We start from the raw sequence: 110145 nt of genomic DNA, 5'->3' as shown, positions 1-110145 counted from the left end.
GAGCTGAAAGACGGCAAGGCCGCAGGGAAAGACGGTATCCCGGCCGGACTTCTAAAAGCGGGAAGCGAGTGGCTGTACCATGCGATTCCCTAAATCATACTGAAGATTTGGGTGGATGAACAAATACCGAACGACTGGTTGGAAGGCCTCATATGCCATATCTATAAGAAGGGCCATCGACTGGATTGTTGCAACTATCGAGGCTTTACGTTTCTCAACTCCACATACAAAGTGCTCTCCCGTATCCTGTTCTTCAGATTTAGACCGTTAACCGAATCCTCCATCGATGAACATCACGACGGATCAAATTTTTACCTTGCGGCAGATCCTCTATAAGTTCCGGGAGTATAATTTGCAGACTCACCATCTGTTTGTGGATTTTAAGGAGGCATTCGGCTCAGTGGAAAGAAACGAGCTGTGACAAATAATGCTGGAACTCGGTTTTCCGACGAAACTAATTAAGCTGAGTCGTGTGACGCTGGAAGGATCGAAATTATGCGTGCGGATAGCTGGCGAGACATCAGTTGCGTTCGTAACGTTAAATGGACTGAAACAGGGGGATGCGCTCTCTAACTTACTGTTCAACATTGCCCTTGAAGGTGCAGTACGAAGACCAAACGTGCAAAGAAAAGGTACGATCATCACGAAATCTCACATGCTACTAGGTTTGCGGACGACATTGATTTCATCGGTATCGACCGTAGGGCCGTGGAGGAGGCATTCAGGCCTTTTAAGAAGGAAGTATCGAGGTTGGGCTTAACAATAACTCTGTCAAAATAAAGTACATGGTAGCTGGCAGAAAGCGTGGGGGTTCCGGTGGTGTTGGTGCTTAAATGGAGATGGGTGTTCCGTCTCACGCCGAAAGTAGCAACAAGCGACAACAAGAGCCGTTTCCAGCAGTTATCAAAGAACAGCCAATCAGCGAGGACTACCAAACCCCGTCCCCAACACGACGCTATAAAAGCAGCAAACGCATACACCACTTCGCTCGGTCAGTTCAGTTCACCCATAGATTTCCTCCAGTGCGAACAACGGAGAACGATTTGAAGTGATTGATGAATTCGTTTATCATGGTATGCTTGGGACATATGACAACGATATGAGCCGCGAAGTGAAACGACGAGTTGCAGCTACGAACAGAGCTTTCTACAGACTACTTAACCAGCTGCGGACCCGTAAATTGCAAACTAGCGCTGTATAGGACGCTGATCCTCCCGGTTATCCTTTACGGACATAAAGCATGGTCGCTGAAGGAAGCTGATCGATGAGTGCTCGGGGTATTTGTGCGTAGAGTTCTGCGATGGATACTTAGCGGTAAATTGAAAGATGGAGTTAAATTCAACGATACCCTAAAATGGCTTTGCCTAAGATAGCTAGGTACGGGTGATTTTTGTGTCCTTTCTATTCAATTTCGAAAATAAATTTCTTCTTTGATAACACTTATAACTTACACGCATTACCTTACTAAAAATGTTTTGTTCCAAAATATCACGCGAGCAAAGATTTCGATCGATTCTGTTTGCCCTTGTAAGCGTAAATTTTAGGCGTTCCATTTTCAGTTAAATTGTTTATATTAAAAAATATTTGGAAATGATACGTGAAATATAATTTTGCCACAAGTTTGCTAGCAAGTGTAAAATGGGATTTGTTTTTCGAAAAATACTACTATAAATCAAGCTCAAGATACATATTTTGGCTGAATCAATGAAGAAACAATACAGTATCCTATCCTCCTGCAATTACAAGATCAGTAAAATTTTATTTACAATGCTCTTTACTGTCATCGATGCACTAAGAAACATGCCAAATGACTGGTTATTTACAAAAACGTTTCCATTTATTCGTTTCGTCTTATTCACGTATGTAACACTAATTATCAGTAATGTTAATGAGCAAATTTGTTACTAAATATTCGCACAAGCTGAAAACACTTACGACTAATTGTTCATTCCAGTTCTAGTTTAAAACAATGTTATTATTTTACACGTACGTAATTGCGAACTTAACACAAAGACCATTACTTAAATTAACTAACGTGCCTGCAAGTCCGTGCCAACTCACAAACGAATGGTTTCGCCTAAAATAATTTCTCATGGAAGGGTACAGGTCGATTCGGATACTAATTTATACAACAGGAGAACGATTAACACATAAAAACTGATTTGATGAACTGAAATAAAAGTAAATATAATGTTATTTCGTATCTTTTGCGGCTAGTATTTATATTACGAACCTCTGTCATTCCCATGCTAATAACCCCATCCTGATTGTTGTCCTTGGCCTTGAACAGTTCAAAGGCCATCGTCAAATGCAGAATGGCGGAAATGAAGTCCGACAGCCTAAGGGTTCCGTCTCTCCTCATATATCTGCAAGTACGTAAATTATTAACCACTAGCTTTACAATTGTAAGATGCGCTCTCACCTGAGTATAAGGATAGACAATATGTCAGTACTCAGCTGAAATCCGACATCACAAAGCGCATCTCGGAAGCGCTCAGCTCTAAGAATTCCCGATTTCTCCTTCGTATGCATTTTGAACACACCCCACCATGTTTTTAAATTAACCATAAATTTATTGAAATCATTGAAATTAATTCGCCCTCGATTGGTTTTCTGCAAACAAAAATAGCATTAAACATCACTTCAATAAGCATAACTATTCGCAGTTTCTTACATCCATTAAGCAGACAACCTGTCGACAGACTTCTAAACTGGCACAGCTTCGAATGTAGTCATTTGGGAGACACGCTTCCAGCAGCTCCTGAAGGTCAAAGCAGTTTAACGTCCTAGAATAGATTGGCAAAGTTAGAATATGTGAAGAGGACCTTGACGGGGTTAGGAACTATACCTTTGATCATCTGCCAGCTGCATGAATACTGGTTCGTACTGAGCGGTGCTGGTTGTGGCTGAAACATTGTTATTGGCCGAATCCATCGATACTTTCGCATTCGAGTTCAGCAAAGGGAACGGATCCAACAACAACATAGTCTGCGTTTCCAATAATGCCAGTCGTATCGTACTACCCAATACACGTACACTGAAGGACGCCTCTTCTGCAGGTTCAAATGTGGTTGCCATAATTAGGTACCGTCCAGCTTCCAGGGTACATCGATGACTTATCTGTCGCGAATTGGTGTACTGTGAATTGACTAAACTTTTGTGCTTCTTGAAAAAGTTTTTCGAGAGACACCCGTTGATGCTTTGAACTGTGCATGCAAAAAAAAGAAGGATGTTAATGAGTATTATCTACATTAGATTCTGTAGAATTTACCACTGTTTAAATTGTACACGGTAAAACCAATCACTTTTGGTTCAAGTACGCTGTGCTGGTTGACCGATATTATCACATCCTCTTTTTCGCTAAGGAAGAGCTGTAGTTGTGGATTGATGTGAAACGAATCTGGGTTATTGCGGCAACCACCTGCAGTAACGCCACGTTTCCATGCACCCTGGTATAACCGCATCAACCATCGTCGGTTTTTGTCCGACAGCTGGGGCTCATCCCGAGCCGTATCCGAATCCAAGTGAACACACTCCAGATGGGTAAATGTTTGGGTCATATCGAAGAATGACATCCAGAACTCGCCCACCTCGAGCTGCTCGATGAGACGGTTTCGTTCGTTCATGGTTACTCGTTCCCAAGAACTGGAAAACGATGACCAATCTCCGTTGAATGTGGCAGATTTGTTGAGGGTTTGTGCGAGAGGATTCCGCAGCCGAACAAGTTGCACTGTGTCTCCCATAATGGTTTCAGCCTAGAAATATCAATTAGTTATTATTTCTCTAAAGAGATTGCCGGATTTAGTTTCAACCTTATCCAAAGAGCAAAGGCGGTAGTTAATGCCCACGTGTAAACCGTTAGGCAGGGCTTCTGTTTGATTCCGAATTTGTGTCGTTGTTCCATTGTTAACTGTACACGTTACAATACTAGTTGTGTCTAATAAAGAATGCAGCAAAGGAGGTCGTATCAGTATGTTACTGTCGGTTTTTATCGATATCGACTCGGTAATGCCCCCGGTCAGATCCGCTAGACCATCGAGTAGGGTGCCGTACTTTAAAGCTTCATAAGACCCGTGTAATCTGAAATTCAAATATTGTTGTTGTCATAAATGGAAGACTTGGAAATCGACCTGCTTATACTTGGCATAGGCTTTTTCTAGCAGGCCCGGCCAGAAGGAGTTCGAATTCTGTGCCTGCAGGAAAGCCAATTTTCCGTTGATCGTTGGTAATCTGTCGTCGACTAGAACCTCCAACCATTCACCACACCACCACAGCCGGAAGCGAAACATTCCATAATATGGCTTGTCGAAGTTTTGATCTGCTGGTACCACCCGATAGAAGAGCCCCTTGGACAGGTATAGCACCCCGAGGCAACTGACCAGCCATCGATCACCCATTTTCCCCGGCACGATGTCGAACTGCGCCGTCGAATCGTTTACGAACACCGGGCTCGAAGTGATTTCGTGCGGCCGCTTCCACTGGAAGGTGAAGGGAGGCGTTTGGTGGTAAAACACCGACGATTGCGTCGCCGGAAAATCTTCGTCCTCCCAGAGGACATTTTTCTGCTTGCATTCCGCTTTGATTCGCTCATACGACGAGGTCATGATTCGGCAGACGGTTATTTTGATTACGGTTCTATCCTGTGCAATGGTAATGATATCCGGGCGATCCGCACGATCATTGCATTTCGTTGAGGGAAGATTCAGGACGGCACGTTAATCGAGCATTGGGCACTGCATGCGCTTACTTTTTCTGTGGAAAATGGAGAGATAGATTGCAAAAAAGTTAGTTTCAATTTCTTACTAATGTGCCGTAATTGGATTTTAATACAACTGGCTCAAACTACTCGATATGGGTAACGTAAAATTAGATGAAGTAACAAGCTTCCTGCCTAATCAAATGTCGGTATATCCCCAATGTTCATATACTTTTCAACTGTTAACTGTAAGTAAGCGTAATAAGCTTGTTCAATTAACTTCCTTACAAAGCTTTTAACCGAAAAATATACCTGAGATCTTATCATGAATTCAAGGAACGATGGATAAATAAAAGCTTGAAAAATCAACAAACCTTGAAAAAAAGACGGCCGAAGTCGTCGCCAATCAATTTGTTTGCAATAGTATAGTAATACCGCATGGTGCGATCGTTTTACACAGCTTTCTGTAAGCCATGAATTTTCAAACGTGGAAGACATTTACGCTCGTTACGATAAAAGTGAATTGCGGGTTACTTTTCATGAAAATTATTATCGCTCGGGAAAAATATAAACCTGTGGTACTTATTGATTTATAATTTAATAGTTGTCGGTTTGTAACATGCAATAAAATAAATATTTGTATATTACATATATTTTTCGCATGGTACCTTTGATAATTTTTATTTTCCATTACCAAGCATTCAGTTTCATGGACATTAAAAAACCATAAAGCATAACATTGTTTGTTTTACTAACAGCATCCACAGTTTTTGACGCATGTAACTTTACTATTGAATTTCTATTTCGACCCACTCCACTAAGCACTAAAGCGTTGTACAAGCCTACGTTACTTTTTGTTACATATGGAGGAGAGGGCCTATTTAGGATAGTTATGTACGCAGCAGACAAATATACTCACATTACTCGCGTATTTGATGATTTTCTGTGACACATTAAATTTCTTCATATATAACTTAATATTGCTTTTTAAAAGATTTGAGTCGTAAACGATATCAACAAACTTGATGTTGCATCTTAAGTATTTTTTTCGCGTGTTGTAGTGATTCTCACAGGGTTCATTGTGGTTGTTGTAGCGATCCTCACAGGGCTCAACACGCTTCTTACATCTTCACTGCGAGTTCCGAAACGCAAAGCCTAGCTACAAGGAATCGGACGATTCGCAGGTTGTGGATAGCGAAACGGCCTCCAGATATGGAGGTTAGGAGTGAATAAAATGAATAAGTACCCTCGAACAAGCAGCAGGAGTTAGTTAGGGCCGGGAGATGCGTAGTGGGCTCTACACAACCTCCACTAACAACTCCTAAGAGGCGAGTCGACGCCGCCATAACGCCATAATTGTCAAAGCCCAAAAACCCGGTACGCCTGTTGTCTAGGAGGAGCGGCTGGAGTAAGAAATGCGGTGTCTCGTCAGCTACACCCAAGATGGCAGCCCCGTCACGAGACTAACCATCAACTCCCCAATAAGGTGACATGAAAAAAAACTACTACGAATATTTAAGAAGAAACGGATCGGAACAATCAGTAACGACCTAGGCAACGAATAAAGGACACCGATTGGAAGCTCGGAACATGGAATTGGAGGTCGCTATACATCCCTGGTGGCGACAGAATCCTGATGAATTAGCTGGAACCCCGTCACTTCCGTAAAGCAGGAACTTTGTCGAAAAGGAGAAAATGTACGGATGATGTGTGGCCGCAGAGCCCAGTACTACCAAAGCGGCGGCACAACAAATAAGTGGGGTACCGACCTTATTGTGTTGGGCAAGATCAAGTTGCAGGCGCTCAGCGACAGGATGTATGTATTCATAATTAAAGGCCGGTTCTACAATTACTCCATCATCACTGCCCGCATTAAGGAAGACCCGATGTGGAAAAGGAAGCCTTCTACGTACAGCCGGAGGAAGTCTATGACCGCTGCTCGCAGAGGAACATCAAGATCGACATCGGAGATATAAACGCTCAAATCGGCAGGGAAGACTTGTATAAATCGGTGATCGGACACGAAAGTCTACGAACAACAACGGCCAAAGATGCGTAAACTTTGCAGCTTCCCGAGGATTAAAAGTCCGAAATACATTCTTCCCCCGCAAGGAAATCCACAAAGCCACTTGGAAATCACCTGTACAACGAACAACAAACCAAATTGACCATGTGCTCGTCGAAGGACGGTTTTTCTCGGACATCACCAACATACGCACCTACCGAGGTGCGAACATTAACTCAGACCAAAATTGAGTGGCGGTTTGTATGTGCTCAAAACTGTCGACTGTCTATCAGTCACGACAGAGCGGCTCCCCGCGGCTCTACACCAAGCAGTTACGGAGCCCGCAAGCTGCCGAAGTCTACGCGTATGTCGCGTCTGGCACTACCCACGGTAGAAAAGCTCGGCGGAGCTTCTCCCGAGGATGGCTGGATCATGATCCGTACGACCATCAGGGAATCTGCGACGACGACACTAGAAACAGAGGCACCGAGTGGCAGAAACGACTGGTATGATGAGCAATGCGAGGCAACGGTGACAGAGAAACCCGGACCTGGATAAATTACCTGAGGCTTAGGACGAGAGAGAACCTGGTCAAGTACAGAAGGGCAAGGGACGACGTTGGCCGACTGGTGGAGCAGCACTTCGATGAACATCTGAATGACGATGCATCAAACAGAAGCGGAACTGGAACGAACATGGGAGTGCCAGCAGTAGATGACCGGATACCAATTCCCGACCTCCACGAAATTCAGCGGGAGATTGGGAGGCTGAAAACCAAAGACGGTTTGCCGATGGAGCTCTACAAACATGGTAAAAAATACTTGCTAGAGCACTGCACTGGGTCATTTCCAAGATCTGGGGATAGGAAAAACTACCGGAAAAGTGGAGGGAGTCGCCTGCCCCATCTATAAGACGGGCGACAAGCTTGAGTGCCGCAACTATCGTAGCATTACGCTCATCAACGCTGTTTATAAAATACTCTCCCAAGTTCTAACGTTTGCGGTAAAAAAATGGACAAAAATTGCCAATTTTTCATGGGTTTACCTTTGATCGCACTGACGAAACTACTCATGCATCATCAATCATAGTAACCCATTAGTTAGCAAAAACAATTGACAGCTCTATCAGTCAAACTCTAACTGTGATGGCGAAAAAAGTGAAGCTACTCTGTTCAGCAGTATGCGCGTTTAAAAAACGGTACCCCGCCGCGTCAAAAACGGACATCGTGCGGCACTTTGTGGACGCCGGGTATGCCCGTTCCGGCATCTACAACATCTTGACACTATTGGACAACGATCAGAGCATCGAAAGAAAGCCCGGTTCCGGACGGCCAACGACCCTGAGCGACAAGAAGCTTCAAAGGATGCTGAAGAGGAAGACCGAGGGAAACGTGGCTAAGTCGCTGCGTGCGCTTGGCCGGGAGGTTGGTGCATGCCGTAAAATAGTGAAAAAATATCTGGAGAACATGGACATTAGGGTGGGGAATCGTTGTATGGAAAAAATGAAACTTGATAACGCAAAGCCAGAACCAAGTTTTTTTTTGGTTCCATTTGGGGCTTCAAACTATCCTAAATTTATTAGATGTCGATTGGTTTTGTCCCCGCTTGGCGCATTGCATTTCAAATTTGCAAGGAAATTTGTATGGGAAAACCCACTATTTTGCATTTTGCTCTCTAGAGAGCTCAGGCCCACTACTCGAAGCGATCGTTGAAGGAGATGGAGCGGCTGAATATCGATGTGGTACCACATCTTCACCTAGAAGGTTCGTGGGGTAGTACCAGGGGGTTTCATGGGAGCCCGCGAAGCCACGGAACGGACCAGATATTTTCAATCCGACAGATTTTGCAAAAATGTCGTGAGTACGACGTGTCCACACATCACATTTTTATCGACTTCAAGGCAGCCTATGATGCAGTTGATCGAAAACAGCTATGGCAGATTATGCACGAGAACGAGGACGCGGTTGATCAAAGCTACCATGAATCGTGTGCAGTGGTACGTGCGTGTTTAGGGGATACTCTTGAGTCCCTTGGAGTTATGCCGAGGACTGGAACAAAGTGATGGACATTTCTGTGCTTCTTAGCGTCGCGTTCGAAGGTGTTATACGAAGAGTGAACATCAGTACGAGTGATACGATTTTCACGAAGCGGGTTCAGCTTAAAGGCTTTACTGATTACTTCAACATCACAGAACTTTGCGACGGTGGAGGAAACCTACACCAGACTAAAAGCGGAAGCTATCCGTATTAGACTTCTAATCAATGCGTCAAAAACAAAGTATATGAAGGGAAAAGGTTCCAAGGAAAACAATGTTAGCCTCCCACCCCGGATCATCGTAGATGGCGATGAGCTTAAGGTGTTAGATGAGTTTGTGTACTTAGGATTGCTGGTGATCGCTGGCAGCGACATTAGCAGGAAGATCCGGAGATGTTTTCAAGCGGGAAATCGTGCCTAAAGTCCTTCGACAGTCGAATGACCTGATTCTACTAAAATTCGAGCCCACGACCATCCGCTTGCGAAAGCAGACTCTGTAACCTTGCGGCTACGGAGCTTCCATTTGGATTTCAATATTGCAACCAAGAAAGTTTTATGCAACGTGGAAGAAGCTTCAAAACAACAACAAAAAATTCGATTTTTCGCTCTTCGAGTTATTCGCAGTTGCCTAAAGACTACTTACTCACATCAAGGCTGTAAAAATTGATTTTTCTCGTCGTTCAAACGCAGATGAGCAGAATATGTCTCTGATAAGCAATTGTTGCACATTTTGCACGCACACTCCTAGCATAATAATTTTCTTCTCAGTTTAAACGTACCAGTTTCACACAATTGCATTTGAGCTCGATTTCGGATAGATTTTGTGTTGATACATATTGATATAGCCAATTTCTGTTATGAGTAGATACAATCTCATAAGCCATACACTCTTAGCAATGTTGCCACATTTTTCTCAGCCATCCATTTCATAATGTACAACCATGAGCAATAATTAACTCTCTTCGTTTTATTTTGTATCACTATTTTCCACGCCGCCATTATTTGTCTACTATCAACAGTCTGAAATATCTTGTTGTGGCTTAAATTAAACCCGCTTGCAGCCAAGTTTCTTAGTTTGCACAGATAGAGGTAAGGTGAGCGTATGAAATAAATGCTGAGGTGTGAATTTTCCGTGGAGCATAAAGCACGAGTAACTTGAGACTTACTGCTGACACTCCCCAAAGGAAATATTAAATGTTGGTAATAAGTATTTACATCTCGTAATCCGCTATCAAACATTTTAGCCAGAAACGTGCATTGAGTGTCAGTTTCCAAGGTATTGAACTAACCAAAAAAATAAAGTTGTTCCACTTTTCCACGCTATATTATCCGACTAATTTCACCAACGGCGGTTTGTGTCGAATAATTTTTACTTTTAAAGTCTCCTGATGAACGCGCTTTTTCGAGAAGGGTGGTGTACGAGCAGTGACATCGTTTTCGCTTACTGACCGAAGGAAGGCTCTACACCACTGCAAATAATTATCATAAGTTTAGTCTGTACTGTGTTTACTTTCAGGTTTGTTTTTATTCAGCATCTTTCACTGCTTTTTAAGCTTTCAAGCGAAATAGTGCATGGTTGCGTAACATGGCATCCCTTTAGCAGTACATTGATGAGTTTGATTTGTCAGATATCAAAATTAGCTTTTTGAATAATGCAATCAAAGTTCGACTGCGAACATTGATTCAATCTGGCACAATAACGTTCCTATGTCATAATTATTCCAAACGTGTGAAATTTGCATTGAACCCAGATGATACGCACTAGTAACATTCATTTTTTTTTCGTAAAAGCAATATCGAGTAGCAATTATCGAAATGGCTATTGTTATGCAAGCCTTAGTATTTTATTTCTGTCGCCCATCAACTCTCTCATTAAGGTTTGGTGTAAGGCTAATTTTTGGATCCGTTTCAAGTTTAGTTATGGATAAATAAAATTGCATGCTTCGATTACGTTACCTTACTGTTTCCAAGCATCAGTCGGGCACGTGTACATTAATTAATTGCAAAAATAGGCTATACCCATGGGCGCAACTAAGAAAAATTTCTAGAGAGGGCTACCGAAATTTTTTAGGGGGGGCTATCTATCGAAATGAATATCTTATCCACTGCGTCAACATCTACATCTGTTAACAAAGTTGATTCAATATTGAGCAGAGCTAAGCATGAGAATCGATCCTGCGTGCTGACCTTACAAAGCCACCTTTTTAATAGCCTCGAGAAAAAAAGTATGAAACACAATCATTCTATGAGAAATTCTAGGGGGGGCTGATACACATCTAGGGGGGGGCTATAGACCCCCCTAGCCCCCCGTAGTTGCGCCCATGGTTATACCTAAGCCGAAGCCACAGTAAACTAGATTTTTAAGCGGCTTCTTTGCGTTGACGGTGTTGCTGATATTTGTTTGGTTTTTGCATGCGAAAAAAAGGAAGGAAATATTTTTGCTTTTGTCATCACGCACATTTTGACAATTACATATGAGTGTTCACGTAGGTGCGAACAGCCTTCAAAATCTCTTTCAACGCGAATAACCCGAATAAAAAAACGTCTGTCAGGACAGCACACCAGACCGACTTGATTGTGTAGCTATTTGTATATATTGAGTGTGTGTTGTGTGTGAAAATGTGCTCAGGTAAAGTCTCCACAGCTGTTATCAAATAAGGAAAGGTAAAACTTCAAAAGCAGTGAATACCGAAGGAAAGCTAAACTACTTTAGTACAATGCTGTTCAGCTGAGCGGCGACACAAAAGCTATAATTATCATAACCAACAGCATAATCGAAAAAATTCCCAATAGGAAACTGCGACATAAATAAATACCCGAAAGCGTTTGAAACAGCTAATTAAAAAGTGAAAGTAATATCAAAAGCGATAGCGGTGATACAATAATGGTTGGTTAAAAAAGTGGTTGCGGTAATTCAGGATAACAAACAAAACAATGCCGCGCACTATATTTTTAGACAGGCAATTCAACAGGTTAAACAAACAACACAGGTGGTCACGAATATGTGGAAACCGACAGTTTATGCATGTGCGATCATGGTGTCGTATCTCAGTTGCCTTAAAAAAAAACCTAAATTAATCCACCTAGCGGTCAGACCCAGCCTTTCTCACTTGAACGCTTCAATCCAATAAATGTATATTCACACTTTAGGTTCTAAAATATTGATGTTGTAATCTTTACATATAAAAATGCAGTCAAGTCTGTCTGTCTGATCCATATAGGCCCGAAAACTACCGATCGACGTGAAAATTTGTATGTAGGGGTTTTTGGTGCCGATAAAGGTTCCTATGATAGTTTGAGGAGGGAGGGGTCCCATACAAATGAAACATAAATTTCTGCACAACTCAAGAACAAACCAAGCAAATGAAACCGAATTTGGCATGTGGATGTTTTGAGGGGTAACTAATATGTCCATAATAGTTGGATGAAACACAAATTTGTGCACATCTCAAAAACTAATCAACCAAATGGAACAAAATTTGGCAGGTAAATGTTTTTAGTGGTAACAAATATGTACATAATGGTTTGAAACCCGACTCCCTCTTCTATAAGAGAGGGATCCCATAAAAATGAAACACAAATTTCGCACATCTTAAGAAACAATCAAGAAAATACAACCAAATTTGGTATGTGAATGTTTTGAGAGGTAACAAATATGTCCATAATGGTTTGACGCCCCTCCCTCTTCTGGAAGTACATGTTTCTTCACAAATTTCTGCACATCTCGCGAACTAATCAACTAAATGAAACCATATTGGCAGGTGAATGTTTTTAGTGGTAACAAATATGTTCCATAATCGACCTCAGACAACATTTTGGATTGTAAGATGGCAACTTCCGGTTTCTGGAAAACAGCCGAAAATGGCCGATTTCCACCCAATATAATAATATCCGGATCTAGAATAGTACACAGGAGCTAAAATCGACCACAGCATTTTAAATTCTAAGATGGCGACTTCCGGTTTCTGAAAACAGCAGAAAATGACCAAATACCACCCAATATGAGTTTTTCTTTAACCAGTATGCCGTTCAAAATCCAGAAATTGTCTCCAAATGCCATTATGAAATCCAAAATGGCGACTTCCGGTGTCGGAAAAACAGCGGCAAATGACCAAATACCACCCAATATGGGTATTTCCGGAACCGTAATGATGCACTGGAGCCACAAATCGACTTCAGACAACATTTTGAATTGTAAGATGGCAACTTCCGGTTTCTGGAAAACAGCTTGAAATGGACGATTCCCATTAAATATTAGTATTCCTGGAACCAGAAAGATGCACAAAAGCTAAAAATTGATCACAGACACAATCTTGAATTTTAAGATGGTGACTTCCGGTGTCTGGCAAACAGCCGGAAATGACCAAATACCATTCAATATGAATGTTTTCGGAACCAAAATTATGCCCAGATGCCAGAAATTGATTTCACAGGCAATTTTAAAGTCCAAAATGACGACTTTCGGCTTCTGAAAAACAGTCCAAAGTACCCAAATATCACCCAATATGAGTTTTTCTTTAACCAGTATCCTAAATACCATTTTGAAATCCAAGATGGCGACTACCGGTTTGTGAAAAACAGCCTAAAATAAAAAAATACTATCCAATATGAGTATCTCTGGAACAAGAATGATGCAAGGAGCTAACAATTGACCTCAGGCACCAAATGGCAACTTATAGGCAACAGTCGGAAATGACCGAATAATACTCAATATAGATATTGCCGTAACGTGATGATGCATAGAAACCAAACATTGACCCTGGACACTATTTTGAATTTGAAGACGACCACTTTTAGTTTCTGGAAAACAACCAAAAATACCTCCCAATATGGGTATTTCCGGTGTCAGGTTAATGCCAGAAAGTCTGCTGATAATGACAGAATACCACCCAATATGAATATATTCAGAATTAAGGCGATGTACAGAAGCCAAAAGACTAGGATGTTGCCATTTCGATAAAACCAATCATTTCAAACGATTTGTTATTTGACTTTGATCATATCCTATGGCCGATTCGTCGTGCATTTGCAGACTTCAAACAAACTGCAAGGAATCAATGAACTTGGAACGTTCAAATAGTATGATACCACATTTAAATTATGTTGAGGCCACATATATCAATCAAAGCAGGTATAGTTTTAAATAGCCTTTGAATTTCTCTTCTTTCCATAACTTTTGAGCCACATAACAAATTGTTATGAAGTTTGTTATTTGTAAGTTTGAGAGATGACTCGTTCGTATGACACTAGCTATGTTCAAATAAGTCATGTAATCTTTGAGATAATAGACTTTCGTTGTTTTATTAACAATTTAATACATAACGGTTGCTTAAGTTCGATTATAATCGAATGAAATGGGAACGTGTAGGGCAGCCAAACTTTGAAACCACGTGTTTAATCATATTTAACCCTTAACTAGCCCGCTCATCTGATAATAATCAGTTAACCCTTAACTAGCCCGCTCATCTGATAATAATAATCAAATCGGTTGTGTAGTTTCTGAGATAATGAAGTTTCGTGTTTTTCACAAGTCGGCACATTACAAATGAAGTTACAGTTCGATTACAGTAAAATTCAATAGGGTCTTCTGAGACAGCTAGACCATTCATTTGACACTAACTTTGTGGAAATCGGGTCAGCCATCTCTGAGAAAAGTGAGTGAGTCCAAGTAGTCTTCGGAATATGTTCCTTTGCATAGCTGGATTTCACATTTTTAAACATAACAGGCAAAGTAATAGTCCGATTGCAAAACAAATCAATAGGGTCTTATGGGGCAACTAGACCTTCCATTTGACACTGATTTTATGAAAATCGGTACAGCCATCTCTGAGAAACATGAGTGAGATTAAACAGTCTTCAGAACACGTTTCTTTTCATAACTTTCGAACCACAAGCTCAATCTTTATGAAATTCAAAACTTAAGGGTTTTCAAGGTAGCCCGTTCTTTTGAAACCAATTTTGTTCGAATCGGTTGTGTCGTTTCTGAGATATTGATGTTTCATGATTTTCACATTTTTAAACATAACCTCTAAACTAAAAATCCGATTACAATAAAATTCAATAGGGTCTTATGGGGCAACAAGACCTTTCATTTGCAATTAATTTCATGAAAATCGGTCCAGCCATCTCTGAGAAAAGTGAGTGAGAATAAAAATCTGCACATACACACACACATACACACACAAACACACACATACAGAAAATGCTCAGCCCGTCAAGCTGAGCCGAGTGATATATGCCATTCGGCCCTTTGGAGCACTTTTATACTTTCGGTTTTGCAAGTGATTGCTATACCTTTCTAGGAGAAAGGCAAAAAACTTGATGACACAAGTCTCACGTGTGCAACTTGACTTGTGCGTTTGTAGTGAAAAAATACTAATTCTCTAATAGATGGAAAAATTGCTCCAATATGAATGTATAGTATAAGCACCAAAAACAACGAGTGAACAAATTCTGTGCGAGCGAGAGTAAAAGAGTGAACATATGATTGTGCGAGTTGACACGCGCGAGAGAAAAAAACCTCGTGAAGGGCGAATAAAAAAGAGAAAAAATATACAATATACCATAAATTAGGTCCGGCATTTGAACTGCTACATTACTTCAACACTTCTTTTTACGTGGCTCACGACCCCTCGTCGCTTTATTTCTATTGGGTCTTAGTTGTCAGTGGATGTATGTGCTTTTGTAATCGTGTGTTATCCGGAAAAAATAGATCTTGAACAAAAACGTAGTGCTATGGTTACCTTGTTCCGAGCTGGAGAACGGCAGAGAGACATACAGGGTCCTTAGGAATTATTGAAAAAATGCCCACGGACCATTACTTCATCTTTACGGACAGTCTCAGTTCTATTGAGGCTCTCCGATCGATGAAGGATGTAAGACACTCTCCGTATTTCCTGGCGAAAATACGGGAACATCTGAGTGCTTAATACGAAAAATCTTCTCAGATTACCTTAGTGTGGGTCCCTTCTCATTGTTCCATTCCGGGCAATGAGAAAGCGGACACTTTGGCTAAGGCGGGCGCAACAAACGGTGATATTTACGACAGACCAATTGCCTACAATGAATTTTTAAAATTTTCACGTCAGAGTACACTTATCAACTGGCAGGCCTCGTGGGATAAGGAAGAACTGGGGAGGTGGCTACACAGCATCATCCCCAAGGTATCCACCAAACCTTGGTTTCGTGGGTTGGATGTAGGACGAGACTTCATTCGCATGATGTCTCGGATTATGTCCAACCACTACGGGTTAGATGCACATCTCCTGCGTATTGGGCTGGCAGTAATCATTGCGTTTGTGGATCGGGGTATCAAGACATTGAACACGTGGTTTGGGTGTGTGCTGAATTCCGCGGCGCCAGATCTCTACTTTTGAATACCCTCAGGGCACGAGGAATACAGCCCTATGTTCCAGTTCGTAATATCCTCGCTCGGTGAAACTTGCCATACATGCTACATATTTACAGCTATTTGAAGAGCATCAAGGTGCCCATTTAACAGAGAAACGAATCTCGGATGAAAAAAAAACATGTTAGCTTTAGTATTAGATTTAGTTTCAGCTCGTAGTCGGCAGCGAGGATAAAAAAATTTATAGCTTATAAGATTTTTTGGACCATAAGGCATTAGATTTAATTGGCTCCGTAAAACATTAATTTGTATTGTGCCGTGTCAAATAAATGTTGTGTTAACAAAAAAAAAAAGACATACAGGGTGAGGAAAAATTATCCGTGTTCAATGTTTTAGTTATAACTTTATTCTTTCAATATTAAACAACAATAAATTTAAAATTTAGATACATTAGCATGGTTTGTAGTATTTACATCACGGTGTCGAAGTGTCCGCCCTAGGCTTCAACGCACACCTTCAATCGTTTAGGTAAATTATCGACGATGGACGATTATTCTTCCACAGATATGGCATCCCAGACTTTGGTTGGACTAGCTTTCAAATGATCCAATGATTTGTGTGGTTTAGTACAGGCTCTGGATTCAAGAATAGACTAAACGGAATAGTCCATTGGATTTAAAATCCCTTTTCAATGAACCGTTTTACCGGTAACCGTAATTCCCGCCCAAACCATCACCGAAACTGATGATGTGATCGAGCTACGTTCATACACTTAGAAGAGCCTTTAGGCAAAATCTGACGGTCATTTTGGTGGTAATGAAATTGCTCCACAGTGAAAATTTTCTCATCGGTGAATAAAATTGTGCGATGGCGTCCATCGATAAATTCTTTCAACAAAATCTTCGATTTTCGGTACCGATTTGCTTTCATCATTTAGGTAATGATTTTTTGAAAATTTGTAACAATGTTATACTAAATCCTTGTAAAGAATAGTTCGTACAGATTTCGGGTCAATTTTTAATTATTTTGCCATTTTTCGAATTGACCTAGAATCACGGTTAATCCGGTGATGAATAAATATCCGGTTCCAAAAACATCATATCAAGAAGACTGGGAACTCTGCCTGAGATTGAGCGACAGTTTTGCCAGCGCAGTCTTTCGTAAAAGTGGAACTGACACATGCTAGTGTGTGTGCTGGCGATACGAATGCAAGCCGATCGCACAGGTTGGACCACCACATACGCCCACTCTGTCTTCGCAGCGATGCAAACTTCCACCTCTAATAGATGGAGTGCGCTGTTTGATTTGTCGCTTGTCCTTTGTATGGGATCGATCCAAAGATGCCAGTCTTCTTGATATGATGTTTTTGCCGGTTCCCAGTGGTCCTAGCGATTCTTTTTCTGCCTCTTCCTGAACGGTCCTCTAAATTTCCCAGCTCACTATATCGTTTTATTGCGTCTCTAATGGCTTGTATAGGCATTTTCAACATACTAGCAATACTTACTGGACGCTTCCTTGTTTATACAACTAGATCACCGCACTACACAACGGACTTGCCTTCATTATGACACTTAATGCACACTGTTTCAAAGAAGATTTCGTGATCTTGTTTACACATAGCTAAGGTTAAAAATTGCATAGGTAAGCTCTTTTCAACATCTGTCAAATCTTAGTTATACACTGAAACAAAAAACACGGATAATTATTCCTCACCCTGTAGTTCGTAAGCTGTCCGATTTACGTGTGTGCAGAAGTCTTGCATAACGTACAGTCAAAAAATATCTAAAGGCCAGAAGTACCAAAACCGTATCTGATCGTATTCTCCGTCGGACCCTGAAAGATAAACTTCTGACCAAGCCCTACAAGAACCAAAAGGTTCAACACCTCTCACCTCTCGGAACCAGGGCTAGTAGCGAGTCACTTTTTAGTGACTTTGTCACTATTTTGAGCCTAGTCACTAAAAAGTCACTCTTTACGCTAAAAGTCACTAAAGTCACTATTTTACGACAAAATGGTCACTAAAGTCACTTTTTTAGCTATAAATGTATAAATTAACAATTGTTGTATCGCAACATACTTTAGAAAGCTTGCTTCTCATTTACAGAATATTTGGACAGTTCGGTTTGTAAGGCATTTTTGTTAACTTTTCCATCATAGAAGTTTCATGCCAGGCAATGTTTTCAAATTTCTCATCGAAGTGAACAGTGCAGAATAGTTACGAACGAATTGTCTAAGAGCTGCAAAGGAATGTAAAGGTTTATTCTACAAGCTACTCGCGTCTTAAACCAGTGTTGTGCGTGAAATTCAGTTTGTAGTTTGATTTGCTTGTCTCAAATCAACTGTTCCTCCTGGTTGAAGTGGATTCAAAAATTTCAAGCTTATATTGTGCATAGTCGTGTTGAGGTCTCAATTCGTAGGATTTTGCTTTCAATCATCCGAACCTACCGGTGATTATCAGATACCATTTCGAAATCCATAATGATAACCCGTTCTACGCATATTTGTCCCATGCTCCAGATCAAACAAACGAGTGTTTAGTGGGACGAATTTGATTAGAAAATTTCAAGTGGCTTAAATATGCGTGGAAAACCATTGATGGGACAAACAGGCTTAGTATTGTTTTTGCAGATTTTCGGAACGAACAATGCGATTTTTAATATATTTTGAAAAACCCCTCCCAAGGTTTTTTTTGAGCTCGGAATGGCCGGTGAGTTCACTGGACCTACAGATTTCGCCGTCTGGAGTATGTTGGAGGTCGAAGTCTGCTCTAAAAAACCTGATGGTGTGGAAGTACGCGACATCTGACGGTAGCCACCAAAGCACGGCAGCGAGTAGTTAATCTGCAGAACAAGTTGAACTTGACCAATGAATTTTCAAAAAAGTGGTTTTCAAGTGAAATTGAATGAATTAGAAATAAAATGTTTGTGCTTTGATAAATTTATCTGTCTGTTTCAATGTAGCACTTCAATTACCGGACCCTGTAGTTCACTGGTGGAGATAACAATACTGCGTCTGAGCGTAATCATTTTCGTCGACAGCAAATGTGCAAACTTGAACCGTCATAACCCACTTCGATTACCTGAATCGGGCCTTACAGTGTAAAACGATGTTGAGTCAGTCAAGCAGAGTTTTCAAAATTTATAGTAAACACATTGCTCAATGTAAAATAAGCGATTTTCACCTGATTCAAAGCTTGCGGATCTACGCCCAATCGTTGATTTCTATCCTGTCCTCAATGTCCTTTTTTTTTTTTGGTAATCAGGTTTCCTTCCTATCGTTGCATATAAGGAGTGGATCGCCGAAGTTAGCGCAAATGTTTAATACGTTATTATACACAAATAACTGTAAGTTTTTTAAGTTCGTTACAAGAAAACGTATGCACCGAAAAGAAAGCAACATTCAATCAAATAGCGAAACAAACTAAAATTTATCCTGGAAGTGTGAAGTGGATCATCTGCAAGTTATGTAATTAATAAGGGATCTAACAAGAACATTGTCGAGGCCTTAGTTTTTCACTAAAACTGTTGGGAAGTACCAATAACTAAGGCAACTTTATTCAATGAGTTCGTTTAAATTTCGTATCCGAAAGTTTACGACTACTTACGATACATTCCTTAACAAAGAGTTAACACGACGAGATCCTATTTCCTGCAAAAATTGTTTGCGTTTCAATATACACAGAGTGATCGGTTTCTTGTTGGAAGTGTTACAGGGGCTGATAGAAGGCAATTTTTAATGAAATAGCTCTTCTAAGCATATGCCTCTACTCAGAGTTATTAAACTTTTAAGTTTCCTTAAGGTGAAACGGTATTGAAGCCACAAACTGCCGATTTCAAGCCTCCAGTTTTTAGAAGCACAAGACTCGGAAACAAATCTAGAGAAACATTTCAAAAGGGGCTATCTGCTTCGATCACTTTCATTCAATCACCACAAATTATTGAACACCATGGCACGTTATTTGCCCAAGTTGATAGCGGAGAGATCATTTTAGCCTTCTAAACGAAAACCACGCTTCGGAGAACTACTAAAGCTGAACGTGTTTGGTTCAAAATGAAGAGACGCTCCGGGAAAACGAAAAGAAGCAGATAGGATCTTTTGAACAATTCGTTCCCTGTGAAAACGCTATTATATGTTTCCTTCATCGCAGTCAACATAAAATACTGGTGACGCATCAACTGTTACCGAGTCTTATACCTTTGGAAATTCTAAGTGGTGGCTCGAAGTCGGCCATTTTTGGCTTCAATACCGTTTGACCTTGATAGTCCTCCTTGAAGTGGCTAATGGTGAGTATCTGCCATTTCTATAAAAACAGCTTAGAAATAAAACTTTTAGTTTTTGAAACCGGTTTTCAAAGCAGGCCCCCCATCAAATGTTCATTCTCAAACGTTTTTTATGGAAACTCAAACATTTTCCTGAAAATCGTTCCAAGAATCTAGATTTGGTGTGCATAAATTGATAATGCTGTAACTGAAGAATTGTCGTAGGTAATTAACACAATAAGCAAAGCGATCGCTTCAATCTAATTACATTTTGTAAACACCAAATGCTTTGTACCGTTGAAGGCGGAAAACTGTGATATCGTTATTATTTTAAACGAAAAAAAATACAATCAATGATATTTGACAAAAGTATAAATTCCACTGTGTTTATTTTGTCTCGCGACTGCACGAAAATATTGCATATATGATTTTATGTAATTCCTTATTTAATCAATGTAATACATCAAATTACAGAACTTATATTTTATATGTTTGAAACTAACCCCTTTCTATTTTCTCTGGTAGAAGTGGACGCTAGAAATAATAAATTACAATATCACTCCTTGACAACGATCTCGATTTATTATATTTAGTTTTATCACTTTTAGGTGAGCTTAATAGTAAAAGTTTGAAACTTGCTTACATAACAGTTCATTTGTATGGCGTTACAGAAATCCACCCTTCCTTTCTTCCTTTCATTTAACTTAGGCCGTATTGAAACAGAAGAATGAAACATTTTGATTTATGTATCTCAGCACCGCGCATCTGATCAAATCTGTTGACAAAAGCGTAAAACTTTCCCAAAGTTGTATCTGTCCTGTTTCGGCGAATATCTGCCAGGCAGGGGTAAGATGAATCGCAGCACACATTCCGACGATAACGTAAATGAATGTTGTCGTCATCCGTCTGAACGATGCCCGAAACAAGTCAGCGGATAGGGGATATTATTTCCATGAGAAGAAACGATAAAGTGGCTGATTTTCACTTTCACCCGAGCAATGAATAGTGGATGTGGTCTTGTTTCGCTGTTTCACCTTTCCTTCTTCGGCGTACTTTTGTTTAATTTGTGCGAACCAGTTTCATACATTCCGATTGCCGGCTGACTGATGACCAGCCCAAAAGTGCTCTCACCGCAGCAAGTGGATACTTCAGTACTGACTGACTCAGGTGGCCGTGTGTCGTCAAATATTCTGGAAAAAACGTTATCTGTATAGCAGGTATTAGACGAAGCAAATATTTGCTATTTTTGGTACGATTTTTATTTCTAAAATCAAATCTGTATTGAAAAATGAATATTTGCTTCGTCTAATACCTGCTTATGCCTTGATGAAACATTTTCCTGTCTAGTTTACTTATAAAGTACAAAGGTTCGACAGCCCACCAAACACGAATAGTAGTAACCTGATTGACTAAACGAGAGCAATTTTGTGCAAAATTCACCCCTGTTGGGTTCACTCTAGTTGAACTCTAACAGTAACGCAATAAAATTACAACAGACAAGCCAACTGACCCTTCGTTGTTTTTGTTTTGATACAGAGCTTACAAAGTCTAATGAGCTCGTCGTCACAGAAAGTGAATGTCTTCTTGTCATCTCAACCGAAACAAGCAATTGAATTTTAAAACTGTAAAATAGAACAAGGTTTATTTATAAACATTTCCAAGGCTGGTGTAAACACTTAACCCTTTAGTGCCCAGTGCCGCCTTTAGACGGGCTCCGATCGAACATCTAAAAAGCTTCAATAGATACTTAAAAAATGTTTTTAAAGATTCATAGTGATTTTACCTAAGTTCGTCTAAAAATTAACTTGGGCACTTACCAACAGCTGATCGAACTCGGCGATTTTTTTGCAAAGGTCAGCAACACATTTTGACGAACATTCTGCAAATGAAGCAATCTTACCATAAACCAACAAGCGTTGACATTTGGAAACCATGTAATATTCCGTGTGGCGTTATATTCACATGCAATGTAAATAGATATATTTTGAAATTGCATGCCTATTTATATTCAGAGCTTTAAGTTTATATCACTTAACGTACAAATTTTACATGGTTTTAAACGATTCTGTATTATTAACGGTGTGAAATTGTATATGTTTTTCACTTTATGTGCTAGAAACCGTTATATGCTTTATTTCATTTTTTGACGTAGAATTACGTCTTACGGCAACATATACAGGGGACCAATTTCATTACAGGGATCCAATTTCAAAAACCAAAAACATCGAGAGCGTCACAAAAATTGTCCACCGTTGTAAACTCAGTCAGTTTCCAACCGATTTTCGTCATTTTTGCAGTAATCGATTGGAAAATCAACCAAGCACTCGTCCAAATGCAGAAAGTTGTAATCTGATTGTTCGAACGATTGTACTATTCAAGCCTTGTCGAAACGCAAATGTCGACCCTGATTGGTCGCACAATGCTTCTTTTCCTAACAAGGTCGACAGAATATACCTAGTTGACTAAGAATGCGCGCTTTGTGTTTTATGTATAATTCATTCCATGATTGTGTCAATACCACACGGACGTTGGTTGCTGATTTATAAGAAAAAAGAAAAGCCGGGTTTCAATTTCTGGCTGATCGCGCTGGGCGCGTTGATACTTAAGCACCTGACTATCTGGCGGCTGTTATGAAGTTTTCGGTAGCTGCAGAATTATTGGAAATGGCAGGCAATTCTACTAAAGAAAACGGGAGAACTAGAATCATCGGCGAATGGTTATCCGAAATGATGATAATTGAACAGACTTGCCAGTTTGTTATTGTTGTCAAATATAATAGCACCTGTTGGTGCTCCACAATTATGTGATTGAAGTAGTTAAGATTTTTCATCATGTGTAATAGACGGAAAACCGCAAATTTCAGCATTCGCAAGACAAGAAAAATTCAACATTGCCTCAAGAATGTGTTGGTGGCCGGTTGAAATTTTTACTTGTTCTAGTGCTGGATGGCAGCAGATAACAGAAGTGCAACACTTACACTTTTGCGTCTTAAAACAAAACGGTTATAGTTCGACATCACAGCAGAATTTCAACCTTCATACTTATATCTACCGTCGGCAGTATCAAACACGCAACAATCTGCTTCCATGCGACTTTAGTCACACCTATTTTTGCAGTTATCCCATTCCACAACGTGCGAAAAATCTATGTCAGAGAGGATATCGCGCGCTATCTGGACCATGAAGCATTTTTGCGAGCAACCAGCCTGTTTCAAGGCTACTAAATTTATTTGGAAGAGCATAATGAATGGTTATTACTAAACTGCAACTTTGATTGCAGTTTGATGCTGCTGCAATTGCGCAGCAGTGTGATGTATATTACGATTCATTGATACTGTGCATCACAAGCGGTATATGCGAAACAAATCCGATTCCAAACAGAAAAGTTCAGCAAGTTCCGCTCACGGTGCTGAGTCCGTTTTAGAAAATTCATAACCCTTCATTAACAAGGATGTAACGTCTTGAAGAAGACGGTTATTGCTTGACATCGCATCAGAATTTCCACCTTAATACTAATGTCTACCGTCGGCAGTATCAAACACGCAACAATCTGTTTCCATGCGACACCCGTGCTACGAAACTGAGGAAAAACTTTAAAACTAAAAATAAAGGTGGAGCTTATCAAATGATCGCTCTGAGCCAGAATGAATGAGATGTATTTTTTTTTCAAACGTTGTAGAATGGTATAACTGGAAATGATTTAGTCACACCTATTTTTCCAGTTATCCCATTCCATTCCATTAAAGCAAAAATAATATACGAAACATATACGGAAAAATATATCGCTTCACACCATTAAAATGATTAACCCTAATCGAGTGTATTTCCAAAGCTATTGCAAAAAATTATTGACATAAGACAGGCTGTCGTAATTCTACGTTAACCTTGCGGTCGTTTCTTATAAACAACCTCTTCCACTTTTGGTACTGTGTAAGTGTGTTCAAATAAAAATGTATATTTACTAGATTAGAAACTTAGAATATAAACTAATGCAAAATATGCCGTATATTTTAATAGTTAAACAGTTTTTTGCTTGCCAAATGCGGTTGAAAAATTTAACTAAGTGGATTACGTTAATTTTTTCATAATTTAATTTCATAGCTTCAACATTGCAGGTTGATCTAGTACTTGTCATAAAGCCCACAACTTGAAGTCTTTTTTGTGTTTTGTAGACAACAAAACCCAACCGTTGGCTTGAAAACCGGTCAATAGGCATTTAACCTAATTTATTTTATTCTGAGCGTTCCTCCAGCCACTCGGCTATTCACTACTGGTCAATAAGCAGGCATTGGCAATTTTTGCATATCGTGAAAAAACCAGAGTTACAAAGCAGGTTTAGCACATAGGTATCACCTTTATAATCGAATCCGTTCAGCCACACCAGCGCTCACTCTCGCAGGTATGGGATAAATTTAACCATTTCTATTACGTCCGGCTGGACGATCGGGAAATATAAAGTGATTATTCACAGATGTCTGATGTTACTTATTTTTTTTATTACAGATTGTATTTCTCCATGAAAATAAACATTTTTAAGTTTTTTTTTTCAGTTTTATTGAAAAGATATACGCCATGTTTACAATTTGATTGGCTCTGAAATCATAAGGTATTGTTTTTTCTTTCCCAAAATCAGAGACAAGCGAAAATGCCAATAAGACGCTTAATCGGAAATACTGAATAGTGATGATAGTGATCAAATTTACCGTGACCTTGTGATTACCCTTAATAACGAAAAAGCAAATTACTACTCAACCTACTCAATCAACTGCAGACGTTCCAACGAAACCGTCGCTCGACGACCATTTAACTGTAATTTGTTTATTTGTTTATAGCATCATCTGACAGTTGTCTTAATGAATCGATAGTTCAAAGGAACTTAGTCTAACAATTTTCTGTTTAAAAATATGTGTGGATTCACCAAACTTAAAAAGATGTTCAACATTTGTGAAAATTCTAACCATGTATGCTGCAGGCTCGTAGTAACCGTAGTTCGTGCGGTGGAATGTATTTAGTAGTATCGTTGAAGATCTCAGCATGCGATGTGAAGCGCGAAAATTTATCGTGGATAGCAATTTCGGTGAGTCTATTTCGCCATTTAAAATTTTAGCAACGAATAATGCCTGCTGTGTCTTTCGGCGACGTTCAAGCGTATCAAGTCCTAACAAACGACAGCGATCTACATACGGTGGAAGATTAACTGGATCACGCCAGGGTAAATCTCTCAAAGCCAAACGGATAAATCTTCTCTGCACCCGTTCTAATCTGGGATTCCAAGACAGCTGATGCGGAGTCCAAACCACACTTGCATTTTCCAGTATGGGACGCACTAAAGAACAATACAACGCTTTAAAGCAATGGGGATCCTTGAAATCACGTCCAATTTTTGCGATGAAACCAAGTTGTCTAGTGGCTTTAGAAACGATCGTTGTACGGTGTCTTTCAAAAGTCAATCTTTGGTCAATGATAACGCCAAGATCGTTTACGTGATCGACTCTGTTTAGCACCATTCCGTCAATTGCGTACGTAAAAATTATCGGTGATTGAATCCGGTGAAATGTAATCACTTCACATTTTGCCGTGCTCAGTGTCAGGGCATTTAGTTTACACCACGTCACGAAGCAGTCCAGTAGGGACTGTAAACGATAACAATCTTCAGTATTACGAATCGTCAAATAAATTTTTAGATCATCGGCGTAAACAAGTCTGCAACCAATTCCTAGAGCGCTAGCCGCATCGTTGAAAAAGATGATGAATAGTGGCCCAAGATTACTACCTTGCGGTACATCAGATTTGTTCGTGAAGGAAGTAGAGACAGTAGCACCGAGCTTAACCTGCAACGTTCTATCACACAGAAATGATTCCAACCACTTGACGAAACGTGACGATGCTCCCAATCGCGATATTTTTTTCAGCAGTATAGAATGGTCGATGCAATCAAAAGCTGCTTTTAGGTCGGTGTAAATAACATGGACTTGCGCTTTGCGTTCATTGCAGCGATACAGTTTGATGTGAAGTCCATGAGGTTCGTTGCTACGGAACGGCCAGGTATAAATCCTTGCTGATCGGAGGAAATGTAATTTTTCGTGCAGTTCAGGATAACAGTGCTCACAATAATTTCGAACAGCTTAGATGCCGCACACAGATTAGTAATTCCACGATAGTTTCTTATGTTTTGACGTTCACCACTCTTGAAGACTGGAAACATATAAAAGTGCTTCCAAACCTTGGGAAATTTTCCTTGCACCAACGATTGATTAAATATAGAGCAAAGTGGTGTAGCCAGAGTCTCTGCACAACGGCATAAAAGTACAGCCGGTATACCATCGGGACCAGGAAAGAAAGAATTTTTCAGTTTTCCTGCAGCGGTAAAAAGCATTTGAGGCGTTATTTCAAAAATGTCTAGGTCAATAAGGTCAGCTGGAACATTGGCAGCGGCGCGACTTGCGTTGTCGTTAGATACACAATAAGAAGCAAATAACGAAGAGAAAAATTTTCGGAATAGCTCACATGACTCAGAAACAGAGTTAGATTCGACATCAACAAGGCAGGTTTTCGTAGGGATTGTGGTTCCCTTTCGTTTTGAATTTATAAAATGCCAAAACTTTTTTGGATTTCTCCGCAAGTCAGTTTGAACATTCAAGACATATGATTTGTACAAGCTTGAGTTCAACTTTCGATATTCGTCACTTGCACGCTTGAAGTTTTGTATCGAGTCAGTTGACCGCCGGCGACGCAGTTTACGTAGGCAAGCGTTCCGTTTTCGTTTCAGTTCTCTTAAGTGGCGAGAGGTCCAAGCAGGGTAAGATGGTCGTTTGGAAAACCGTAAGTTTTCGTTGAGCCATGAACAAATAACTGAACAAAAACTTTCGGCCATCCGATCAACATCATCAGTTTCCAAAAGAGTTAGCCAATCAATACTCAAGACATAAGTTGAGAATGCTGCGAAATCAATTTTACGGTAATTTAATCCGCGCCTGTCAATTATATCACAGGAACACACAACCTCATGTTTAGTAGGAATAAAAATCGTTAAAGGCGGATGATGCGAATCAACCGGCACTATCGGGGCAACACATCTGTGACAGTCAATTGAGTGTCCGAAGAGTGGAACACTAGATCTAACACTCGGCCGAGATGGTTACGATGTAAATTAGCCTGGCTTAAATTCAAGTAGTCCATCCCGTCAATGAGTGCGGTGCTTGCTGTAGAAAGTTGAGTAGAATTGTAATGAAAAGGAGTATAAAGATTGAGAGCTACAGACTTCCTAGCGACCAATGCTTTTTTGATGCTTTGTGTAAGTAGAATAATTCAACAGCAAAAATAGCTGAAATTATACGGATCGTCAACGTGGCGGATTTTTTGAAAGGGTTTGATTTCTCCACTAGTTTGACGAGCTGTCAAATTGAGCTGAATCTCGCAGTTTTAGTATTATCATTGCGTGATAATGATGTAATTTTGATTACCTTATATGGCATTGCAACATTACGATAAAGCTTATTTTTTGTAGTAGAATTAGCCTACTGCTTCCATCAATTAGAACTTTTGTACCCACTCCATACGTGGCATATAGCTAGCCACCCACTATTGAACAAGTAATTAGCTGATAACTTCTGATTACCTTCAATACCGCAGTGCCCTGGGAACCAGTACAAATTGACATAGGTGTCGATGGTTGTGGGGCGAGTAGCGTGATCCACCCACAACCAACCTAAGTGCTCTAGGTTCAATCCTAGCTGACACCAGGAGATTCTTTGAGGCGAATAATCTCTGGGATCACGCCGTACATCGCATTAGGAAGGTGATGCCGGTCTGTTCATCAACGGGTGGTAATTTAGGGTCTTGGGTGGAGTCGCCACCTCGGGCGTCGGCGATTGTCACAACAAAAGTGGCGGAGCTAGGCTGACATAAAATAAGTGAAAATGAAAAAAAAAACAAAATTCCTCGAACGAACTAGGTTTCTGACAGCGTTTCTCCAATCCCAAGGGAACCCAATAAAGCTTGCTCCACTCGGTCTAACCACCATGCTCACTGCACTCCTTTCGGTCGTTTCGTCGTGTACCAAGCGGATTTCCTGCAAACGCCAGTGCAATGGAGTTGTCTGGTAATCGTGCAATATATCCTGCGAAGTGTATCCGTTCGGCTGTGAATACCTTCGCAATTTAGTGTTCGTCAGCCAGTATGGTTTTAAACACCCGTCGTTCGAAAACCCTAAGACCTGACAGGTCCTCCTCGGGCAATGCAGAGGCAACCGGTCTTATGAGCGTTTCATACACGTTATATGCTTGTGGATCCCGTAGTTTGTACGGCTTCCGTTGATTATACGTCTCCGGATCTCACGACTGGTATCACTGTCCGAAGTTCGAACTCGAACTCATCGTCGTCGATCGGTAAACTACTGCCTAAGCTCATTTCCACCAGCCACTGTTCTGTCACCGTCTCAAATGATCTGCCGACAACGTCTAAGGATAGGACTCGAAAAAAATGAGACACACAAAAATGATCACCAATAATTCAGTTCAAATCGGATACTTCTCAAATTTTCAGGGATTAAATAACTACATGTTAGCTATGTTTTAGCATAATTTATTTGTTGAATTTCTTCCCCAAGCTGAATGCTCGTACATTTCTCTTGACACTGCTCATTAGATCCTGGGAGAGGCTTTGCCTATCTTCCTTATACAATTGCTCTCAGTTTTTCTTCAAAATTTCATCGGTTTTGAATGTTTTTCCGCTTTTCTTCAGCTTTTTTTATCATCGCCCTAAACTTTTCAATCGAACAAAGTTCTGGAGAATTTGGCGGGTTCGGTTCCTTCGGGACCATTACAGGCTTGGCGTGGTGGCACGAAGTGAGATCCGGCCAGAACAGCGTGGAATCATGGTGAGAGTGGACTTCTGTAAGCATTCCTCTTGATAAATATGCCCGTTTATAGTACCGATTGTAACGAAAGGCTTGTTGTACCGTCCGCACTCGCCTGCCACAATAAGTACTTCTTCGCGGATTTGTCCGTCTTTTTCTTCTGGAACTTTTCCGGAGCCTCCATGCGGGACGTACCGACAAAAATCTCGAGGCCGGGGATTTGTCTGGTGTCCGCCTTGATGTATGTCATGGACAACGATGACGAGACAGCCTGGCTTGACCTGCCACTCACGGTAAGGCTTCCGCGCACGCCATTTGGCCACCGTGTTTTGCTTGTCCGTCCGGTTTGGTGCCTTCCTGATCTTGAAAACACGTAGTCAAGCCCGCTTCATTGTCTGCTGGACGAACCACTTCGACGAATTTACCTTTTTGGCCAAGTCTCGGGTGGAAAGGTCACGGCTGGTCTCACAGTCCAGTTTGTCGGCAGGTAAATATATATAAAGACTTTTTCCCTCTACGAAAGTGCTTTTGTCAGTAAAGAATACTGGAGAACCTTGAGGTTCACCCGCTCTGACAATTAATATTTTCGATTTAATCTCGATTATTCGTTCTCTTTAAACTTTGATGAATACATTTTAAAACAAGGTCACGAGAGCTTTGATATTGACTCCGGCGTAAATTTAAAAAACGAATAAAAATTAAAACCTAGACCCAGTGAAGGTGGAAAAGTCAGAAAATGATATGAAATCGAAAAAAGGATTTTTGCTACACCCAACGCAAACGGGGAACATTTTATTACTTTAGGGCAATTTTTTATTACTTATTGCGTCTTATGACTGCGCATTATACACAAATAGTAATAACCGAAAAGTAACAAAAATTATGACGGGCACACGCTTGTATGTGTTTCTGCAGGAGAACATACAGCCAAGCACCGCAGTGCATGTGTTAGCAAGACTTCACTCGCTGCATTTGTATTGATGCAACGATCAGATTCATTTTTGCTCCATTCATCCACACATAATGAAAATCTCACCCGTCAACCTCAAATGTCTAATTAGAAACACTTTCGTTTCGTCCCCCAGTGTTTACATGAAATGAATAAATGTTATACTGTCTGAACAGAGTTGCCAAAGTTGCGAATATTGTTCTGGATGGGCACGAGTTTTGTATTTTCAAACAGGTGCAAATGAGTTTCCATGAACCAATGAGTATGTGTTTTGGATAGCTTGCAAGAAAGCGATATTTTTGTTTTTCTCTAACGCAGTTTACAGATCGTGATGTCATTTAAAGACGCATTTCAAGACTTTGAAATCATCAACGTTTGCATACCCTATGACGGGGAAAATGCTGCTTGGCAGCTCTTGTCATATTCTTCCTCTACTCCGTATGCATACAACGAGCGAACTAATACACGCTCACCGGATGAATTGGAGATTGAAGAAACTTGTAACATGTGCAACATATGCGACGGTGTGTGATTTTTTTTGTGACGTTGGACTAACGTATATATCGAAGTTAGTCACCTAAATTTGAAAATCTAGTAATTCAACCGGGGAAAACCAGGGAAAAGTGGTCAGGTTTTGAGCGCTTATATAACAGTCATTTCTTTTCAGAATTTCGAGGTTTTGGCATCAACCGATCAGAAATTCTTTTACGGTTGAATTTATGTAACAAAAATAACCTATTGTTCGAGATACACTATTGAAAAATTGATAAATCACATCGATTGTCTAAATCATACCGAGCAACCAATCACCACCTCTCTTCACAAGCACAGTCGACACTAACGGATACAACCGATCTGACTTTGTAAACAGTCTCACAGCTTTCAACCAATAACGAGCTCGCTTTCGGTAGCTGCAACAGGTGTTTCAACACCGTTTTAAAATGCTTCTTTTATCATTACCACTGAACAGATTCTAAACACCAATGGCTTGATTGATAGGGGAAATATTGCGCAAGATTGTCATATAATAATTTAAATATGTTTTCGATACTAAACTAGTTAAAAGTTGTGTTAAAAGTCGTGCACATTCAACCAATCACAAGCTCGCTTCTTGTTTGCTCGCGGATGGATTTTTGCTTTGGGCTATATGATAGCCTGTGTCGTCTCATAGCAGTCATCAGTTAACAAGTGAAAGGCCACCAGGCCGGTCTTGTATAATCAGCAGCGGTGGCTGATTCCAGCGGCCAAACTGAGCTGCAGCAGAACCAGAGCGGTGGTATCAGGCAGCAGCGGCGGAGGTAGTGGGAAGCTGCATTTCTTCATTCAGTTCGGTTCTCCTTCGATCTGAGTTGGACCCCACCAGCGGTAATCCAATTCAGATATCGATGGGTGAAAACAGCCAGAAACTGCACGAGCCAGCACCGCCACTAGGAAAGCTACCGTGTGTGTGCAGTGTGCACATATAGCGTATGTGCATCTGTATTGCTATGCCATTTGCGATGATAGGGATGGCGCTGTTGCGTGTGTATGGCTAGCTATAGCGTGTGTAAGACACTAGCATGTGTAGCATATTATGGCTATTGCGTGTATATCTTCAGCGTGTGTACGGATAGTTATAGCTTGTGTGTGGATAGCTGCTGCGTGTGTAATGATTAGTTATAGCGTATGTATGGATAGTAATAGCACATGGTTGGATAGCTTATGCGTGTGTATAGATAGTTGTATCGGATGTATGGAAAGGAATAGCGTGTGTATGGATAGCTATAGCTACAGCGTGTGTATGAATAGTTTTAACGCGTGTTTAGATAGTTATAGCATGTGTGTGAATAACTATAGCGGGTGTTTATCGAAGATTATTATTGTCATTGAAAATATTAAAACGTCTCAACGAACACAGTTGTGAATTTGATTTTACAGCAGCGATTTTTACTTCTTCAGCCAGTCTTTATTCATCGAGGAAAAATTACTACCTATGAATGATCAACACTTATTTACTAGAAATTTGATTTAGATCAAAACGGGTTCTTTTGAGTATCATAAGTTATTGGTAAAAAGAGTTGCAAGTTTTCTCAATGAGCATTCATTAAATTTTCGTTTTTGTTTCTCGGTGCGCGGTTTAGATTTTGTTTCTCGCACACAGAGAAAGAAACAAACTTGTCGCTATCGTGAAAAATAACAAAACAATTAGAAATGCTCTAAATCACAACTGAAGAAGTTAAGATATTTTCCTGTCACTCGCCCAAACCTTGATAACAACTACCGAAAAACGTGTGATTGAGCTCTTGCTATATTGAGTTATTGAACCAAACGTTTTTTTTTTTTCAAATACATGAAGTTATATGCTGGGCTGGAACTAACCTAGCATGAGTTTTATCGATTAAATGTCAAACAATTTTCAAATTCAAAATTTTCGGTTGAATCGTTCTGGGCTCCAATTAAAGATAGTTTCGTGAAGTTTGCTTTTTGCTTAGATAGGAAAATTTTACCAATTCGCTCAATTAAATGATTGTCTTGGTAGTGCAGCAAACAAAGGGTTGATTCGAATATATATGAAATGAAAGCGATTAAATAAAAGATATCCATTCTTTTAGTATATATTATTATTTATAACGTTTTAACGTCTCAGCATCCAGAAATGCACTGTTAGATAAAATTGCAGCAAATACTAGAGTTGCAATTCTCTCTATTATTTGTTTTAATGGAATATAAGAATACCGTAGTCCAACGTCATGCGGTCGTGTCTTGAATACCACCCTCCTACTTTTACTTGAGATGGAAAGGGAGCAGTTTTTGACAGAAAAAATCTTGCATGTGGATGAAACGATCATTATTAGATAGTCGTACTCCCGTAACACGTGCTAAATATATGACAGTATGTGTTGTTACTTGACTGTGAAAGAATTTTATTGCCTTTTTAGTAATAGGTTTGTTACCTAAAAAGCAATTTTGCGCTATTGCTTCTAAGGTAATAAGGAAAAGTTTTGCGTGTACAAAAAAAAATGTCTTCACGTTTCGTTCGTATCAAATAACTTCAATGAGTTTGTTTAATGATAAAAAATTTCAAGCAGGCTTGTAATTCTTCTCAATATGTGGAAAGAGTAGAGTGAATATCCACCGCATATTTATTTTCCAGCATGAGTGCTGCGTGTAGCAACTTTTTGCACTACACTTTTAGCTTCTGCTTCGTGCTGTATTTCTGAATGAAACAAAAGGTGAAAAGGTGAATCACTCTAGTTAAAATACACACAAGTACACCACGGTGTGCACTGAGATAAATACGATAGCATTCGAAGAGCAGTTGTTTTCGCAGTAAAAGATATTGACTTGATGAACTTTAAAAATTGTGCGAAAGCATGCTTTTCGTTCTTGCGATATATATTTATTTATTTATCATTGATCTCATTCCGAGTACATTGTATTTGGCCTGAGACCCATCAAGTTCTATATAAGTAAATATACAAGCTTGGAACTTCAATAATTTCAAGAGTTACAAAAAGAAAAATCATTTTCGTGATGCCAATATATGAGATATGAAAACACTAACACATACAAATTCATGAAAAAATACTAGACATCCTGAGAAAAAGACTTTGAGAACAACACTGTGTTTCAAAGCAGTTTAGTAAAATAACACAAAACACTGTGGTCTATTGTAAAATATTGTTTCGACTTCCTTTAACTACTCTGTTATAGTATCATGAACGCAACAAACATTCCATTTTAGGTAATCAGTCCACATGCTCGAATTAAGCACGTAGTGTCGCTCTTTTGTGTCTGGTCTTTATGCTGAACAAACAACATGTACGGACAAGTTTTATACATGTAGCGTGTTATAGCAGCCAATGATTACATCGACATTCCAACTTTTTTTCGAGAGGTTTTAAGACTAGTACTATTAAATCGATTAGATTAGGGAGCTTTACGTAAGTTTCTAACGGTAACAAGCGACGAACCTCTTTTCGGTAAAACAATTATGCCTGCAAGTAGTGATAGACGAACCGCTTACACAAACACACATTTCCCCGTTAGAGGAGGGATGAATCAACATGATTAAAGCAGAAACAATTATTTAACACATTGTTTTACTAGCCACACCTGCAGCCCGGACACATTCCTTCCAGCTTGCATTATGTAAATTTGCGAATTCAAGTCGCCGCTCGTCGTTGACCGTTTCACTATTATCACATACCACACAGAGCCACGGTGATTACACTCAACCCAATGTCGATTAGGAGTTAATGACAGGCAGCAGAAAAAAACACTTCCACAGCAACCGATCGTCGACTATATAGTCAGCCTGCATGACTGGCATGTCGTGCGATAATGGTGTCACTTTCTCATTGATCATCTATTGCATGCAACACTCGAAATACATTGGTATGTAGAATGGAACAAAACTATCGAAACAAGAAAAGACTGCTAGGGGTTTTATGTTTTAGTACGTAATATAGACGGCTTAAGGTTATCATTAACATTTTTCATAGCTGACAAGTCGTCTGGTGTACGAGAGACTGCCGTTCGCGGATCCGCTCAATAAACTTAGCCGCGAAAACTGGTTACAGTAATTAGGAACATTTATAGCGGTGATACAGTACAATAAGTGAGTTAACGTCTAATGGGAAATAACCATTCATAATGATACAAACGCAGTGCTCTTAATTCTTTTTTTCAAGTAGGTGTTTTGTAACGAAAAGAATTACCTACCCCTGTAGGTGTTGGTTTTTGCGCAGCAATAATTAAAAAAAAACAATCTGCTTTGATAAGTTTATCAACTTAATTCACATTTCATTGCTTTTCGCTTAATGAGCTGTTTATAGGAAAGACAGTGACATTTCATGAGCACTTTTACTGCACCCCCTTATACAGACAAGGTAAGCGGGTTCATTATAAAGATATGTCGCAATCAAGTATTAATAAGTAATAAAGAAATAACACAGTAATAACGTAGAATTCTCCATGAATGATGGTGGAAAACTTGTAGAAGATCTTTGCTGAGAGATTTTGTCGCTATAAAGAAAGTCGTTATAAAAAGCATTGAAAAATATCAAACTAGCGAAGTTGTTGCCCTATCATTGTTGAAACTAGCTATTATCGGTGTAAATCGACTTATTTGAGCAGCGAGTGTACAGACATATAATTTCATTCTTTCACTTACGGAATGTTACGACTTCCTGTCTAAAATTCCAATGCCAAAACGATATGAAAATAAACGAATAGCACAAATTCCACCAGTTGTGTAACCATTTCTTTATTTAAATGTTTTGGCATCGTGTTTGTCCACTGCCATTCATATGTCTGTACAAGCTTACGAAAGAAACGAAACCGTCACATGGTTAATGATCTGCTATATGTCATGGTGAACAGACGATAAAAAAACTCAACAATTTTTAGCTACACAGCTATAAAAAATCTGAACAGGCAAACTGCACGAAGAGTTGAACGTCCGAATGGCAAAATCAACACGATTCGGACAAAGAGATGCTGCAGGAATACTTTCTCTCCAACCCGAACCAAGCCCACTCTGGCCATGCAGATAAATCTTGACAAGTGTCTGCGTCCATTATCTTCGCGGGGTTATCCTAACCACAGCATCGTGATGATGATTTCAGAGCCTCAACTAGCGAGACAAATCGTGTGTCGTTTTTTGTTACAGCATCTTCGATAAAAACTTTCTAGTATCCAAAATTTCGCAAACATTTGATAAAGTTGCTTGAATTTCAAATTCGAGTCATAATTAGGTAATTCAAAACAAAACTGTTTAGTTTTTTTTTTTCAATGCAGTCGACTTGCATGCAACACGATTCATAGACTGTTTTTGCGCATCTGTGCACAGGTCTCTGAAACTGAGCTTTTTTATAAAGTTAATATACTTTTGGCTTTGTTGATAATCGTACTGTAGTGATCAATTGATGTTAACTCAGAATCCCTGTTTGCTTTCAAATCACTTATTGGATAACATGTTTCTACAGTTTGGAGTGCAAAATTACAGTTGGAGTAATTAGGATTTTTTTCGTTGTGTATGATATAATGCATTTTTCACGTTAAGATCCAGAAGACTTTTTGAACCATATGTAGTGAATGTCAACCTTTTTTAGGAATTGTTGAATATCTGATTTGACTTTTGTTTCCATGTACAATTTCATGGTCATCAACAAACAAGGTTAACATAATACACGAATAAAATGTGAAGCAAAGGACATAAACGTAAGCCTGGCGGAAGGCCAGATGTTACTATTACTGGTAAAGAAAGGTGTCTCTTAAGCCTGTGTTCTATAAACTCTCTTTTGACGTGGGACTACGTTTTTTTTTCTATATTGGTATGCATTCTGTAAAATTGGAAATGAAACTGGAAAATGTTGCGTCAGATTTTAAACGATAATAACAGCATAACCACATGAACAATAACCAATGTGTTGGTGGATAGAAAAAATGTTGAACAATTTTGTAATACGCTAGTTATCATTAATTTTTCATTGCAAAGCGGTACAAATCGATAAAAAGTGTCAAGGACAAATCTACACGAACAATGAACCAATCACATGCGAGCATTCCTTGCACAGACGACATGAATAGACACCAACCATTCCGTGATTTTCTCTGTATCAATATCCAAAAAAAAATTGACAGAGTCTCCCCGTCCCAATAGGTCAATTTATTTTTGCTTCCATGAACCTAGACCGATTTGATGTCTCGAAGGTAAAGGTTTTTCGAAAAGTTTGAAACAACCCCTTTTCTTGAACAATTTATAAACCTGCTATAAGCGCTTAATAGAAACTGATGTCTTGAAAGCAAACATGCTGGTAAAGCAACGGTACCGTAGAGTATATGTGGAGCAGAACGCCGCTAGTTTCTCGTCGTCTATCATTGCAGCGGGCACCACTTCTATTCGCGTGCAATCAAAACTGCAATGCTGCTATTGATGGTGATTGAAAGTTTATCTCATGAATATGATTACCATAAAAACCATAAATTACTCAACAAAATTGAACATTTTCGTAACGGTATAAGTTATTTTTATTTATTTTTTACTTCGATAATCACTAAATAATCGTGACCGACATAATATCGAACGGATAAGTTCCTAAAAATACTAATTTAGAGAAAAGTGAAAACCCGCGAATGCTTATAAATTTTTTGTCCATTTATTTTTTCTTTTTTTTACATTTCAACATTTGTGGGTATTGTTTTATTTTTAACTTTACAAATAAAATAATATACATATATTAGCTGTCTTCGTAATACAGTGAATGTAATTGTTGACAACTGTAACAAACTTGTGAAGCAAAAAAAATGAATCATTACAAACTTTAACTTCGTTGTAATTGTTAAATGTTGTTTGCACACAAAAAAAAACTCCAAGCACAACATCACCAAGTGTAAATGAAGCTCTTTCGAGTGTAATTAAATATATTTCTGAAAAAATGAAAGGAGGGTGAGAATTAAAATACGTAAATCACAAACGAATTTATTGTGTCTGTAATTACAGTAAAATTACAGTATTTAGTCCCACGTCACCATTTCATACAACCCTAGGGCTGTATTCCTTGTAGTATTTGTTTCTTTCGTCACTGAGGCCATTTGATTCTATTTTTCTGGCAGCACCCTCTCAGATTTCGATGGAAATTTTTGGGTGCGTAAGCCTTACTACCCTGGCCAACTTCGCATATTTTTTATGGAAATTTATCTGTACTAACATTTGAATATCTTAATATTGAAAAGAAATAGGGAAAAGTTGTCAAAAGAGGACTAAGAGAAGACTAGGAGAAGTTTCTGAACTTTTTAAAAAAAAATGGAAAAACTGAATTTGAGATTCTACATTTAAAAAAAAATCATTTTAATAAACAAACAGTGATTTTGAAAAAAACTGCAATTTCAGGAAACTAAATTGTCTATCAAAAAAATTATTCTGAAAAAAAAAATGATATGACCGATTGTTTTAACCCGTAAAGACCCGGGACGGAACTTGTTTTTTGAAAATGCTAGTTCTCAGCACTGGAACGGCCGATTTGGGAAAGCTTGAACTTTTATTCAAGGGGAATAGTTGCTCTAAGTTTTGGTAAAGGTGCCACCCCTCTGGACCCCTCTCCGTTTTTGTGAGACGCAAATATGTCTGTGTTTTTTTTTTTCTATTTTTTCAAACAGATTGAGCAATCACTGGTAATTTTCATACGTATCAATTGCTCCATGTATCAAATCATGTCAGGTAGATGAAATATGGTATGTAAGAGTGAATTTTGGAGTTCTCAAATTATTTCAATACAAAATCACTGACAGAATTTGAAAACTACTGACAGAATTCAACTACTGACAGAATTTGAAAACTCCAAAATTCACTCTTACATACCATATTTCATCCACCTGACATGATTTGATACATGGAGCAATTGATACGTATGAAAATTACCAGTAATTGCTCAATCTGTTTGAAAAATTAGAAAAAAAACACAGACAAATTTGCGTCTCACAAAAACGGGGAGGGGTCCAGAGGGGTGGCAACTTTACCAAAACTTAGAGCAACTATTCCCCTTTAACGACCATTACTCGAAAACTGCAGCATGATCTGGTTCCCCCACCAGCTATCTTGGTGTTTGCGGATAGAACGTGTTCAAAAAAGATTCGTACGATTCGCACTACGGGATCTACCCTGGCGTGATCCGGATAACCTCCCACCGTATACTGATCGCTGTAAGCTACTTGGCCTTGACACACTTGAACATCGCTGAAAAATACAGCAAGCTGCTTTCGTTGCGAAAATTATGAATGGAGAAATCGATTCACCGTCGCTCCTGTACCAGCTAAAATTCCGTGCTTCTCAACGTGCCTTAAGATCTACTGGCCTACTTCAAACCTCCTTCCACCGCACATCATTTGGATTCTACGAACCTGTCACCGCTGCAGTCAGAACCTTCCTGAGTGTTGAAGATTTTTTTTGAGTTTGGCGAATCATCCCGCAAGTTTGTGTATAAGTTGAAGCAAGCAAATATTTTGTAGACTTGACCCTGATTCATGTTATTTAATAAGACTTTTGTCAGATAAATTAAAATAAACAAATAAACAAATTAAAGTCCAAGTTTTCCCAAATCGGCCGTTCCAGTGCTGAGAACAAGCATTTTCAAAAAACAAGCTCCGTCCCGGGTCTTTACGGGTTAAAATGACTTTGTTTTTAGAATGATATTTTTAGTGTAGAATCTCAAATTCATTTTTTTTTTCATAACAGCTCAGACAATTTTCTCAAACTTATGCCTTGACAACTGTTTTCTATCTCTTGTTATTAACCAGATATATAGTGATTTATGAAAAAAAAATTGGCCATTTGAAATGTTAGTATTGATAAATTTTAAAAAAAATACAAGGTTGGTAGAGCAACGAGGCCGATACCGCCCATAAATGCATAACAGTCCTACGTGTTTTTCCCCACTTTTAAGATAATCCCCTGGAAACTTCTTCACATTACGTGTGCTCTTAAAAATTGTCAAAAAAAAGCTAAGTTTGTTGCTACAACGATGAAAAAATACTCTTATACATTTATGGGCAGTATAAATGATGTTACGGTCAAAAATTGGTCAACTTCAATTTGCCATATTATTTCCATCGCGTATAAAAAAACTGAAAACGGCGACGAGACAAGAAACAACGCATCAAATTTTTGCTTACGCTTCGAAAAAATCCAAACTACTCGCACGCCAAGTTGGCAAAATTGTTAAATGCGGCCGAATCAACCGTAACCAACGTAATAAAAGTGTTTGGAGAACGTTTGCCGAATGCCAGGAAGACAGGATCAAGGGGAAATCAAAAACCGAAGGCCATAAAAACGATGAAAAGAGTGACCAGGAGTTTTTAGCGAAATCGCAGCAAAAGTTCGAGATGTCGCAAGCAAGCTGGGAGTGTCGTCTACAACTGTGAATCGAGCTAAAAAACGAGCCGGACTGTCGACTTATGAAAAAATGGTGACTCTAAATCGTGACGATTAGCAAAATAAGTCGGCCAGACAACGATCGCGAAAGCTGAACGTGAAGATGCTAACGAATTTTAGTTACGTGGTACAAGATGATGAAACTGACGTCAAGGCACACTGTCAACAGCTTTCTGGATAGGATTATTATACGGCAATCGGAAGGAAAGGTGTAGGATATTTTCAAACACATTAAGCTGTCGAAGTTTGCGAAGAAATATCTCGTGTAGCAGGCCACCTGTTTCTGTGGTTAGAAGAGCAACATTTTCAACCAGAAAATTTATGTGCATGAGTGCCTGAAAAAACGTCTGTTGTCTTTCCTCAAGCAACACAGTTGTTCTGTTCTATTTTGGCCGGATTTTAGCATCTTACCATAACGGAAAAAGGTCATGGCGTCATGGCCTCCCAACAGACCAGAGTTCCAACCTATAGAAAAGAACAGGGCTATCGTCAAGCGGAACCTCAAGAAGACACGAAAAACAGTTCTAGGCTAACTGGTGTTCTGCGGTGAACAAAGTAACCAAGAAGTCAGTACAAAGCGTGATGGAAGAAGTTAAGAGAAAGGTCCGGCAATTCGTATTCGCTAAAAAGGAATTGAACCTGAAGAAAAATGATTTGATTTTTTGATAAAAAAAAGATCGATTCACACACATTTTTGTTTGACCAATTTTGGACCGTAACACCCTTTACATCCACAAAGTTACATTAAATTCTGAGAGGGTTTGCCAACATCTGGTCGAATTGGTGCGACAACGGCCGTAGAGAAGAAAAAAGCGGGTGCATATACATACAAGTTTAGTGAAAACTATGCGTACACGCTTAATTTTTCCTTACAATGTACAATTTTTCTTACAAACGAAAGCAATAAAGTTCCACAGTCAAGAAACAACACATACCGTCGCATATGTTGCACATGTTAGGCCGTGAACATACTGGCACGGCCTGCGCTGCGAAGGCGACTCGCTCTGCCGCAAGTACAGCTCTATTTAGGGCTGTACATTGACCCACGGCAAGGCGAACCGTCATTGGAACGCAAGTGTGTCCTCGGTTTTACTAGTTCCTTTTATCCCCAATTCATCCGGTGTGCGTGTATTAGTTTGTTGTACGCATACGGAGTAGAGAAATAATATGACAAGAGCTGCCTAGCAGCATTGCAAACGTTGATAATTTCAAAGACTTCAAATGCGTCTTGAAATCACATCACAATCTGTAAACTGCGTTAGAGAAAAACACAAACATTTGCCTTCCTACAAGCTATCTAAAACATACACTCATCACTCCATGGAAACTCATTTGGACCTGTTTGAAGATACAAAACTCGTACCCATCTAGACATTCGCAACTCTACACGGTATTACATATTTCCATTTCAAGTAAACACTGGGGAACGGAACAGTGGTGTGGTTGACTGGGAAGATTCTGATTTTAGGTGAATAAAGGGGACAGAAATGATCGTTGCATGAATACAAATGCAGCGAATGAAGTCTTGCTAACACATGCAATGCCCTTCTTGGTTGTATGTTCTCCTGCAGAAACACATACAAGCGTGTGGCCGTCATATATTTTGTTACTTTTTGGTTATTTTGGTCTTTGTGTATAATGCGCGGTCATAAGACACAATAAGTGATAAAATGTATCTCAAAAGTAACAAAATCTTCTCCGTTTGCGTTGGGTGTAGCATTTACATTTGATTTTATTTTGTCAAAAAATTTACTATTTCATTGTTGTACTTTTTTTTATAAGATTTGGACTATTTCAATCATTATTTTAATCTTTTGTTTTTCTAATCTAAACATATAAAAATGCAGCTCTGTCTGTCTGTCTGTCTGATTCATATAGGCTTGGAAACTACCGAACCGATCGGCGTGAAATTTTGTATATAAGGGTTTTAGGGGCCGGGAAAGATGACTAAGATAGTTCGAGACCCCTCCCTCTCCTGCAAGGGAGGGGTCCCATACAAATGAAACACAAATTTCTGCACATCTCAAAAACTAACCAAGCAAATGGAACCAAATTTGGCATGTGGATGTTTTTAGGAGTAACAAATATGTCCATGTTGATTTGACACCCTTCCCTTTTCTGGAAAGGAGGGGTCCCATACGAATGAAACACAAATTTCTGCACATCTCGAAAACTAACCAAGTAAATGGAACCAAATTTGGCATGTGGATGTTTGTGGGAGCAGCAAATATGTCCATGTTGATTCGACACTCTTCCCTCTTCTGGAAGAGAGGGGTCCCATACAAATGAAACACAAATTTCTGCACATCTCGAGAACTAACCAAGTAAATCGAACCAAATTTGGCAAGTGGATGTTTTTAAGGGTAACAAATATATCCATAATGGTTTGACACCCCTCCCTCTTCCAAAAGGGAGGGGTCCCATACAAATGAAACACTAATTTCTGCACATCTCGAGAACTAACCAAGTAAATAGAACCAAATTTGGTAGGTGGATGTATTTAGGGGTAACAAATATATCCATATAGTTTGACACCCCTCCCTCTTCTATAAGGGAGGGGTCCCATACGAATGAAACTCAAATTTCGCACAGTTCGAGAACCAATCAAGCAAATATAACCAAATTTGGCACGTGAATGTTTTAGGTGTAACAAACATGTCCATAATGTTTCGACACCCTTCTTCTGGCATAACTCCAAATACCATTTCGAAATCCAAGATGGCGACTCCCCGTTTCTGAAAAACAGCGGCAAATGACCAAATACCACCCAACATGGGTATTTCCGTAATTGTTATGATGCACTGAAGCCACAAATCGACCTCAGACAACTTTTCGAATTGTAAGACTTCCGGTGTCTGGAAAACAGCCGAAAATGACCAAATACCACCCAATATGGGTGTTTCTTCAACCAGATTGACGCTCAGAGGCCAAAAATTTTCTTCTAATGCCATTTTGAAATCCAAGATGGCGACTTCCGGTTTCTGAAAAATAGCGGCAAATGACCAAATACCAACCAATATGGGTATTTTCGGGATTGTTATGGCGCACTGAAGCCACAAATCGACCTCAGACAACATTTTGAATTGTAAGATGGCAACTTCTGGTGTCTGGAAAACAGCCGAAAATGATCAATTACCACTCAGTATAAGCATTTCTTTAACCAGATTGACGCACGGAGGCCAGAAATTGTTCCCAAATGCCATTTTGAAATGCAAGATGGCGACTTCCGGTTTCCGAAAACAGTGGTAAATGACCAAATACCACCCAATATGAGTGTTTCTTCAACCAGATTGACGCTCAGAGGCCAAAAATTGTCTCGTAATGCCATTTTGAAATCCAAGATGGCGACTTCCGGTTTCTGAGACACAGCGGCAAATTACCAAATATCACCCAATATGGGTATTTCCTGAATTGCTGTGATGTACTGAAGCCACAAATCGACCTCAGACAACATTTTGAATTGTAAGATGGCGACTTCCGGTGTCCGGAAAACAACCTAAAGTGAGCAAATACTACCCAATATGAGTATCTCTGGAACGAGAATGAAGCTGAAAATTGACCTCATACACCATTATGAATTGTAAGATGGCAACTTCCGGTTTCTAAAAAACGGGTAAAAATAGCCGATTTCCATACAATATGATTATCTTCGGAACCAGAATGATACACAGGAGCTAGAAATTGGCCAGAAATTGTCTCCAAATGCCATTTTCAAATCCAAGATGGCGACTTACGGTTTCTGAAAAATAACCCAAAGTGACCAAATACCACCCAATATGAGTATCACCGGGTCCAGAATGATGCAAGGAGCTAAACATTGACCTCAGACACCAGTTTGAATTGAAAAATGGCAACTTCTGGGAAACAGCCGTGAATAACCGAATACTACTACATATGGATATGTCCGTAATCGAAATGATGTAAAGAAGCCAAGCATTGACCCTGGACACCATTTTGAATTAGAAGATGACCACTTTCAGTTTCTGGAAAACAACGAAAATAACTGAAATGCACCCAATATATATCCGGAATAGGGGTCATGTACAAGAGCCAAAAGCCGAGGATATTGTCATTCCGATAAAACCAATCATTTTTAAACGGTATAATTCAATCGCAAGGAATGAATGAATTTGGAATGTTTAAAATTATTAAATTAAACACTAAAATAGGCGGGATAAAGTTTACCGGGTCAGCTAGTTTTATATAAAAAGGGCATTGTTTGAAGAACTTTGCAGTCGCTTCCAATCGTTTACTTTTTGATGTGAAAATTCTATTATATTTGAGCTTGAGTCTCCACATGAAAGAACTCTTGAAAGTGATTAACCGTTCGAATGCAATTAAGAGCTCAAATTGATTAGCCATTGTTGAGGAAATTTGACTATTCTTCGCAAGCCAAGGCATGTAACAAGATCATTCATCAAAATTCGCTGATGTGATAATATGATAATCAACGAAACCAATTTGTAAAAATAGCTCTCCTCTACTGCTTATAAAGATGAATTGAATTTTTGTGCAATGCGAATTCGCGTCAATTCTAATTATACTAAAACATTCGAGGATAATTCTTAATGTTTTACGATTACAAAAGCTTCGACGAGCAACTCGTCTCATTTGAAATACATGATCGAGTCGAGTCTATTCGTGTTCTGTTATATGGCCCAATATGAATATGTTTTTTTTTTGTTTTAATTTAAAGTTTTCAAAGTACCAAGCGGGAAATAAATCTTTTAGTAGTTTTGAACTTGTTCGCAAACTGAACCAACTAATGAAAGTGGAAACGTAATAAATCTTATTGGTTAAAATCAATTTCATTTATCAAGTATTGGGAAATGGGTCCATCTTCAATTGTAGCACTGCTTGTTGCTAAACGAAAATTATTTCCAAAACTGTCAGAGCAGATCATTGCGCTTTCGTTACTTCCCAAAGTGGCACACATTTTATGCGATCTCCAACAGCAAAATAAAAACCCGTTCCGCTAGGCCGCGACCGTCGAATGGGACACAGAAAGATGAGCAGACATTGTTGGCTGAATGTGCAACACTTCCAACGAAAAAAAGATGTGAGAGCCATCGTATGTACTAACCGCACTTTGTACATAACCTAGAAATCACCATCTGATACAACGACGAGGGGCTCGCACTAAAGATAGAAAATGCTGATGCAAACACGGGGAATCGTGTTTCGTAATTGCTTATCCAGCCGTTCCGGAGGAAAACAGGCATCCGCCCCGTCTAGTTTTTTGTCCGGAATGGCGGATCAGCAAACATATGATTACGGGAGCGAACGTAGTACAACGTTGTACCCATGTACCCATGCGGGAAGGAAGTCCGCCTATAACCGTGTTTTCACTAGCATCATATTGTCATAATGCAGTTTAATACAGTTTTGTTAGATTTTAAGATTCTCTTCTCAGTTCTCTCTATATTTATACAGTTATTATTTTATGTATGTGTAAAATACTATTTCTATATGCTTAAATTCACCAATGCTCGAATAATAAAGCCCGATAATTTAAATTGATATAATTTTGTATTTAGTTTTCCTCTGAATTAACATCAATAGAAATTGATAGACGAATGTGCCAGCATTGTTTATTCAGTCTTTTTAATTGTCAACATCAAAATCGGAATGGTAAATATCAATTTTCAAGGCTCGATGAGACACGCAAACAATGGTGGGCAATGGGGTTGCGTAAAAAATGGCTGGCTTTGCGAGAATAAGCTCAAATACTCGGAGTCACAATTGTACCAAGCTTCATATTCAAGAACTTAACATCTACCCACACCAGCTGGTAGGCAGATAATTCCTCCGCACTCGCTTTCAGCCATGGTGGGAAGCGGGTAATAAAATATTCTAGCCAGTTGTACCCACAAATGAATCACTGTTTGAATGCCATTCAGGGAAAATTAATAAACATCGCACCGCTTTATTCTCACTAGTGAGCGTGAGTTGAAAGGGGTGTTTCGCAGATTCGCTTCGCTAAAAGCTTGCGCAATAATACAGTAGAGCGCATCTTCGCTGCATATTTCTCTGTTACCTGCCTTGATTACAATACACTGTTAAGGCGTCTTGAATGGTATGGATTCAAATTCAACCGAAAACCAGAGTTGCAGAATAGCTGAACACCATTTGTCACCCAAGACGTCTTTGTTTAAGACGTGCGTCATTACCTTGAAACAATGCGTATAATTTCAATGAACTTCGGTGCAGAGTATAAATGGCAAAACCTTTACTTTGTCTCAAAGTACCGATTATCTTTATATCTTTGCTTTGTCGATTTAATAAAACGACGCAACTAGAGATGTCAGACAATAAGAAACCCAGGTTTTGGCGTTATCAACAATTTTTAATCAGCAAGTTACAAATGTTGAAATTGACAACAATAATTTTATTTAGATCTAAAACTATCAACAAACCAACAGACTGCCGTGATACTGCTCAAATAATTCAAAAGATGATGCAGATAATTGTAAAACATGAATCATTCCTCTGGTTGTATATGGCGACATCTCTCAGGAGTTCTTCGTTCCTCGCAATCCAACGCAACATGAGTTCAACGATCTGAATACTGGTTGTGACCACTAGAATGATTCAAATTTAAAACCCGTATTCGATACCAGAAATACTCGAAGAATTAACCTACACGCAGAAACACCTTTTCAAATTTATTTTGCACTAATTAACATGAAATTGATTTGAAATTTACCATTGAACTACAAATGAAGACTAGTCCTACATATGCGAGCTAGTCTAACATTAACACGAACCTTGAGTCGCGATTTCCGTGTACAACAGCTCAGTAGCATGTGGCACAAGAAGCGACACGATTACGCCGCCAGATATCTCATTTTGCTTTTTGTTTTATGCAACCCACAGCACGTCGTCCAGCGGATGAACCGGTACAATTTTAGCGAATCAACGTAAATTGAGAAAACCAATGGGTCTCGGAACAGTCACCGGTGGAGTCATTAATCGCATGTACGCGCTCATCATAATTTATACGAAAAAATACGTTACACTGAGCCAGGTTTGCAGCACTCACAAATTAAACCTAATCAACATGAAGATTTTTCAATAATACTATGCTAATGTTATAACTGAAGAGTAAAGTAACAGTAGATAAAGACCGTCCCGTAAAGAGATAACACAGTTTAAACTTACTCTAATTTGCATAATTTTCGATCAACGTGTATTCAACTGGCTGCACCCTGTTGTCTACAGTTTCGAGCGATAAAAGGAGTGCGAAAAAATAAAACGGTTTATTTGTTTATCGAAAATGGGACGATTTTTCACTGAAAAACATCGCGCTGCACAAATTCTGTTGTGGTTGTGATAGGTTTTATATTATTAGAAACATTTAGATCGTGTTTTTAATTAATTGTTGAGAAATTGGAAGGCCGCCATTCTTCTTCACCTGTAAATTAACGGTACTGCATTCACTGTTGGTGAGTGACATGTATCGATATTATTTTGGATGGCCAGTGCAAACGGCTACGGGTATAAACTCAAAATAAATAAATAAATATACTTAGGTATAGTTTTTTTTGGCTCAACATATTGGTAGCAAACCGAACAATAATGTTGCTTCGAACCCTTCTGTTTCTAGAATAGAGGACCTTCCAGAAGTACATAAACCTGGTTATAAAATGAGACAAATCATTTCTGCTGCGGGGCACCAACGGAAAAATTGGCAAACAAGTTGATAAGGAAATTTCAATCATTCCGAACAAATTTCCTAGTCGATCTGTTAAAAGCCCAGAAGATATTGTTAAAATTTCAAATCGATAGGTATCAATATTAACGAGATAATAGTTTCTTTTGATGTCACAGCAGTCTTCCGAGTGTCCCAGTGAAAAAAGCACTACATTTATTGGAAGATTCGATTCTCTCCCAACAATGTGGCAACTCTTGGAAAAGCTCGACTTTGCATTGAAGACAATTATTTTACATTTCGTGGGAAATTTTTAAAGCAAAAGGAGCACCAATGGGAAATCCTCCCTTCACCTTTCCTCTGTGAACTTTTTATGGCAAACTTGGAAAATAAACTAAAAGCAAAACGTGGATAATATTTTTTACATTTTGAGACAGAAAGACTTAGAATATATTTTGGAAATTTTTTATAAAGTATACGGCTTACTTTGGAAATTGAACGAAATAACAGGCTTCCTATTTTAAATGTAGTCGTTGTTAACTGCTTTGAATTGGAAATTTTCAGGAAACTCACGCACACTAAAAGGGTAAAACCTAGTACTTGTAACCACTCCTTATAACATGAAATGGCTGCTTTTTACCATTAGATCCACCATGCGAAATCGTTCCTCCTCAATAATAAAGGAAAGTAAAATAAAAAAAGTAAATGTTACACATCACTTACACCGCTAACAGAAGATTGGAAAAGTGTGGTTGTTGAAAATGATATTAGTGTTATAGGGTATTTGGTATGGATATTAGCTACAGTGGTCCCCGTGGCTCTGTGGTTAGCGATGTCGGTCGGCTAGCTCTCCCACACGGTTGTGATATCGAATTCGATTCCCGATCGAGTCGAGGATCTTTTCGAGCTGGAAATTTTCTCGACTCAGCACTGGGGCACGGTGTATTGTTGTACTTATCCTACACATGCAAAATGTACCAAAAAACAATATCGATAACGAATTCTCTCAACTAATCTAGTTGATTGAGACCGCTATTAGCCCCCAGGCTAAGCGTGCGATATTGTTTTTTATTATCTACAGTAGTAGAGATAAGGCCGTTACAAATTTTATATTCATTTTATGTCACCCCCCCCCCCTCCCCCTTCAAAAATCTTGAATATTGGAAAGGGAAGAAAGAAAAAGCTCAAACCGTTTTGTTCATTTTATTGGTTTTCCGACAGCATAAATGCTTAATTTAGCAACAAACAAGTCCAGTGGCAACGAGAGTGTTATCAATAGGCAAGCGAAATAAATAATAATAATGATAATAAAGTGTTATTTTTCAACATTTATTTGAGTGCAAGTTACAAACGTCATAACTTGCACACAAACTTTGATCGAAGATTTTTCTTTTTTTCGTCCCGGTCTTATTTATTTTTTGCCACCCCCTTTGCTAACTTTGATAACCTTGGACATAAAAAGAATTCGAAATTTGTATCAGCCTAACCAAATTGAGAAACAATTGGGTTTTACTAGAAAACTGTTGACAAATTACATAAATTAGGTGTTTCTAAAAGTGCATTCCACATTGTGATACGTTTTAAAGAACTTCACTACTCATCAAGGCTAAAAGAAACCGGTAAAGGGAATAACTCATCATTTCAGATCCAAAATAGCCGAACACTTAAACACTTGAAAATTAAAGCAATGATCTCAAAAACATTGGTAGACTGACTCTTAACGTGATCTCAACTATAGAGTCTAGGATTAAGAAATTCAGCCTACACTGGACTTTCCCAGTTTCAACTGGGGCCCGGAATTCACTTTCCCTGACAGTAATACAGTAGCCATGGTACAAGCGGTTCAGCAACATTTGTAAATAAGAAACTTAATGCATAAGATTTCGCAAATATTAGTGATAAGGTTACGTAAATCTCGTCAGAGCAGAATGAGTCCTATATCTAAGTTCACAATGTAACGAACGGATTCACACTATCGGTCATAAACCACAAACATCACTAGCAATGTCTACAGCCACTCCTACTCATATCCTCATAAGTCAACGGAAATAATAAGCCATTGTTCCCCGGAAAAGCCATAACCTTGTACAGCGAACAGGTCGCTTTTCGCACCACGCTCCGTAAGACTCACCGCCTCTCACCAGACGTTACACTCCACCGCAACGATCCGCCACCGTCGACGGCAAAACCGGATAACCGAAACGAGTGCGTCAATCCAAGCTATGAGCACTCGTACGCTTCGAAAGCGATAAAACCTGGTCGTTGATTTAATGTACACTTTTCAAATGGCTTCAATGTCAATCGAATAAAAATCCATTGCCAAGTGTGTGTATGAGTGTGGTATAAACCAACTACCGATTTGACCGCGATTTCGATATGAGTTTAGTGTTTTGTTCGCTGAATGCAACAATGGACAAAATTTATGAAACGTTGTCAAGTCTAGTGTCATTCTCTTTATTATCGATTTTACATGACCATGTGATACTCATACCACTATACAGCAACGTAAAGTGATACTTTTTAAAGGTCTAACATCACATTAACTGCCCTCGAAGATATTAACGAAAGGTGGTGAAATGTTCGATCGATTTTGACGATCCCTTCTCACAGGTATTTCAACCTTGAAGTATGACATCAATTTCCCATTTTCACTCTGAATCAGTTTGTGTAGGTATATGAAGATACGTCATGATTGAGTATTTCTAGTGCTGTTTTATTTGGCTTAGCTTGTCTTCCTACTACTAAATGACTATACCTACTCATTAACTGAAGTCAGCAAAAAACGTGCAACGAGAAACGGCAAGCGAACCAAGTCGCTTCATTAGATTTGAAATGCCTTCCGCTTCGAAACTACAATGTGCAGGTCTGTGAAGCGAATGCAGACAGACTTTCAAGTGCATTTTCTCCTATGGAGTAGAGCAGCAACGTCACTCTCAATAAACATCTAAAATTATTATTTTCTTGCTTCAGTTCCCGTTTACTGGATGCATCGGTAATAATCGTTTCTCTTGTTTTGTTGATAGTCGCCGCTTCAATTGAGAAATTACATTTCAAATTTTCACCGGCTGTCTGTGAATCACAGAGTTTATGGCCGCAAGTGTGTGCATCGGGACTCCGATATTTCTGTTCTCGAATAATAAAAAAACAGAATAAGGCTGCACTACGCAAGTCTGTTTAACTTATTTTATCGTAAAACTATCCTATTTGCAACATATTTGTAAACAGGCTTGTTTTGAACCCGAAATCCTTCCTGCGGATGTAGTCTTCGATTTTTAATTTAATGATTTGAAAATAGTTTTTCACATTACTTATTCGTTTTATGAAAAATCAATTCTCAGCTTCCTTAAAAGGGGATAGTAAAAAAATATTTTTGGTTTTCAAAGTTTATGTATCGGTAGGCATAGCGGTCTAGCATTGGCCTTGAAGGGGTGTTTTAAACGATTTATATACAAACATTGACCGATTACTTTCGTTGTGAAGTTTTCACATTCATCTTTGCGCGGAACGTACCCGAAGGTAGTTCGACGAGTTACCGGCTGCCGACAGTACATTCAAACTGCCAATCTATTGGTAAATGCTTCGCAACAAAGAGGTCGCGAATATGGCTTATTATTGTACATGGTTTGTTTGAGAAGCAGCCAATATTGATAATGAGGCAACTTGTACACACGCATGTAGACAGTCTTCATAATAAACGTTACTGATTTGTTAGGTGCTCTTTATAGCCTAGCACTAGCCAAATTATGCATTAACAAATTAATATTCAGTTAATTAGAAGTAAAGCTAAAATAATAAAAGATATAACCATTACATAGTCACGTCATGTGTGTCCCACAAGCTCTAATTGTGTTTTTGAATTTTCTCTTCAAATGAAGTACAATCATACTCCCTGTGCTTCCATCAATGTTTGGATTAAATGTTCGATACTATCAAGAAAATAAACTTCCCCGATCTTCTGTTGAAATGTGGTTTGGAGGTTCCAAATACCATTCAAACTTGAATTGAACTGAATCTGGAAATCAACCTTTTTTATAATTTTTCAAGTTTAACTCTAAAAAAATAAGACTATAACAAATTTAGCACACGAACTGATAAATTTAATTTCATAAATTAGTACTTCGATTCTCAGAAAAAAATACAGTCTGATGATCTTTGCAGTGCAAATACTGTATCTAATTTGGCTATAGTGACGCTTTGACCCGTCGCTTTCAATTGGAATACTCAGAAGCTCTTGCTTTGAGTTTGACAACTGGAGTGCTAGAAACTGATACAAATGCGTTTCAATTGAAAGAAAAGATTATCACCGTCACTCTCACATGACGATTCTCAATCGAAAATAGCTGCGAAGTCTGTGTATAGTAAAACAGAAGGTCGAATTCCGATACGGTATGTAGCACCAAGGCTTTGCTTTGCTTTATTTATTGGGTGCCATTGCCGTTTTAACTGCGGCTTGCGGTATTAGAAAACTATCATGAAACGATGCGATGCGGTACTAGTTTCAATTGAGACGCTGAAGGAAATGAAAGAGTCTCTCTCCGTCACTCTCTCCGTCAATTGATATAGTCATCAGTTTCATTTGAAACGATCCGATGAACAACAAACGGGAAAGAGAGAAAGAAGTGATTCGATGACAGCAGCCGGAAAGAATTAAATGAAAATGAAACTGTTTGAATCGAAATGCCAGCACTGAATAATCACTTTCATTGTTTTGTTTCGAAAATGTTAAGCCCTGACTGTTAGTGTCAGTAGGATCGTAGTGCTAGCCCCGCAATTGTCTTGTACACTAAACAAACGGCTGCGAAGTCTTTGTATAAAAAACAGAATTGGAATGTAACACCAAGACTTTGCTTAGATAAAATCTAAAAAAGACAAACCCTACATATGTAAACAAAATCCGAAATTGAACACTCATACAAACATCACTCAAATACAAATATACTACAGTCCCACGAACTTACATATACACATACGACTACATACATATGGGACAAATTCCACGTGGACAGAATTTTACCCCACTCTCCAACTCTGTATAAATCCTAAAAAAATTTATGGACCATAGACGTCATCCAACCCCTCTTAAAGCTGCCCACGTTCACTTTTGTTTTTAAATAGTTTATTTGACACGGCACGATACAATTTATGTTTAACTGAGCCAAGTACATTTTTTTTTTAATTCTAAATTAGCAGGGAAAAGAGGGAGGCCTTTTCTTTGTTCTCGTGGCCGACTATGAGCTAGTGGGGATTTAAGGTGAGAGGAGCGGTGTTACAATTTTGTTTTTAACTATTTTATATTACAGAATGTATTCATTTGTACGTGGCTAACCAGTGATGTTCTATTTGAGCAGTTTTTGTCTGAGGTGTCTGCGTAAACATAGAGATGCCGAGTCTTCGTTTTAGTGTCTCCAGCCGGGTGTATCATTCTCTTTCAGTTTGTGACAGAAATTGTATTCTAGCAAATAGATAAAAGAAATCAAATTTTAATGCCAGCATTTTTTATAAACCCGTATAGCTGTGTCATGTACTGGAGATCACCGCTTCCCAGAATGTCTCTAACGGGTACGTTCGGTTGTTTTCCTCGGGCCTGAAGGGAATCTAGAAGCTCAGACCTAACACCACAGTATTCGGTACACGACCAAACAACATGCTCGATGTCATGGTAGCCATCGCCACAAACGCAGTGATTACTGTCTACAAGCCCTATACGAAAGAGATGCGTGTTTAACGTGTAGTGATTGGACATAAGTCTGGACATCACGCGAATGAAGTCCCGACTTACATCCAACCCCTTGAACCATGCTTTCGTCGATACCTTAGGAAAAATGGAATGTAGCCACCGTCCCAGTTCATCTGAGTTCCATGATGATTGCCAACTGTTGAGTGTTCTCTGACGCAAAATGCTATAAAATTCATCATAAGCAATTGGTCTTACATAAATATCGCCATCAATAGCACCCACCTTAGCTAAAGCGTCAGCCTTTTCATTGCCCGGAATGGAACAATGAGAAGGGACCCACGCTAAGGTAACCCGGTAATTTTTATCTGTTAAAGCACTTAAAAACCGCCGTATTTTCCCCAGGAAACACGGGGTGTGCTTCACAGTCTTCATCGATCGCAGAGCCTCAATGGCACTGAGACTGTCTGTGATGATGAAGTAGTGGTCTATGGGCAGGGTTTCGATGATCCCAAGAGAGTACTGAATGGCAGCAAGTTCTGCGACGTACACGGAAGCAGGAGCATCGAGTTTGTAGGAGGCGGTAAAATTTTCGTGGAAAACACCGAAGCCAGTGGACTCATCTAGATTAGATCCGTCAGTGTAAAACCATTTATCATAACTAACATGTTTAAACTTATTGGAAAAAAATTTAGGGATCTCTTGGGGTCGCAATTGATCCGGGATACCAGAAATGTCTTGTTTCATGGTGGTGTCGAAGAATATAGCATTATTAGAAGTATCTAAAAGTGCGACATTGGATGAATCGTATGAAGAAGCATTAATATCTTGAGCCATATAGTCAAAACATAAAGTCATAAATCTGGATTGAGATTGAAGGTCGACCAACCTCTCGAAATTTTCATTTACTAATGGGTTCATAACTATGCATCGAACTAGCAACCGGTAGGAGAGATTCCAAAAACGATGTTTCAACGGAAGAATACCCGCTAGCACTTCAAGACTCATCGTATGGGTCGACTGCATGCAACCTAAGCAATACGCAAACAATGATATTGTATTCGTTCCAGTTTGATCAAATGTGTGTTTGCTGCGGAGCGGAAGCAGAAACACCCGTACTCAATTACAGACAATATCGTTGTTTGGTAAAGCCTTAGAAGGTCTCCTGGGTGGGCTCCCCACCAGGCTCCGGTAATCGTACGAAGAAAATTAATCCTCGTTGGCATTTTCGTGTCAGATACCTAATATGGCAAGCCCAGGTGCATTTAGAGTCGAACCAGACCCCGAGATATTTAGCGACTAAAACCTGAGTGATCGTTTTACCCGTTAGTAGGAGCTGCAGCTGAGCTGGGTTATGCTTCCTAGAAAAAACGACCAACTCAGTTTTCTCCGGAGAGAATTCGATACCCAGCTTAAGAGCCCATTCAGATTGTCAAATTCAAATTGTCTAAGGTATCTTGCAATGGTCCTTGCAGATCGTTAGCCTCGCTTCCAGTAATGGATACAACGCTATCGTCTGCAAGTTGCCGTAGCGTGCATGAATTTGCAAGACATTTATCGATGTCATTGACGTAAAAATTATATAAGAGAGGGCTTAAACATGAGCCCTGGGGAAGGCCCATGTAACTAATTCGGGAAGTTGTCGAATCACCATTTGAGAAATACATATGCTTTTCTGACAACAAATTGAGCAAAAAATTATTCAAATTTGGTGAAAGTCCCAGCGAATGAAGTTTCTCGGTTAAAACTTCAACAGAGACAGAGTCAAAAGCCCCCTTAATGTCCAAGAATGCAGAAGCCATTTGCTCTTATCGAGCAAAGGCGAGTTGAATTTCGGTAGAAAGCAACGCTAGGCAATCGTTCGTTCCTTTGCCCCGGCGAAAGCCAAATTGAGTATCTGAAAGTAAACCATTTGTTCGACCCATTTGTCTAACCGTAAGAGGATCATTTTCTCCATTAATTTCCGGAGGCAAGAGAGCATAGCAATCGGCCTATAAGAATTGTGATCAGAGGCGGGTTTTCCGGGTTTTTGAACAGCAATGACTTTTACCTCCCTCCAGTCGTGCGGAACAATGTTTAGCTCAAGGAACTTGTTGAACAAGTTCAACAAGCGTCTTTTTGCAGAGTCGGGTAGATTCTTTAACAAGTTGAATTTAATTCTATCCAACCCTGGAGCTTTATTGTTGCACGAGAGGAGAGCCATTGAAAATTCCAACATCGAAAATGGAGGCTCTTCCGTAGCTACTAAAAACGCGTCGCGAAAGGTCTTCTGTTCGGGGACAGAGTCCGGACAGACCTTTTTGGCGAAATCGAGTATCCAGCGATCTGAATACTCCTCGGACTCATTCGAAACGTTACGATTCCGCATGCGCCTGGCGGTATCCCAAAGAGTGCTCATCGCTTTTTCCCTCGACAACGCGTTCACAAACCGCCGCCAGTATCCGCGTTTTTTTGCTTTTATCAAGCCTTCATTTGTCTATCCAGTACATCGTACTTTCGGAGCAAATCGATAGTGCCTTGTTCTCGGAAGGCCAAATACACCGAGGACCTTCACGCGTACAGGTCTGAGCACTCTTTGTCCCACCACTTGGAGGGAGGGCGCCGTCTAATCGTTACCCCGGGTATCGGTTTCATCTGAGCTTGAGTCGCGGCGTCGATGATCACGCCAGAAAGGAACGCGTATTCTTCCTCCGGAGGAAGTTCCACGTGGGACTCGATTCTTTGCGATATTATGGTCTCATAGGACTTCCAATCAAAGTTACGTGTGAGGTCATACGCAATATTGATTGGATCCGTTGGAGTTGACCCATTAGCAATTGAGATAACGCTTGGTAGGTGATCACTACCGTGGGGATCATTGATTACTTTCCATCGGCAATCTAACGCTAGTGATGTCGAGCAAAGGGATAGGTCAAGCACGCTTTCGCGTGCTGGAGGATTAGGTACACGTGTCGCTTCCCCAGTATTCAAAAGTGTCATATTGAAGTCGTCGATTAAGTTACAGATTAAAGAAGATCGGTTGTCGTCGTACAGCGACCCCCATAGCGAACAGTGAGAATTAAAATCTCCCAATATCAAAAAAGGCGCGGGAAGCAACTCTGCTATATCAGTGAGATGCCTCTGTTCAATCCGCGCGGATGGAGGGATATATAACGAAACAAGGCATAGGTCTTTTCCATTCATATTCGTTTGAATGGCAACGACTTCAATATTCGAGATCGAGGGGAGGTCGATTCGGAAGAAGGAATAGCACTTTTTAATCCCTAAAAGTACCCCTCCACCGTGTGAGTCTCGATCTCGACGAATAATGTTAAAATCGTGGAAATTGAGTTGATCGTTTGAATTGAGAAAGGTTTCACAGAGCGCAAATGCGTCACAATTGTATGTATTTATTAAATGAGAAAATAAATCGAATTTGGGGATGATACTTCTGCAATTCCACTGTAATACAGTGATAAAATTCCTAACCTCTTTCGCCGTATTAGTCATCGAAAGATATGATAGCTGAAATGAGGGGCCAAGCTGCTGCTAGTTGCTTCAAAAAGGTTTTCACTGTAGGAAGAAGGGCAAGAAGAATATTTTGTAGGGGATCTGGTATGTTGAATGTTTTAAATATCCAGTCCACAATATCAGAAAATTTTATGAACCCTATTTCTTTTTTATCTTCTGATCGAGAAATGGGTGCACGAGCGGTTTTTGGTGCCCCAGGAAGCGGTGGGTACTCCTGGTTTGATTTAAAATTAAAACCGGGAGGTACTTGCTTCGGTTTTTCTTCACCGCTTCCTTTTTGTGTTGGCTTATTGGTCATTCCGCTAGGGGTTATCTTGCGACCTTTGCGAGAAAGATTAGGAGAGTTGACCATTCTCCTCTTCCTAGATCCTTCTGGCATGGCATAAGAACACCCTTCGACGGGATCGTCAGATGTACCCTCATCGGTTGGCAAAAAGGAAAAGATGTTTCCTGTCGAGGGTGGCTCAGCACTCTTCAGCATTTCTGCGAAAGAGCGCTTTGATCGTTCCTTGAGGGAACGCTTAATTTTTTTTCTCGCGCTGTTTGTACGCGGGACACGCCGAAAGGTCATGCCGAGTTCCCTCGCAGTAAAGACACTTTTCAGTATCCTCACTGCAAGCGGTCTCAGCATGATTGCCTCCGCACTTGCTGCAGCGTGCCTTGTTGCAGCAGTAGGTGGCTGTATGACCTAACTGCTTGCAGTTTTGGCAATGCATGACCCGCGGTACGAACAGGCGTACAGGCAGACGAACCCTGTCCAAAGAGATGTAGTTCGGCAGTGCGGATCCGGCGAATGTTACACGGAAGGAATCCGAAGGGAAGAATTCCTTCTTCCCTTCTTCGATGGATACTGAATGCAATTGCTTGACATCCAGTATCTTTACATCTTGAATCAGGGGGTTCTTGAAGCAGCCAACCCCGTGACGCAAAATGTCATCGACCGTGAGGCTTCCTTCGGTAACCACACCGTCGATCTCCACGTCCTTGGCAGGGATGTACACGCGGTACTCTCTCGTGAAGAGCTCGTAGCTAGCAATTGCGTTTGCTTGCTTCAAGCTACTCACAACAACTCGCAGTTTGTTCGGTCTAACCTTTGTAATTTCGGTTACGTCCGAAAACTGTTTTGCCAGGTCCTTGCCGATTTGAATAATATTTAGAGGCTTCTTTATGGGCCTGAAGTAAACTACGAACGGACCTTTCGAAGCATCTGGGTAAGCTTTCACCCGTGTTGCCGGTACCCTTGGTACGGGGCTAGGTAGCGGGGAAGGTAGAGGGGAATTGATGGGGGAGATCTCAATCTCTTCCTCATTTGTTTCCACATCCAGGAATAGTTGTACCTGCATGTCGTCCATTTTGCGGGAGCGTTACGCTCTACCGCACACAAACGATAAATATTTGAATGTGGGGGGGGGGGGTCAAGTAGTTGCTATTAAATTTTAAAAACAATTTTTCAAACTACAATGGATCAAAATAAAAAAAAGGCAGTAATACTAATACTAACGACAATATTAATAATAATAATAATAATAATAATAATAATAATAATATAATAATAATAATAATTATTATTATTATTATTATTATAATAATAACAATAATAATAATAATATTAATAATAATGATAAAAATTCTAAAGTGAATACTTCACCGAACGTCTAAGTCACGACCTCACGGCTGATAGTAGGATTAATCGAGCGTCTCCGCGAACAAACAATGACGATCCAGCTTCGTGTTGTGACACAGTGGCCGTATCCTACACGCGACCTTGTAGATGCCACTTGTAGTTGACTTCCACTCGCTCGATCGTATGGTGGTTCGTGCTGCTAGCGGGGAAACAGCGGTGCGGGAGAATTATTCTTGCTGATATATCAGCTGCGTATCAGATCACTGGCGGGGTAGCCTGCCCCTACCAGTGTGCAGAAGATGTTTCTGCCGATAAACTGCAGGCTATTGTTATCGCGCAGCACAAAAACTAATCGACAAAAAAAAACACCCGTACGATAACTCGTGTATTGTTATTTTGCGAACTCAAACGGAGATGAACAATTTGCGTCTAATCGAGACGAAAGCAAAACAACGAATCCACCCACGTTCACTTAAGAGCAATGATTTTTGAACTAAGAAAAACCAACCAAAAATACTTCAAAAACACAAATAATGATATTTCAGGTTAAAAATTTACTATTTTTGCTCTCATTTGATTATCGTTCGACCGATTTCACAGGGGTTTATTGCTCAGGTATTCAAATGTTAGCTGTGAAAGGTACTCGCATCTCGTAAAAGTGGTATTTCAGGATACCAACATTGTCTAGTGTTGTAAAAGTAGTACCTTTTGTTCAGTGCTTTCTATCATGAATTTTTGGGTATTCAATTGAAATTCAATATAGATGAGAAAAAAAATTATTCAATAAAAACAATAGTGATAGAACGCACTTATCAAATAGTACTGATTTTTTGAGTGATCAATTTCTACTCAATCGGTTGATAAAAGCGTGTGTCACTTGAGATCCTATTGTATAAGGTGTCACTTGGACCATATTGTGGTCACTCGCCTTTGTTCAACAGCTCAATGTGGCAACCTGGATACGATTAACATTAGCGGAGATCTGGCCGGATAGAAACTTTCGCCGTATGCTGACTGAGAAGGAGGGCCGTTCGTGGCTGTGTATCCGTGCTAGGGGCGGCGTACAACAGCGTCTGACCCGGATCTGGCGGTTGAATCATGATGGCAATGAAAAAGCACATCAATTATTGGAAACTCAGTACTTGGAATGGAATCAAATTTACACGCGTAGGTATGTGTCCTAATACGCGTAGTGTTGGACCAACTGTTGGATGTCTGTCAGTTGTGTGTTGTTTTTGATGCGCAAAGAAGTAATTTCGGGAAGTCGTAGTAAATCGGTTTTTGGCCATAATATTCAAACGTCTGAAATCGTGTGGGTTTTCTAGAGTTTTTGTTTATAAAACCATCAAAAGGTGCATGGAGACCAGTGGTGGGCACCATTCCGCTAATTCGCTGATTCGCTAATTAGCGACGCTAAAATTCAGTTAGCGATTTAGCGATTTCGCTATTTTTTGAGCTGGTTAGCGAAACTGTTAGCGTCGCTAAAGTTTTAGCCTTCGAAACGCTAATCGCTAATTCGCTAAATTTTGTGGAGAAGCGACAATAGAAATATTTAGAAAAACTGTGAATTGCTGATGGCTTACGTAAATAGCTTCGAAAGATGATCATACTTCACTGCGAAAGTTACTTTTGTCAGTTTTTTACCCTAGAATGGAGTTTTAGCTATCGTACAAGCCACAGGAGCATTTTGAAGAACAAGCACAAGGTCCAGATTGAATTTTTGGCACACCAAGAACTTTGGTAAATTGCAATGCGCTTGAAATTATGTCAACTTTGGTTCTACTTTTTCGATTCAGATAATAATTGAATTTTCATGAAAACATTCCTAAGAGTATCTATTTTCAATGCAAGCTAAATAACTTATGTTATTCTTGTTTTTACAAAATCAAATATGAATACCGTTTCGTGCTTTAAAAAGTAATTGTTTTCGTTTGTTTAACCAAAACAGATCAAAGTGGTCCAAATCTTACAAAACACGAGCAATAAATATAGCGATATGACTATTTACATATTAAAAAGTTACCGATTAGCGATTAGCGAAAGTTCCGCTAATGTGGGTTTAGCGTTTAGCGATTATCGAGCTAAATTTTCCGGTTAACGACTTAGCGATTAGCGTCGCTAAATTTTCGGTTAGCGGTGCCCACCACTGATAGAGACATCTTCTTTGGAGGACCGTAGAAGTTCCGGTCAGCAACGATTTGTAAGGAAACCTTAAGCCGTTAAAGTTGTAAGCGGGCGTATCCTACGAAAAAGGCAACGTTAAATTCGAAAACTTGCCTTGGGTCTGCATATATCTATTGGAGCTGTCCACAATATTTTGGTAACTTACCTAGGATGTAAGAAACAAAAAACAAAATGTTCACTGCGTCTTTTTAGAATAAGACGCATGATAAAGCGAAAATGATACTCTCACGGCACATTGGTAACAAATTTATTTTTTCTGATGGGAAACGATTTGTCCTGTGGCAACTACACAATGTTCTCGCATAGCGGAAGAGAGTAGTGGTAGATCAGGTTGTAATAGTCTAGTTCAGGTTTCAAATTGAGGCAGTCATATTTTAAGAGCAGGTTTGAACAACAAATGAAGTATTATAAAGAAAAATTGCTTTATCCGCCATTACTGATTTTTCTTTCGCGTACCCCCTGGAGGCTTTTCTAGAGATTATTCTTCGAGTCGAGATTGTTCCAGAGTGCAGCTTCAGTGACGGTTTGGGGGACAGTGTGCAAGCGAGATAAGCTTCTACTGGTTATCATCGACAAATGTGTTAAAGTCAATGATGCTTATTATAAAACGGTTTTGAGGATGACTGCTGCCTCGAGTCGTCTAAAACTTTTTTGGGTTCAAGGGTGGTACAGGGATTTCCTATGAACCAAAAAAAAAAACATTTTTATAAGCTGGCGCTGAATTCTGTTGAATGCTGAAACATTCGTTTCCAAATAATTTCTGGGCACAAGGCAGCAAATGGTCTGTGATGATTTTGACTATGTTGATTTTCATGCCCTATCGATGAATAGCAGTGGCAACTTTTCTCTGTTGGATATTGCTCCCCAAACCATCACAGCTGAAACATTCCGAAATCGTTCGATTCCTTTTTTATCGACTAGAAGACATGCTCCATATACACGATCATTCTGCTTGTTCAAAACAGCCTCCAAAGTAAATAATTTTTTATCTGAAAAAAGATATTGGCAGCCTGCGTCTTCAGTAGCAGTCAAGATCTTGCAACCCTGTTGGCAATATTTTTGCGGGGTAATCCGTGAATCTTCTCTTTTATGAAGGCTCCGTACCCAGTGTCCTTTTTGATAATTTCATTTTTATGTATAGTGTCATGACTCGTGTTCATTTCACGAGTCATTTTTCTTGCCGACCGGGCTAAATTTCGCCGGATGCGTTCGTTAACTGTTTTAATCACCACCGCAGTCTGCACACTCCATTTTTACCTGGTTTCTGCTTGGGGACAACCGTGCCAGTTTCCTCGAATCGTTTGATGGTCCTGTACACGAATAATCTGTTCAAATTCAGATGTGTCAACTTCCCTCTGATCTGTACGTTGCTCATTCCAGCGAGGTACAAAATCTTGATTTGTAATCTACTTAAATCCATTGCAATTTCCCTCTGGAAAAAGTGACGCACTGCCTATATATCAATTATAAGGGAACTAAAGGGTGTTACAATTAAAAATTGGTCAACTTCTATTTGCCGTATTATTTTTATTGTGTATGAATAAAACATTTTTCAATTTCCATTTTTTAATTGTGTTGGTATATTATTTAATTATTTATTTATTTTTATTAAGGTTTTAACCGGTCATTCGCCTTAGTTGTGTTGGTATAGTATAATGCCTCATGTTTGATTTTGACATTTGCTCTCCAGTTGTGAAAATTTCTACGAAGCAAGAGCATCAAAATTTTGCTCTCGCATCGCGAAAATCCGAACTACTCGCACCTTAAGTTGGCAAAATTGCAGAATGTCACCAGTTCAACCGTTAAGTGCTTAGAAAACGCTCGTCGACTGCCAGGAAGACACGATCGTGGGGAAATCTAAATCTGAAGGCCGGAAAAACGACGAAAAGAGTGGCCAGCAGTGTCAAGCGAAATCCCTATCTCTCCGTCCAAGATGTCGCAAGCATACTGGAAGTGTCGCCTAGAAGTATGTATCGAGCTATAAAACGAGCCGGACTCTCGACTTACAAAAAGGTATCTTGACGGTAAGCAAAACAAGTCGGCCAGACAACGATCGCGAAGGCTGTGCGCAAAGATGACTAGAACAAGATACCTGACTCTTGCAGAATTCATCGGACATGATTGTCGCTGCGCGTGAGCAAAAGTCGAACTACTTTATACACTGTTAATATGATGTATACTTAACGTCAAAATCAACTGACGACAACCAAGACCAAGACATGACTGCTGAAAGGTGAAACAATTTTTTCAGTATCCATGTGGACGACGGTATGGTGCTGCTATCCGAAAAATGATAATAATGTGTTCGAATGTTTAGTTCTCAAACATGAAACTTTCCGGAAGAATCAAGAATTGTTGGCGCATCATTTAAAATAAAGCGTACCATCAGAACTTCCTGATAACCGCTATGAGCACACTCTACAGCCAAGTTTTCCACTCTTGCCAAGGTTAATAAAGCAAAAATCGGATGCCCCGGTGAACCTGACCATATGCACAATGGTTCTAAAACCTGGCTTGCGACATATCAAACTTTAAGTTTCGGTAGAATGGGACCTGAAAATAAATATAACCCCTCAATATAAACCCCCACTCTGACAGTCAATTTCACACTTTTCTTTCGTACTTTGAAGTGCAAAAAATATGGCAATAGCATTAAGTGCAAAAAATGACGATATCATTAATCTGCATGTTATCTTGAGTGTCGAGCTGACCAAACTGCTACACCTTTTTCATATACAATCTTGAACAGCTCAACGATCGATGACGGACTATGCACGATAAATCGGTTTTGCTAATAGTGACAATTTTATGAGAATTTAAGTCATCAGATGGCAGCACTAACCGTCGGAAATCGGTCGTATTCAAAATGTATGAAAAATATGGAAGTTAGGTATCTTGTTCTAGTTATCTCTGCTGTACGTGAAGATGCTGACGAAGTTTGATTGCGTGGTACAGGATGATGATACGTACGTCAAGGCAGACTTTAAACAGCTTCCTGGACAGAAATATTATACGGCAACGGGAGGAAGAAAGATGGCAGAGATTTTCTAAGACATTAAGCTGTCGAAGTTTGCGAAGAGCGAAAGGAAACCCGCCGCGTGTAGACGCTTTGTTCATTGCGTCCGTAATAATCGCGTTAAATTGTGGTGCGCAGTGCAAGAAATTGTGAAATTTGTGTGACAGTGGTGCGGATTCACACACATTTTTGTTTGACCAATTTTTGACCGTAACACCCTTCATAAACATGTGTCAAAACAAACACAGCAAACAAAACCAGAGTATGCCTCTCGATGCTAAAAAAGAGGCACTCAAAAGTGTGTATCACTTTCACGGTGATACCCTGTGAAAAACGTGAATGATATTGAAAAGTGCTACATGCATACACAGAAGTGTTACATACATACAAAAATTGTTCAGTTCGTCGAACTAATGAGTCAACTGGCACTAAGCAATTTTCGTTTTATTTTTCGTTGGTACCGGTACAGTTTCGTTTGGATGCTTTGAGCATTTGCCATTCGAAACGCAGTGGCTACTGAAAAGATAGCCGACCCTTTCAAACTCAAACACAATTAACAAGGTTATATTTTTCGTGACATCTTTTTCCAAGAATTTGAGAAATGGAATATTCAAAGTCTAAAAAATTCGTTGTCTTGAAAATATAACTCGAAAACTACTAAATGTACCCATGTGAAAGACGTATTAGAAACATATTGGACGATTTTTAAAGAAGAATCCAGTCAAAAGAAAAAATCAATTAAACTCAAATGGTAATATTGGAATAAAGCTTGAATGAATTCGTATTTTATGTTTTTCATCGAAAAATTACTAAGCTATTCCTTCTAGTGCTCGTAAAAACACGTCAGAATTTTTATCATTTTGTCTTTAACATCATTTTGACTACACTTATAGTTGATCGGCGTGCAGCCAAACCAAACCAAGCGATAAAAACATTATTTTGAATAACCAACGTTTAAAGTTAAAGTTGAATGTTCTCTGAAAGTTGCTACAGAGAATTTTTGTTAAAATATCATTACAAACTGATCAAATGATTTTTTTTTTCATGAATAATAGATTATTCATTTTTACATCTACTAGTGTTACAGTAACACTGTTTCTCAATTTTAAAAAATGGCGCTTAGCTCGGTTTGGTCGCACGCCAACTAGTTGTGAATTAAGTTTTTGCAACGTAAAATAAATTACTAAAACTGTGTATAAATTTATGAAGATGTGTTTATTTTTCGTAAGATTCAAGTATTCAAAATAAACAGAATAGAATCTTCCCTCATTGCACTCCAAAAGCTCAAACTGGGAAAAATGAAAGAATATAGCTATTCAACCATTTCTGTGAATTTTGGTGTCCCTAGCCATTATCGTTTTTTCAGAGACATGAATGAGATTACCTCGTTAACATAACGTTAAGCGACGAACCCGGCGAGCAATTTCTATACGACACTCTCACGTAAGTTGACGCGTTTTGTTAATGGGTAGGGGTACCAAAATTCACAGGGAGGGTAAATAGCTATAATCTTTCTTTTTTCCGGTTTGAGCTTTGGAATACACTTTTTTTTTCATTTTGTCGACCAGTGTAATATAAACTTTTATACCAAGGCACGAATTTTACATTAAGTATTTTTGCTTGATTACCATATATTCCATATACTTTCGATGCTCTTTGGACATACAGCCTAACTGCCTTCAGTCACATGCTGATTTTAATTTTCCTATATATTCTGCTTATGTGCTTCTAACATTTGATTGATATAAGTTTATTGAGAAATGGTTTCATCCGTGATGTAATTTGTTTATGTTTGTGCTATGAAAATAAACTCAGCGTATCATGTTAAACCCAAACATGCGATTTATGCGTATTGGTATTACCCCGGCCACACAGATCATAACGAAATTGCGGATACCCTCAAGGTAAGTAACTCGCTACTGCACTCCACGTTACACATTGTATGCATGAAGCCAGAGTGTGGAGAACGGGAAAGTGGCAATAATGTGTTATTAGTCACTCACCTAGAAGTGTGCTGTTTCTAAGAATGGAATCTACAACTAGAGCGGCCGTCATTCAATATACGAATGATTGAAATAGAAATAAATTAATATCAAAAACAATAATATGCCTCATTTAATAGAACTTTATAAAGTAATTTCGAACCACATTATTTGTGTAAAATTATATCCCGAACTTCTACAGAACCTTACACACATTTTTCATTACAGCTCAAAGACATGAAGCGTATCAGCTCAGAATGAGATGTTGCTGAAGTCGAAGTGTAGAGATGAAATGTAGAAACATAACTGTTTCCGTCATGTGCTGTTGCTGTTACGGGTCTGTCTTTTCACTGCTTTTGCCAGATCTCCCTCCGTAGCTTCGAAGTTCCACCGAGAATTAAATTGCTGTACACGTAAAGCTACACTGCTACAGTTCTGAACGGGGCAAGCCGGCAAGGTGGGTAGTACAAATTGACTCAGCAGTTACAGAGGCCGCTGGTAAACTAGATGTTGTTCCTACAGTTGCTGGGTGGTACTCTTACCCGAAGAAAATCAGCAACGTTTTAAGAAGATTGCGGTAGGTGCAGTGCTATGGGAGATTATTTCCACCAATCTTCTGGCCACATAGACGAAGAAGCTGAAATCAAGAGGCTTTTGAAGTGAACGTGAATGCTATTGTTACATAAATATTTGATTGTTTTTGGATTTATGTGATGTTCTCATTCAGCCACTTTTGAAAACTTATATTTATTTTTTTCAGTTTAAAAAAAAGCGTCTCTTAAAAGCGATAAAGCAAACTGCTCGTTAACATAATTCTTTGAACGGAAATCAAATAGGATATACATTTTTTTGCAGAAAGTATAAAAAAAACTGACGTAAGATAATTTTGTATCATTCTAAATTGGTACAGAGGGAGTAAATTCACCTCTGTGATGCAAATTATTATCTGACATAACGTAATGTTATGTGTTTAATGATGGTTTTGCCTATACAAAATTTAAAATAGTAGCATTTACCTACGTGTTATGCCAGCTTAATATAATGTGTGTAAAAAATATTACCAAATATTGTATGTAATAGATTATAAAAAAAAACACTTGAGCCCAATGAAATACTCCACAGGTAAGGCACTTAAATCTGATATAGTACTCCGAATGATCGCAATGATTACCATACTAGACAGCTGGGTAATAGAGATGGTCGGGTTTTCAAACCCGAACCCGAGCCCGACCCGTACCCGACGGGTTCGGGTCGGGTTCGGGTTTGAAAATTTTTGAAAGTGTCGGGTTCGGGTTTTGTGCAAAAAATATTTTCGGGTACGGGTCGGGTTCAGGTTTGAAAATGTCGGGTTCAGGTCGGGTTTGGGTATGAAAACCCGAAACCCGACTATAAAATCTATGAAATCTCGGGTTCGAGTCGGGTTCGGGTTTCACAATTTCGGGTTCGGGTCGGGTTCGGATTTCAAAGAAATAAAATGTCCGGGTTCGGGTCGGGTTCGGGTTTGAACGAAAAAAAAAGTTTCGGGTTCGGGTCGGGTTCGGGTCGGGCTCGGGTTTCGACCGAAAAAAAAATCGGGTTCGGGTCGGGTACGGGTTTGAAAAACATCAAACCCGACCATCTCTACTGGGTAACCCTAGAACCGTGCTCTTTTGAACAACAAATTACTCACCAACTGAAGCCAAGATCCTGCTTCTGAATGTGTTGCTCCGACTGGCTCGATGTGCGATGTGGGTTATCCGGTGAAATATGAAAATTAATTCAAATGCTATGATAAAGAAATTGCCCGTTTGTTGCACTTTTTTCACCTCTCGAAGTAGAAAAACAGGTTTCGAACAGTCGTCACTCTCTTTTCATCTCGTCAAACGGCCAATCAAAGCAAGGCGAGCTCTTAGGCAACCTTCACGCGCTTGGATCAAACCATCCCAAATTGGTCAGACGAGCCAAAAAAAATGCTTCAACATGAAAACTTGCTTTGCCTTTTCAACACACCACGATAGCAGCAGCTTTCTGTTGCATTAAAAATTCAATGTTATGAAAGAAAAAATAAATAAATTGTACACATTCACCGCAGTAGCTTCTTCGGTTTTCTGGTTTATGTTTGCCTCAAGCATGCAGAGGGAACAGTGGATTTAGTAAGCAAACTCGTGGGAGGAAAATTTTCACTTTAGGCGTACCAATTTTCACACAGCACTACTAACTGCTTGCTCTGGTGCTTGCGCGGAAAACTGAGCACGGCTGCGTTGGAAAACTCTTAAACTCCGTTATGATATGAAGCAAGATTGTCGTCAAATTTCTTCTACATCAGGTGATGATCTCATTCACTGACACATTCAACCATCTCGCACTGGGGGGTTTCGTGGAGATCACTTGGGGGTACCTAAATTTTCTCCAATTTAGAAAGGCCCTTATTGCTGCACACGAGTCACGACAGTATCACTTCACGCTTTGAGGTTCGTCACCTTTTTTTTTGGAATCTTTCGTGCACTAACACTCGCAGGTAATTGAAGCTAAAAAACAAACTATCCGTTAAATTTCGAATCTATCAATTTCATCGGACCGTTCTTTTTCTTTTACGCAATCGCAGACTGCAAGTATTCCAGTTCCGCCAAAAATTTGCCGATCTGCGTATGAAGTAGACAAACGGGTACGCAAGTAAGGGGGGATTCCAGGGATCGGCTCGGCTCGGTTCTGTTAGGCGACCGCGAAAACAACCGTGAGGTATTTGTCTACGCCGGACGAACGTTCACAACGAACTGGTTGCGCAAAGGCGTAAAGCGAAAAGACATCGCGCAGAGCGAATATCTTGGCTCGCTTGGCTCTGCAAAGTAGTTAGTAGAAGCGGGGAAACCACACTCTTCACTCCACCGGCCGAAATGATTCGACCGACCGAGCCTCCGAAGAGAACTTGTTCGCCAGCCAAGTCGAGTCGAGAGTTTCGCCTTGGAACTTCACTCTTGTTGAGACGAAGTTTTCGAGAGCGCGCGAGAAGGCAACTTTCATATCGCGAAGTTGAACGGCGATTTTTTTCTTCTTTTTCATTCGTTGTATATATATAGCGGATTTTTTTTTACTTCGCTCGTGCTAAAAGCTTGCTGTTACTGATTTGTGGTGCTTGCCTGACGATGTTTTGAGGCTATGGAAAAATATGTAAGAAAGTGACGAACGTTTATTAGTGTTTGTATAAACTACGGATATTCAGTGATTTAAATCGGATGTAGACAACATCATCAAGCACTAAATATAATTTCAGCTTATTTTAGGTTGATATAAAGTTATAATGAGAGCTTTTTTCTAATTTTGGAATTATTTACATTCTATCTTTTTCAGTTCATTCATTGTTCTCAAAGGCATAATACGTAGCTTTTTTTCTTAAGAATTTTTTTCTGCAATTAAATCTACAATTGAACTGATTTCATTCGAAATATTATTCGAAATATTGTAGTATAAATATATCTAATAGATGCGAAGTATCTCAATGTTTAAACAGCCTTTTTTTTGTTATTCATTTAAAAATCTATCAATAAAACCCCTTATTCCAACAAAGATTTAACTGCTTTAGACATTTTCGATTGCACGCATAAGTTTTTGCTGAGTAAATCATGATCATTGTGTTTTATTGTCGTAGAAATAGTAGCGACCAGAATCGTTAATCTATTGTGAGATATGCCCTGGTGTGTGCTGTATCTCGCACTATTATTATTAGCAATACCGCTGTTGAAAAGTAGCATGCTTATTATTATTTTTTATCAGTGCTTGTGTATAATATGATGTTACCCTTTCCTTTTACACGCTTACTGCTTCTACTATACCGAGCCTCGTTCCTCCTGCCAAATATCACCAATTATAATTCCCTGGAGAAGTTTCGTCGTACGTTCTTCTGGTCAGTTATATTGATAAGAGGGAATTTTATTTGTTAGGAGGAAGTCAGGCAAAGGTATTGTAGATTTCAGCGTAGAGGAAGGGGAAGTGGTGAGGAGCCTGAGATAAAACTCATGATCCAGTCTTTTCTGACACCGAATGGCCTGGTTTTACTAAAATTCAAACCCATGACCATCCGCTAGACAAAGCGAACCCTGTAACCTGTAGCTTCACAGCTCCCTGAAAAAGTTCTTACCTTTGAGCGAAAAAAATTACTTCCCAAATTTAGAAAATTACCGATTGCTTGTTCGACCTTAATGGAAAATTAATTGGGTTTATAAAAAAATGTTAAAAAAGTTGGCTCTAAACCTTCTTCTATGCAAGTGTAGTGCTATTGAAACATTTGCATTCAAGATGGCCATTTCTTGTGAGACATTTTCTTTTGACAACACAAGGTCGTTATACATTGGGTTTTTTGTTGACAACACCAGGTCGTTAACCATTGTGATTGCACGGCTGCATTACTTACAAGCAAACCTATGTAAAACAGCACGATGCAACATTATTGCACGGCTGCATTACTTACAAGCAAACCTATGTAAAACAGCACGATGCAACATTATTGTTATTAGAAAGTATTATGAAAGTAGTAAATAACGAGAATGTCACATGTAAACAACAAAATATTGCTGAAATCGATACATACAATAATATGTTTTTTGCAACAAACAAAAGGTTTCAAAACAACAAATACCATGTAGCATCATTTCAAAAGATATAGAAAATGCTGCATAAGGAAACGCTATACATTTGTGATTCATCCAGCGTTATAAAAAGCGCTCTATTGTAGTTAAATCTGAGCATAGTAGAACGCTAGCAGACAATGCTTTATTTTTAGTAATACAGAGCACTGATAGATAGACTCCGGACTCGTTTTAACAAGGCAATATTAATTTTACCGTTTGTTTTCCGTCGACTGAATTCCGCCACTTGACTTATCATCAGCATCTGGAGAGACGACTTCCCCCATAAGTCCCTAAAACTAAACACCGTTGATTAACGGACGTGCGATGGAAGGCGTGAGAGCCTCAGAAAAAAATGACAATGCCGGCTAGGATTGAACCTAGACCGGATCGTTTGGTTGTGAAAGCACCATAGACACCTATGTCGGTTAGGGTGGCAATGACATGTATGGGAAAAATTTGACCTTCGAATTTCAATTAGGAGTTGAGCTCAAAAGTTTCGCCTGCTCGAAAATAAGAGGTTATGTTTGAGATATAACCGCAATTTTACGGTGAATTACGACAGCCTGTCTCATGTTAATGCATTTCTTGGAATAGGTTAGGTAATATACTTGATTGTGGTTAATTGATTTGATAATAAGAAACCAGAAATTTCAGTCCTCTTTCTCATTTAACTCTCTTTTTTTAATCCCGAAGTCCCCGTTTTGAATTCCGAATGGCACCTAGGGCCGATTTCATGGCAATTGCAATCATTCCGATTCCAAAAAATACCCATACTGAAAGATATTTAGCCCTGTTTCCAGTGCTGATTGGTCGAAATATGCGTTCAAACAAGGCTCTACATTTTTTAGTAGTACAATAGTTCTATTCTAGTAGCATCACAAAATCACAATTTTTCGCATTTTGGCACACACAAAGCTAATTTTCCAATCGACTGCTGTAAGAATAAACGGAATCCGTTGAAAAATTCTGAGTTTCAAGACAATTTTTGTGACGCTCTCAATGTTTTCGGTTTTTCAATTTTTCAATTAACATTGGCGTAAGACGCAATCCTACGTCAAAAGTCTTCATACAAAATTCTCAAAATTTTTCATGCTCAATTTTGGGAACTTTGGGAACACGTTCTTTGAAGCAAAAGCGGTGGAAAAAAATGCATAGGTGAAATTATCTATGTCAATTTTTTTATGCCAAATGTTTTTAAAATGCATTAAAGATTAAGATCTGGTGTTATCTAAAAAAATTGCAAAAGATCAACTTTCTAGGACTTGAACATTCGAGCTGAGTCTAGCCTACACGTTGCAGCTCTCTGGTGCCATCTATATGTCAAATGAAAGGGTTAACTTTGCTGCCCAAAGTGGCAGAGTTTCGTTTCTGTGCAGTTTGTTTACATTGAGTTGTGAGCCATGGCAGAGTTAAGAGCAGCTGTTATCGCTGAATATGTGAAAGGGTACAAACCCGGACACATATTCAAACACCTAAAACCGCTCGGAATCAACCGGAAATTCGTGTACCAGACCATAAATCGGTACCTAGAGACCGGAGGCACCGAGGACAAGGCACGATCTGGACGACCAAGGTCTGTGAGAACTGCAAGGCTGAAAAAGATAATACGAGACCGGATTCGCCGGAATCCCGCCCAATCTGCACGGAAGCTGGCCAGGAACCTTAAAATGAACCGAGAATCAATCCGACTGCTTCTGCGCAAGGATTTAAAACTTACACCGTACAAAAAACAGGTGGTTCATGGGGTTACTAAAGCTACAAAGGACAAGAGGTACCAACGGTCGCGGGAGTTGCTCGGTTGGCGCGCAGATGACGAGATTATTTTTTCGGACGAGAAGCTGTTCGTTTTGGAGCAAACAGTCAATCGCCAAAATGATCGAGTTTGGAGTGTGAGCCTCCAGCAAGCTCCTGCGGACAAGCTGAACGTTTCCCGGTTCCAAAATAAGACGTCAGTGATGGTTTGGGAAGCCATTTGCAAGAGAGGTAAACTGCCTCCTATTTTTATCGATAAAGGGGTCAAAATCAACGCAGCGTACTACCTGCACACGGTTTTGAACAAAAATGTTCTGCCTCAAGCTGAACTATTGTTTGAAGACGATTACTACTGCTTCCAGCAAGATGGCGCCCCATCCCACACCGCAAAGGTTGTTCAGGCGTGGTGTGAGGAAAACTTGCCCGATTTTATTTCGAAGAATGAATGGCTTCCGTCGTCTCCGGATCTGAATCCACTGGATTATTTCGTGTGGGGATACATGATGTCGAAGCTGAACGACTATAAAATAACAAATTTGGAGCGATTCAAGCGAGTTATCACGAAAATCTGGGACGAGATGCCGATGGAGCACGTGCGCGCCGCTTGCGACGACTTTCCGAGACGTCTGAAGCTGGTTCGATCAGAGAAAGGTGGTGTAATTCCGAGATATCGTCTGTGAAGTATCTCTATGAGATTTTCTTCTTATTCTTTGAAATATTGAGATTTTCCTGTGTGACCGCCTGTGTGACAACCTGTGTTGACCAGTGTAGTTCATAAGCTGACAACATCGTTTGCCAGGGCATCACTATTTCATGAAATTCATTGGCACGCCTCACAATCTAAACCAACTGCATTCCCAAAAAACGTTGCTATCTTTAGTTGACGGGATGCTAACAATCAGATTTTTTCAGGTCTTGATCAATTAAATTACTGTAATCCAAAAGACTAGATTTAAAACAAAGCAGAGTCGAGTCTTTTGATTTCTGCGACAGTTATCTTTTCCTGTCGTTTGTACAATAACTCGAAAATTCACTCACTTCAAATAACCACCACGAAGTATTTGAAAATAACTTTGGCCAAACTTGAATACATTTAGTTGGCGTGCGACCAGACCGAACCAGGTGCCCTTTTCTTTAAATGAGTTATTAACACCGTTATCGAAAAAATAAGCTGAAATGTGCTATGACTTTGTAAGGAAAAGTCCTGGAGATGTGTGGTCTTCAACAAAAACGTGTGTTTTGTTTGCCCAAATGCTTCTTTAGAACAACGTTTTCTTGTAAAAAGTAACTAACAAAAGTTAAGTACAAAAAAAACTAACTTTTAAGTGACTTTCATAGAATATACTCTGTAACTCTGTACTCAATGTAGATAGAAATTAATAGATAATAATTATTTGTTTAGCAAAGTTTCATATTTTCGCACGTTCTAAAACTTTGCCGAATAAACCATTCATCTATCTCTTAACACAAAAAGTTAGTATTTTGGATATACGAAAACCTACTGTAACATATTCTCGCCGTACTCTAATATGGCTGGATTGGGACAAATGGAACCTAAAGGAGTTTATAGTACTTCAGATTAACTTCAAGGAAAAGTATGGACATCATGATTCCACTTGCCCCTTTTTAACCTATACGTTCTTGAAGTTATCGAAAAAATTAGCTAAAATATGATATAACTTTGTAAGGAAAAGTCCAGGAGATATATGACCTTTGGCAAAAATGTGTGTTTTGTATGCCCTAACAATTTCTCTGAACAATACTATCGTGTAAAATCCAACTAACAAATAATAAGTACAAAAAACTAACTTTTAAGTAAGTTCCATGTAATATACTTTATTACTTTGTACTGAAAGAAGATAGGATTTTCATTTGTTCAACAAAGTTTCATATTTTTGAATCTTCTACAACTTTGCTGAATAAACTATTCTTCTATCTTTTAACCCAAAAAAATATTTTTTTTTATTTTTAGTATAGTAAACTTTTCATACTTTACGACAATTTACGATTTTGCTAGTCATTCATCCAAATAATTGTTCCAAAGACACTTTTAAGCTAGAATGAAGGTAAAAGGTGCTATGGAATTAAGTTCCACTTTTTGCCTTATTGGACTACTGTGCACTGGTATTTATCGAAAAAAATGTGAAAATCAACGCCGCGTACTTCAAGACTGCAGTTCTGAAAAAGGTAGTGACCCCAGCACTTCGAAATCTCTACGGGAAAGATCATTACGTCTTTGAACAGGACGACATATCGGCTCACACGGCGAATATCGTCCAAGCGTAGTATCGGGAGGATTTAAATGATTTTCTCGATAAAACTTTGTGACCTGCCAGCTCCGCGGACCTTAATCCCCTGGAGTTTTATGTATGGCCGTACATGCTGGCCAAGTAGAGCACTATGGACCAACTTATGAAGCTCATTTTCAAGATCTGAGACTAGAGGCCGATGACCAGGTACGTGCCGCGTGCGATACTACGATACACAAAGAGGGGTTGCTCCCAGCTAATATGTCATAAGGGTTCTCAATAACATTGCCCTATTAAAAACTGACTCAGAGAAGAATATCGCGTATTTTCATATTTTAACATATTTTAACATTGAACACCCTGTAAAGTCCTACAGTTTCGTATGAACTACTTTTTCTGTTTTCTACAAATAAATACATAAATTCTTTAAAATTTTCAATTTTCTGGAAGAAAACACAAGCTATGTTTTTTTTCTAAATGTTCTACACTGAATTAAAAAAGTAGCAAATGTTTTCGACTAGTGTGAACTTTAATGTCCACATCTTCAAATCGAAAAATAAAAGCATTATGGCAAATCTATTAAAGAAATTTTAGGTTGTATACTATACACACCAAAAATTCTCTTTATGGTTCAGCAAAGTACATTGCTGAAAGTTTATCAGCAAATCACTTGTTTACTGAATCACAGCATTTTTTTCAAAAGTTTACTGTAATTCAGTTCTACAGTTTACTGAATTTCGTTCAGTAATTTTTTTTTTGCTGTAAACCAGTATTTCATTGATAAATTTACTGAAAACCAGTAATCGATTCAGTGATTCGCAAAAATACAGCAAATCTATTTGCTGAACAGAAAACAGTAAATGAATGTTTGCTGGAATCCAGCGAAAGAATTGATATGTCAAAATATTTTACGTCAAGCTGACATTAGTAAAACGCGCCAAATCGCTGTGCAGCTGGTATGGGATCATCTCTAAGCTCCTGATAGCGGATATGGGACCATAGCTAAGTCACTGTTGGGCTAGATGAACTTAAAGGTTGAAATGATAATCATACATCTCTAGTTCAACAGTTATTTGGCTATGATCCGATAAGCGGATGGAAGCTGGTGCCTGAGGGAAACATGGTTCCCTTGAACTAACTGGTTAACCAGTAAATTGATTTATGCTTTGCTGAATGTACAGCGAATTGTCATAGCTGACAATCAGCAATTTGTATTTTGTTTTACTGAACATGCAGCAAACGATCTGTCATTTTTATGCAATTGAGCATTACTGAATAATCAGCAAATTTCATTTTGCTGAACAGATTGCTGGAAACACAGCACACCAAAAATCAGCAAAATTTTGCTGGTTTCCAGCAATGAAAATTTGGTAGAAAAACTGTCTAAGCAGTAGAGAAAAACAAAAATGCAACTGAAAAAGATATACTAAAAACAAATTTGTTTGAGCATACCAAAATCCAAAATAAATAAATCTTTCATGCATTCAATTTGGAAAAAATGGTGTTTGTCAAGCTCCAGATTCTCGGTTCATCGAAATGTTAATCAATATTCTACAATTCACTTTTTGGCAGCGATACGATTGGGCGGATAATTTACAAATAAGGATAAAATGACTCGAACGACATTAAATTTGAGAAATCTCAAAAACGGATGCATTGAGAGGGTGATCCATATGAGCTTTATGATTTGAAATGAACATTAAATCATATAACATTATTGTAACCCAATTAATCTTAGAAAAAGTAAAAATTCAAGATACGCTTTAAAACTTAAATACATATAGTTTTTTTTCTTTTATCAAAATCTATGCTATAATTTAAAATTTATTTAAATATGAAACTAAATGCAGAAAACAACTTGTTTTTTTTTAATTCCACACTGAGTGTATATGTTAAATTGTTATTGTCCAAAACATTTTTTTTATAAATAAAAGCAAAGCCTTGGTGCTACATTCCGATGCGGAGCTCGACCTTCTGTTTATTATACACAGACTTCGCAACCAACCGTTAAAGTGTACAGGACAATTGTGGAGCTGGCGCTTCGATCCTACTGACACTAACAGTCTCTCCCGAGCCGAGACTCGAGCCTACGACGACTGGCTTGCTAGGTCAGCATCGTACCTCGAGACCAACTGGGAGTTTTTTTTAATAAATAAAATAGATAAAAAAAACTATCTATATAACCAAATGTTCCGGAACAACAATGAGTCAAATGCAAAAAAATGCAAACACCTTTTCAAAATTAAAGCTCTTGAATTCAACAAATTTCTTCACCCATAGAAAATAACACGTTTTGTAAACCAAACTCGTATGCAAAGTGTCATTCCAATCGGAATCACTCGAAAATGGTCGACCGGATGTTTGTTGCGGATTTGCTCCTCAGCACAACAATAACAAAATTAAAAATACAACGGCGGTGTTCAGTATGCATTAGAAACTTTATCAAAGCCGGCTTTCAACAAGTGTCAAAAGTTGTCTACCCAACATGTTCGAAGTACTTTTCAAAAGTGAAAAAAAACTATGAAACATAGCAAGTATCGCTCATGCTAGAATATCAACATTAACACCTAATTTGCCTTTCTAGGTCAGTCAGTGTAATTTTTACAGCGAACGAGCTCAATTGCGCACTATCACCACATGTGATAGCAATTACAACGGAAGCAAAACCCGTTCGTCACAGTTTGAGCCGATCGTCATGCGTCACGATAATTAATAAATTATGTAGTCTGGTCTAATTTTGTAACCGTACATTATACTATCGTCACGTTGGTGCTTGACGTTGTTTAACAGTCTGCTAGAGTATGGAACACGTTTGGAGCAACTTCTGCTGCCTCTTCACATACTCCTTAGAGGCCCAGACCTCTCTCGAAGGTACCCTGATGGTATGCCGTGTACATAATATATACATAAGTGATGAGTGGAACTGATTTTCTTCTGGAGTACTTTTTCCACGCCACTGCCAAAGCCACGTGGGCACATTATGGGCGATAGCAACCCTCACGTACCTCCGTGGCATAAATTACTTCACCATGATTTATCGCAACTGTATGGCTCGAAACAGGTTCTGCTTCCTTCTAAAATACCCTCATGACCCATATAAGATTGTTTCGTTGTTTTGTATCGCTCTCGGCAAATGTACGGCATACCGAAAAGAATTGCACTTATGTTGATAATTTGCCAGTTCAACCAAAGCTTCGAATAAGCTATGTTTTCGAAAGCAAGTGCCAACCACCATCACCATGAGGTCGGTCGATGGACCTGCTGCCTTTCTAAATAACTATTCGACATGTTGATTGACACAATAGGTATATGTGACGGCCCTACAGTGATCATTTCACTTATTAAATAGCATCTTTTTTGTGTATTGATTGTATTTTTCTAACCTCGCAGCATTACGAAACATAGATTAGTAAGTTACGTCGATATCGGGAAAGTTTTACGATTATGATAATATTCAACTCCAACAAGCAATATACAATAAAAATCGCAGCATTATAGAGGTAAAAAAAAGGTGCTCACTTTCTAGGTGGATTGATATGTGCCACTGTGCTCGGTTTTGAATAAATATTTTCATAAATGGACAATGGAATGGAAGAAATACTAACCGAAACTTCGCGTCACTTTCCGGTTTACGTTGCCCCGGGCGGGTAGTCGCAGAAATCCTCCAAAAGAATCAAGTGGAATTCGTCGGGCCGTGCATTTTCTGCGCGTACGTGTGGATAAACCTCGCCTACCAGATTTCAACATTCGAATCACGCCGTTGTGCCGTTGTTGCAAGAACATGGCAGTCGGTGGTTCGGTCGGCAAACAAACACACACTCGTCGTCGATTTAGCCCTCGATACCTAATAACCATTACAGTAAGGTGAGTGTAAATTTGGATCACCAGCGATGGGTTGCCCATCCAAATGAGATACAGCTTTGGGCTGGCCCAATTATGTAGAAAGACATAAGCACTTATCTGAAGGATTTTATTTTGTATTATTTTAAGGCAGTGGTACCTAAATTCACCTAAACAGTAAATGCATGCTTTTCGCAAGGTTATGTGGGACGTTTAATTGTTACGTTGACTTGATCCTTGCATAGTTATATTTATTTTTTATTCTTATTTTTTATTTATTTTTTCATCTAACAGTTGTCCTAATTAATCAATAGTTGAAAAGAACTACATATTTAACATAGCATTTTTCATTGAAGTTTTATAATCTGAAGCTCAACACTATGGCAAAAAATTAATAAACCTACCTTAACCCTGCAGAGTTCAGTTACAATCAAGGGTTAAATGCAACATGAAGTGTTCGTTGCTTAGAAAATTAAGTATGAAGCCGTTCTCGTAACCGTATTTGGATAAATTAAAACCGTAAGAACAATGAATGCTCAATTTCAACATCTACTTTTGATTCTACGGAAGAATTAAATGTCCGATATAATTTTGCAAACCCTCAAAAGAGGAAGCTTAAAACAATGGCGTTTACAAATCACTCACATTTTTATTAAAATTTTCGTTAATACAATTTCAGGGATAACTTTAAAATTATTCAGTGAAAAATTTTGTTGTCAAAGAATAAATTGTGTTATATTGATCATTCATTTTAATGAATCTAAAAAACGCGTAAATACATCAAGATTAATCGCGAAGAGTGCGCTTTATTAGTAATTTGAAATTACTATTAGAGTAAGGGCACCGGCTTTGGCCATAGTATGTTATGTATGAGAGATATTTGTCCTTCTTCCTTCGAAAAATATGTAATTGAATAATTTCAACGGGGAAATGGATGAAATCGCCTTCGAGTTCAAATAATCAAATTATGTTGTATTGTTCACATATTTTCCAATCAAAAAACTTCTCTAGGCTCCTGTTTTGGCCATAGCTTTCCTAAATTGGCCACTTGGGTCTCCTATTGTGGCCAATTCGCGAAAAAGTTGAAGTCACACGAATTTATTTTATATTTTGACTTTATCATATAGATATATTTTAACAGAAGAAAATCCTCGTTTTTGAACTAACCAAAGGGCCAGTATATAAAATAATCAAACTAAATAATGATATTATATTCACACATAGCTAGCAGGGGAAAGTACTTCGAGTTAGAATTTGTTTAAACTTAGTAGGATGTTTAATAACACTTACATCACATCATTGACCTATATAAATTTTTCGTCTGTCATTGATCTACATTAAAAAGCTTCCGCTCTTTCCTTTCTCACATAGAAACTTTTTCGTATTCTTCGCTAACATCAACTTCGGTAACTCAAGTGCCATTTATTATACTCAAGTTAAGGTTGAGAATTCGAAGCGTTAGTTTTGGTAAATACGAATGAAGTTACAGATTTGTAAATTTGTAAATAATCTGAACAAACGAAGACTTTCTAATCCCAAACCAGTTTTGTAGTTTCACATATCTCATGCGATTAAAATATCAGCCCGAAAAACTCCATACATTCCATGTTTTGCATAAACATCAATACGTTACCATGGTTTTGTTTACATATGGCCAATATCAGGATTATGAATCATGGAATTGCATTAATATGTGGCCAAGAATGGATCAATGAGCGTTTTTGGAAGCTGTAGGTAATTTTGATATAGCAGAGAAAAATCACACCAAAATGTCTACTTTTTGACGTAGGACTACGTCTAACCGCACTATATCGAGATACATTCTGCGGAAAACTAAAACCAAGGTGTAACGTTGGAATGAAATATTTCAAACGGTAATACTGATGACACCACATGACGGATCATAGTAATGAATATGCCGTTGGAATGATAAAATGATGAACAATTTTGTGATTCTTCATATATCATAGTCAGTATGGTCTATATAGGGTGTGGCAGTGGTATCATAGTTGTATTGGTACATGTGTAAAACTGCTATGATTTTATTTACACTACCGTTGCTAGCAAAGGTGCTACGTCATACCAATGTTTTAGTTTCGTTTTCCTGCGTTGCTGTAGTATAGTGTTTAATAAATTTGAATACTCAGCTGCTAAAACATAAAGTATTCCGGAATGCCCAAGTGCGCAGTCTCCTCTTGTGGCCTTACTGCCTACCGTGCTGGAAAAGGTACCAGCTTACATTGTTTTCCGAAAGAACAGACAATACGGAAACAATGGATAAAATTTTGTGCCGTTAAAACAGATACGAAGGACCTCTTTATATGCTCGAAACATTTCCAGCCGCTTGATTTTGAAAACATCTATCGTGACGATGCTCGAAAAAAATTGGTAGAAACAGGTATGTACTGACAAAATGAGAAAGAAATCATCCTGTTAAAACAGTAAAATTCTAGCTGTCCCATCTATTCGATTACCTCCCCCCGAAAAACCATCAGACCGAGAAATTCGTTTTAAACGAAACACTCAAAAAGAACTTGTGAGGGAACTTCTGAAAATGCACGAAACAGGCTCTACGATGTTATCGAGAGCATGAAATCGATTGACAATGTCCAAATGATTATGTGTAGAGATCAGAAGAACGAAAATATAATTACAGAGCTTCGTGCAACTATCACTAATCTTCAACGTAATATTCGAGAATTAAGTGCGAAGGTAGGTACCAAAAGACCACACAAGTTTTCTTAGATAACACTTATGGCTGTCCAGCTTCGTGAAAAAGATGCCCAGATCCATTCAATAACATCAGCCTATCAGAAACGTGAGCTTCAGACAAACAAACAGATCAAAGATCTATATCAAGCTTTAGATGATCTTCGAAAAGCTCAAGAAAACTTAATCACATTACCGGAAGAACGAATCAAACGACGTGTGCGTTCCGAACTACCCAAGATTTTCACTGAAAATCAGACTAAACTGATTTTAGGCGAACAGAAAAAGGTTGTCTGGACTTCTGAAGAAATTGCAATGGCATTTTCGCTTAGGTAAATTTTAGATTTGAAATATAGGAATATTTTCGAAGTAATTCATTTTTACACAGACATGACACAAAACATTAATCCTGATTGGTTCATGACACAAAAGCAGTTTACTAACTTTAGATTTTTTTATACTAAGATAAGTGATTTGGTGCATACATTAATATGTTTTACATTAAACTGGATAGATACCACAGCCAACCCGCATATGAGATCGTGAGGACCGATTTGAAGATTCCATTACCATGTTTGCGAAGCCTTCGTGAATGGGCATCATGCATACAGATGAGCAAAGGTATTTTGATGGAGATTTTTGATTTCCTTAAGATCGTTGGAAAGCAAATGACCGCACGGGAGCGAGTAGTTGTGTTAGGATACGATGAAATGTCCGTCAACGGTACGGTGGAATATGACAAAAGAAACGATGAAGTTATCGGGACTCATAAGGAATTTCAAGTTGTTGTAGCACGTGGATTATTTTCGCCTTGGAAGCAAGCGGTGTATGCAGATTTCGATTGCAATATGTCCGAATACATTTTAGAAGACATTATTAAGCGATTTCACGATATAAATTTTACGGTTGTGGCCAATTTTCATGACTGCGGTGGAGGTAACATAAAAGTATGGAAAGAAGCCGAAATCGACTATACAGTACAAAGAACGGCAATGAAGCATCCTGTGACTAATCGCGATGTATATTTCTTCCCCGACGCTCCTCACTTGCTCAAATTAATTAGAAATTGGCTCCTTGATCACGGATTCCTTTACAAAGGTACTTTTTACACTTATAGATGAATTCAACTACTTTTTTTGGTTAACACGTATTTTTACATATACGTACAAAGCAATACAAAGCCTTGGTGCTACATTCCGTATCGGAACTCGACCTCCTGTTTATCATACACAGACTTCGCAGCCAACTGTTGAGTGTTCAGGACAATTGCGGGGCTAGCGCTACGATCCTACTGACACTAACAGTCTCTCCCGAGCCGAGACTCGAACATACGACGACTGGCTTGTTAAGCCAGCATCGTACCTCGAGACCAGCTGGGAGACATATACGTACAGGAAACCTAATTACTAAGCAATTTCTTGAGCAGTTGATAAAAAAGGCTACTACATTGAGTAATCCATTCTCTAAAAAGGAATGCGGATCAAAGCACATTGAGTTCAACTCTTTGTTCAAGCTTTCAATGAAGCACATCACCGTGAGCGGAGCAGAACGACAAAATGTCGGTAAGGCTGCACAGCTTTTGAGCCACACCACAGCTGTTAATTTACGACGTCATTTTGGCCAGTACAAAGAAGCCCACTTACTCGCGGAAGTCATCGATATTAATGATGCCTGGTTTGATGTCATGAACTCTCACGTTATCAATCAATACCTACAAAAAAAAATGCTACGGTTTGGATTTGAATTTTCAAAATGAATTTTTCAAAATGAATTAGATGCTATGGCTGAACTTATGACCAACATGAGAAAATTGACTAAGCATTGTTTGCCTGCAGCGAGTCATTTGCAGGTTGTTTTTTTTTTTCGTATAAAATTATCGTATTTACAATTTTACGTTTATTCTAGACCTTTCAAAAAGCCATATTAGTTTCTATAACATCCCGCAAGCAATTATTTATAGATATAAAAGCCGATTGCGACATATCGTTTATAATGACATACAAGCTTAATCAAGACTACACTGAAAACATGTTTTCGCTGATTCGCTTGAATGGTGGCACGCACGATCATCCGTCAGCTTTACAGGCCCTCAATCGTTTGCGGTTGATACTTTTGGGAAAAACGCTAAACCATCAGTTGAAGAGGAATCAGAACACGCAATGTTCAGTTCTTGGTGAGGACTTTATAATGGCTACACTCCTTAGGAAGCAAGGTCTGAAAAAACAGAGAGATGTACTCTCTAACAGTTCTAAAGATTCTCATGAAGATGTTGAAATAGGAAATCGGAATACTAAGGAATCGACTGAAGAAATGGATGGCAGGCAATATGCTTTCGGGTATATGGCAAGAAGTTTGCTGAAAGAGTATCCTACTTTAGGAAGTTATACGCATGAACTCGAAGACTTAACAATCAATGGAAAAACCCGAACTACGTAGAAGATCTTTCCTTCGGTGGGTTAGTGAATCCATCAGATGTGTGGATGGAAGACGCTAATAAACTGGAAAAACATTTTGGCGCATTGCACAACATGGGAGCTGAATTGGACGAAATTGGTTTTCGAAATCCAACAAATGTACGTACCCGAACTGTGGAAGTGCTCAAAAAACGATTCCCTAACATGCCGGACAAAATTGTAAAAAAATATGTTACTACCAGAATCAACATCCGTGTGAAACATATGCAGAAGGTCATTCAGGAACAAAAACTGCATAAATACAAATTTCAAAAGAAGCAACCCAAAAATAAAAAAAAAACATACAAGAGATAGGAACAAAAACAAAAAAAGATTCAGCATTTCATTAATTGAATAAAAAAACATAATGCCAACATATTCTGAAATTGTTTTAAACATTCGTTATACATATCCGAGAATCAGTTGGTGGTCATTATCGAATGGGTATATTTATGCGATTTCTAAAAAATTAGGATCATTTTACGGTTGAAGTACGTTGTTCATCGCAAAAAAAAACAACTAATTTATATCAGAATTCAACGAAAATAATCAGAGCGTAAACAGAGCTTTCCCCCAGACTATTCTGGAAATGATTTTTTAAAAATTATTTGTAAAATAAGTCACAACATAAAAAACTATTCATTATCTCCATAAGAATAATGAACAACATTTGCGGTATGACGTCACAGCTGTACGCTCGACCGTTGCTATGATTATTCGACTCGCTAACACAATTTTATATACACTTCTTCCACACCCTATATAAACCATACTGTATCATAGTTACTTGATTGTTAAACAGTGAAAATTGATGAAAAGTTTTAAGCGAGCACGCCTGGCACAGACTTCATGAGTGGATACAAACTGCCTGCTATGACAACCTCTACATCAGTGGCAAAAAAAAAGAAAGAATCTCCCCGTCCCAACAGGTCAACTAATATTTGCTTCTATGAGCCTAGATTATTTTGATGTCTTGAAAGTGAAGCTTTTTCGGAAACTTCGTGACAACCCTTCTTTATCAGACAGGTAAACGATCCGCTGTGAGAATGTTATTAGAACTGATGTCTTGAAGGAAAACATGCTGGCACAGGCAACAGTACTGCACCGAATCATGTATGAGAAGACGGTCGCTCGTAGGCAGTGCAGTAGCACTCGATTGCCATTTGTGTGCAGTCAAGCCAAGTGGAAACAATGTAGCTGCTGTCGACGTACAGTGGTGCGTGTTCGCACACTACACACCAAAATTTTTTTTTATGGTTCAGCAAAGTACATTGCTGAAAGTGTATCAGTAAACCACTTGTTTACTGATTCACAGCATTCTTTTCAAAAGTTTGCTGTTATTCAGTTCTACAATTTACTGAATTTCGTTCAGTAATTTTATTTTTGCTGTAAACCAGTATTTTATTGATAAATTTACTGAAAAACAGTAATCGATTCAGTGATTCGCGAAAATACAGCAAAACTATTTGCTGAACAGAAAACAGTAGATGAATGTTTGCTGGAATCCAGCGAAAGAATTGATATGTCAAAAAATTAAACGTCAAGCTGTCATTAGTAAAACGCGCCAAATCGCTGTGAAGCTGGTACGGGATCATCGCTAAGCTCCTGATAGTGGATATGGGACCATAGCTAAGTCACTGTTGGGCTAGATGAACTTAAAAGTTGGAATGATAATCATACATCTCTAGTTCAACAGTAATTTGGCTATGATCCGATGGGCGGATGGAAGCTGGTGCCCAAGGGAAACATGGTTCCCTTGAACTAACTGGTTAACCAGCAAATTGATTTATGCTTTGCTGAATGTACAGCAAATTGTCTTAGCTGACAACCAGCAAGTTGTATTTTGTTTTACTGAACATGCAGCAAATGATCTGTCATTTTTATGCAATTGAGCATTACTGAATAATCAGCAAATTTCATTTTGCTGAACAGATTGCTGGAAACACAGCACACCAAAAATCAGCAAAATTTTGCTGTGCGGCCGAGGATAAAATAATTTTGTACGCAAGAGTATATCACGGTGTTGGATGTTGCATCCAATATGTGACAATTTTGACCACCAATGCTTTCATCGAACGACGAAGGTTGCCAAAACTTGTGATACAATAATTGGCATATCATTGAATAGTGGATTAGTAAAAAGTTCTGTTGAAATCCACTTTTTCTAGTTTAGTTTCGCAGCTTTCAACCAATCACGAGGCAGCTTTCAACCATCGACAGGTAGAATATTGCGAAAGATTGTAATATAATAATTAAAATATCTTTTCAACAAAAATTGTGTGTTAAAAATCGAGTAGATGGCATTTGAACTGCAACCGTAGTGATTTTCATATCCATGTTTAGTAGTAAAATTTTCTTTCAAATTCCTAAAATATGAAGTTGCATTGAGTTGCTGTCTTTTTGAATTCTACACTCTGGTTTTTCTCAGATATATTCAAATGGCCAATAGACTATTTAAAAGACAATAAAAAACCAATATGCTTCGTTAAGATTTTTAAACAGATAGTTCAGATAGCTCGTTTAACCCTCTAGTGCCCAGTGCCGCCTTTAGACGGTCTCCAGTTGAACCTCTAAAAAGCTTCAATAAGAACATAAAAATTGTTTATAAAGCTTCAAAGTGATTTTTTCGAAGTCCGTCTAAAAATTAATTTGGGCACTAGAGGGTTAAGCTGTACTGATGGTTATATTTTTTCAATTAAAAAAATTTAATTCAATATGACAATCCTAGTTGCATTACGCGGCTGTGGTATAGAGAAAAACCAAATTACAGTAACTATTCGCTAACTGGGCACGCTTTAACTGGGCTTCTTTTTAACTGGGCGCTCGCTAACTGGGAGGATTCCCAGTTAAAAAGACAACAAACGTCAAATATCAAAACGAACGGGGGGCACGTGGATTGGGAACGAAAACTGAAAAATTACAGTTTTTCTAATCGAGCATATTTAAAATACTAAAACAATAATATAGCTGATAAATGTACTCGCTATATAGAACTTAAATTTAAAAGCTTTATTTGAGAGATAAGTTTGTAGTTGTGGCTTCTCTATTTTATGATCAACTTGATCTTAACGTTAGGATTTAAACATTCATATTCGTATTTTTCAATTACAAAAATATTATATCAGCACCTGCAAGAAACTATTTAGATACTAAACATATAACAACAACTTTTCATTGCCGGACTTGTAATCGAACAACATTATGCAAACATCAGTTGGAGAGGTTAATGTTGTTTATCAATTCGACTAGGTTAATTTTTGAAGGAAACAGACAGATGACTTTCAAATACGGCATTTTGTTGTTTGTTTTTTTTTTTTTATTGGTATCTTGAAACTGATTTATTTTTTTCTGGTCCTTCTTAATGAACAAATGTTTCAACTGGCCCAAATTGAAAAAAAATGAATGTTAATATGTTCATAAATTTCAATGTCAATTTCAAAATTTTTGTAAATCTAGATTGTTCACTAAAAACTGCAACTCTTTATCGTTACTTTTCCAATGAACTTGTAAATACAGGATTCTTTTATGTGACATCTTTGCTAAGCAGTTGTAAGAAACTGGCAATGACTCTGCATTGGAATCGGTGAGTGAACTATCTTCCACAAGCGCAATTGAAGATGAAAGGAAGTTTACTTCCTACTAAATCGTTCTTAATTAAGACCTATATAAAAAAATGCCTTTTAGCGTGTTAAAGAAAATTGACTGCATTAGGATGAAAGGTATTCATCAATGTTGAAAACAGTATTTTTTTCTTCTCAAATAAAGGTCTGCAAATAAATAATCAGCATTTTCTCAGTTGTCCGCATGAAGCCCATTATCGACCTAGACACTTGATGTCCCTTCCGAGTAATTAAAGGTATAGCATGGTAATAAGTACTGCTTTGATCATGTCTATTATATTACCGGAGCTTGTTCCGGTCATATCTCCAGTACCGTCTTACTGATTCCGGTATTCCGTTTCGGAAACATAATGGACAAAATGCCTTTCTTTTAATGGTTGTTTAGCTTGAATTGGTTAAAAGCAAAACAAGAAAACTATAAATTATGATTCAACATAACCGCTCGTTTTTGGCTTATGTGTGCCAAAGTCGAACCGTGCCAAAATTGAACCGTGCCGAACAGAGTCTTAATTCTCAAAATGAAATATAAAACTATCGTAGCCCTACGTCAAACATGCGGTCGTGTCTTGGATACCACCCGCGTACTATTTTTATCCATGTGCTGTAGTAAGTTGTGCCTGATGCTGGTAACATGATTTGTTATAGAAATGGGCAAATTTAAACAAAGTTATGCTCTATGGAAAATAGCTTGCAAACTACCTAAACGTTAGGCTGTGAACAGGAGAAAGCATGGTTAGTTCCTTTATTAAAACAAAAATACGCATATTTATTTGCTCAAGTTTGTAATAGTTTTGTTGAATAGTATCAGCAGGTTCAATAGGAGACTTCGAATTAAGAGTAATCTAAGATACTTTTTCACAATTATCAATTTTATTCTATCATGGCCAAAACTGATGCTATGGCCAAAACCGGTGCTTCTACCCTAGTATTATATTGCATAATTGAAATTTGATTGAGAAAAAATCTTCAAAAGTAGCTTTAAAATAAGATTTGTTTTACATTTCTCTATCCTGAACTGTTTTCCAGAACTTTTGAAGCAATGGCGAGTTTAAACAAAAAATAAATTTGGCATTTTTGGGCAGATGGAAATTAAACATAGAAATAAAAAAATAATTAAATAAATAAATAAACAAATAAATAAATAAACAAACAAACTTTTTATTGTGTGATTTATGTGTTTATTTTTTGTGTTAATTTTCTAAACTTAAATTCAAAGTAACTCGAAATTCAGAATTTGCATTCAGAAAGTTATTTTTTATAAGCTTTTTGATTTGAAATGCCTATTTGAATCTTTTAAAATTATTCAAAATCTATTCCAAAAATCTGCATTCGAACTTTGGAACTAGGAAAATGATAATGGATTTAATTTTTTAACAAGGCTGATACACACAGGAGACTGTTTTTCATGCGATATTCGGGAAAAATGGATGTTCTCGACGGCAATAATGCAGCATCTAGTAGACTGGTTACTGTCAAAAAAATATATATGAAATACGAAATATACATGATCCGGTATTGTTTGCAATTTGAGGTTTTGTTTTTACAGGAGCTGGTAGGTGTATATGGTGTTGGGATTGCATTTTTGACAATTTAAACCTACTGTCTAGTAAAAAAAATAATAAATCATCGAATTTTCCCGCAACACAAATTCGTGATAACTCACTGCAAATAAAATCATGTTGAGTAAAATGCTGCCTGCAAATCATCAGCATCATCATTTTACTGCATTCGTTGTTTTGCTTTCGTCTCGATTTGACGCAAATTGTTTCTCTCCGTTTGATTCGCAAAATAACAATACAGTCCCCCCACGATTATGGATCACTTAAGAAGATGTATGAATTCAAAAAATCATTACTGACCAATTTTATTGTTTATAAGTAATCTATAAATGTTTTTTGTTACAGAAATATGTAATCTTTCACTTCATTGACTATTTCTTTCCATGTTTTGTGAATATTTCTCAGAAAGTATGTTTATTTCATAACTCACCAAATACACAATTATGGATCACTTTTGAGAGCGGTTCTAATTATGAGACATTTTGCCTCATATTAAGGATCAGTATAATGAAAACAGCTTTTGGCGACGAATTCATTCAATAAATCTTATTCAAATTATGTAATTTGAAGAAATAACATATTTCAAATCGTATTAAAGATCCCGCATGGCCTGGCCACATATTATGTGGCTTTTGAGGTTGCAGTTAGATCGAGAGCCCAAGTCTGTCGCTCCCGAAGGTAGTTATGAACCATTGTATACGGTACATCATGACAGTTTCCCGCTTTACGTAGCTTTCCTGTCCCTCGTGCCTTGGAAATAATATTGTTCAAAGGCTCAGCATTGTTTAGCTTCCGTTTAGAGCTCAATAGAAGTTGAAAGGGTTTTTTAATTGGTGAAAATCACATTTGAATCGGAGTGATCCATATTTATAGAGAAATATCTTGTCTCGGTCCCTATTATGGAACACTTAGAAAAAAACTAGTTTTTACAGAAAAATCGTTATCAACCATCAACATTTTGATGAATCGTGAAGAACTTACCTTGATCTTTGTGTATAAGTTGTTTTTTTCACGAGAATTAGCGATTATATGACATATGAACCTTACGAATGATGAGCGTGCTACTAACGCTGATTGAGAAAAACGACAAATATTTTGATAGGTTCTGGAAGACAATATTTCACGCGTATAAAAACACATCAATCTAGGAATAAGAACGATGTTTTCTGTGTTTAAAGCTAGAAAATATGGCATACTTTACTGCAAAAATGCTACATGCCTTCGAACCGCTAATTTAACTGAGTTAAATAACATGAGACACAAAAGTGATCCATAATTGTGGGAGTTCCATAATTGTGGGGGGAGTGTACACGAGTTATCGTACGGGTGTTTTCTTTTTCGATTAGTTCTTGTGTTGTGCGATAACAATAGCCTGCAGTTATCGGCAGAAACATCTCCTGCACACTGGTAGGGGCAGGCTACCCCGCCAGTGATCTGATACGCAGCTGATATATCAGCAAGAATAATCCTCCCGCACCGCTGTTACCCCGCTAGCAGCACGGACCACCATACGATCGAGCGAGTGGAAGTCAACTACAAGTGGCATCTACAAGGTCGCGTGTAGGATACGGCCACTGTTTCACAACACGAAGCTGGATCGTCATTGTTTGTTCTGCGGAGACACTCGATTGATCCTTCTATCAGCCGTGAGGTCGTGACTTAGACGTTCGGTGAAGTATTCACATTAGATTTTTTATCATTATTATTATTATTATTACTATCAATATTATTATTATTAATATTATTATTATTATTATTACTATTATTGTTGTTATTATTATTATAATTATTATTGTTATTATTATTATTATTATTATTATTATTACTATTATTGTTGTTATTATTATTATAATTATTATTGTTATTATTATTATTATTATTATTATTATTATTATTATTATTATTATTATTATTATTATTATTATTATTATTATTATTATTATTATTATTATTATTATTATTATTATTATTATTATTATTATTATTATTATTACTATTATTACTATTGTTATTAATATTAGTATTACTGTCTTTTTTTTATTTTGATCCCTTGTAGTTTGAAAAATTGTTTTTAAAATTTAATATCAACTATTTGATCCCCCCAAAACATTCGAATATTTATCGTTTGTGTGCGGTAGAGCGTAACGCTCCCGCAAAATGGACGACATGCAGGTGCAACTTTTCCTGGATGTTGAAACAAATGGGGAAGAAATTGAAATTTCCCCCAGCTGTTCTCCCTTTCCTTCCCCAGTACCACCCCCGCTACCTAGCCCCGTACCAAGGGTACCGGAAATACGGGTAAAAGTTTACCCAGATGCCGCTAGCGGTCCCTACGTTGTTTACTTCCGGCCCATAAAAAACCTTTGAATATAATTTCAATAGGCAAAGACCTGGCAAAACAGTTTTCGGCCGTAACCGAGATTACAAAGGTGAGGCCGACCAAACTGCGAGTTGTCGTGAGTAGCTTGAAGCAAGCAAACGAAATTGCTAGCTACGAGCTCTTTACAAGGGAGTACCGCGTGTACATCCCTGCCAAGGACGTGGAGATCGACGGTGTGGTTACCGAAGGAAGCCCCACGGTCGATGACATTTTGCGTCACGGGGTTGGCTGCTTCAAGAACCCCCTGATTCAAGATGTAAAGATACTGGATGTCAAGCAATTGCATTCAGTATCCATCGAAGAAAGGAAGAAGAAATTCCTCCCTTCTGATTCCTTCCGTGTAACATTCGCCGGATCCGCACTGCCGAACTACATCTCTTTGGACAGGGTTCGTCTGCCTGTACGCCTGTTCGTACCGCGGGTCATGCATTGCCAAAACTGCAAGCAGTTAGGTCATACAGCCACCTACTGCTGCAACAAGGCACGCTGCAGCAAGTGCGGAGGCAATCAGCTGAGACCGCTTGCAGTGAGGATACTGAAAAGTGTCTTTACTGCGAGGGAACTCGGCATGACCTTTCGGTGTGTCCCGCGTACAAACAGCGCGAGGAAAAACTTAAGCGTTCCCTTAAGGAACGATCAAAGCGCTCTTTTGCAGAAATGCTTAAGAGGGCTGAGCCACCCTCGACAGGAAACATTTTTCCCTTTTTGCCATCCGATGAGGGTACCTCTGACGATCCCGTCGAAGGGTGTTCTTATGCCATGCCAGAAGGATCATGGAAGAGGAGAATGTTCAACTCTCCTAATCTTTCTCGCAAAGGCCGCAAGATAACCCCTAGCGGAATGACCAATAAGCCAACACAAAAAGGAAGCGGTGAAGAAAAACCGAAGCAAGTTCCTCCCGGTTTTAACTTTAAATCAAACCAGGAGTACCCACCGCTTTCTGGGGCACCAAAAACCCCTCGTGCACTAATTTCTCTATCAGAAGATAAAAAAGAAACAGGGTTCATAAAATTTTCTGATATTGTGGACTGGATAGTTAAAACATTCAACATACCAGATCCCCTACAAAATATTCTTCTTACCCTTCTTCCTACAGTGAAAACCTTTTTAAAGCAACTAGCAGCAACTTGGCCCCTCATTTCAGCTATTATATCTTTCGATGACTAATACGGCGAAAGAGGTTAGAAATTTTATCACTGTATTACAGTGGAATTGCAGAAGTATCATCCCCAAATTCGATTTATTTTCTCATTTGATAAATACATACAATTGTGACGCATTCGCGCTCTGTGAAACATTTCTCAATTCAAACGATCAACTCAATTTCCACGATTTTAACATTATTCGTCGAGATCGAGACTCACACGGTGGAGGGGTACTTTTAGGGATTAAAAAGTGCTATTCCTTCTTCAGAATCAACCTCCCCTCGATCTCGAGTATTGAAGTCGTTGCTATTCAAACCAATATGAATGGAAAAGATCTTTGCCTTGTTTCACTATATATACCTCCAGCCGCGCGTATTGAACAGAAGCAACTTTCTGATATAGCAGAATTGCTTCCCGCACCTTTTTTGATAATGGGAGATTTTAACTCTCACTGTTCGCAATGGGGGTCGCTGTACGACGACAACCGATCTTCGTTAATCCGTTCCTTAATCGATGACTTCAATATGACACTTTTGAATACTGGGGAAGCGACACGTGTACCTAATCCTCCAACTCGTGAAAGCGTGCTTGACCTATCCCTTTGCTCGACATCACTAGCGTTAGATTGCCGATGGAAAGTAATCAATGATCCCCACGGTAGTGATCACCTACCAATCGTTATCTCAATTGCTAATGGTTCAACTTCCCCGGACCCAATCAATATTTCATACGACCTTACTCGTAATATTGATTGGAAGTCATATGAGACGATCATAGCGGAATCCATCGAGTCTCACGAGGAACTTCCTCCGGAGGAAGAATACGCGTTCGTTTCTGGCGTGATCATCGACGCCGCGACTCAAGCTCAGACGAAACCGATACCCGGGGTAACGATTAGACAGCGTCCTCCCAACAAGTGGTGGGACAAAGAGTGCTCTGAACTGTACGCGCAAAGGTCCTCGGTGTATTTGGCCTACCGAAAACACGGTACTCTTGATCTGCTCCGAAAGTACGATGTACTGGATAGACAGATGACGAGTTTAATTAAAGCGAAAAAACGCGGATACTGGCGGCGGTTTGTAAACGCGTTGTCAAGGGAAACAGCGATGAGCACTCTTTGGGACACGGCCAGACACATGCGGAATCGTAACGTCTCTAATGAGAGCGAGGAATATTCAGGCCGCTGGATACTCGATTTTGCCAAAAAGGTCTGCCCGGACTCTGTACCGGAACAGAAAACCTTTCGCGACGCGTTTTTAGTAGCTACGGAAGAGCCTCCATTTTCGATGTTGGAATTTTCGATGGCTCTCCTCTCGTGCAACAATAAAGCTCCAGTTTTTTTTTTTTTTATTCTCGCTTATTTTCCGTCGGTCTATTTCCCCCACTGTTGTGGCCAATTACCGACGCCCAGGGAGGCGACTCCACACCCAGGTCCCTAACTCACGACCCGTTTATTAACGGACCGGCGCCAACGGCTTTACTTCCTCATGCGATGGAAGGCGTGATCCCAGAGATTTTTCGCCTCAGAAAATCTCCCGGTGTCGGCTAGGTTTGAATCTAGACCAGTTGGGTTGGTTGTGAGTGGATCACGCCACCTCACAACCATCGACACCTATGTCGGCGGTGGGATTCGAACCCAGGCGTCGAGCGTGGTTGGCGGAGACGTTACCAACCACACTAGGCCCCCGCTCAAAGCTCCAGGGTTGGATAGAACCAAATTCAACTTGTTGAAGAATCTACCCGACTCTGCAAAAAGACGTCTGTTGGACTTGTTGAACAAGTTTCTTGAGCTAAACATTGTTCCGCACGACTGGAGGAAGGTAAAAGTCATTGCTATTCAAAAACCCGGAAAACCTGCCTCTGACCACAATTCTTATAGGCCGATTGCTATGCTCTCTTGCCTCCGGGAATTAATGGAGAAAATGATCCTCTTACGGTTAGACAAATGGGTCGAAACAAATGGTTTACTTTCAGACACTCAATTTGGCTTTCGCCGGGGCAAAGGAACGAACGATTGCCTAGCGTTGCTTTCTACTGAAATTCAACTTGCCTTTGCTCGAAAAGAGCAAATGGCTTCTGCATTCTTGGATATTAAGGGGGCTTTTGACTCCGTCTCTGTAAAAGTTTTAAGCGAGAAATTTCACTCGCAGGGACTTTCACAAAATTTGAATAACTTTTTGCTCAATTTGTTGTCAGAAAAGCATATGTATTTCTCACATGGCGATTCGACAACTTCCCGAATTAGTTACATGGGTCTTCCCCAGGGCTCATGTTTAAGCCCCCTTTTATATAATTTTTACGTCAAGGACATCGATGAATGTCTTGCAAATTCATGCACGCTAAGGCAACTTGCAGACGATAGCGTTGTATCCATTACTGGTAGCAAAGCTAGCGATCTGCAAAGACCATTGCAAGATACCTTAGACAATTTGTCTGAATGGGCTCTTAAGCTGGGTATCGAATTCTCTCCGGAGAAAACTGAGTTGGTCGTTTTTTCTAGGAAGCATAACCCAGCTCAGCTGCAGCTCCTACTAACGGGTAAAACGATCTCTCAGGTTTTAGTCGCTAAATATCTCGGGGTCTGGTCCGACTCTAAATGCACCTGGGCTTGTCATATTAGGTATCTGACACAAAAATGCCAACAGAGGATTAATTTTCTTCGTACGATTACCGGAACATGGTGGGGTGCCCACCCAGGAGACCTTCTAAGGTTACACCAAACAACGATATTGTCAGTTCTTGAGTACGGGTGTTTCTGCTTCCGCTCCGCAGCAAACACACATTTGATCAAACTGGAACGAATACAATATCGTTGTTTGCGTATTGCCTTAGGTCGCATGCAGTCGACCCATACGATGAGTCTTGAAGTGCTAGCGGGTATCCTTCCGTTGAAACATCGCTTTTGGAATCTCTCTTATCGGTTGCTAATTCGATGCACAGTTATGAACCCATTAGTAATTGAAAATTTCGAGAGGTTGGTCGACCTTCAATCCCAAACCAGATTTATGACTTTATATTTTGACTACATGGCTCAAGATATTAATCCTTCTTCATACGATTCCTCCAATGTCGTACTTTTAGATACTTCTCATAATGCTATATTCTTTGACACCACCATGAAAGAAGATATTATTGGTATCCCGGATCAATTGCGACCGCAAGAGATCCCTAAGATTTTTTCCAATAAGTTCAAACATGTTAGTTGTGATAAAATGTTTTACACTGACGGATTTAATCTAGGTAAGTCCACTGGCTTCGGTGTTTTCACGAAAACTTTACCGCCTCCTACAAACTCGATGCTCCTGCTTCCGTGTACGTCGCAGAACTTGCTGCTATTCAGTACTCTCTTGAGATCATCGAAACCCTGCCCACAGACTAACAGACGTAACACTGGAACCTAGCTCCATCGCCACAAAAAACGTTCAATTCAAATTTTCAATCAAATAACAGTTATCGCGCGAAAACGTCGTCTGGGGCGCTGTCATGCAATCTCATACATATTTTGTAGTTTCCCATTTGACACATGCAGTAACGCTGGCGCTGATGTCGAAATACATGACGCAGCGCGAACACGACAGCAGATGGTGCTAGTGTTACTAACGTAAAGTACTGGAATCATTCGAACGATTATTTTATTGAAAATTTGTCCGAAGTGTTATGTCTGTTAGTCTGTGCCCTGCCCATAGACCACTACTTCATCTTCACAGACAGTCTCAGTTCCATTGAGGCTCTGCGATCGATGAAGACTGTGAAGCACACCCCGTATTTCCTGGGGAAAATACGGCGGTTTTTAAGTGCTTTAACAGATAAAAATTACCGGGTTACCTTAGCGTGGGTCCCTTCTCAATGTTCCATTCCGGGCAATGAAAAGGCTGACGCTTTAGCTTAGGTGTGTGCTATTGATGGCGATATTTATAGTAGACCAATTGCTTATGATGAATTTTATAGCATTTTGCGTCAGAGAACATTCAACAGTTGGCAATCATCATGGAACTCAGATGAACTGGGACGGTGGCTACATTCCATTTTTCCTAAGGTATCGACGAAAGCATGGTTCAAGGGGTTGGATGTAGGTCGGGACTTCATTCGCGTGATGTCTAGACTTATGTCCAATCACTACACGTTAAACACGCATCTCTTTCGTATAGGGCTTGTAGACAGTAATCACTGCGTTTGTGGCGATGGCTACCATGACATCGAGCATGTTGTTTGGTCGTGTGCCGAATTCTGTGATGTTAGGTCCGAGCTTATAGATTCCCTCCGGGCCCGAGGAAAACAACCGAACGTTCCCGTTAGAGACATTCTGGTAAGCGGTGATCTTCAGTACATGACACAACTGTTTTGTTATTTGAAAAAGACTGACATTCAAATTTAATATTCTTTTGTCTATTTGTCAGAATACCCATATACGACGCTGGAGACACGAACACGAAGAGCCTAAATCTATGTTTGAAAAACAAAGAGAACACCAGTCGAAACACAAATAGATCGTATATCTTAATTAGTTTAAAGCAAGAATTGTATCTCCCCTCCTCTCACCTTAAATCTCCACTAGCTCGTAGTCGGCCGCGAGAAATAAAAAAAGGCCTCCTTCCTTTTCCCGCTAATCTAGAATTAATAAAAAGTGTACTTGGCTCAGTTAAACTTAAAATTGTATCGTGCCGTGTCAAATAAACCATATTTAAATTATTATCAGTTTACTGCAGCACCAGCTGTCAGTCATTTTGATTGCCTATTTTGAGTAATTTGTATCTGTTTTGCAGGGGATTTTAATCAGCACAAAATTCAGCACTAAAATGGCGCCTAAATGGCAACAATTTAGGTTGCTTTTTTTCGGTTTATGTTTTCTCAAAGATTTCTCTGTAATGAATGGTATCCGTAAGACAGCTAGATAATCAGAGTTTTTGTTTTCGTATGAAATCGTCGAAATTGATAAAATTCGAGCTCTTCACCCTATATTTATTACAGCGCTGTTACGCAAGCTCACACCACAGACTAACAGACATAACACGTCGAACATATTTTCAATAAAATCATCGTTTGGATGATTCCAGTACTTTACGTTAGTAACACTGGCACCATCTGCTGTCGTGTTCGCGCTGCGTCATGTATTTCGACATCAGCGCCAGCGTTACTGCATGTGTCAAATGGGGAACTGCATTAAATGTATGAGATTGCAAGACAGCGCCCCAGACGACGTTTTCGCGCGATGACTGTTATTCGATTGAAAATTTGAAATGAACGTTTTTTGTGGCGATGGAGCTAGCACAGACTAACAGACGTAACACTGAAGCCTGGCTCCATCACAACAAAAAACGTTTATTTCAAACTTTCAATCGAATAACAGTCATCGCGCGAAAACGTCGTTTGGGGCGCTGTCATGCAATCTCATACATATTTTGTAGTTCCCCATTTGACACATGCAGTAACGCTGGCGCTGATGTTGGATATACATGACGCAGCGCGAACACGACAGCAGATGGTGCTAGTGTTACTAACGTAAAGTACTGGAATTATCCAAACGATAATTTTATTGAAAATTTGTTCGACGTGTTATGTCTGTTAGTCTGTGGAGCTAGGTTCCAGTGTTACGTCTGTTAGTCTGTGTTCACACCTTCAAGTGGTTCCCAATTTGACACATGCAGGACGTTGGCGCTGCTGTTGGAATAAAAGAAGCGACGCGAAGACGACAACAGATGATGCTGGTGTTAGTAACGTAGAATAATATTATTCGAACGATCGGATTTATCTAGGACATGACCTGACAATCGGTGTCCGTTACATGGAACCATTCCAACCCAATGGAATATAGAAAGATACGGAAATGGTTTGAGTCTCGGCTTTAAAGGGCTTCTTTTTTGTTAACAGTGATGACGTAGAACTCCAAAAACATTGTGGAAAAAACAATATTTGGTAGAATTTTTCAAGATCTTTTCTCGTTTTGAAAGTTTCACGCTGAAAATGCCCACCCGCGTCTTCGAACAATGCAGAGTACCGTTTTGAATGGCATTTGCTCGTTGACCGAGATCTACGTCACAATCCAAACACGTGCTTCTGTTCACCTTTTTTCGCTACTAATACACAAAGACAAGACGCGACAGCTGGCTTATTAGTTTTCTTTTTGTAACGACCGTCATGCCCGTTGAAATTTGTTTGAACGTTCCACACAGTTGAGGCCAGAAAGATTATTTGTAACATCTTTTGCAGGTCAATGAAAATAAAACAAATTTAAAATATAACATATATAGGCGAATAATACTCCATTTTTATTTTATATTTTATGTTCAATAAAGCATACTTCTACCACAGTCTAACAGACGTAACACTGGAACCTAGCTCCATCGCCGCGAAAAGAGGTTCATTTCAAATTTTCAATCGAAAAACAGTCATCATCAGTCAATCTCATACATATTTTGTACTCCCCATTTGACACATGCAGTAACGCTGGTGCTGATGTCGAAATACATGACGCAGCGCGAACACGACAGCAGATGGTGCTAGTGTTACTAACGTAAAGTACTGGAATCATCCGAACGATGATTATATTGAAAATCTGTTCGACGTGTTATATCTGTTAGTCTGTGGAGCTAGGTTCTAGTGTTACGTCTGTTAGTCTGTGTTTTTTCACTAAACGGTAACTTTAAACTAGAAAAATACAATCCAACACGCTATGTATCTACCAACCAACTCCCGTAAAAACATAACCTCAATTTAGAAAAGAAGCCGGATCTCATATAGTTGCCATTTCATAAGTACTTTCTTAACAGTAATCAGTGTTTATTATCCTTCTTTATTTATTAATATCAATCCGGAAAACCCGATAAACGTCTGGTTTTCAATTCCAGAGAAGTAATTTAGAACGACCAAAGTTTGAAAATTCTATCTTATAATATATCATGTGGTTCTGCCACTTAATCACCTTCCGTGGGGGCTTTCTTTTAGTTACACATTAGTTACAAATAAATCAACTTAACTGGTTGGATGCTGGAAATGAACTGACTCTCAACTTCACGTCGTTCGCATTTATTAGAATCTCTTTTGACACAGCTGCTCGAATCCGAACAGCACTCTAATTTGGTTCCTATATATTTTAGGTAAAATTGAAGTATCGATAATCGATACTTGTATGCAACAACTCTTCCCTTTTCAGTTTTTAAAATATTTGAAAGAATTAACAAACTTTATTAATTCTTAAGTTTTATAAATAATCTGAATTTGCGAAAAGGAAAAAGAATATAACATGTAATTATTTCTAATATAAGATACATAGTTTTAAGTTTATAATTATTCGGAAAATAGATTAGATCAGTTTCTTAATTTACAATATAATTCAGAGCATTAATATAATTAATTAATTGTATATAAAATCTCGATCGGTCTTAACGACCTTTTTCCTTTTCGATCTTCTGACGAGAGAATTTGTTATTATTTTCCTTTTCCGCGAACGCACAGAAAACTCCTCTGGGAACCCCCGAAATCCTTCCTGCACCTCTTCCTGGTTTCCTCCAGTCACCGTTGACTCCGCCATCTCGACAGAGAAACGCACGTTCGGCTGAACGAGCGAGTTTGTTTTGGCCATCCCAATTTGGCCTCTGTGTGCGCTTATTGGCACGTTTCCAATTTCCACCTGAAAGACATTTTTAGAAACCTGCCTTAGAAATGTTGCCTTTATCCATCGAGCATGGCTACGTGTGTCGTGGTTTTTGTACCACACCTCGTCGCCAGCCATCAGATTTTCCAAAGGATTCGCTACATCTATAGCGTTTTTATCCTTTGCCTTAACCTCATCATTCGGTTGCATAGGTGGGTCATGCTTTGTTAGCGGTGTTAAATATTGCTTATAACTCTTTTTTGGATGGGTTAAGTCTATTAGTGTCTTAGGCGTAAAAGAGAAGATTTTTTCTGATGGAAATTGTCCATCAATTGTCGAACTATTACGATAGTTTATTAAAAATAAATTAATCTGATCCTCCAAATTCAATTCAGCTACTTCTGGATCTAGTAGAAATTTCTTTAGTACCTCTTTTACTGTTCTTACTAGTCTCTCCGCCTGACCATTACTGGCAGGATTGTATGGAGGACTCTTAAAGACTTTAATTCCTTGTCTTTCTAGAAAATCTACAAAAGCTTGTGAATTAAATGGAGGACCACCGTCCGAAATTAGAACATCAGGCAAACCAAATCGAGCAAAATATGCAACGAGCTTTTTCAAAGTATTTCCTGTGTCCGTACCTCTCTTCATCCACTCTATTTCCACCCACTTTGAGAAACTATCCACGATAATTAAAAAAGTGTACTTTTGGAAAAAGGAGAAATCTATATGTACTCGACTAGAAGCTCTAGTAGTAGGGATCCATTGAGATTTGATATGAGATTTTGGGACTATCGCCATACCGTTGCATGCATCGCAACTAGCAACAAAATTTTCTATGTCTTTGTTTATCCCAAACCAATATATGTATCGCCTTGCCAATTGCTTCATTTTAACCATTCCCCCGTGATTGGCATGTAAAAGTCTTAAAACATCGCTTTGCATTGCCTCTGGTATAATCACCCTGTCTTTAAAGAGCAAGCAATCGTCAAAAAGTTCCAAGTCTTGCTGACTCGAAAATATATCTGCAAAACGCTTATCAATACGTTTAGGCCAACCACGTTTCATATAGGTCACTATCTGTTGCAGAAATTCATCATTCTTTGTTCCTGAAGCAACCTGTTTATAGTCAATTGGCAAACTTTGACTAAAATTAATACTTTTGACATATTCTTTATCAAACTCAGCTGGCACCATCTGCTCCAATGGAATCCTGGAACAAAAATCCGCGTTTCCCATTTGAGCAGAGGGCCTATACTTTATTTCAAAATTATAAATTGAAAGTTCTAAAATATATCGCTGTAATCTAGTCACATATATTGAATGTTTACCCTCTTTCCCAAAGATTCCTACTAAAGGCTTAAGATCGGTTTATTTATTTGTGAAACTTCTTGATAGTCGAAACTATCGCCAAAGCTTCAAGATGAAGAATAGGATATTTTTTTTTTACGCTGTATTGAGAGAAAATGATGTGAAACAAATGGGCTTCTCAACCCCATCAATAATATGAATTATTACTCCTCCCAAACCGTAGCCGGAAGCATCCGACATCCGAAATGATCGCAATAGGTTTATTTGAGTCATAAAATTCCAAAATATTTGAATTCAGCAAAGCCTTTTTACTTTCCTCAACAACTTTGTTACATTCATCAGTCCATATAAACTCAACGTCATTCTTCAAAAGTTTGTATAATTGATACAACTTTGAAGACAAATGAGGAATGAATTTATTGTAGTAATTTATTAAACCCAAAAAAGATTTGAGTTCTGTCACATTCTTAGGAGTTTTTGCTTGCTGAATTGTATAGATTTTGTCCGGGCAAGGCATCAGCCCTTTTTGGCTAATAATGTGTTCCAAATATGGAAGAACCGTTACAAAAAATTTGCATTTTTCGAAATTGATTTTTATATTTGCATTACTGAGTCTTTTTAAAACCTCAAAAAGCTTCTGTTTGCAATCTTCCAAACTAGTCCCTGCTATGAGAACATCATCCAAATAGCAATAAACAAAATCTAAACCCTTTAGAACCTGATCCATTACATGCTGGAATATTGATGCACTAGACGATGCACCCTGTGGTAATCTATTATAAGTGAATAAGTCCTTAATCGTATTTATCACCATAAATTTTCTTGAACGTTTAGAAAAAGCTAACTGGGTATATGCGCCTTCTAAATCTAGCGCACAAAAAACTTTGCACCCAGCCAAACCAGCAAAAAGATCTTGGGCTGTAGGTAACGGGTAAGTATTTGGAATAATAACCTTGTTAATAGAAACCTTGCAATCAATTACAAGTCTAATTTCATTGTCTTTCTTCGCTACTGCGATCACTGGAGAAGCCCATTTACTAGTTTGAACAGGAGTAATTACTTTCTCTCGCTCCAGCTTGTCCAAATACGACATAACTTTATCCCTTAAATGACAGGGAACGTCATAAAATTTTTCAAAAATTGGTCTATCTGTTTTTAGTTCTAAATCCGCCTCAAAACCTTTGATCGGCGAAGAAAAATCTTTTTGGAATAAATGTCCAAATTTTTGTTTGATTTTAGAGACAATTGAACAACTGCTGTCTCCCATAATATTATTTATTTCCAAAAAATTAGAGAAAAACTTTCTCCAATTTGGAATAAAGGCGTCCAACCATGGCCTGCCAAACAGAGGAATAAATTTATTCTCACAATTAAGTACTAAAAGTTTCAAAACCTCTGTTGTTCCCCTGAAAGAAACTAAAACTTTAACTTCTCCTTCAATAATCAGTTTGGCACCGTTGACAACTATCAATTGCTTCAAAGATTTTTGTAAAGGTTTATCAAAATGTGAGAAATACTGTGTTTTACTTATTACAGAAACGGAGGAACCACAGTCAACCTCCATTTCTAACTGTTTTCCTTCTACCAGCACATGCACCAAACATGGTTCATTAACCTTATTTATAGACGTCACATTCATGCATTCCAGAATACCTTCATCCGAGTCACTATCTGTCTCCTCAGTTCTCATTCGTTCCATCAAAGCCGGCAGATTTTGTGTACCAGAGGGTCCTGGTTTCATTTGATCCACCAGGTTAATCGCTTCTCGTTTTAAGTCTTTCCGCTTGAAGCAACGCCGCTTCGAGTGCCCTCGTACTCCACAAAAATCGCAAACTCTATTGTCTTTTACGCGATTTGGATAAAATTGATTTTCCCTGAAACCTGCCGGTTTAAAATTTTTCGAATTCCAACGCCTATCATGAGAATGATTTTGATTTCTGAAAGTCGCTTGCCTTTTATGATTTGGTTTAAATCCAAGCCTATCTTTAACAAATTTGTTCTGAGGTTTGTTGTTAGTGGAAAACAATCTATTCACGGATGGACCAATCGGTTCATTAATTGTTACTAATTGGTTTATGGATACTGGCCCTGGCGTTAAACTTTGTATGTTACTCTTAGCCGCCTCCCACGTCTGAATAATCTTTTCAGCTGACTCAAGCGTTTGGTCAGCATCACCAAGAATTTTTTGTTTGAGAGAAACTTCCCTCAAACCAGCTAGAAGACGGTCACGAATGGCCGTATCTTTAAATACGCCATAGGCACAAAGTTCTGCCTGTAGCTTCAAAGCTAAAAGAAAATCTTCAGCAGATTCGTCTGCCCTTTGACAACGTTGATTAAAAGAAATTCTCTGACATATTCCCGATGCTGTTTTGTCAATTCTCATTTTAAGTTTTTCTACCATCGTCGAGAACTGAATGTCCAATAAATTGGTTGTAGGAAATAAAAGTTTCAACTCTGCGTAGATATATGGTTCACTAAGCGTCACAAAGTGCGCTTTACGCTCATTTTCTGGAATTTTGTTGGCTAAGAAAAAAAATTCCAGCCTCTCTACCCAGTTTGACAAAGAAGTACCCTTTCTTAAAGGTTCTATTGTAGTAGTGAACTGGGACATGGTGCTATAATTTAAAATATAAATCCAAAAATCAAAAATGAACTTATATTGAAATAAAAAATATCACAATGAGAATCTTTTCTTCGTGGATTATATAAATTTTAAGTAATTGTTATATTGGGCAGAGTACAAATGTATATATGAAAGAAAAATTACACAATTAGCCCAAAATACAATAAAAGGAGAAAAAAACAAACGACTCACCGGATCCTTCCTAAAAGGCAAAAGGTTATTTTAAGTATCCTGTTGTATTGTTTTATAATATCCTTTGCGTCTTTTGCTAAATGATTTCCTTTACTCTGCATATGCCGGTATGCCAACCAGCCAGTCAATCCAGTGGTTCAGGAAAATATTCACTTTTATCCTCGTCCGATTATCCAATTGTCCGAATATCCTCGTCCAATTATCCTCGTCCGATTATCCAATTGTCCGAAAATCCAATTGTCCTCGTCCAACAAAGAAAACAAAAAAAAACGAAAAATCACTTCTGTTGTAGAAACAAAAAGTCTTTGTCTTTAAAGACAAAAGAACGACACAAAAACCCACGCCACGAAAATTTGCAAAATGGTTTGTCACTCACTTTTTCACCAGAAATTAAATGTAATTCTCACTTTTGGTCTTTTTGTGTACTATGACGGATCGCGGAAAGCTATTTTTGTTATAAAAAAATAATGCTAAACTAGCGAAAAAAAATTTCCGCTGAATTATGGTTCACGCAATAGAAAAGGTAACCTCAAAAGTTACTTTCTACTTACCGAATATCCTCGTCGCCAACTTTATTATCCTTCTTTATTTATTAATATCAATCCGGAAAACCCGATAAACGTCTGGTTTTCAATTCCAGAGAAGTAATTTAGAACGACCAAAGTTTGAAGATTCTATCTTATAATATATTATGTGGTTCTGCCACTCAATCACCTTCCGTGGGGGCTTTCTTTTAGTTACACATTAGTTACAAAGAAATCAACTTAACTGGTTGGATGCTGGAAATGAACTGACTCTCAACTTCACGTCGTTCGCATTTATTAGAATCTCTTTTGACACAGCTGCTCGAATCCGAACAGCACTCTAAATTGGTTCCTATATATTTTAGGTAAAATTGAAGTATCGATAATCGATACTTGTATGCAACACAGTGTACTAGATGCTGCTGAAAGTTTCTAACCAGCTGCATAGTTATTGACGTCAAGAACATCCATTTCATGCAAATATCGCATGAAAAGTAGTCTCCTGTGTATGTTGGCCTTGGAGAAAATAAGAATTTTCCTAGTTCGAGAGCAAAAATCCTAATCCGAATTTTCCTAGTTCGAGAGCTAAAATTTAGGAGTCGCATGGTCGTTTTTAGTTTTGCGTTAAATCGTCAGTTGAATTTATATTAACCCTCGATCATCATTGTTTGTACATCAGCGCCAACTATTTTTCGAGCGGGGCTTTGTATACCAATAACCCTTAACCAAATTAGGGTAATTTACACATCATCATAACTCGTACTTTTGTTGTAGAGTGTAACATTGTTGTATAATGAAGCTCTGCTAAAAGCTTTTTCAAAAGCTCGATGTAATTGCTATAAAAGCTTAAACTGTTATATGACTGTAGCTTTTCAACATTCGTATATTTTAAAAGTAGGGAGCCTATAGGCTAGAGAGAAGACGTAGAACTTACCGTTATGATAACTGTCACACCAAAATGGCGGGTTCTGCCGCCTAAATAAGCTTTGCGATGTTATTTTGCGTGACTTTCTCAATATTATATGTTTTGGGACACAAACATATCTCACGCAACAGAAATGAAATCGTATGACAGTAAAGCGTATATCAAACGAGCTTAAATTTGATATGTGTTAGAGTCTAAGCAAAGGTTTGCTTCCAAAATATTCAGAATAGATTCGGCATAGGGAATATCAATCCAACTTTAATAACAGTAACATACAGTTCAGTTTTAATTACTGATAGAATTATTTAGGACAACATTATTCTTGACAAAACACTTAAAAAGCTTAAATTTGAAACAGATATTATTCACTATTTATATTGTGAACACTTGTAAAAAGCGCTATTTTCGACTATTAGGAAGCTTTACTTATTTGTTAATATGAAATATTTTGTTTTTTAATTTCCGGAGTATACCACGCGTTTGAAATTTTCAAAGGGATTAACCAGCCGACTAATCTTTCTCAACAAAAATCCGGGCAAAAGCGTGTTTTCTCCAAGCAAATAAAATATTTTAACTCCGCTCTGGAAATGGCATAAGTCCAAAACGTAATCGAAAAAAAAAGCAATTCATTTGGACTTTTTTTTAAATCTTGTTCACCTAATTGGTGAGGCTTTAACAACTCAGAAACTTAGCGAAGTAGTTTGAAAGCTTTCGGCAGTAATTTTGAGATTTTTAGAGATTTTGAAGCGTTTGGGTTGACAGCGAAACTACTTAATTTACTAAATATCATCGTCATATTTTGCTGATATTGTTATAAAAACTGTATCTTTTTCGCGCTCTTTAATAAAATGAAACCACCAGATGTCACATATTTCCTTTACGACAGCACAGCTCCCTAAATTATTATTCAACTCATTATTGTGCTTTTGTTTCTATTCGAAGGTAATAGATTCCCATTTCATAATTTGAAAAAAAGATTTGCAATCGTGAACAAAGTTTGAACTACTGAAATGAGACTGAGAATGCACTAATACCTTGTAACAAATATATACACCGTGAAAAAAAATATTTTTGTCTAAAAGAAATAGAAAATTAACACAAAATTTTATTTAAACGAAAAAAGAGTTAAATTGTTGTTAATTCTGATTTTAAATAATGTATATAGTTACTCTAAATCGAAAAGGTCATGATAATTAGCTTCGTAAATGCATTCGTTTTCAAGTTATTTTGGATTTAGGCTGAGAAAATGGAAAATAATCACCAAATTATTAATTAAATAAAATTGAATTGAATTTTCCACTGAAAATTTCTGGATGGAAAAGTTTAAGACTTAGCTTTCTACATGCATTTGTTTTTTGAGATATTTCGATATTACATTAAAAACTTTTTTTATGAAAATACCCTTGTTTTGTTAGTTATTTGTAGTGCCCCAGCATAACCATAATTTTATTAAAACATACGATTAATATAACATAGTTTATTCTTTGACCTCAAAGGGATTGGATGAATTTTTGCACTTTTGCCAATTTCCAGACCATTTGGCGCGATTTTACTGCTCTCCATCAGTATAATAATATGCTTAAATAATATAATTCATCGTACATTTCAAATTATTTATCCAGAGCACTTTGAAGATAAACAATAAGCAATGCCCGAGAGGCGCATTTTCCAATTTTCGAGCAGTTTCAACGATTTCAAATTTTACTAGACATCTAGTGAGCATTTGCTATAGACTAAAAAGCCGCATTCCATTCTAACACGTGGTTGAGTGTAGTATTCAAATCGCTGTAAAAATTTAAAACGTTTCAAACGTTAAAAAGTTTCTTAAAAATTTAAAACGTGCTTTCCAAAGTTTGTTGTAAATTTAAAACGTGCTTTTCAAAGTGTAGTAACGTAACGTACAAACAAAACATATAAACATGTATGCTACCATTAATTTTAAAACCTGCGCGGTTCCATATCCTTCGCACCTCATATTCAAATGGTAAAAAAATATCAATCATAAGCAGTTTTTAAAAAATGATTTTTTCCTATATGTTTACTGTCCTTTTTTGCTTGTTTCCGCTTTTTACTAAACGGTATCAACATTTTGATACGATGTTTTGATGTGAAAGTTCTTGGTTCCCGCTTAAAGCGGGAGTGTGTTTAAGCCACAAATGGCCAACTTCGAGTCATCATGTGGTCAACTTCGAATTTTGAAAGGCATACGACCCGGTAAGAGTTAATGCGTTACCTGTATAATCATATCCTCATGTTAGTTATGGTAATGAAAACATATGATAGAGTTTTCACAGGTAACGCATTGTCTATTTCCAAGTCTTGTGCATCAGTTTCCAGTTTTTCGAATGCGTTTCTCACATAGCCGCGTTTCTCACGTGCCATAGCAACTATTAAGCGAATGTTGAATTTAATAAAGGTAACTGAAAGAAATTAGTATTTATTTATTAATATAATTTCATTGGCACTTAAAGAGAACTCACCTTATGGGAAATAAGTCAGTAGTACACAAAGTATGCCGTAGCAAATACCAACTGTTGAACCAATGTTTCATCTTAATTCAATTAACGTAACTAAAAGAAATTAGAATTTAATTATTTATACAGTTTTATCAGAACTTAATGAGAACTTGCCTTACGGGAAATAAGCCACTAGTACACAAAATATGCCGTAGCAAATATAAAACAAATGTTTCGTCTAAATTCAATAAACGTAACTGAATGAAATTATGATGAGAACTCACCTTATGGGAAATAAGCCAGTAGTACACAAAGTATGCCGTAGCAAATACCAACTATTAAACCAATGTTTCGTCTCAATTAAATACACGTGACTGAAAAAAGTTAGGAGTTAATTATTTATACAATTTCCTTAGAACTTAATAAGAACTTACTTTATGGGAAATGAGCCACAATTACACAAAATGTGCTGTAGACAAATACAAAATATATACAAATGTTTCGTCTTAACTGTAACTGAAAGAAACTAGTATTACACACACTTAAATTTTTTCGCCGGGTCTCGGTAATTTATTGCCGAGAACGTAACCGCTGAGTGCTCGGTTAAAGAAATATGACACCTGTCACATTTTTTCGTAAATCTCGGTTCTCCTAACTGAAATTTCGGCACAAAGTATCCGTCATCTCGGTAGTAATAGCTCGTTAATATTTTATGCCGAAATATCAGTTAGGTTGAACCGAGATTTGCGAAAAAATGTGACAGCTGTCATTATTTTTCAAACCGAGCACTCAGTGGTGCCGTTCTCGGCAAAAATTACCAAAACCCGGCAATAAATTCTAAGTGTGTAGAGTATCAAACATCTTCGGCAGTGATTTTCTTCGACGGATTTCTGAATAACATTGCTGCAGAAAACCTGCCAAAGACGTTCCATACCATAAGCCATAAGAATAAGAATAAGAAAGCAGAAAAATATTAAAAATATTACTGATTCCTAAACTATTGGCGTAAACTACACTCTTAATTTCATTGTATTTTTTCGGTAAAGTAAAATACCGAACAACTGGAAAACATTTTAGTTTACCGTTGTTCGGTGAAAAAATTACTGAACCGATCGTGTTTACCGGAGTACCCTTACCGAAAAAAACCATAATACCGAAAATTTCCGAGTTCAGTAAACTAAAATATCGAGTTTCGGAACCATAACCGAGATTTCGTCGAACAAAAAATCTCTTACCGAGATTCCGAAAAACTGAACCGTCAAAATAACGAGTGCTTCACTAACAGTTTTTTTGTTTCGGTGTATTTCCTGTATGCAATACAACTCTACAGTTTGTACCAATGCTGGGTTTCGTTGAATCAGTTGATTTAGTAATTAATAAAATAATTTGTTTATTTAAAAGTTTTGATCATATTCTGGGTTACCTGAAAAAAAAATCGCAAAATAAGTACCACAATAAATTTTACCGAAGTAATAAGTTGACAGTAGAAATTTGCGAGTATCTCGGTTAAACATTACCGAGAACCTCGTTACAGTTTGACGGGTTTTTGATTTTTTGCTTTTACATAATCTCGGTGTTTTGACGTATTACAAAGATTTTCACCGAGATATTCTCAGCTGTTGAAATCTCGGTAATTTATTTTACCGTGCTCGGTGATAATATCTAAGTGTGTAATGCAAAGTTAAACTGAGTAACCTTTTTGCCTTTCTCCTAGAGAGGTATAGCAATCACTTGCAAAACCGAAAGTATAAAAGTGCTCCAAAGGGCCGAATGGCATATATCACTCGACTCAGCTCGACGAGCTGAGCATTTTCTGTATGTGTGTGTGTTTGTGTGTATGTGTGTGTGTATGTGTGTATGTGTGTGTGTATGTGCAGATTTTTATTCTCACTCACTTTTCTCAGAGATGGCTGGACCGATTTTCATGAAATTAATTTCAAATGAAAGGTCTTGTTGTCCCATAAGACCCTATTAAATTTTATTGTAATCGGATTTTTAGTTTAGAGGTTATGTATCAAAATGTAAAAATCATGAAACATCATTATCTCTAAGACCACACAACCGATTTGAACAAAATTGGTTTCAAATGAACGGGCTACCTTAACCCTTAACTTTTGAATTTTATAGAGATTGAACTTGTGGTTCAAAAGTTACGAAAAGAAACGTGTTCTGAAGACTGTTTAATCTCACTCATGTTTCTCAGAGATGGCTGGACCGATTTTCATAAAATTAGTGTCAAATGGAAGGTCTAGGTGCCCCATGAGATCATATTGATTTGTTTTGCAATCGGACTATTACTTTGACTGTTATGTTTAAAAATGTGAAATCCAGCTATTAAAAGGAACATATTCCGAAGACTACTTAGACTCACTCACTTTTCTCAGAGATGGCTGACCCGATTTCCACAAAATTAGTGTCAATTGATAAGTCTAGCTGCCTCATAACACCCTATTGAATTTTACTGTAATCGAACTGTAACTTCGTCTGTAATGTACCGAAATGTGAAAATCAT

The 110145-nt window shown here is 38.5% G+C and overlaps 1 protein-coding gene across 4 annotated transcripts; it reads right to left on the bottom strand.

Moving 5' to 3' along the window:
- Positions 1-1815: 1815 nt before the first annotated feature.
- On the bottom strand, positions 1816-68517 carry LOC129724853 (calpain-C). 4 transcript variants are annotated; one of them, XM_055680097.1, is made up of 10 exons: positions 67506-68517; positions 67370-67410; positions 4141-4752; positions 3813-4080; positions 3272-3755; positions 2849-3206; positions 2675-2786; positions 2423-2613; positions 2234-2366; positions 1816-2170 (listed from the first exon to the last, which is right to left on the bottom strand). In XM_055680097.1, the coding sequence occupies exons 3-10, from the start codon at positions 4602-4604 to the stop codon at positions 2144-2146; spliced, it is 2037 nt and encodes a 678-aa protein (XP_055536072.1). In that variant the 5' UTR covers positions 4605-4752; positions 67370-67410; positions 67506-68517; the 3' UTR covers positions 1816-2143. The 4 variants fall into 4 exon arrangements, with proteins under 4 accessions (XP_055536072.1, XP_055536070.1, XP_055536071.1 ...); XM_055680095.1 differs by having other exon boundaries at positions 67370-67707; positions 68078-68517; XM_055680096.1 differs by having other exon boundaries at positions 67370-67707; positions 68160-68517.
- Between the last annotated feature and the right edge of the window lie 41628 nt (positions 68518-110145).

Source organism: Wyeomyia smithii, chromosome 2 (genome assembly GCF_029784165.1).
Source record: "Wyeomyia smithii strain HCP4-BCI-WySm-NY-G18 chromosome 2, ASM2978416v1, whole genome shotgun sequence".
Taxonomy (NCBI): domain Eukaryota; kingdom Metazoa; phylum Arthropoda; class Insecta; order Diptera; family Culicidae; genus Wyeomyia; species Wyeomyia smithii.
The sequence above is the reverse complement of the archived record's forward strand: the minus strand, read 5'-3'. Positions and strand labels throughout refer to the sequence as shown.

Excerpts from the sequence above, each read along its gene's own strand:
- LOC129724853 (XM_055680094.1), bottom strand. The coding sequence starts at position 4,604 with ATGACCTCGTCGTATGAGCGAATCAAAGCGGAATGCAAGCAGAAAAAT. Across the intron at positions 2,787-2,848 it reads CAGCTGGCAGATGATCAAAG|GACGTTAAACTGCTTTGACC; the intron begins GTATAGTTCCTA and ends AATCTATTCTAG. Across the intron at positions 2,171-2,233 it reads TTAGCATGGGAATGACAGAG|TTCATCAAATCAGTTTTTAT; the intron begins GTTCGTAATATA and ends CTTTTATTTCAG.